Here is a 143,235-nt window from a genome sequence, read left to right on the forward strand (position 1 = left end):
AAAGAGTCGAAGCGTGCTGCGCGAGTGGTACGCTCACAACCCCTACCCCTCACCCCGCGAGAAGCGCGAGCTGGCGGAAGCCACGGGCCTCACCACCACGCAGGTCAGCAACTGGTTCAAGAACCGGCGGCAGCGCGACCGGGCAGCCGAGGCCAAGGAAAGGTACGAGTAAGTAGAGCTTCGGCGCCAGCTACCCCCGGCTCGAGGGAGGGTGTCCCAGGGCGTCCGCTCAGCCCCTGGAGAGGCTTGAACTGGGCCCGCTCGTCCCAGCAAGGGCCCTGCTGCAGCCTGCTCTGACCCGGACGGCGCTTGCGGGCGACCAGGAGATCGGAAATTTGTCTAAAGCGGGCAGAGCAATCGGGAAGTTGTCAACTAACTCCCTGGTCGCTTGTGAGCAAAAGTGGAGAAGCAGCGACCTTCGGGGCAAAGGCAAGACGGTAGGCCTGGATTCCAGGCAAGGGGCGCACTGCAGGCAAGGCCTGTTAGTCCTCCGAAGGTCGGAGGACAGGGGAGTTTTGGCGAGGACTATTCGGGGGGTGGGGGGTGCGGGGTGCAGGGTTTAGACTGCCTGTGAGAATTCACCAGCACTTCCCAGGGCTTCCCGTCTGCCTCACTCAGCTACAGGCCGTGTGATTAGGGGTCAGGACTGGGATTGGAACTTTCTTGGTACGACCTGGATGTGGAGAGGCCTGGAAGAATTTTCCTTGTCTGGATAGGGGGGTTGATAGGGAAAGTCTTATCGCGCGTTGAAAGGACCAAGAGGTGAAAGGCTTGGGGAGGAAGTGTCAGCTCCAGGAGAGAAGAGAAACACATGTCCCTTTTCCTGCCTCGTTGGACCCAGCAGTCCTTCCCTGGCCTGCCAAGCCCTTAGCTCCTCTCTGCTCAGGCTCTACCCTCTTTGGCAGATAGGTCGGTATGTCTGGGGTGAGCTGAGAGCAGCAGAAGGGCTGGGAGTTGCTTGTCCTCAGGGAAACCAGGACTTGCTGAACTAGCCTTGCAGTTGACCATGAGGCCCTTGTGGCTTTGGCCCCTCAGAACCCCAAATCTGAAGGGGGAGAAGCTGACTGTGGGAACAGAATCAGCCTGAGTGTAAGAGCAAAACGAGACACCTGGGGTCTGTGGTACGGGGTGTGTGCAGCCCAGAGTGAATGGCCAGGGTCAGAGTGCGGATGCTGAACAGTGGAATCAGCGGTGGGAGTCGGGCGGGGGGGTGGCTTCAAGCTGACCTTGGTCTCTAAGACCATGAGGTTGGAGCATCCACAGTTGTAAGGATTCAGCTGCCAGCCCTGTAGGAAGTTCACTTCCAGGAAAACAGAAAGAAAAGGCCCTGGGGAGCCAGTAAAGAGAGAATCTACCCAAGAATTCAAATCTCCAAATCTGGGCAGGGGCTGTCGGTCGGTCAGAGACAGGGCAGGAGGTGGGTTCTCCCTGCTGAGGTCCCCCTCCCCCCAGAATGGCATGCATCCAGAGTCCTGAAGAACTAAGTTCTCAGGTCAGGCCCCAGGTGAGAGCTGAAGAGTCCCTCAGTTTCTGGTATGGTGGAAAAGTCTAGGCCAGGATTAGCAATCCCCTTCACTCTTCCTTCTCTCTTCTCCCAGAAGCTGCCCTCCACACCCCAGCTTCAGGCCCCCAGCTGAAGTTTCTGCTGTGCCACCAGGAAAAGGGAGTCCTGCATCCTTAGGGCCTCGTTCCTAGGCCAAGCAAGGAAAACCCTAACAAGGCCTGCCAGTTTGGAACTAGAGGGAAAAGACCCTTAGCTCCAGGAACCTGTCCCTCAGACAGGGTTTTCCCTCAAGCAGAGAAAAGCGAAGGGATATGAGGACCTGTGAGATCCCCAACCTCAAGTGGACCCTCAGCCTACAATCTAGGGTCCCTGACTCTCCTGGACCCACTTCTCCGCAACAAACCCTGGCTTGAGGAGCCAAGAGTGATCCGAAAACCCAGGCACCTTCTCTTCCTCCCTGTCCCTCTCCCTACAACTCCACTGAACCCTGCCCCCCTGCCCCTCTGCTCTGGAAAAGTTAGCCACTCAGTGGGGGTAGGCAAGGAGGGCAGAACACACGGAGAGCAGAAAGATATTCGTGAGATTAAGAGCAGGAGAGGTGGGGAGATAGAAACGATACAGGGAGACGGTATAAGAGAGAGAAATCGGGTCTGGAGGGACTGAAAGAGCCGGAGCCCAGGCTTGGCCCGCGAAACATGTTAGAAACCGAAAACACCCGCAGGCAGCGCGCGGCGGCTCTGGCTCCGGGCGACGCGGCGCCGAGCAGCCTCGGTTTCCCCGCTGACCCAGCTGCTTTGCTCCTGCACTTGCAGGGAGAACAGCGAGAACTCCAACTCCAACAGCCACAATCCGCTGGCTGCGTCGCTGAACGGCAGCGGCAAGTCTGTGCTAGGCAGCTCGGAGGACGAAAAGACGCCGTCGGGGACGCCAGACCACTCGTCGTCCAGCCCCGCGCTGCTGCTCAGCCCGCCGCCGCCACCCGGGCTGCCGTCCCTGCACAGCCTGGGCCACCCTCCGGGCCCCAGCGCCGTGCCCGTGCCCGTGCCGGGGGCAGGCGGCTCGGACCCACTGCAGCATCACCACGGCCTGCAGGACTCCATCCTCAACCCCATGTCGGCCAACCTCGTGGACCTGGGCTCCTAGAGCCCCGCCTGCCTCGACGCGCTTGCCTTCTGGGCTGGTCGCTCGGGACCTGAGAAGGACCGTGTCCGGAGGGCGCCCCGCGCCGGCGACCCCACCAGGTACTGAAAGACCCGCGCGCTGAGCGGGCAGAACTGCCGGCCCGGGCAGGGCGGATGGCTCTCTGGTTTAGTCTTTGTTCGGGATTTATTTTCAACAAGTTGCTTTGGAGATCCTTTGGAGGCCTGGGACCGGGTCTTGAACCAGGGAAGGGAATAAATTATACACCATTCTCCTACTCTCTCTCCCTGCCTTCTCTTTCCCTCTCTTCTCTCTCTTCCCTTGCCTTCCTTGCTCTTTCTTCCTCTTCATTCCCCTTCCTTCTCTCTTCTTTTCTTTTCTTCTTGCTTTCCCCCTTTTCACTGTCTCTGTTTCCCTCTGTACTAACGGCTTGCCATCTCTCGCTAGGTTTCTATTACTCTATCTCTGTTTTCTGTTTCTCCTCTCCACCAGCCTCCTGCACCTCGCGGGCTGTACCCGTCGGTCTTTCTCCTCGTGCCTGGAGGTCTATTTGCCCTCCCCCCATTCCTCATTTTACGGGGGTGGGAGTGGGAGGGGGAAGAGCAAAGAGAAGACAGGGCCTTTGAACCCGGGCTTTCTCCAGAGGCCCTCCCCCCGGGGTCAGCTGGGGGCTGCAGGTGTCAGCGCTGCCTAGTAACTTAAGTGAAAGAGCAAAGGCGGCGTCAGGGAAGCCCCTGAACGCCCCCTTGCCGCTTGCCCCTCTGTCTTGGTGAGGCCCCGCCACTCGCTCTCCTCTTCCTCCTGGGACTGTGGCCACCGTGCTCCCGGCAGAGCGTGCCTCCCAGCCGCAGACTTGCCATCTCCCTGTTACGCCCTCATGTGAATGTCCTTTGGGAAATATTTCTGCTTTTATTTTATAATAAAATTAGAAATCATAAATATATATATATGGATATATACCACGAGGCCCGCGAGCCACGAGTGCAGCTGTGTCTGATTTCCCTACAGGGACTCGACACCCCGGGTGGACCGTTCTGGGCAGCGAAGCCCCATGAGTCCCAGAAACCGGGAGGCGCCTTCCCACACACACAACGTTTATGAGTCGCAAGGTGAAGGGGCTGAGTACTCTGAAACCTCCTGCCCCAAAGCCCTCTGTCCCTTTTCTTGTCCGGGAAGCTCCCTGCAGGAGCGGGGAAGGGGCCTGTCCCTCGTGGGGACTCCTCTCCCCCCAACAGCCGAGCAGTGCCCTCACCTGCCTCTTTCTTTACCTGGGAATGGGGGTAGGAAATGAGAGGCTGTGTGCGTAACGTGGTTACGTGTGTTTGGACATAACAAGGCTGGGAAACAAGTCGGGCCGTGGAGGTTTCCTGAAGGGCAGACTCCTTAGCGGTGGTCGCCATCCCCGGAACCAGGCACGACGCACTGGGCAGATTCGCTGGCCGAAAGGGCAGCCGCTGGTCCAGCCGCGAAGCCCGGGTCGTGCGTGTGGCCGTGGAACGAAGGTCTCCACGCTCAGAAATCCGTTGGTTTGGCGTGAAGATGAAGGGGCTTGGGGAGAAGGGAAGTCCGGGAGACTCGGGGAGCCGGGCGCGCCGGGCGCGTGTTCTAAATGGGAACAAGCGGACGCCGGGGCTTGGATGGTCAGGCAGGGGAGGCACCTCCGTGCGTCGTGCGCCGTAGGTGCCTCTGCGGCTGTAAATTAACCTAGGGCGCCCCCTCCCCTCTCAGGGATCCAGCCCCCCTCCCCATCAAGCGACAAGTCTAAGCCGGTCCAGGCAGGTCCGAAGCCGGCGGGACTCCTCGAGGAGGAAGTTGAGGCTTTTCCGTCTCAGGTCTCGGTGGCTGTTGGTACCATACACGTTACTCCTCCGCGACCGGGACGCTTCCGACCAGACCTGCCGGCCCTGGGTGGGAAGGGATGGAGGGGAGGAGGCGCTCTTCTGACCCCGTGATCCTGGAGCTCCAGGACCTCTCCGGCACTTTGCGCTGGTGAAATCAGCGCTCGCGGAGAGCACTTCTGCGCGGACTTTCTAAATATCAAGGATTCCTTCCCAGTCGAGACCCGCAGGCACGCGGGCAGCTGGGCGGGCTAACTTGGAGAGGGAGGCTTTGCCTCAGCGTAAGCTCTGTGCTGTCGTGGGGGTCAAGGGAATCCCCAGCAGGATAAGACGGCATTAAGCACCCCACGGCCCCTGCACCCCTAAGAGGAAGTGCAGTCCTGGCAGCTCCTGTGGCCTCTCCTGGAGGCTGTGCTCTCAGGGGACAACTCAGGTCTTCCTGGACCCGAGGGGCCCCACCCTCCCTGACTGGCGGGGTGTAGAGCCTGCTACTGTCTGAGGGTCCAGAGAGGCTCAAGGGAGCGAGAAGCTGCATTGAGTCAGCCGAGCTGAGCCGACAGGCCCGTCCTTACTTCTCGAAGGGAGGAAACACAGTAGTCCCTGGAGCCCACATCTCCCCTACCTGCCTCCTATTTTCTACACTCACAGTCACAGGCAAACAGGCTCTATACCAACTTTCACAAGGACGCGTACACATTTATCATTCGATTCACTGTGCCGGGCACTGTGGGTAGCACAAAAACACTCACCCACTCACACTTGTGGCCACACGGGGAAATATCATTCTCCGTCACACATATGTTCACACACACAAACAAACACACATAGACACTCAACCCATTTTTACAGACACACAAACACATGCACTCAGGTGAAACACTCGCCTGCACGGATGTAAGGGAAATACCTACACAAATGAGCCCCTCCCTCATCCTTGTACTCACACAAACACAAACCTCTGCTTCTCCCCAGAAGCCTTCAAACCCACCCTCCCACCGGTGCCCCAGTGAGCAGCCCGTCCCAGCCCATGGACCTGCTGGGGCCAGAACACAGCCTTGAAGCCCGGCTGGCCGGGAAGGCCTTGGCTCCAGGCAGCTGTGGCCCAGAGAAAGAGATGGTCCTAACCCGAGGCTGCAAACGGTCAGGGACCCCACCCTCGCTCCAGAGGTCCAGGTGGAATCAGTGGAGTTTGCTGGGAGTTCTCACTTGCCAGTAGGGGGCGGGGTGCCTGTCCTGGAGCTTTATTCTGGCTTAGTGGCGCTACTTGTTGCAACTTCCCTCTTTCCCTCCCCCTTGGAAAGCTAACTCCGAAAATATTTATTTAAAAAGGGAAACTATGCAGAAGGTCTCAAAATAAACCCGAGCAGCTACTCACCCACTGTATAAATCTATACAAGCCAATCCTCCATTCCACACTCCACTAGACCGACCACGCCAACTGGACGTAACTTTTGCACAGATGTTGCCAGGTGAATGCAGCTATTCCCCGTCGGTGTTCACCAAACAGTGTTCCCAATGACTTGTCATCCCTCCCCTCTGCCAGTAGCCACTGAAGCCGAGAGTTTTGCTCAGGCCACCTGAAGGGACGCAGCAGCTAGAAGCAGGAGTCTCCCTCTCGGCTTCCCTGACCATGTTCACCTTTCATTTATTCCCAGCCAGGTCCCATACACATGTACCCTCCAAGGTAAAACCCTAACGAAGAAGGTAGAACCCAGCCCTTGAGGGCAGCTGGCCGGCTCATCTGCTTCGGGGCTGTAGAAGCCAAGGGCTACTGAAGGCAGACGGGAGCGTGAGGGCTAGCTGTGCTCCCCGCGCAGTCTCCTTCCTCACCCCACACTCAGCACCCCTCTCCAGGCTTCAGGTCAGGCCTGGACCTGGTGTCCCTCCTGCGAAGAGCATCTCCAGGGAGTGGCCTAAGGAGCAGGTGGTGATGGCCTGCCACACAAGAAAGGTTCAACAGAGCCAGGGAGATCTGGGGAGAACACCGGTCTACTTGGTCCTCAATTTAACCCAGTCCCTGTTTAACACCATTTTGGCCCCTGAGAGAAGCAGGGACCAGCCGAGTGGGCGCACCAGAGTCAGGACACAGGGAATTTGGCCTCCTGGATTCCACCAGTGCCCACCTCTTGCTGGGATGCTGCCGGGCCTCCGGACAGGAAACTTGTGAATGTTTTTGTATTGAGGGGCGGGTGGAGAAGGACAGAGGAGGGCTTGGGCTCATGACTGGGCTCCTTCACTCTCTCGTGTTCCCCATTCCAACACTACGGCTTGGGTACCCTGGGCACTAGAAGCTGCCTAGGGACGCTGGAGAGGGAAGCGACCCAGTGCGTGAGGACGTACTGGGAGATGTGAGAAGGCATAAGAGAGTGTGTGCATGCAATAGGGTGAAAAACCGCGCTGGTGTGAATAGGTGGGGCCGACATGTGCATTGAGGCCGTGGCTCTTTTTGAGTACAGAGGTGTGTGGGTGAGCCAGTGAGCTGACCAGGGCACTCGGAGGAGCCCGGAATGCGACTTGTAAAGGAGGCGCCTGGGGCTGGAGGAGAACCAGCCTCTCCTCTCGCGCCACGGGAACCCAACCCTGCACGGATTTTTCCTGATTCCTGATTCCTGGAGCCGCTGCTGGACGCGGGCAGGGTGAGCAGGGAGGAAAGGAGGGTCTCTGGGTCGCTGCTGCTGGGGGACGTGCAGTGGAGCCCAGAAAGATCTCGAGTCCCTGTGTCAGGGTCAAGGCCTCGAGAGTCGCCTCGCAGGAGTCTCTTCTCGAAACTCCGTGGGTTCCTGTACAGCTGTAACTCGGGAAATGTTTCTCCTGGGTTGTGGGGTGGAATCGGAGAGGAGAGGATCAGATTGGGTGCCTTCCAATGCGGTGAGTTTTCCACTCTGTTTCCCCCTCGATCTCAGCAGCAGAGCTGCTCCCCCGCCAGGTGAGAGTCTAAGCAAGACCGTGAGGATGCGCCTGAAGAAAGCGCGCCTTGCGAGGCCCGACAGGCGCCCCTAGTTGCCCCAGAGGCTCCCTTTCTTGGAGGACCCACAAACCCGATAGGGTGGCACGAGGGCGGACACGTAGGAGGACGCCTTCTTTAGGACGGTAGCAGCCCTGGCCGTTGCCAGGGCTAAATCCAGAACTACCAGCGGCCCGGCCCACTCAGAGTACCAAGTGCTTCCTCACTCTCTGAGTAGCGTGCACCCGCTAGGACTCTGGCGGGCTGCAAGGAGAAATAATGCGGCTCCGCCTGCTCCGGGCGGCCGAGGCCTTCGCAGACCCAGCCGCGCACTCGATGCCAGGCCCGGCGCGACCGGCTTTCAGGGACAAGTGACCCGCGCGCTGCTCGAGATGACGCGAAGCTCTGGGGCCTGAGCACAGGGGAGCAAGGGGACCAAGGGACTGGGCAGCCTCATTCCTCTGGCCCTTGAACTAGCGGCTTGGGACGCACCTCGGGAGAAGAAGCCGTCCGCAGCTCGGTAGCCATCCCAGCTCAGGGCACTTTACCTCTGCCGGTCCAGGGCACTCAGGCCTGACTGGCCCATGCCTGGGATTCTTCAGTCTCCGGGCGGAGTGTAGCCTCGGTTGCCCCGGCCTGGCAGTCAGACGAGCCGCCTGAGGTCCTATAAAGGGAATTGATGGGTCAGACAGGAAGGCAAGAGCAGCCGCGGGGGTGGGCCTTGTAGAGCTGCAGGCCCTCGATTCCCTTCCTTCAGGGCTTTTCCAAGGGTTTGTGTTGGCTGCCCAGCCAGGACCTCTCACTAGTTCAAAAGCTCGTTGCTGGCAGAAATATCCGGGTAACTTGCCCTGGGCCGTGGAGACGCAGCTCGATGGTGACTTCGTGGTCCCCAGACTAACAGGTCATACTTGCCATTTCGTGAACGCTTACTCCGCATCAGGCACTTTACACACCTGGTATCTGTTTAATTCTCACAGCGGCCACACAAAGAAGCTATTATTACTGGTACATGAAACTGAGAAGTCACGTTCGGGAACTTGCCCAGAGTCAGACACGTTTACAGTGGCGGGACCTGCATTTGAACCTGGTCCCTGTGAGTCTTCAGCGCACGTTTTCCCAGGGTACCGGCTGCAGACGAGCGCGGTGCCCGGGAGTGGAGCGGCGCCTAGTCCCGGGGCCCCGGGTGGCAGGGGCGGGCGCAGATGACTCCCGCGGGGATCGGAGGCAGGTGCGATGCGAGGGCGATGCGAAACTCGGAACCAGCACTGGCTCCGGAGCGAGCTGCGGCAGCGGAGCTCAAAGCCTCAGTGACCCGCTGAAGTCGGGTGAGAGCGTTTATCTCCGCAACCATCAGCATAATTACCCCGTTCCCTCATTTGCGCTCTACGGTGTAGTCTTGACGCACCGTCGGGTACCACGAAGCGGATTTCGACCAGCGCGGGTTACTCAATAGTAAAGATAGAACCTTGGGACCCTTGGGACCCTGCTGCCGCCTCCGTCTTCGCCCTCCTGAGACTCCGGCCCCGTCTCCTCCATTCTGCTCGGGAAGATGAGACTGATTCGGGGATCCTGAGGGCTGAGACCTGAGTCCTGGGTGGGACGCCCTCCTCTTTGTCCGCCCCACCCCCACCCCCATCAATCCTGTGCTGCGGACAGGGCTCTCTGTCTGGTGGGCAGTAAATAAAGCATCGTTCAATTAACACAGGTTTACTGCTGCGGTGCGCGGAGGTCAGAAAGGAGGGGCAGCCCCAGACACTGTTCTGCAAAGACCAGAAACACACGGGGCCCATCCCCGCCCCACTCCCTCCTCCCACCCCCAACACACACACTTCGGCCCCACTGGAAGCCCCCATTCCCTTCTCCACCCGCGGAGCTGTAGTTGGTACAAGCGCTCAGATTCCACGCGAGCTAGGTGATTCTGTCAGTTTCAAGATAGGGTGTATGAAATACCCTATTGTCCCGAGGCAGAGCCATTGGCGACCGTGGAAAGCCGCCCTGAGACACCTTAACTATTGAGGGAGGTCACCTGGTCCAAGGAGAAGGAAGAGAGGGAGTGGTCGGAGAGTGAAGCTAGGCTTAATTAAGGAGGCCAACCAGGAAGCGTGAATCACTCCTCCCTTCTCCTCGGGAGGGAAGAGCCAGACCCTGATGGGGTGGGGGAAGGGAGATGGAGGGGATTAGAAACAGAAAGGGTGAAGCTGAATAGTTTCTAAAAGCAAAACAGTATAGGTAATCCTAGTGTTTATATGGTACTCTGCAGGGTGTCAGTGGTTTCGAAAACTTCCTGTCATTTAATATTCACCATTGTATAGGGTAGGCAGGAAAGGAATTCTTCTCCCCAGTTGACAGGTGAGGATGGGAGCCTAAGGAAGGTGATCTATGTGACTTTCCTGAGGCCCGAGTTAGCGGAGGCTCTTTCCTCTGAACTCTGTTGTTGAGGTGACTTTTTAAAATTAATTAATTTATGAGTTTATTTATTTAATTCCTTGTTTGTTTATTTATTTATTTATTTATTTATGGCTGTGTTGGGTCCTCGTTGCTGCGCACGCGCTTTTTCTAGTTGCAGAGAGCGGGGGCTACTCTTCGTTGTGGTGCGCGGGCTCCTAATTGCGGTGGCTTCTCTTGTGGAGCACGGGCTCTAGGCGCTTGGGCTTCGGTAGTTGTGGCACGCGGGCTCAGTAGTTGTGGCTCGCGGGCTCTAGAGTGCAGGCTCAGTAGTTGTGGCGCACGGGCTTAGCTGCTCTGCGGCATGTGGGATCTTCCCAGACCAGGGATCAAACCCGTGTCCCCTACACTGGCAGGCGGATTCTTAACCACTGCGCCACCAGGGAAGTCCCTTGAGGTGAATTCTTGAGTTTGGGGAAAATAGCAGATTCCAAACCAGCCCAAAGAGTAGAGGTTGTTCCCCTGGGTTTGGGGGAAGGATGCGGACAGATGGCAGCCATCATGGAGCTCTGGATGCCGCTATAGAGACTTAAAGTAAACGTACCTCAAAATCAGAACAACCCATCCCTGAAATCACTAAAAAGAATGCCTAATCACTAAAAGAAACGGGTCTCTTCTAACAGGCCACTTCCATACCTTCCCCAAGGGAAGTGGGCGGAGAAGAGAACTAGAACTGTGCTCTCTCACTGGGCTCAAGACCTGTCAGTTAAGGCTCCCAGCGAATGAGTTGTGAGCCAGAGATTTCCTTAGCAGGTGAATACTGAATTTTGTGGGTGGTCCCCAAAGGGCTGTAGGTATTTTAGCTGGAGAAAATGGGAAGAGAGTCAAGAGTTCTGTTTACTCTGAAAGACTAGACCCTGGTGTCTGTTCAGAGCTGTAGACGAAGTCGAGTCACTTTATCATTTACTTATTATTCTTTAAAGAACTAAGTGAAGCAATCATCCTAAAGGCAGATAAATATTAAGTAGGAATATTAAATAGACATGACTTCCGAGAAAGGATGAATGTCCAGAATGGCTGGAGCCAAGACACAATCTCAGGGGTTAGGCAGTGCCTCCCTTCCTAGAGACCAGGAACCAAGAGGGGGCAGGGAGGCACAAACAGATAGTGCCACATCACCCCACGGCAGCTGGGCTGTGTTGGGCACCAAACTTGAGACCAAGAAAGAATGAAAATGTCACCATATCTAGTAGCTGTGTCAACAAAAGTCTTCCTCAGGCTCAAAGTCTACCCAACACAGGCCAACTTCCAAGCAGGTGGAGCTGAGGCAAAGAGCAGGAAAAGAGACTGTATTAGATATGGCTGCAAACAAATAAATCCCAAAACAAGAGCTTGTTTCTCATCCATATAACAGCCCAGTGGGGTGTTTCTGGACAACAGGTGGCTTCCCATGGGGTGATTCAGGGACCAAGGCTTCCTTATCAGGTGGCTCCACCCTTAGAGTCCTTTGCATTTGGTTGCCAGATGGGTAAGAAGCATGGAAGACAGGCATGGGCGGTGTGGGGTGGGGGACAGGTTTGGAGGGGTGCACATCACTTCCACTTGTATTCCACTGGAGGTAACTTAGTCATTTGACCAACCCAACTGCAAGGGAAACTGGGAAATGGAGGAAATCCCAAAATAAGCGTTTACTGATTCCGTATGGTTACTCAATCCTCAGTGATTTTAAAACAGAGAAATCTGTATTCTGTAAATTTTCCTTTTTCATGCATCTATATATATATATATATATATATATATATATATATATATATATATTATTTTTTTACTATTATGACTTGAGTACTGTTTTTTGTTTTTTGTCTTGCTTATCTTGGTTTTTCTGTGGTGAGGAATACATGTGGAGATACCACTCCTACATTACAGACCACAAGTCAGTTCACATCTCTGGGCCTCATTTCCTCATCTGTTGCATAGTGTATTAATTAGGGTAAGGTTCAGCTGGAAGTGATGAAAAAAACCCCAAATAACAGTGGCTTAAGCATAATAGAAGATTATTTCTCTCACACATTAACATCTAGGTAGGCAATCTAAGATTGATGCGAGGCCAATCTCCTCCAACTTTGTTGTTGCCCCTAAAGAAACCTAGACATTGACTTACTAAACAAAGACTTTAAATCATCTATTTTAAATATGCTCACAGAGCTAAAGGAAACCATGTCTAAAGAACTAATGGAAAGCATGAGAATAATGTCTCACCAAATAGAGAATATCAATAAAGAAATCAGAACAATAAAAAGGAACTAAATAGAAATTCTGGAGTTTAAAATCACAATAACTGAAATGAAAAATTCACCAGAGGGACTCAACAACAGTTTTGAGCTGACAGAAGAAAGAATTAGGGCTTCCCTGGTGGCACAGTGGTTGAGAATCTGCCTGCCAATGCAGGGGGACACGGGTTCGAGCCCTGGTCTGGGAAGATCCCACATGCTGCGGAGCAACAAAGCCCATGCGCCACAACTACTGAGCCTGCGTGTCTGGAGCCTATGCTCCACAACAAGAGAGGCCACGAGAGTGAGAGGCCCGTGCACCGCAATGAAGAGTGGCCCCCACTTGCCGCAACCTGAGAAAGCCCTCGCACAGAAACGAAGACCCAACACAGCCAAAAATAAATAAATAAATAAATTAATTAATTAATTAATTTTTTAAAAAAAGAATTAGCCAATGAAATTACCCAGTCTGAGGAACAGAACAAAGAATGAATAAAGTCTATGAGACCTGTGGGTCACCATCGAGCATACCAATATATGCATACTGGGAGTTCCAGAAGAAGAGAGAGAGAGAAAAGGGCAGGAAGAATATTTCAAGAAATAATGGCTAAAAACGTCCCAAATTTGATGAGAAACATTAATTTACACATCCAAGAAGCTCAGTAAACTTCATGTAGGATAAAGTCAAAGAGAGCCACAGTGAGATGTGTTATAATCAAACTGTCAAAGTACAAAGAATCTTTTTTTAAATTGAAGTATAGTTGCTGTAGAATATTATATCTTACAGGTGTACAATACAGTGATTCACAATTTTTAAAGGTTATACTCCATTTATAGTTATTATAAAATATTGGCTGTATTCCCTGTGCTGTACAATATATCCTTGTAGCTTATTTTATACCTAATAGTTTGTACTTCTTTTTTTTTTTTTTTAAGATTTTTTGATGTGGACCATTTTTAAAGCCTTTATTGAGTTTGTTACAATATTGCTTCTCTTTTATGTTTTGGTTTTTTGGCCCCGAGGCATGTGGGATCTTAGCTCCCTGACCAGGGATCAAACCCGCACCCCTTGCATTGGAAGGCAAAGTCTTAACCACTGGACCACCAGGGAAGTCCCTAGTTTGTACTTCTTAATCACCTACCCCTATTTTGCCCTTCCCCTCTTCCCTCTCCCCACTGGTAACCACGAGTTTATTCTCTGTATCTGTGAGTCTGCTTCATTTTTGTTATATTCACTAGTTTATTGTATCTTTTAGATTCCACACATAAATGATATCATACAGTATTTGTCTTTCTCTGTCTGACTTATTTCACTTAGCATAATGCCCTCCAAGTCCATCCATGTTGCTGAAAATGGCAAAAATTCATTCTTTTTTATTGCTGAGTAGTATTCCACTGTATATATTCCACATCTTCTTTATCCATTCATCTTTTGATGGACACTTAGGTTGCTTCCATATCTTGGCTATTGTAAATAATGCTGCTGTGAACGCTGTGGTGCATGTGTCTTTTTGAATTTGTGGTTTTTTCAGATATATACCCAGGAGTGGAATTGCTAGGTCATATGGTAGTTCTATTTTTAGTTTTTTGAGAAACCTTCATACTCTTTTCCATATTGGCTGCACCAATTTACATTCCCACCAACAGTGTTCCTACTGGAATAGACACTTACTCAGGATATGGATTTACCTTCCCTGACAAAACCACCATCCATGGGCTTGTAGAATGCCTTAGTCACCATCACGGTATTGCACACAGCATTGCTTCTGATCAAGGATCTCACTCCACAGCAAAAGAAGTGCAGAAACAGATCCATGCTCATAAGATTCACTGGCCTTACCATGTCCCCCACCATCCCGAAGAAGCTGGCAAAGGTGGAATGATCTTTTGAAGCTTAGTTACAGCACCAGCTGGGTGGCAATACTTTGCATGACTGGGGCAAGGTTCCCAAGAAAGCTGTATGTGCTCTGAATCAGCATCCAATATATGCTGCTCTTTCTCCCATAGCCAGGATTCACAGGTCCAGGAATCAAGGGGTAGACGTGGGAATGGCACCACTCACTATTCCCCCTAGTGACCCACTAGGAAAGTTTCTGCTTTCTGTTCCCACATTATGCTCTGCTGGCCTAGAGGTCTTAGTTCCAGAAGGAGAAATGCTTCCACCAGGAGACACAACAGTGATTCCATTGAACTGGAAGTTAAGACGGCCACCTCCCCATGCCTCTGAATCAGCAGGCAAAGACGGGAGTCACTATGCTGGCTGTGGTGATTGGTCCTGACTACCAAGGGGAAACTGGACTGCTATTGCACGATGGAGGTAAGGCAAAGTATGTCTGGGATACAGGTGATCCCTTAGGGCGTCTCTTACTGTTACCATGCCCCGTAATTAAGGTCAACGCAAAACTGCAACCACCCAGACAAGGCAGGACTACCAATGGCCCAGAGCCTTCAGGAATCACACCACCAGTTAAAGAACTATGACCAGCTGAGGTCCTTTTATAAAAGGCAATTATAAATACCAGCTACAACTATGTGACTGGTTACAGAAATGAGGACTGCAATTGTCAAGACTATTTCCTCCTTATTTTGTTATGATTATAAATACCAGCTACAACTATGTGACTGGTTACAGAAATGAGGACTGCAATTGTCAAGACTATTTCCTCCTTATTTTGTTATGATTATATTTGTGTGTATATATGCATATATATTAAGCAAATATCTTTGGGTTTTTTCCTCTGTTATTTCCTTCTCATGTAGCGTAAGATGTATTGACTTTATAGTATTTACATATTATTAATTTTACACCATAGTATTTAAGTTTACGGGATATCAAGGAGAAGAGTAAACATTGCTCAAGGACTTTTCCTCCTCTTCCGGGGAGGGGGTTAGTGTGTTTTCACTGTACTCAGGATAGTTGTATCATGTTTGGAATTATGACCTGGTTATTGTCTTTATTTGCACATTAAGTACGGTTTAAGGAGATGTATATGCCAAGTTAACAAGAGGTGGACTTCTGATGGTTAATTTTATGTGAAGCTTGACTGGGCCACAAGATGGCCAGGTATCTGATTAAACGTTATTTCTGATGCAAATCAAAACCACAATAAATTATCATCTCATGCTTGTTAGAATGACTGTTATCAAAAAGGCAAGAAATAACAAGTGTTGGCAAGGAGGTGGAGAAAAGGGAACCCTCCTGCTCTGTTGGTGGGAATGTAAATTGGTGCAGCCACTATGGAAGACAGCATGGAGGTTCCTCAATGAATAAGAACTATCATATGATATAGCAATCCCACTTCTGAGTATTTATTCAAAGAAACCCCAAAACACTAATTTGAAACGATATATGCACCCCTATGTTTATCGCAGCATTATTTACAATACCGAGATACAGAAGCAACCTAGGTACCCATCAATGGGTGAATGAATGAAGAAGATGTGGTATATGTATACAATAGAATATTATTCAGCCATTAAAAAGATGAAATCTTGCCATTTGCAACAACATGGATGGACTTTGAGGGTATTACGGTAAGTGAAATAAGTCAGATGGAGAAAGACAAATACCATATGATTTCACTCATATGTGGAATATAAAAAAAAGCAAAAAAATAAAATAAATGAACAAGACAAAACAAATAAAAACTAACATGTAGATACAGAGAACAGAGTAGTGATTACCAGAGGGAACTAAATATTTTTATGTATGATAAGGCCTCCCTTGGTTCACTTTCTCTAGAGAACCCTGACAAATACACTTCCTGATGACTGTCTAAGGTGAGCTCAAGAGAGACTGACTAGGTGACCCAAAGGGAAAAAAATAAGGAAAGAATTATTTTTCACACTCTTTAGTACTTTGTGTGTATGCCCGATAGGTTATTAGTTTCATTTTCTTTCTGGTAAGGGACTATACCTTCTCACCTCAGCACAGTCTGCTATTGGCTCCCTTTATTTAGCTTCACACCTTTCTTAATGATAGAACCCACAATTTGTAGCTGGCCACATGCTGCCCAGAATAAAGACTACATTTTCTGGCCTCCCTTACAGCTAGATATACCACATAACTAAGTTTTGGCTAATGAATATTATTGGAAGTGTTGTATGAAAACTTCTGGAAGTGTTTTTCAAGGAAGAGGATCCCTTTCTTCTCCCTTCCTCCTTCTTGCTGACAGGAATGTAAATGTGATGGCTGGAGCTAGCACAGCCACCTTAGACCATGAGGCAGCATGCTAAAGTTGGTGGAGCCGTCAGGCAAAAGGAGCCTGTATCTAATATGACTTTGGAGTAGACATTCTGGCTCTAGACCTCCTACTTCAGACTTCATTAATATAAAAGAGAAATAAATCCCTATTTTATTTAAGCTACTAATCTCTTGGGTTTCTGACACATGTATCGATAATCGTATCTAATTCTAACTAAAAACTACCTTTCCAAATTCAAAGAGTATAATCTTCCTTCCTGGAACCTTATGGCCCTTTTACGTCTGTAATTTGCTTTTATTCTTACAATATTTCTCTGAGGTGTAGTATTGTCTGACCATGCCTATTTCACAAAGGTACGGAAAACTTGCATGACTCCATTCAAAGTATTGCAATGAAGTAAGACAATGAAGTGGCTTAACTGAGAAGTTGTAACTCCTAGTTCTCCAGTGCATGCTGTCCCCACCAGAGGGTATTGCGAAAACATAAGTTCAGCATAGCCCGGCCACCTAAATGAAGAAACTTTTCAGCTACTCCTATACCTAGATGAATTTGTCTGGACTCAGGAGGCTACTGGATATGTTCCCACTTTTATTTCAGGCTTTTCTCAGGCTGGCACTCTCTGTAAGAGTTCAGGAACTGGCAAAGAGATTAAAAAATCCACAAATGTTCCTTAATAGCAATTGTGGGCGGGGGGTGTGTGTGTGATGAGCTATTGCAAAACAGAGAATGTTGACCTTATCCCCTTCCCAGACTGTAGGATCAATACCAAAACTATTTACCTCATTTTTACAAATGATCTGGAGGATCATGGTGAAATCTCTAGGTCTGCATGTGACACTGTGCTCTCCTAGAGAGTGAAGGATTCAGAAGTTGAAAGCAAATTCAGGAACATCTCATAAAGGCACATGAGTGGGCAGACCAGTGACAGGTAAACTGAGGCGAGCGAATAACAGACTAAGGGTGGATAATAATCTAAATTTGTGGGCTAGGGAGCTGAAGGTGAAGGCACAGGGATTATTGTTAACTACTCTCCAAAGACGTTAACCAATGAGCTGGTCTAGTTGAGAAGGTCAATACAATTCAGTTGCACGACATTAATCAAGAGTGTCTGTTGTGGGACTTCCCTGGTGGCACAGTGGTTGGGAATCCGCTTGCCAATGCAGGGGACATGGATTTGAGCCCTGGTCCAGGAAGATCCCACATGCCATGGAGCAGCTAAGCCCGTGCACCACAACTACTGAGCCTGCACTCTAGAACCCACGAGCCACAACTACTGAGCCCGCATGCCACAACTATTGAAGTCCGTGCGCCTAGATTCCATGCTCCGCAACAAGAGAAGCCACCACAATGAGAAGCCCGGACACCACAATGAAGAGTAGCCCCCGCTCGCTGCAACTAGAGAAAGCCCGCATGCAGCAGCAAAGACCCAATGCAGCCAGAAATAAATAAATAAATAAATAAAATTTTTTAAAAAAGAGTCTCTGATGTGCCAGGCATCATACCCAGGGCCAGTTTGCAAACACGTGCCAGATGTAGGACCTACCCTCATGGGGTGCATGCTCTAGCTCCAAGTGTCACCATGAAGGGGATTGGAAATGTTCTCCTTCCCTCTTTGTGGGACATTGTGTGCAAAACTGATCACTGTGCCCAGAAGCCAAAACAGAGCTGGAGAAGGGCCAAGGAAGAGGTGGAGCAAGAGGGCAAGTATCTGCCATCATGCACTGGTTGCAGAGGTGAGGGTTTCACTCTGACCCCAGATCATATTGTCACTTCCTCTGTGAAGACCTACAAGATTGTCTCCCCCAGGTACAACTGACCTACACTTACTAGAGTGCCTCGCAGTATTTTGTAAACAATTCCATCATGTCACTTCACTCCAACTACTTTTTTTTTTTTTTTAATTAATTTTATTTTTATTTATTTATGGCTGTGTTGGGTCTTCGTTTCTGTGCAAGGGCTTTCTTTAGTTGTGGCAAGCGGGGGCCGCTCTTCATCGCGGTGCGCGGGCCTCTCACTATCGCGGCCTCTCTCGTTGCCGAGCACAGGCTCCAGACGCGCAGGCTCAGTAGTTGTGGCTCACGGGCCCAGTTGCTCCACGGCATGTGGGATCTTCCCAGACCAGGGCTCGAACCCGTGTCCCCTGCATTGGCAGGCAGATTCTCAACCACTGCGCCACCAGGGAAGCCCCTCCAACTACTTTTTTTTTTTTTTTTTTTTTACATATCTTATCGTCCCTTCCAAAATGCTTGAAGGCAAAGACCTTACATGTTTTTTGTATCTTTAGTATTTAGTATAGTATGTGCATGTAGTACATGTTTGATAAAAGCTTGCTAGATTAATGCAAAGATGGAAATATATTTCATTGGTCTAAAATTTATTGTTCACATGCTGTATCAGATAAAAACATTTGCGCATGTTCCATATGTGTATTTTAAATATATTGTGTACTATGTTCTGTACATTATAAAACACATAAAAGTAATTTGAACTGAATGAGGTATAAAATTGTTTATAACATTTTAAAAATCTTATTTTTTAACAGGACATCAATAACAATAGTAGATGCAAATTCATATTTCAAATAGCCTTGATAAGTTTGATTGGTTTGTTTTTTTGGTTTTTTTTGGTCTGACCTTTCTAACCTGATTAGGATATCATTGTTTTTACTCCATAACATGGCAGATGAAGTGTCACCAGATGAAGTGTCATCAGATGAAGTGTCACTGAACAAGTTCCTGCTTTGCCATTAGAATATATATTTTTAACAGAGTATTTTCGGAGCAGTTTTAGGTTCACGATAAAATTGAGAAGAAGGTACAGAAATTTCCCATATACTCTCTGCCCCCATACACGCATAGCCTCCCTCACTGACACATCGTTGTCACCCAGAGTCCATAGTTCAGAGTTCACTTTTGATGTTGTACTTTGTATGAGTTTGGACAAATGTATAATGATATGTGTCCACCATTATAGTATTATACAGGGTAGTTTCACTGCCCTGAAAATCTTCTGTGCTCCACTTATACATCCTTTCCTCCTCCTCCAATCCCTGGTAATCACTGATCTTTTCACTCTTGCTATAGTTTTGCCTTTTCCAGAATGTCACATAGCTGGAATCACTCAGTATATAGCCTCTTCAGATTGACTTCTTTCACTTAGTAATATACATTTAAGTTTACCCCATGTCTTTTCATGGCTTCATAGCACATTTCTTTTTAATGCTGTATAATATTGCATTGTCTGAATGTACCACAGTTTATTTACCCATTCACCCATTGAAGGACATCTTAGTTGCTTCCAAGTTTTGGCAATTATGAATTAAGCTGCTATAAACATCTGTGTGGGGCTTCCCTGGTGGCACAGTGGTTGAGAATCTGCCTGCTAATGCACGGGACACGGGTTCATGCCCTGGTCCGGGAAGATCCCACATGCCGCGGAGCAACTGGGCCCGTGAGCCACAACTACTGAGCCTGCACATCTGGAGCCTGTGCTCCGCAACAAGAGAGGCCACGATAGAGAGAGGCCCGCGCACCGCGATGAAGAGTGGCCCCCGCTTGCCGCAACTAGTGAAAGCCCTCGCACAGAAACGAAGACCCAACACAGCCAAAATAAATAAATAAATAAATAAATAAATAAATAAATAAATAAATAAATAAATAATTTTAAAAAACAAAAAAACAAAAAACATCTGTGTGCAGGTTTCCATGTGAACATAAGTTTTCAGCTCCTTTGGGTAAATACCGAAGAGCATGATTGTTGAATCAAATGGTAAGAATACGTTTAGTTTTGTGAGAAAGCACCAAACTGTCTTCCAAAGTGGCTGTACCATTTTGTGTTCCCATCAGTAAGAAATGAGAGTTCCCATTGCTCCACATCCTCATCAGTATTTGGTGTTGTCTATGTTCTGGATTTTGGCCATTCTAACAGGTGTGTAGTGGTATCTCACTGGTGTTTCCTTTTTTTTCATTGTTCTGCTTGCATTAATTGTTTAGTTTTTCAACCTAAAGATTATTTGCAAAATCCTCTTGAGCTTCTTTAACCATCTGGGTATGGGTAGCTTCCTTAAATCTAGATATGATCATCCTGGCAGTCAAGCACTTCTGTAACGCAAGACAAATGATTAAGGGCCCCGCTGACAAGCCTTTTGGGGAACATCAACTCTTCCCTCAGGGTAGCTTGTATACAGCAGGTAGTCTCCACCTGAAACATGACCTAAAGGTGGGTACCAGCCTCAATTTATATATGATGTATTAGTAAAGCCCCATTTTAAACTGTATAGATAAAATTAAAATATGAATGAAAGTTCTGTTATTTTCTTGTCTCACCCCAAAGGATTATTTTGTGAATTGAAGAGAGAATAGTTTGAATAGAGAAGAAGGACTAGTTGTAGTAAGTGTAGAACTAGAGGCAGATTTAGAAAAGCTAATTTTGATTCAATAAGCGTGGCGGTTTCAAAGCACGGTGGCAAAAAAATTTTTTTCTTTTTGGTCACACCGCCTGGCTCGGGGGATCTTAGTTCCCTGACCAGGGATTGCACCCAGGCCTCTGGCAGTAGAAATGCAGAACCCTAACCACTGGACCGCCAGGGAATTCCCAAAACACGGTGGTAAATCTGTTTACACCTCTTCCACCAAGAGGCAGAATTTGTCTCCCTTCCCCTAGAACCTGGGCAGGCCTCTGACTACTTCAACCAATAGGATATGGTATAAGGGGCATCATGTGACTTCCAAGGGGTCGTAAGAGGCCATGAAGCTTCCACATTCATCACTGGAACCCTCACTTGCAGAGCTCTGAGCTTTGGTGTCAGGAGCCCCGCTTCCCTGAGGCCACGTGGGCTCTGACAGGCCCAGCCCAGCCCAGTCTTCCAGCCAGACATACAAGAGAAGCTGCCCTGCACCCTGCAGACCAGCCCATCAGCCAACTAAATGCCACCGCAGGGCCTCTGTCAATGCCACATGGAACAGAAGAATCAGCCAGGAACGTGATCTCTGAATTCCTGACACACAAGGTCGTGAGATATAAGAACATGGTTGTTGGGTTTTTTTAAAGTTTTATTTTATATTGTAGTATAGTTGATTTACAATGTCGCATCAGTTTCAGGTGTACAGCAAAGTGATTCAGTTATATGTTATACATATATCTATGCTTTTTCATATTCTTTTCCCATACAGGTTATTACAGAATATTACGTAGAGTTCCCTGTGCTATACAGTAGGTCCTTGTTGATTACCTATTTTATATATAAGAGTATGTATATGTTAATCCCAAACTCCTAATTTATCCCTCCCCCCACCTTTCCCCTTTGGTAACCATAAGTTTGTTTTCTTTCTTTTTTCTTTGGGTCGCGCTGTGTGTCTTGCGGGACCTTAGTTCCCTGACCAGGGATTGAACCTGGGCCACGGCAGTGAAATCGCCAAGTCTAACCACTGGACCGCCAGGGAATTCCCACCATAAATTTGTTTTCTGTCTGTGAGTCTGTTAATGTTTTGTAAATAAGTTCATCTGTATCATTTTTTTAGAGTCCACATATAAGTGATAGCATATGATATTTGTCTTTCTCTGGCTTACTTCACATAGTATGATAATCTCTGGGTCCATCCATGTTGCTGCAAATGGCATTATTTCATTCTTTTTATGGCTGAGTAGTATTCCACTGTATATATATGTACCACATCTTCTTTATCCATTCATCTGTTGATGGACATTTAGGTTGCTTCCATGTCTCGGCTATTGTAAATAGTGCTGCAATGAACATTGGGATGCATGTATCTTTTTGAATTATGGTTTTCTCTGGATATATGTCCAGGAGTGGGATTGCTGGATCATATGGTAGTTCCATTTTTAGTTTTTTAAGGAACTTCCATACTGTTCTCCATAGTGGCTGTACCAGTTTACATTCCCACCAACAGTGTAGGAGTGTCAACATGATTGTTTTTTTAAGTCACTAAATTTGGGGGTAGTTGTTATGCAGCAGAGGATAACCAGACAATAAGTAAAGTGTTTCCCAAAAATCAGAGCTACCAAATAGTGGAACAGACCACCTTGGGAGGGAGGGACTGTGGGCTGTAGAATCGCAAAACTCTCCTAGCCCAAGCTCTTCACCTCTCTGCCAAGAAAACAGGTAGATTTTGGAAGCTCTACATCTGGATGGCAGATCTCTCTACAAGGAGACTGGGGGTGTTTGGGAGAAAACTCCAGAATTTTAGGTGATGGAGAGCATAGTTAGGACTTGCCCAAATTCTTCCTCAGGGCTCCAGGAGACCTAAGGCAGTAAGTATTTCTGACAAGTTTGTTTATGAAGCTCAGATAAAGAATCAGCAATATTGCAGGTATTGGGAAGAGAGTGGTATGCAGAAGGTTAGTTGGGGTTAGTTAGCCATCCTAAGCACTATCAAAGCCCCAAATACTGAGAAGGGGAGTCCCAGGTGGTGACTTACATTCCTGGTTTGCAAACTCAGAGCTGCCTTCCCTGGCGATGGAGGCACCAAAGGTTAAGTTATGGTGCCACCTGCTGGAGAAATGTAGGCTTGATTCCTTTTGCATGCTGGTTCTGTTCCTCCCTGCACTTGCCCTAAAGCTCAGTCCCCCAGAGACCCAAGCCCTCCAGGGGAGCCACGTGCCAGCCAGGTGGGAAACCGCAGCCCTGCTTATCAATATGCCTTCAGCTTTGCAAAGCCTGTGCTCTTGGGGCTGGAGAATTGAAACGCTGTAAGCCTAGCAGTCCTTCCCAGAGGAGACTGGGATAGGATGAACATACCCATGTCCTTTTAAAAAGTAAGGTCAGAGGAGAGTTGGGTCTCCCGAGGCTGCCCGGGGTTCCAAATTGGCAGCTCTCCCTGCCAGCCCACCATGGTGAGGGTCCTCTTCTCAGAGTTTTCGGGAAGGATGCTGCTGTGGGCTCTGAGGGAAGCGACATGGGCTGGTGAGAGAGGGAGTGCCTTCACCAGCACGGGATCCAAAACCCGTACCGACACTGATCAGTTTGCCATTGCCCCATTCTGTGCGGACCAGGTCTAAAAGGCTCTGTAATTACCCAGTAATGGCCAGCAGATGTGTTGAAAATGGCTCCCTCCTCTAGGGATCATTACAAAGCTATTAAGGGTGTCTCCTCACACCAGTCAGAATGGCCATCATCAAAAATCTACAAACAATAAATGCTGGAGAGGGTGTGGAGAAAAGGGAACCCTCTTGAACTGTTGGTGGGAATGTAAATTGATACAGCCACTATGGAGAACAGTATGGAGGGTCCTTCAAAAACTAAAAATAGAACTACCATATGACCCAGCAATCCCGCTACTGGGCATATACCCTGAGAAAACCATAATTCAAAAAGAGATATGTACCACAAAGTTCATTGCAGCTCTACTTACAATAGCCAGGACACGGAAACAACCTAAGTGTCCGTCGACAGATGAATGGATAAAGAAGATGTGGCACATAAATACAATGGAATATTACTCAGCCATAAAAAGAAACGAAATTGAGTTATTTGTAGTGAGGTGGATGGACCTAGAGACTGCCATACAGAGTGAAGTGGGTCAGAAAGAGAAAAACAAATACCATATGCTAACACATATATATGGAATCTAAAAAAGAAAAATGGTTCTGAAGAACCTAGGGGCAGGACAGGAATAAACACGCAGACATAGAGAATGGACTTGAGGACATGGGGAGGGGGAAGGGTAAGCTGGGACGAAGTGAGAGAGTGGCATGGACACATATACACTACCAAATGTAAAATAGATAGCTAGTGGGAAACAGCCGCATAGCACAGGAAGATCAGCTCGGTGCTTTGTGTCCAGCTAGAAGGGTGGGATAGGGAGGGTGGGAGGGTGGGAGGGAGACGCAAGAGGGAGGAGATATGGGGATATATGTATACGTATAGCTGATTCACTTTGTTACACAGCAGAAACTAACACACCATTGTAAAGCAATTATACTCCAATAAAGATGTTAAAAAATATATAGAATAGAAAGAAAGCTATTAAGAGTGTCTAATGATTTCCTAGTACTAATAAAGGTGCTAATAAGCCAAGCAAGTTTTCTCACTTTTATGGAGATAATTAGAAGGCCAATTATTTTGTATGTACATATAGGAGCAAAACCTTAGCCTCTGTCCTTGTAGCTGTATTTTATTCTGCCCTTGTGACAGAAGCTGCTTTGTAGCACTTTCTTATGCATTAACAAGAATCTTGGGTTTTTAAATTCCACTCCACCAGCCCACCTTAGGTTAAGGGCTAGAGTGGAGGAAGCAGAGAGAGAAAGCAGAGGGCTATTGATCATGGGTAAGGGACCACTTCGGCCATGCTGTCCACTTCAGAAATTGTGTCCCACCTCACTCTATGACAGGTGTTCTCAAGCTTGAAAACACATCAGACCCACCCGAAAGCTTGTTCAAACTCAGACTGATGAGTTTCTGATTCACTAAATTTTCAGGGGGGTGGGGTTGGGGGGGATTTACATTTCTAATAGGTTCCCAGGTGAAAAGCACTGCTGTAAAACAAGGGTTTCAAACTTGGAATGCCCAGATACCCTCCCACCCTCCCTCCCCAGCAAGAGATTAATGGATAAGCTTCCAAGGGGTCCTTGACTTTGGGGAGAGAATGACATCTTTATCTTCACTAACTTCTAACTGAAATTTCGCTTTTTCTTAAGTTATGAAAGCAGGCAAACAACCACAGTAGTATTAGCAGTGATAACAGATACTTTCAAATCCCATCACAGTGTAGCAAGTATCATCGGTGCACATCACTGCTTCAAAACTCCAATGGTTATTAGTCCTGCCAGTAGATCTTATTATTTAATCCATTAATGGAGAAGCACATATATTACTATATCGCTACTTTAAAAAATATTTTGATCACTATATTTCAGAATGATTGGTTTCCTTTTAGGTCCTCTGTATTTTCTTTTATGCATTTGAAAACGTTATTCAGGCTGCCCAGGGAGGAGGGGGGAAGGGAGGCGGGGCCTATAGCACCAAAAAAAAGAGTAAAACCCTGTTATTAGGGTGTGAAGTTCGTTCTCAAAAAGAATTCAGAGCTTTCTTCCACGGGAGAGTTTGAGAGAAGTGATGTCAAGTGCTTGGATGGGCAAGGAGGGGGCTGGGTGAGGAGGTGGCCTAGAGGTGGGGTTGGGACAAGATGCCCAGGTTGTTCCACCACGTTGCTGAGTGCAAAGCTGGAAAAGTCAATTAGTGCCATGCTGTTCACACTCTGGTTAGATCAGGCCTCTTAAAATATCACCAGCTCAGGCTTCCCTGGTGGTGCAGCGGTTGAGAATCCGCCTGCCAATGCAGGGGACACAGGTTCGAGCCCTGGTCTGGGAAGATCCCACATGCCGCGGAGCAACTGGGCCCGTGAGCCACAACTACTGAGCCTGCGCGTCTGGAGCCTGTGCTCCACAACAACAGAGGCCGCGATGGTGAGAGGCCCGCGCACCGCGATGAAGAGTGGCCCCCGCTCACCGCAACTCGAGAAGGCCCTCGCACAGAAACGAAGACCCAACACAGCCAAAAATAAATAAATAAATTAAAAAAAAACAAAAAAACAAACATCACCAGCTCAGTTTGGAATGAGCAGTGGCAATATCAACAGTAAAGTAAATCATCAAAATATGATTAACTTCTATCAGGCACCATATGGTTTATTAAGGACTTAAGTGTGTGATACACTTTCTTTGGGAGACATGATGGCGGTCATCATTTTATGAAGTGCAGAGATGGGGAGGCCATTCACTCTATAATTGGGGGACATGAAGCTGGTTTCTTGACTCCAGATCCTGCACTTTCCAGCCAGCTGAAGGAATGGGCCTAAGTGTGTGTGTTTATGGAGGTGGCTATTGGGAGATTTGCCCTCGTCATGAAATCCTTCTTTATCCCTCCTCTAGGCTAACAGGTCCTGTCACTGTGGTCGCCAGATCCAAACCCAAAGTTCTTCTCTATGTGGCATCGAGGGAAGAGCCTGGAGTCTGGAGTCACTTAGACTTGGGTTCCATGCTGATTCTGCCACTGTGAATTTGGGTGACTTACTTGACCTCCCTGAACCTCAGTCTCTTCATCTGTGAAATGAGTATAATACCTACCTTGCATGGCTGTTGGTACCCACTGGATACTTAGTAAACACTGGCCGTCGTGGCTATTTACACCTACCCTTGTTCCAGCGGCCACACACCATCACTCTCCCTCTGCTCCCCTGTCGGTCCTCGTCATTTCTGCCTCGCCACACCTCCTCCATCTTCTGCCACCTCACCCCAGCCTGCTCACTCCTCCTAAATCTCCTGCCCTGCGATGCCAGTTCCGTGCATTTGTGAACAGCTTTCCGGGTATCTCCAGCTTTGTCAAAGAGGGCCTGATTATGCCTCCTTCGAGGGGCCAGCGTTGCTACCTGAACAGAGGAATCAGTACCTCATCAGAGGAAAGAGACAGTGTCATATGGAAATCTTCCCCAGAACAGTTCTTTCCAGCATATTTCTGAGCCAAAGATTGTCTTCGACTTGCTTTGATTCTGTTTCTTCCCCTCTCCTGTGTGTGTTGAGACAAGTTTCCCAAACCTGTGGCTTTGAGAGCAGCTCCCAAAGCTCTGTGTCATCCCCTTCTCAACCCACCCACTCTTTTTGGCTCCAGAGAAACACACTGAAGCTTTGTTTAAGAACTGGGAGGCCCTGGCAATGTCAATCCCCTCAATGTCCTACATTCCAACATTTTAATCCTTTTATGTGCTCTGTGTCCTTAGGCAAGTGCCCTATCCTTTCTGGGCCTGGGATCAACACAACCTATAGAGGGAAGACATGGTCGTTCCATTTTCCTGAGTGCTCTAGAAGAGGTGATGGAGGATTCCTTTAAAGTTTAGAGAGGATGATGGCCCTGTTGCTAGACCCAAGATTCCCAGTGCTTTTCCATGGCCTCTTTCCCATCTGTCCATCCATCTTTGATACCTGCCTTAAAAAGAAACAAGAGGACGTGACCCTTAGGCCCTCAGTACAGGACAGACAGACTTATAAACAAATGTTGTGCTAAGTGCTTACTTGTCCAGGACTCACGTAAAAACACTCCAGGTGCAGGTAAGCCACTGACTGATCCTTCTGGGAGTGGGGCCGCCGGGCTTGGAGGTGGGCTGCACATTGGGAAGAGGGAAAGAGAGGATACGGGGGTGACTCCACATATCGGGGGATGATGTGCCACTAACCAAACTGGGGCATTTAGGAGGAGAAGCAGGTTTTGCAACAAAGGATGAGAAAAAAATAATCCATGTGGATGTGGATGTGCCAGGTATTAGAAAGAAGTTAGAGCTAGAAGACTGTAACACAAGAGCATCTGAACCCAGGGCCTCCCAAGGCATTCCTGAGGGAAGAATGTGCCAGAGGATAATAATAGACAAGACAAAAATAATAGCTATAAGAATCATAATAATCAGTATTTATTGAGCACATACTAACTGCTGAGAACTTGCTCAGTGTTTTGCTTCATTTAATCCTCATAACAAACCCACAAGATGGGTATCATCGCTCTCATTTTACAAAGAGGAAACTGCAGCTCCAAGGAGACAGGCAATGAGCCCATAGTCACCACCACGCTGTGCCCAAGCCCTGCTGCGCGACCTGGTGGGCACCCCCGTGGGACTCCTCAGAAGATTCCTTTAACTCCAGGGAAGTTGGAGGCTGCAGGGCTACCAACCACCATGGGCTGAATGGCCCCTTTGCTGTCCCCTCCCAAATTGGCTCCAAGCTTCAGCGGCTCCATCTGTGAGAAAAAGAAAAAGCAGAATCACGAGCAACAGCAAGAAAGTCTCAGGCTGGGAAACAAGGTGGTCGGCCCATTGGGTCCAGGCTACAGGCCAACACCCACCCCAGCTGGTCAAGGGGGTGTGAGCCGCCCATAAGCGGGCAAGGAGGAGGCAGCCAGAGAGAGCCAGAGGGCGCCTCTCTCCCCCTGGAGCCGGCCTGGCAACTCTGACCCCAGTTCAGCTTATTCAGACCCTCTTCTTACTCAACTGGGGAATGATATGTCCTTGCCAGGACCCTGACCCGTTACTGAGGTGGGAAGGGAGGAGGTGGAGGGATGGGGAGCAGACAGGAGCCTCAACATCCCCCCTCTTTCTGCTCTTTGTCCTGTTAACGTAATGGGTTCAATAGCCAAGCCCAAGATGCAGACATCCACCCCCACCTCCACACCCAGGAAGGAATCTTCCTCTGTGTGTGTGTGTGTGTGTGTGTGTGTGTGTGTGTGTATGTGTGTGTGTGTACCTTACCTCTGACTTCCCCTGAGCTCCTCTGGCCCCAGGTCAGAGGGACAAGCGCCAGATATGCCAAAAACAGAGCTGAAAGCCAGGCAGCAACCTGGGCAGCTGGCTCCAGAATCCCTGAGGGACCAGGCTGAGAGGGCCTGGGAGACAGGTTAGACCAGGGCTGGGGGGCTACTTCAGTCCACACCAGCCAGGGTCCTGCCCACAGCCAGTAGTTTCTCCCTGGAACACTGCAATTCCCCCTTCCCGCACTCCCATCTCGGAGAGCCCCTTAGGCAATTCTGAGAATACAAGGACCACCTTCTCTCTTCCCTTTCACCTCCCGGTTTAGGGAAATAGGGGAGCTGCTGCTGCTGCTATTGCTGCTTTTATTCAAAAAGTGAGATCACAGTGGCTCGTGCTTACCCCAAACTCTTGTCAGGAGTCCTAGAACTTTAACTTCACACAGCCTCAGTTTTCCCATCTGTGAAGTGGGACTAATAGACCAAATGGGATAATATGTGTACAAAGCCAAGCACAGAGCCTGGTCAACAACAGCTGGCACTCAACAGCAGCTGGTACCTTTCCCTCCCTCCCCCACACCCTGCTCTCAGCACTGCTTTCGCCCCCAAGAATAGGAGTGAAGCAGGACCAACCAGGTCCCTGCGGCTTCTGCTGGGCTGAGGTCCTACAGTCAGGTCTGGGCGTGGAGCTCTAGAACAAACATCAAAACCCAGGATGTTGGGACTTCCCTAGTGGCTCAGTGGGTAGGACTCTGCGCTCCCAATGCAGGGCGCCCGGGTTTGATCCCTGGCCGGGGAACTAGATCCCGCATGCACGCCACAATGAAGATTCCGCATACCACAACTAAGACCCAGCACAGCCAAAATAAATAAATAAATATATTAAAAAAGAAAAAAGAAACAGGATGTTCACCCTCAGGGTGATTGGGTACTAGCCTGTAACATTCAAGGGGGTGCTGCACTTGGAGAAAAGGGAGCTGACTGGTCCCAAGGAGCCTCAAGGGGTAGATAACGGACCCATAAAGGATGCTACAGGGAGAGAGTCATTGACTCGAGAAGGAAGAGCTCTTCCCAGGGGAGTCCAGAGATGCTGTGGGTTGGCTTTGGTGGCGGTGTTGTTTCTCAGGCGCTGGAGGTGTTCAGGCAGAGGCTGGTGAGATCAAGAGGACTGGGGACTGGAAGAGGGGTTGGAGTAAACGACCTTATACCTCCCCTAATCTGGAGCTCCTGAGTCTGTCAAAATAAGAGGCATAATTTGAGAAGGACTCTTCACCCCAAATCTCTCTTCTGTCCACAGCTAATGCCTGAAATTCCTTCATTGCAGATTCATTGCTTTGGGTTAAGGCACTGTCCCTTGCAAAATGCCAGACTCCCAACCAATGTCAGTTGGTGTCACACTGACTCATCAGAGCCCTTATGAAGGTTCTGATGGTGGAAAGTAGGAAGATGAGGATAGGGGGCATTTGCATTACATCAACACATGTCAGGGAGTAAAAAAGCCCAACTGTGTTTTTAAAGAAAGCCAAGTATAAGCCCAGTACTGGAATGATATACACATTGCATGTTTGGGTTTTTTTTTTTCATTGTAATCATTTTTATTGATTTATTCTTATTCAGTTAAAAACAAGTCACATTAAATATAACCTTTTACTGTTCTATAAATGCTTGCAGCTCACTTTGTATATCAAAAGTGATAAATATGCTGATAAAATACCAAGACAGTTATAAAAATGACAACCCAACCTCAAACATAGTATTTACCAGTCCGATCCAGAACAATATCCCAACACAATACATCAAAGTGCCACATATGAAAACAGGTAGCGTGTATATCCACTCCAGTACTGGGCTTACACTTGATAGTCTTTAAAAACACAGTACGGCTTTTTAACTCCCTAAAAAGGGTTGACATAATGCGAGAAACAGTGCAAGTTGTACCATCATTGAAGAATGAGGTTCCCGCCCTGCCCTGGGGGAATTGTCCGTTTGATTGGAACATAGTGTGTGTTACAGGCGCAGAGGGAGAAGCCCCTTGAGCAGCATGTAAAATACACACTCTGGACTCGAACAGATATTTGTCCACCCATGTTCATAGCAGCATTATTCACAATAACCAAAAGGTGAAGACAAACCAAGTGTCCATCAGTGGATGAACGGATCAATAAAATGTGATGATACGTGTATACAATGGATACAATGCACACAATGAATATTGTAATTCAGCCTTAACAAGGAATGAAATTCTGATACATGTTATAACGTGGATGACCTCGAAAACATTATGCTAAGTGAAATAAGCCTGTAACAAAAGGACAAATACTGTATGATTCCACTTATATGAGGTACCTACAGTATCCAAATTCACACAGCTACAAAGTAGAATTGTGGTTGCCAAGGAATGGGCAAAGGGAGGAATGGGGAGTTATTGCTTAATGGATACCAAGATTCAGTTGGGGGAGATGACAGAGCTCTGGAGATGGATGGTGGCGATGGTTGCACAACATTGTGAATGTACTTAATGCCACTGAACTGTACACCTAAAAATGATTAAAATGGTAAAGCTCATGTTAGGTGTATTTTACCACAGTAAAAAAATACACACCCTGGAGTCTGGGGTTCAGACAAGCTCAGTGAAGAAAGCTGTGGGTTCTGTTTCCAAAGACACAGCCTGTTAGCCCTTTGCCATGGACTCCGGTCCATTGCCCCCCAGTGGCTGGGCTGGTGGCTGGCACCCAGGCCCTGTGTTGATGGGGAAAGAGGTAAAAGGGCTTAGGGAAACCCAGTGAGGGGTTCCAGGACAAGCACTTGGTGGATGGGAGGGTCCAGGGTGCCAGGGACTCTAAGGAAACACCCAGCAGCCCCATTCAGTACTGTGCACGGGAGCCCGGGGTGATAGGACCCTGGCCGGAGCGACAGCTGAATGGAACAGGGAGTTGACAGGTGCTTGAGGGCACAGCAGGGGCCACTGGAGGAGGGGTGGGAAGCTCGCTGAGGACAACGATCCTGAAATTATCCCCTCATTAGGAAGGGTAGTATCCTGTGGACAGTGGGTGCTCCAGAATTCCTGTGGAGGAGGGGCTTGGAGCAAGCACTCTTTCTGTCCCTTGATAGTAGGATCATTCAGTGCTCCGCTGCCCCTGGATGGAGCTGCAGGCTTTGAACCATGACCCATGGAAGAGACAGCAGAGAGACCGCTTCAGAGTCAGTACAAGAAAGAACTGTGGGCTTCCCTGGTGATGCAGTGGTTGAGTATCTGCCTGCTAATGCAGGGGACGCGGGTTCGGGCCCTGGTCTGGGAAGATCCCACATGCCGCGGAGCGACTGGGCCCGTGAGCCACAACTACTGAGCCTGCGCGTCTGGAGCCTGTGCTCCGCAACAAGAGAGGCCGCGATAGTGAGAGGCCCGTGCACCGCGATGAAGAGTGGCCCCCACTCGCCACAACTAGAGAAAGCCCTCGCACAGAAATGAAGACCCAACACAACAAAAATAAATAAATAAATAAATTTATAAAAAAAAAAAGAAAGAACTGTCTAGAACAACCAGAGACGGATCGGGCTACCTTGAGAGGTGGTGAGTTCCCTGTCACCAGAGGTGTTCTAAGATAAGCTGTCCTCTGCAGATTCAGAGCCCTTTGTATACTGGGCTGCTTGGTTAGGAAAGGGGGCCGGAGATCCCCAAAATAGGAGGTATTGTCTGAGAGAGTAGCTGCGGCTTTTTCAAGAGGAAGCCGCTAATCCTCGCAGGGAGCCTTTCTGGCCCAGGGCACTAGAAAATCCCAAACTGCCATTCTGGGGTTTCTTTCATCTTGGTGCCTGGCACAAGGGGCAGGGCAGCAGAGCTGTTCCCGACACTTCCTGGCAACAGTGCCGGGTGGGGGCAGGCAGTCTGGCTCCTTGTGCCTTTGCCCTAAATGCTGGGCTGGGAGGAGACCGGAGGGAGGATGGCAAAGAGAGAGAGGAGATGTCACCCTGCCCTCTCAAAGGACTGCTTCAGAACCTAAGAGCTGGTGGCCCTGGGCTGGTCTGTGGGGCAAGGGGGAAGACTCAGCTCCTGGGAGGGGGCAGGTCCAGGGCTGCAGCCCATTTCACAGGCAGGGTGGGTCCTGGGTCACTTGAAATGACAGTTTTTGCTTCCAGCAGCTTCCAACCTGTGGAAAGAGGGACGGACTCTACAGAGAGGGCTGCATTGTTAGGAGTGTTTGGAGAGGACAACACTTAACCAAAGACTTAAGACGATGCTCCATGGTGGGATTTAAGGTGGGATTGGCAGGTTAGGCAAGGGAATCCTTTGGGGCAGAGGGAATTTTCTGGCATTTTTCCACCTCTTCCCTCTGCCTGTCCCACCTGGGAGCCCATCTGGCCTGCAGAACAAACCTGGAACTGTCAATCAGCACGTCTCAAGCAGGAAGGTGTGTGTATACTGGAGGGTCCCATATCGAGCCACACATCAGAATCGCCTCTGAGATGTGTTCAAAATACTGACTCTTACCTGTCAAGATCCCTTGCCTCTGAGGCTCATCTCTAGTAAAAACACAGAATTCCATAGCAAATGGAGAGACCCCTGAACCCGAGCCAGGAAGGGTAATCACCGACCCTGCTGGAGTTTTTGCTCTGCAGGGTTCAGGATCAGGTGGCACCGAGAGGATCTGTGTGTCCCCAGGTTCACAGGTAGCCCACGTTGACATTTACTGTGCACTGTGCTAGCTCCTGAGGACATGAAGATGGGAGAGACAGAGCAGACAGCTTCATGATGATTTATCCAGTTGTCTGCATCCCAGGGGCCCCATAAGCCACCACTCCAGGGCCCAGCATACAGCCACACCTCAGCCGAGCTCCAGAGACTTCACTGGGGAATCAGTGTTTCTCCGGGGACCCTCCTCCATCCTTGCCCAGAACCTTTGCCCTGCATTCTTTCAGCAGCTCCCTCCGTGTCTGCAGTAGTCTGGGCATCTGTGGTTGGGTCACTTTCCAAGCTGATGAGTGTTTAGAAAACCGAGCAGGGGCTGTTTTCTCCTAGTGACAGGCAGACATCAGAGAGTGCACAGGTCTGCCTCGTTCATACCTCCGTGGCAGGTGTGCCAGAGGACCTGATCCCCAGGTCAGAGGTGAAGGTCAAAGGGGGTTCACTTTGAGAGTCCCAGCACGTTTAGGATTGTGTCCCCGCTGCATATATCCCACAGTGGGGAATGGCAGGGAGTTGGAAAGGATTGAAGAGCCCCTGTTCCTAAACCTTGGGCCCTTTTCTCAGGGCTGATTAGATCTGCTGAGATCTGAAACATTGTCACAGGTGCTAAACTGTGTGACCCTGGTGCCTACAGAAAAAATGGTATGATGATGTCAGTGATGGAGCTGAAGAGTCAACCAATGCCACCTGCTAAGGTGGCAGCCATATAACTCTGATTCTTGAGATGCCTGCCATCCTGAACAACCTTCTGATTTCTGAATAACTCACTCTCCAGCCTCCATAAGGTCCCCTCCAGGGAGCTTTCCTTGGGGTCTCAGGGGCCTGGCCTCATGATCAAGACTCTTCTCATGTTCATTCCCACATGCATCTGTACTGTGAATGCTGGTTTCTGATGAGAGATATGACTCTCTAAGTCCAAAAACCCCCACCAACCCTCACTCCAAACTCCAGTTCCTATTTTCTCTGTCATTTCTGCAGCAGAGTTGCTGGATGGACACTGATCTTCCTCCTTAACTTCTGACCTGTGGTCCTTCAGTCATGAGATATACTCACCATATGCAGAGCACACAAAAATGGGTTCTGCTACAGCCGTTACGAGGCTCTGCAAAGTCACAGGTTAAAGAATCTTCATGTTTGCTCTGTCTCCTGACTGTCAATAGCTTGATGCCTAACAGCCTTAGCCTGTCTCATGAGGTAAGGAAATTGCTTCCCCTGGCCCTCGCCATGTGTTCTCATCCCCTGACAGTTCTGCCTACACACACTCATGCTGAACCCCAGGAATGCGGGCCGCCCACCAGTCCCCCATCTGGGCTCTGTATGGTGGTGTTTTGGTTTGGGCTCTGAACTTGCACCTCTAATGCCAGGATAACCTGCACTCACTCTGCAGTTGTCCTCACCCTCTCAGGAATGCTCTGGTTTCTGGCCATTTCTTCTGCACTTCCAGACTCACAAGGCTGTGGACTAGTCACATCCCAATAAACTTGCAGGCACAATTTTCCTACACCACAATGCCCCCTTCCCTCTGGCCTCCAGGAAGCCCCATCTTGCCTTCTGTCTGTTCCTTTTCCTCACCCCTAGCCCTTGACACTGGAGTCACATGCAACATGTGGTATAAAAAGAACATGAGCCTTGCAGGTGTACAAATGTGGATTCCAGTTCTGAATGTGCCACTTACTATCTCAGTGACCTTGAGTGTCTCACCTGGCATGTCACTTAGTCTCTCTGACCTTCAGATTTTTCATTAGTCAAATGGGTTTAATAATATTTCTATCTCTGAGGCTCTGTGAGAAATAATTCACGTAAAGTACCTTGGACAGCACCCAGGGTAGAGTAAGTGCTCACTTAATCACTTTCCCTGGCCTTCCCTTTCTGCACGCAGTCTAATATCTGCAAGTGCTGTTTGTGAGAGGGGTGGGTACTGGCTTCAATCTTAATTCATGCTATTTTCCAGCTCAGGCTCACATATGTTGTCTATAGCCAGTGCACTGACTGATTCCCTCTGCTTTCTTTTACCAGTCCTTCTTAGAGTTCTGCCTAGTTCCTTAGTGGGGCAATGTCTATGAGGATGCTGGGGTGGACCCCTCCTAGACAAGACCCTGTTCTGGGCTTGTTTCACAAGTCTTCCAAAGAGCCCTCTTTTCTGTCCCCCTTACTAGCCCCATCTTCTATGATCAAGGGAGGGAGAGGTAAGAGGCTGTGTCTTTCCAACATTTTAACATTAATCCTGAGTCTTAAGAGATAGTGAGGTTAAAAAGCACTCTCCTTGATAGCAGTAAACACATTACCTTTTTAAATTTACAAATAGGTCCTTATTTTTACACTGCTTGGGCAACCTCCCCAGATTCCTGCAGGGCTGAGTACTTTGTTATCTCTGCACCAGCCTCACCCAGGCACAAATGCCTGCAAAGAACTTTCTTCTCCAGGACTGTCAGTAATAGCCTTGACCATTGAATATTCATTCAACATCAGATCTCAGAGATGACTGTTTGTGATGTCATTTAGCACTTGCATATTTGGTTCAAATGCTACTAGCTATTTCTCCTCCTCTGTCCCCTCTCCCGACCAAAGAAGAGGACCCATTTCTGAAGACTTTGGAATCCACTCTTCCCCCAGCTGGCTGGGGATGTGAGTGGTCTTGTCTGCAAGCAGAGGGATAGATGAAATCAGTGGGTCTCTGGCTCTCGCAGCCCATAATCTCCCGTGACAGACATGGGCCTTCATTCTCTGCTGCTGCTGCCACAATGGAAGCCCCTTTCCTACAAGGCAAGTTACCACCAGCCTGGCCACCAGCATGGGAGCCAGGGGGAATTAAACCCTGAGACAAAAGTATATACCGCAAGCCCTAAGGAGTGAAGCCAACCCACAGTGACCTCCTTAGCAGAGTCCTGGGGGCTGCAGGCTCTGGACCCACCCACATGTCCTTACCCACCCCATCCTTACTTCTCTGTAGATGAATCCAATTAAACAGAACAGCCTCAAAGAGAAGAAGCTGCAAAAAGATAGTCTGAGGGAAGATGCAAGGAAGCAGTCCCTCTTTCTGCTTTAGGGCTGGGGACAAAAAGGGTGAGGGTTCCTTATTCCTTGAATGCTGTGAATCTCTTGGGGGCCCAGCTGGTGGATCTACCCCATGCGCTCTATCTCGAGGGGGGCACTAAATCATATGAGATGTCTGGTCTCAGGGTCCATGACAGTCACTCCTGCTTTCCACACCCCAGGAACTTTTCAAATCCTTTGAGACAATTGAACATCAATATTTCTCAAGGTTCTTTCCTGCCAGTAAATTCTGTTTTATTCCAGGGAAAATGGGAATATAATAAAAAAAGGCTTTATTTGTGTCCAGTATTTATGCAGAGGTTATACACCTGCTTATGGTCTGTGTATTCCTTTTCAGGTCTAACCACCCATCCTTGGGTCTTGCTGCAAGAGGGACATTCTTCAGGCACTGAGCCAGGCCAGGGCAGGGGATGGAGATGATGTCCCCTGACACCAAAGTGGGCAGGTCACATTGGACCCCGCTTTTCCCTGTTAATCAATGGGTGAGGCACATTGTAACAAGAGGCGGATCACTCTTGGATTCTTTACCAGCAAACCCAACATCTAGTCAGTATCAAGCTCCTTAGCCTTTGCCCACAAGCTATGAACACCGGGGACCAAGGGAGAAGGGAGGTGAAGGAGAAATTGAGGCGGGGCAGAGACCAGGCCAGTGGGTATCGCTGCTTCCGAGGCAGCTGGGGAGGAGGTATTCCATTTCCTGAGCTGTGCTTGTCCCATTTCAGCTTGAACAGATGGAAATATAGTTCAATGTTTCAACATCATTTGCCTTTCTCGTGCTAAAATATTGATAAGTGCTGCCCAGGCGGATGCCCCTGTGGTTCCTAGCAGTAACTGGAGCATGATGTGTACTGAAGTGAGACACGGCAAAGCCTTTAACGAGTGTTTAAAATTCCTGGAATAATGCTCAACGCTGGCTTAGCTCATTGGGCTCCTGAAAACCTCCCACCCTGGGCCGCCTCCTAAGCGGCAGGAGGAGTGTCAGCGCGGCCCGGACCCCCCGCTGGTGGCAATTAGTGCAGCAGCTGCTCGTCTTCAGGATGGGAAACAAAGCAGAAGGTGCTGCATCTGCCACCGCACCAGGCAGGGAAGCAGGCGCGCTCAGGGGGGCCGGGGGGCGCGGGGTGCTGTTTCTCCTGCCTGCAGGGGCCTGGCACTGGGGACTCCAGAAAGGGGGCGTCCTGGGCAGGGCTCTCAAGAAAGGCAGGTGAGAGGAGGGCCAGAAGAGGGGGAAGAGGAAGAGGAAGAGGGTGGGGACTTGGGAAAAGAAAGAGGAAGAAGGGGTGGGAAGGAGGATTTTGCCAGGATCAGCAAATCCCCTGGGAAGAGCTTGCCAGGCCCTGAAAGGAGAATCCAACTTTGCCTCTAGGAGGGGACAAAGCCTCATGAGTGGCATCCCAGTCCTAAGACACCCATCTTCAAATTCCATTCATGACAAAGGCCCCCAGAACTAGGGTGTAAAGGAAACTGCTGAGAGCACCTGGGATGTCACCCCGAGACTTGGAACAGTATAGGTTGCTAAGGTAAGGATCTCCCTGGGTCTCTGTATCCCTACCTGGAGATCAGGTGGTCTAATTGTGGAGGTCCCTGCCATGTTAAAGTTCTCACATACTTTAAGCTTTGGGGATTCAGATTCATGATTTTTTAAAACTCCTTATAGATCTTTGTGGGGTTGTTCAGAAGCATGTTCTCCAAGGGGCCTACTTGAATCACATCCAGGGAGAGAATGTCTGCCTCTTTCACGAGTGACCCCATTAAAGCACCACCCACGTGGGAGAAAGCAGGGCTGTGTCCCAGCAAGCTGGGGGCTGCCCCCCAGGAAGGAATTCTGGGCTGGTGTTTGGATACCACTTAAAGCAGTGTAACTCGATGCCATTGACCGAAGACTTCCAGAAATGATTATTGTCAATTGAATAACATTTGCAACTGGGGAGACAGAATAGGAAATCTACAATGAGTTGGAAAACAGGGTCTAAAAATTATGCTCTTCCTCCACCTTCTATAAAATCAAACTCAATGAAGTCGTGTAAATATAACTATTCTATTTTCTGAGACAAAAGTTAAAAGGGGACATGTGATCTGACACACAGGAGGACATTTATGGGAACAAACCGGAGGGAGTAAAAAATTGAAAGGGAAGGGACTGGAAAATCGAAGACACAGCTATCACGAATACAGGGCACAGACCGAGGGACTCCAGGACCCACCTGGGGCAGAGGGGTTGGAAAAATCTTAATAGACGAGGAATTGTCTGGAGCAAAGAAATGCTGTGGGCTCCGGGGAGGTTAGCAGCAGCCTCATTCTTTCTCCATCCTGAAGCCGTCCAGCTGACTGAGGAACACCTTGCTTGGTGACACAGTGGTACTTCCCTCCACACACATCTTCTCTCCAGGCACCTTTCCTCACTCCCGTGTCGTTCCAGCTGCTGGACCCCAGTCCAGCCATCCTCCAGCCCCAATCATCCTCCAAAGGCCTGCCCATCACCCAAACCAATATCTGCGTGGGCTGTTGCTGAGACCAGCATAGTGGCTGTGGGCTGAGGCCGTGGGTCTGTCCCTCTGGCAACGTGGCTCTGTCTGTCATTGTTCTCCCGGTTCTCCTGTTGCAGAGTCTGTCCATTGAGTGATGGGGGCATCTGGCTTCCATGGCCAGAGGTGGGGGTGGACCAGAGGGGGTGTGGGTGTGGCCAAGGTGATGACCCACCTGATGCTGACCGCCTCCTCCAGGAGTTTATCTGCAGGAGCCCAGGAGCCCTGCCTTCAGGCAGTCAGCCTGGGCACTGGGGCAGGGGGGGAAGGTCACCATCTGTGAGAAGACAGACAGGATGGGGAGTCCCGGGGTGGCCAGAGTGAAAGGAACAACAGCAAGGGCAGGGGCCAGACAACAGCGATAGTCATCCTTTCTAAACTTTGTGAACTGTTTCCAACTTGGCATCCAATCTGGTCATCACAACCCCTGGCAAGTATTATTACCACCAGTTTATAAAGGAGAAAGGCAAGGGCTCAGATCAGTAAAATGACATGACTAAGGTCACAGGCCTGATTGTCCCCCTACACAATGTCACCTCCTTGAGGAATTGCAAACCCAGAGAGGGCGCTGTGTATGGAAGTCAGCCGGGGGTCTTGTTAAATGTGTGTCGGGGTGGGAACTAAGACTCTGCAGTCCTAAGAAGTCCCCAGGTGATCCCAATGCTGCTGGGATCTCCCCCCAACACACGTGCGCACACACACGCACGCGCACGTGCAAACTTTGAGTGGCAAGGTCCTACAGCAGTGTTTTCCCATCTCTTGTTCACGAGAATCACCTGGAGCACCTGGAGATTCCAATTCAGTAAGGACTCGGGATGCTGACTGTCTGACAAGAGCCTCGAGCACCCTTAGGTAAGTTTGGGAAATGCTGCCCTTCAAGTGTGGGAAAGACGCGGCCACAGCTGGGAAGCTTCAGCAGGGAACCAGAGGCTGGGTCCCCTTCGCTGGTCGCCTGGGTTTACCAGGCACCCTTCCCTCCGGCAGAATGCCTGCCTTGGCCCTGACATTGCTTTGGCGTTCAGTCTTGGGCAGACTTCTTCCCATCTCTCTGCCTCCACTTTCTCCTCTGTAATATGGAAACTGGTAGCTGAAGCCCAGGGCATGCAGAGGACATGATGGAGGGAGGCACCTAGCGAAGGAGGATGGTGGAGAAGCAGCCAGTGATGAGTCAGGGTCCATCCAGCAAGTGGGAGAGAGACAGATGAAGAGGAAAGGCAGCAGGAAGTGGGAAATGGGAGAAGGCCACGATCGTGCTGGGGTGCAAAAGAGCAAAAGTGGTGCAGTGGGCATGGGGGCGCACCACATCCTGCCCCTACCCCTTGGTATTAGAAAACATGGAGCCAAAGGACCAAAGAGACTTTAAAAAGTGGGAATGAGAGGGGATCCTGGAGACCTGGACCACGTCCACCACGAGTGTGCAAAGCCCGTCACTTTGGTCCTCCATATCACAGAGGAGCAGAGAAGCAGCACCAGGGGGGTTGGGGTGGGCTGGCCGGGTGCTCTGAAATGGAATGGAGGAGAAGAGGGCAGAGCTGGCCCAGAATCAGGGCTGGACACAGACCCTCCCAGCTTCCCACTCGCTGGGTCGACCCCAGTCCCAGCCGCCATCACCCATTTCAGAGTTGCCACCACCCCACCTGGGTCCTCTCTACAGGCAGGTACTGAGCCCTCACTGCATACCAGGTGCTGGAAATGTACATTATCTCATTAATGTTTCATCCACCCTGGCAAGGTATGTGCTCTTGTACTTGTTTTATAGGTGAGGAAAGCAGACCGAATGCTCAAGTTTGCAGAGTTACTACATGGAAGTACTGAGATTCAAAGCCAGGCCTCCCACTCTACCATTTATGACTTCTGTAGTTCAACATCTTTCTGAAAAGGGTGTTTGCACATGGGCTCCAAACCCAAGGGAGCCAGGGATATATTTATCCTTTCCCTGAAATCAAATTAAATGCATATTTGAGTGGTGACTTGGGCTTGCGGCACGTGTGTGGGGACCGTTCACGGAGAGATATTGACCTACAAAAACTACGGGTTCCAGTTCTAGGTTCATTTGCTGGGAATGGGCTTGCTAAGTGTGTGGGTACATAGTGGTTTTGCCCTAATGCACACCAAACACAGTAAGTTCTTCTTTTTCTTGTTTTCCCACCTGAAATCCATGACCTCAGCTGGTATTCCAGGCATACTCATTAACCAGCAATTACCATGCAAAGCCAGCTCACCCCACACATCCACGTGGAAAAAATGGGGTTGTCAATTTGAGCACATATGTTTTTCCTGTTTTTACAGTAAGATAAACAGGCATGAAGATTTGTGTTGAAATGGATGACTTTGAAATTCAATAAAGAAGCTAGACAGGAAAAGACAGGAAGATTCTAAAACTGGTCAAAATAAGATGGGTGGATTTAGAACCAGGTAAGAGCTCTGAGTACCACTGTCCAAATGGACCAGGTGCCCTCAGACAAGGACGTTCTAAGTCTCAATTCCAGGTACTTGAGTGTGACATCACCTCCAAGACACCCCTCCGTCCCCCCCAGCCCTCCACCTACACAGCTTTGTTTAGCAGCCCTTCCAGGAGTGCCCCGCCCCTTTCTCTGGCTCTGTCCTGTTAGCACTTCCTCCTTGCAAGCTCCCTGGTTCCTTCCCTTACATTTGACTGTAGAGAATCCTCCTGTTGGTCCAGGCCATCCCACCTGCCCAGGCTGTCCTCACCTCCACTCCTTTTTAGGGATCTCTCTGACTCAGCATGTCCTACCTGGGTCACCTGTTGATTTCTCTAAGCGTATCCCATGGCAGATTGGTAATGCCTGGCTTCTTTGTCTCTGGCCCTGAGCTGGCATTTTTCACTCACTCACTCAGTGATTCAACAAATACGTGCCAGGCTTTAGGTTAGGTGCTGTGAGAAATACAAAGGGGTGTTCAATACAGCCCTGCCCCACTCTAGTCGGGGACTGAGCCATACACCCAAAGCACTGTCAGGCCAGGTAGAGTGCGGTCTTGGGCTCTCTGGTGGCCGGGGTATCTCAGTGAAGACATCGTGTTTGTCTAGTATTTACTGCACCGTAAACTCCTCCCCACAGCCTGGGTGAGTCCCTCCTCCTGCTCTTTGAAAACCACAGCCCCCCCTCTGGGTCACCTGCAGAGTTCCTGTTGCCTCTGCTTCTGGACAGGCCAGGATGACTCAGGTCTCCCTGAGTCACTCTTCCCAGCTCAGGTGACCATCCCCACCCTGTCTCTAAGCAGTTCTCCCATGACTGCAAGGTGACTTCGGAGTGATGGAGAAAACTAGCAAGCATCCTACAATTCTCTCAGCCTTCAATTTCTTCAACTGTACAATGAGGATAAAAATACTAATCACCCAGCATGCTGGGAGGACTAAAAGAAATATGATGGTGAAAGAACCTAGGACACTGCCTGATGCCCGGGAAGCAGTTAATCAATGTTCCTTTTCTTCCTTCCTTTGGAGTGGTGTCTCTCATGTAAAAGTTGAAAGCTTGAGGCACTTATCCGTAGCTTTATGGTAGAGATGGACTTTTCCCCGAGGCATCCAGGGTTGAAAGTAGTGGGCCCCTGGCTGTCCCCAACCTGACCTGGAGGGTGAAATCCAGCATTTCCCTGGGCCTGGGAAAGGGTAAAGGTTGGCATCAAGGGCAGAGCCCAACTCGGGCTGAGAATGGCCATTAAAAATGAGAGCTGGCCCTGAGCAAGGGGTCAACCTAGCAGTTGAGTCAGAGATCTAATCTCTGCAGAACTGCAGACTTCCTTGAAAGGAACCTTTTTGTTTTTTCAACTTTGAAGTTTCTTGAAACAAGCCCCTTTTTTCCAGTGAAGGTGAAGGAAGGCTGCATCTTCCCCTTGACTTTGCAGTAAGAAGAAGAGGGAGCAGGCACTGGGAACAGGGGCGGGGAAACCCACCGGCATGGAGAAGGACACCCGGCTGCCTGCTCTCTCATCCCAAGCTGCCCCATGAGCCTTCCTGAGCTCCAGGTGGGACTTCACTGTCACCACCACCGCTGGCCCCAAATGCCCTCAGATGCCTTCATCTTCTCTCCTGGGCGGCTTTGAGCACCATTTCCTCTTTTCATTCAGGGTCAGGATAGAATTGTTCTAAATGAATATATTGGGAAATAACAGGGTGTGCAAGGTGTGTGTTGGGGAGGAGGCCCCTGAAAACTACAACAGCCAAGTACACTCAGCCTGGATGACTTTTTCTTCCGTAGCTAAAACACAATCACTGGCAGATCCTCCCCCTTTAACTCAGTCCTCCCCTGGCAAGGGGCTAAACTCCCCTTTCATCAACTGATAAATATCAATAGATAAACAAAATGTGGCGTATCCATATAATGAGGTATCTTTCAGCCATAAAAAGGAATGAAGTAGGATACATGCTAGAAATGCATGAACCTTGAAAAGATTATAAGTGAAAGGAGCCAGACACAAAAGGCCACATATAGTACGATTTCGTTTATATGAAATGTCCAGAATAGGTGCATCCAGAGAGACAGAGAGTAGATTGGTGGTTGCCAGGGGCTGGGGAGAGAGGGGGGCGGGGACCATGGGGAGTGACTGCTTAATGGATATGGGGTTTCCTTTGGGGATGATGAAAATCTTCTGGAACTAGATGGTGGTGATGGCTGCACGACACTGTGAAGGTACTAAATGCCAATGAAATGTACACTTAAAAATGATTAAAGAGGGGGATCTTTTTGTGTATTTTACCACAATTTAAAAAAATAAAACCTTTTCAGGCCTTGATTATTTCCTCCTCCACTTCCATCCTTCTAACCCCACCCCCGTTTGGGAGGAAGAGTTCTAGAGCTCACTCGAATGAAAAAGGCAATTTTACATTTTTGCTGTTGTTGCTCGGGAGGTTGTGTGCACTGGCCAAAGCTCACCAAGGAGGGGGAAGGGGGACGGGATAAATTAGGAGTCTGGGATGAACAGATACACACTACTGCATATAAAATAGATAACCAACAAGGGCCTACTGTACAGCACAGGGAACTCTACTCAATCCCTTGTAATAACCTATAATGGGAAAGAATCTGAAAAAGAATGGATATATATGTATATGTATAAATGAATCACTTTGCTGTACCTCCAAAACTAACACAACCTTGTAAATCAACTATACTCCAATTAAAAAAAAGAAAAAAAGCTCACCAAGGACAACCCCACAGGGCCTCGACTGAGGCAGTAAGTGTCACTCTCAGACCTAGTCCCCGGACTAAGAAGAAGAAAGACCCAGCCTCGTTTCCATTCCAGGCCTTCATCTTAACCCATCTCCCTGCCCAGCCTGCTCTCTCTCTCACCAGCACTGAGCTTCCCAGGTGGTCCCCAGCCAGGGGCAGAGGAGACTGAACATCCATGTCGGTCTTCCTCCAGGTCCTCTGGCTTCTATCACAGAAGGGCAGGCAGGATGGAACCAGAGCTCATGAGGTCCAAAGACTGTTTGGAGCTTCACCTATAAGACCACACACAGTGCCACGCAGCTCACCAGGTCTGAACATAGGGCAGCTCCTCCCCCCATGCTGACCAGTCCTGCTGCTGCAGAAAGGCCCAGATGACCACAGGAAGCCTGGACCTCCCCCCTCCTCGATGATAACCTGGAACTTCATAAGATGCCAGTCAGTTTGCTGTGGACCAAATTTGACCTGGGAGCCAGTCAGCTCAACTAACCATGACGTGACCAGTAGAAACCTACACTGGGCTTGGATGTGTCAAGGAGGAAAAAGATGTTTGGAGACAAGGGCCTGGGCCTGGGCCAGTCCTCCAACTGGATGGCAGGAAGGCATCCAGAAAGATCAGTGTTCCTAGAGGGCCCTGAGGCTCCTTCTTTCGCCCCCTATGCCAGGAACCAGGATTTATCTGCTTTCTCCAGCTTGGGTAGAAATCAAGACCCTAGCCCCTCGGGCCCTCCAGGATGCCGCCAGCTTTGCTGGGTTGGCTCTGTGACCCTGTCCCACAGCCAACCTGACCTACCTTCCTGTGTACTTTAGCCTTTGTGGTTCATCCACGTACATTATTTAAATTCTAACTCCAACTTCCTGTCTCACCATGAACCTCTTATCCTTAGGCAAAACAGGCTCAATCCAACAGACCACAATCCCCTGCCCAAAACCTTTGAGGTAGATGTGTTTGGGAATGCAGAATTTGGGGGATTTCAGGAAGATACATATAATTGTGCCTGTTTTACATATTCTACAGTACCACCCTGGGGGTACAGAGCAGTACCTGTAATCAAACACAATATTTCCACAGTGGAACATCTGATATAGGTGCCAAGTGGGATAAATAAAGACTATAAATAGCTTCACTTCAGTTTAGGGCAGATTTTGCTGCCAAATAGTTTTGGCAGCAAACATACCAAACAAACAAGCAAAAACAGAGCTTTCTGAGTTTGAGATTTGTCGAGAAGAGACTGGAGATCAGTATTTATGCTGCTTAAGAGGGAAGCAGGCAAGCAAAACTATCCTTGTGAAAGGAAAAGAGCCTGCGGCGATAGAGCCTGCCCCCTCCCACCACCGGCCTCCCCCGCTGAGATCCTGGCGCTGGAGCCCAGCCTCCTCCCACACTCTCTGGGACTCTGTAGAGTTATGGGCCACCCTACTGCGTACTTAAGGCCAGAGCTTGAGCCATCGTGAGTCTGTTTCCTGATCGCTTTAAACTGGGAAGGAAGTGATTCCACAGGCTCCTTTGACCTCTGACGTTTTATTATCCTATGAAATACATTAGCCAAAGCTGGCTGCACTGTTCAGAGGAGGCACCACCAGACCAATGAGCACCCCCAAGAAAGCATCTGTCCCTCTCAGCACCCATGAGTGTCTTCGGACAAGCTCCTCCCAGTCCCCGATGGTCCTTTCCTCCTCACCAGCCTGGAAAACTTGTACTTAAGGGTTAAGAACGGCTTCAGATGCCCTCCTCTGGGATCTCTCTTTATTCATGCTTCCACGTGGGCGTTGAAATCAATTTGTCTGGGGCATTTCTCTGCTTCCGGTAAACTATGATTGCACGGCCAGCGTCCACGTTGCCACGCGCTGTCCCAGAGGTGTAACGCAGCGCCGGCACACAGCAGGCACTCAGCAAGCAGTTGTGGAGGGGATGAGTGGGTGCTAGGTGAGTGTGGCTTCCCGCCAGATGGGCTATCATGGTGGAAGCAGGGCCCGCGCGCCATCTGGACGAGACCCGGAGGCATCTGCGGGAGAGGAAGTGAATAGTGCAGGAGAAAGGAAGACTTTGCATGAGACACGCATTACAAGTCCAGGCGGGCAGCTCCGGGACCACATAGTAAAGAGAGAGGAAGGAGCTGGGAAGGTGAACCCAAATCCCACAGGCCAAGGTGGAGGGTCCTATAGACGCAGAACTGTGGACTTTGGTATAAGCCAGGGCACGGCCCATCGCAGACCCCTTTAAGAGCAGAAAAAGGCGATTCTGGGGGAAGCGGTGCTCAGAAAAACCAGGAGGAAAAGCAAAGGCCTCAGGGCCAGCCACCACACACCCCACCCCCACCCCACCCCCACCCCACCCCACCCCACCCCCGCCGCAGCCCGACTGCGTAGCCAAAGCCCGCGGCGCCGGTGGGTGAGACGCTGCGCGCCGCCGCCGCGAGGTGGCACCAAAAACCCGCCAATGGCCCAGAGCGCACGTTGCCTTGCCACCTCGGACCTGGTTCTGCTTTTGGCCTGGGCGCGCACATCCGGAGCAGAAGCATGGGTCGAAGCTGAGCGCCACGGCCAGGATCTCAGGGTCCCGGAGGCGGAGGACGAGTCTTCCTCGGGTGTCCAGCTCAGAAAACTCCTAAACTGGTGTCTGGAAGCTTCTCGAGGGACTCATGGAATTTAGATGCCCTGCCCCGCGCCTCTCCTCTGCACTCACCCCGACCCCACCCCACCCCCAGGGGAACGGATCCCTTCTTCCTCCCGGATCTCTCCGAAGGCGGGCTCACGTCCTGAGCTCTTCTGCGGAACAGAGCCGTGGTCCGCCTTCATCTTTTCGCGTTCCCACTCAGCCCAGGTTAGGACCTGAGAGCGAGTCTGGAAGCTGAGGCTTCCCCGTCCTACACTCTGAGACCTGTCACACCCACGCACACGCAGTAGACACGTGCCGGCGAGCAGTCACACAAAGGCCACGCACCTGACGCCCACTCGCGCAGGCTCGCCCGGGTCACGCGTACGCGCCGGGCTCGAGGGGGGCAGACGGAGCGGCCGCGAGGATCGCAGCACTCGGTGCCAAGAGACTTGAGTTTGACTTGAACTTTTCTCTGGCTCGCTAAAACCCCGTTCCTCCAATAACGATCTGTGACGACATCGCCAAGCTGCCTTGAGGCCGACGCCTTCTCCGCGTCGAAGCGCTTGCTGCAGCCTGGAAAGCTTTCTTTAGTGTCCCAATGGCTCAAACGGCAAATTCCCGCTCTGGGCCGTCTGGATCCCCTGAGCCCGAGACCCGGACAGCACGCGAAACGGTTTGCAGAAGGCTGGGCGCATAGAAGTTGCGCAGAGCCTGTCGCGCTAAGACGAAGAATCTCCAGGCGCATGAGTCCTGGGTCCCCTTCTCCATCCCTGACTCTCTGGGATCCTGCTTGCAGGCCACACTCCCATTCACCTAGTGTGCTGGTCTCCTCGCGTCACACTTGCAACTACTCCCCGTGGGATCGCCAGGCCTCGGCCCTAGGGCTCAAGCTTTCGCCGTCCTCCCTCACCCTAGCACCCCCTAGGAGTGACTGTTGCTGCGAGGTGGGACTGAAGTGGACGGTGGTGGGCATGGGAGGAGACCTGGCCACTAACATCCTCGGTAGGGTGAGGGTTTCCGGAAAAGGTGCACGGGTCTGATTGGCTCGGGATCCACCGATAGACCCCTCTAAGGAGCACGTATGAGACTTTTGAGAGGCTGAAGGTCATGATGCTTCTGGAGGAACTGGGGTTAGAAGGTGAAATCTGGGACCACGTCACAGATCCATGAAAAGAGGACCAACACTGAAATCACATCATCAGGGAGCCCACAGGTCTCCCACTGGCCCTCACTACTCCTTGGGAATGTCTTTAACCAGCCCTGCAGCCTTATCTCGGGTCCCCTTCACTTCCTGCCTGTCTATGGGAATAGCCTCCTAACCTGCCTTCCAGCCTACAGCCTCACTCCCTCAAAGTCTTGAAGCAGAGCTCTGCATAGGATCATCAAAGCTCTCCATAAAGCCCTATTTGGCTCCCCAGCGCCCATGGGATCAAGCCCACACAACTTACTTGATCTTGTAGCTGGACCCGGACTCCCCCTTCTCTCAGACTTCCTTGTGCACCTGAGCACCAGCCACACGACACTGCTCTGTGCTAGAATGCAACCTCCTCCATGCTTTTGCTCCTGCAGTTCCTGCCTGGAATCTCCTCCATGGAATCCAATTCCTCTTTCTGGCCAAAGCCATCTCTTCTGCTCCTTTCCTGTTCCTGCCCCCAAAGTTGTAATTAATCTCCAAGTTGCCTCCCCAAAATACTCCGTATGCAACTCCTGGGGTCTGTTTGTTGGTTTTTCAGTGGTACCTCGAACTGCCCACTGGATTGTAACTTGAGGGCAAGGCTTAACTGTGCTTGGCCCTCCCTCTCCACTCAGGTCTTACTTTTGGACTAAGTTGGATGCAGTGGTACCCACAAGCATACATTGCTCTCAACAATGTCCCTCCCCCTCTGGCACATCTACAGGTAGAAGTGTCACAAGGACATGAGGTAAATATTTCTCTTGCATCTCATGGGAATGTGGACAGTCTCACTGCACACTCATCAAGGTTCACATGTACACATACACTTCACACCCAAACACACACCATGGAGTCCTACGCCACTGGGCAGCGCTGGTGGTTCTAGCAGAGCCCAGTCCGATCTGGGAAAGGAGCCCGCTGAAGTCCCGCTCATCCACTGGGCTTCATAGGAAGCCATCACGTAGCCTTTTGCCCGGCGCTTCTCTCCCAACCGGGGCCTGTAGGAGGAGCTTTTTGGTTGGGGCTACCTCCTTGCAGGGTCCAAGTTCAGGAGCGTGAGAGAAGGTGCCCTCAGACCCGCAGAGCCTGGGGCCGCTGCTCCCCGCCCTCCCCCACTCCTTTCTCTCCCATTTTTCCTAATCTTTCGCGCCCAAATAAGGCTCTTAGGAAAGTATTTCCTCAACTACCGGAGCGCACGGGCGAGGAAGACCAGAGGGGGGCACCGGATGCACAGGGTGGCGGGCTGAAGGTACAGGCTGGCTGTGTGACAGTGGCCAAGTCGCGGCCCTCTCCGAGCTTCCGTTTCTCCTTCCCGTGTAATCAGAGCCGCTTCCACCTCAGAGGAAGGCCGTGGTGGCCGGGGCCTGGCTTCTGAACGCCCGCAGGTGTACCTCGGTCCGTCCTTTCCCCCTAGTCCAGCCTGGCCCTGCCGCGCCAGGGCGTCCGGGACCAGGCGAGGGCAGGCAGGAGGCGGCGGCGCGGGTCCGGGGCTGCGGAGCCAGGGGCGCGCGCGCCCGTAATTAGCAGCGCGTTCGGTCATCAAGGGGCCCTGCTAAGAATTTCTGTTTAACAAAGGTCTCAAATTAGTTATGACGGTAAATAGTCATCTCAAAATCCCACCAACTAAAGCTACTGCCGGCCTGGAAGGGCTCCAGGCCGCGTCCAGGCACACCCGGGCCAGCGCCCGGGGCTGCCCGGCACCGCGGGGACCCCAGGGAGGCGGGGGCGGGGCGGGGAGAGGCGGCGGGACAGGAGGAGCGGGGCGTCTGGCCCCGAGAGGCCGGGGCTTGGGTCACAGCGCCTCCCAGCGTCCTGAAAGAAGAAAGCCGGAGTCCGAGCCAGAGGAGCTGGGACAAAGGCCCAGCGCCAGAGAGCGCCGCGGAGGCCTGGAGGCGGAGCGGGCCCGAGGGCAGCGGAGCGCACGCCCGCCGAGCCGAGGCGGCGTCCTCCCAGACCCCAGTGGGCTGCCTGCCCCCGACACCGCCGGGCTCCGCTCACCGCTGGGCCTTGCCTCGGGCCCTCAGCCCTTCTGTTTAGGTTCCTGGGCCGCACACACTCCCCTTCCTTCACCTCCAGGGGTCCAAGAACTCATCCCCGGCCCCGAGCCCACCTTTTCCAAGGGGAGGAGAACACCTGAGCTTTGGGGGTCTGTAGAGCGACTCCGGCCCCGCGGAGAGGCTCCCTCCCGAGCCCGGCAGTGAGCGCCTGAGGCCATACATACAAGTGTACGTGACTTGCCGTGCGCCTTCCTTTCTTGCCGCCACATTCTATAAAGTCCTCAGTGTCTGAAGGGTTAGACTCCGGCAGGTTAAGGCCCTTCCCTTTTCCGGGGGAAAAAAAAAAAAAGTGTGTGTATAAATCCGTGAGAGTCATGGGCTTCCCTGTAAAAGGTGGAGAGAGATTGCTGGGAGTAGAGACTGCTTCTGTGCTGTGCAAGGGGGTGGGCGGCAGCGCGTGTGCCTGTGTGCGTGCAGGGAGCGGCTGCGTGTGTGGTGGGAGTGAAGTCATGTGGGGGGCTCTGAGAGTGTGCAGCGTGAGGGGGCACGCTGCTGAGGACGCAGAGGAGTCAGGAGGGTGCTGACTGGGTGGCCCTCTCCTGAGCAGAGGAAGCTGCCGGAACTCCCCAGACCACAGGGGAGTGGTCAGTCTGGGGCCCCAGGCCACCTTGCACCCTGGCAGCACTCAGTTCACCTCCCAGGCCCAACCGGCCACAAGTCCGTGGGCTCCCCTAGGTGCTTTGTTGGAGATGGAATTGTTCCTGGGCTTACAGGCCCCGTCTCTGCCACCGGGCTTGGCCCTCCCCCTGCCTGAGCCCGAGAAGTAGCTGCTCCCCGTTTCCCCCTGGTCCTTCTCTTCCTGCCCCTCCCGACTTTTTGTCTCAACTCCCCCCTCCTTTCTCTCTCTTTCTCCTCCTTTTGCTTGTCTCCCCTCTCTATAATTTCTCTCCCACTTCTTTATTCTCCCTTCCTTTCCTGTTCTGGATTATAGGATGGAGACCCCTGTCCACCTGACCACTCCCAAGATTATGCATGTTTCTCTGACGGTGTTTATGTAGCTCTCTGCCTATCTTCTTTGGGGTCCTAGCCTGGTGTGTGTGTGTGTGTTTGCACGTGTGTGTGCTGGGAGTGCGTGAGGTTGGGCAAATTGGTGGCATTTGAGTGCCTGGAGTCAGGCTGTGTGGTTTGGGGGTTGAAGTGTCTCTGGGTGGCATTTCTGTTATGTCTTTGGGTTGGTGCATAGTATGTTGTGTGTCTAAGGGTTTCCTCTGTGTATCCTCCATGTGTTTGTTTTGGTGGATGTGTAGTGGCTGTGTTCTCTGATTGTATTTATTGCTCATCTGCTCCTTTTCTCGTATGTGAACTTTTGGTGAGCCCCAGCCCACTGTGTATCACAGGCTATGCTCTAAACATTCTTGGTGCTAAGGCTGTTTTACGCTGATGTGTTTCTTTTGCGGTGTGAATAGCTCTGGATAGCTCAATAGGACGATGTGATTGTGAGATTGGCCATGTTTGTGTGTGCATCTGTGCAGTTTGGAGTGTGCGTACCCTGGAGAGCGTGCCTGCAGGGGAGAAGGAGAATGAAGGTTCTTGTGTTTGTGTCTGATGAGGACCGATGTGTAATCTGTAAAGAGGAAATCAGAAAGGCAGGCCCTATGTTGTGTTGGGAAGGAGGTCTATGGATGTTGAGAAACTGCTCTGGGGGCAGGCGGATGTATAAGGGAAAGGGCTCTACTGGGTTTGTGATGACATGGCTTGGGGCTGAGATGTGTGCATAACATGGTAATATTTGTGTAGATAATTGTGTGTGTATGCGTGTGTGCGTGTGTGTGTGTGTGTGTGTGTGTGTGTGTGTGGCGTAGCCTCTGTCAGCCTGGCTGTGCCTGCTTGCTCCTGCGGAGCCCCGCCTGACACAGCCGAGCTCAATCAGCCGCTGCATGAATACACTCGAATGGAAAGTTGTGCTCAGCTGACCGGAGAAATCGGACCCTGGCTAGCATTGCTCCCCTCCTCCCTAGCTCTCTCCTGCCCTCCCTCGGGCCAGACACCCGCCCCGGCCAGCCAGCGCACTGGGGCAGGAGGCTCAACTCAGCTGGGGCCGGAAGGGGCCTGGGCCGTGGGAAGTTGAGGGGCCTGAGCCCAAGAACTTGGGGGCGAGCATCCCCGGTGGGCTGGACATCTCAGCCCCAACTCTTAGGGGTGGAGGGCGTAGGGAAGGGCCCAGGAAAGTCCCCAAGGCGGCAGCCGGTGCCTCAGGTGACAGCCACACAAAGACCCAGGCAGGGAAGGAGGCAGAGAAAGACAGGGAGAGGGAGAAGATACAGAGACATGCCCTGCTTGGAGAGGCCAAGCACGCCCAATGTGCCACGGGTCTGGGACTAGGCTGTGAGCTCCAGCAACCTGAGCGAAGAGCTGGGTCCAGAATATTCCAGGCTGGCCCATTCTCCTTTCAGAAGAAGCTGAGGGAGCCACTCTACTACCACAGCCCACACTAGGGTTCGAGTTCCACTCCCATTGGTTCGTCTAGGCCTGGGCCTGGCCCTCCCAGCCATCGCTGGAGCCCTCCGTGCATCCAAAGTCCAGCCATCCCTGGCTGGTCCACGGCCTCCAACACCGAGCCCAGACTGGCCAGGCTGCTGTGCCTCCAACCCCACTACTGATCAGCATCCCCACCCCGCGCCGTAGCAGCTTCCAGGTCATTTCATTTTAATCAGCTGTATGTCTCGCCGGGGATAATCAACTGCACTGGCGCTGGGCAGTCGATTCTGCAGGACTCGAAGAGGGCCAGAAGAGGGGCCTGGTGGGCAGAGCTGGGGGCGGGGCTGAGGAGGGAGAGGTGAGCAGGCCGGAAAAGGGGTAGAATGACCTATATTCCCTCGGGCAGGCGGCTTCTAGGGGTCAATGCCTTTGATACAGATTTTCCCGGGTTTCGCATCCCATTCTGCCGGTCAGGTTTCTGGTGCAAATCCCAGATCACTATTGTTTTTCTTTGAGGGAGGCAGGAACGAAGAAAATATTCCCAGATTGGCTGTTATTCTTCAAGCCCCTTACACCCTAGAGTAGGCAACCCAGATACAGGTACCCAGAGGCCTATGCACACAGGGAAGGTTCCGAGCCAGAGTGCGCTGGCTGGGGCACCAGAAGGAAGTGCGCGGCGCACAAGCAGGGATGCGCCCAGGGCGGCGTGTGCCGTGGCTCTGGCACACCTGGAGAGAAGCTGGCCCACGGGCTGGCCCGGACAGAGGGGGTGGATGAACGTTGAGGCCTGCTTATCCAGCCTGCTGAGGCCCACGCGAGAGCACTCATGGGCACACCCGCTCCCCTTGCCAAGGCAGAATCCGCAACACTCCCAGGCCATGGGGGCTACGTTTAGCGGCTGCGATGGCTTTTCCCCAGCAGGGCTTCAGCCAGGGCTTGCCCTCGAGCTCTACCCTGGCGGCCCCTGGGACATTGACTGCCTTGGCCATGGCTTTGAGGGACCCAGAAAGAGAATGGGCAGGCAGCCGATTAAAGGAGAGATCTAGCCAGAAAGGGGCCTCTTTCCCCTCGCTCTGATGTTTAAAGGGGCAGGGGCCAAATCCAATGTAACATCCGCAGTGTGTCAGGGTAACGGGTGGACTGGGGAAGCCAAAGAGCCCAACTCCCCTCTGCCCTCTGGGTCAAAGAAGACCCACTGTGACTCTCCATTCCTTAAAAGCAGAGGAAGGAGGGTTAGGGGTGGGCAGCCGCCTGGCAGTCATATCTATGGACTGACTAGAACAAGGGAACCCACACATGTCCACACCAGATTCAAGACTCACAAGACACATGTCCACTGCGCGGAAACTCCTGCACACGCAGCATCCTGTAGGTGTACTTAAGCCACTCCTTGCAGAACTAGGGACATATAAACTGCCCAGGCCTCCCACAGATACCCACCCTATAGGCGATAGACATGAAAACACACACTGGGCACACACTGATTCAACGTACACACTTTTATATCAAACATCACAACACATACACCCCCTTTATATGTAGACCTTGATTGCATGGTGGAAGCCAACTTTCAGAATTGCACACATCCACACCACTCACAACCAGCACTCACACCTCTCCTGCAGGGAATCCGTAGGTAAGGTCAGAAAGTGCAGAGTGGGATACTGGTATTTGTACAGACCTAGTAGAAACGTAGGAGATGAGAGTGGCAGACAAGAGATAGCAAGACAGCAGGCTGGTGACACCCAACGGGGCTAGGCCCCCAAGGCTGAAGTGGAAAAGGAGGAATGGGCACTGGTTGCCCCAAACGCTTTCTCTGCTGGGTATGTTGAGAGAAGGAAGCATTTTAATAACACTGGTTTGTCCCCTGTCCCCAGACAAAAAGGCATCTGCTCCCTAGTGTCACCAGTCGAGGCCCTTCCAGGGGTCACCCTCTAGCAGCACCATGCCTTTCTTTCCACCCATCAATTCTGGGCGGTCTGTTGGGTAGGGTCCTTCCAGACACTCCACACTGTCTGAGGCAGCCACGCCTTGGGTTTCCAGGCCCAAGGTCTGGGTCAAGTATGTGACAGGCCATTTGAAAATGAGGGTAGGGGACGAGCCCCTCACCCCAGACATCATTCTGTGCACCAGAACAGAGGCCCAGGCTGAGTAGAACCCAGGCAGCCCTTTCCCCAAATTCCTACTACCTGGGTCACTATTGCCTGAAATGTGGCTCCATGAGGAACGTTTCCCCAGGCAGTGAACACACGCAGAGATTTACACACTGCGTGCCAAGCCAGAGAACTTGGAAGCTCTCGAGGTGGTCTGGACGCCCTGATTCTAAGTAAGTACACACGCGGGAACCTTCTCCACACAAGCACACGCCCTGGGCGCACAAGGCCCCACTTGCGCCCAGGGCACCTCCCGGCCTGGCCGCCTTTCTGCCCAGCCCGGCCTACGTAAACCCAATGGTGCTGCAGGGCTGGGGACAAAAGGAAATCGGAAATCAAAATTAGTTTGGAAACGGGCGCGAAATTCCAGGCACGTTTCTCCTTAATCCTACTCGCTTTGGAAACTGGACTTTCAAGTGAAAGCAAGTTTTCTGAAATTACCTCTTCGGCTCCTCGGGCACAGGCCGGCCTGGCCCAGAGCGGCGGAGGCGCCGCCAGCCACCCCAACACAGGGACCTGTGGGTCCTCACCCCACCCCCCGCGCGGGGCGGGGAGGCCAGGGGCCAGCGGGAACCTGGTTGGCAAAAGGCAGTGATTTGGGAGGGGGGGGTCATTTTAAAGTATAACCCAACTCTGAAATGCTCGAGAGACTCCAGTTGATCCCAAAAGACGAAAAGAAATTTCAAGGAGACAGCGAGCCATAAGGCAAGTCATACAGTCACACAGACGCACATGTGGGTGGTGAGGAGGGAGGTTATCCTGATTCTAGGCCCTAAACTCAAACTACCTCCTCACTCTCTCTATACCCTCCTCATCGGGCCTACAGTTGTCCCCCGACCTCCACGCCACCTCCAGAAGAAGAGAAAACCTATCACCTCCGGTGTAGATTTATGCTTGTGTTTGGCGAACTTGTGTATTTCCCCTTAAAAAAAAAAAAAAAAAAGAAGGCAGTAACAACCAAAAGACGCCAACATGCTCCCAAAGACCCACCAGGGCCTCGGCAAGGCTGCAATTCCTGGGGATCTAGGCCTGGCATCTCGCGCTGAAGAAACCGACCGTAATCCCCTCTCCCTACACCCTCTCTGCCTTTTCGCTCGGGATTTGGCTTTAGTTCTTTTCCGAAGGGCCTGTTCCCGTCTTTCCACCTCCACTCCCCTTCTCCAGAAAAAAGCTCAGACACAGTCTTAAAACTCTGCTCCAGCTCCGGCGGCATAGCTGGAGTGGAAGCGAAGGCCGGGCTGCTGCACGCCGGGGCTGCCGGCACAGGGGCGGATAAAAACACCAGTCTCCGGGAGTGATAAGAAAATGGAGAATACTGTATTTGCTTTAGAAAGTTTTTACATATAGATAAACACGCAGTTAAGATAACAGTAAAAGCGCCCTACGGGGAGTGAGAGATATCTCCAAAGCAGCTAAGAAATACTTGAAATAGCTTTTGCATAAGAATACTACGGTCTCACTCTCCGCTTTCGCTAGCGACGGGGTCCCTCTTCCTAACCCAGCTCGCCACGCCACGCCTTGACTGCCAAGTCGACGCCAGGAACATCGAGTGGGAGGGGAACCCCAAAAAGGAAAGAGACAGGTGAGCGGGAAGGGAGAAGAGGGTGGGAGAGAAAGAAAGAGAAAGGGAGAGGAGAAAAAGCAATATCATATACAGGCAATTTCTACACATATATTACAAACTGGGAAAATGACCGATCATTAAGATATACATAATTCATATAAAATTTTGAAATAAAAATAAAAATCTGTTACAGTCATAACTATTCTTTTTCCACATTTATAACCAGTACCCACACAGGCAGTGACAGAGTGGAGAGAAAAAGGTGCTTAACAAGAAAATGATTGTCTGCTGAACAAAAAACAGAAGATTGCATCTTGTTTGACCAATACTTGGACTTAAAAACAGAGAAAGAAAGAGAGCGAGAGAGGAAAAAAGAGCGCAACAAAAGGCGAGAAACATTTGCTATTTCCCTCTCGAGGAGTTCTCTTTTTTTTAAACAAATTCCGAACAGAGATGGAGGGTTTGTTTTTTTTTTTTTTTCTTTTTGTCTGTTTTGCTTTTGTCGTCTTGTCGTCGTGGTGGCGGTCGGTTTTTGTATAGTCGACTCTTTTTAAATCTTTTTAAACTAGAGAGAGTATTTTCCCAGATACAAATAAATCGTCATGCAGGTGGGGTGCCGGGTCCGTGGGAACCAAAAGGAGAAGCCGTGCTTGTCCTAGAAAGTATACAATTGTCACCTCTTTTATGTTTTCTGCCCGCAGCATCAACGTTTGTGACTGTCTGTTGGCGTCGCGGTCCTTTGGGGTGGCCGTGGTGGTAGATGGTGGTTGGGAATTGTTGATGGTTTGCGTTTAATTTGTTATTTTTCTTGGTTTTTATATATTTTTGGCTGGAGTGGAAGTGTGTGTGTACTTGGGTGTGTGTATGATTGTGTATCCTGATTTCGGTTTGTTCTGGGGATGGAGGAGGAAGAGGAGGAAGAGGAGGAGGTCGAGGAGGAGGAGGGGAAGGAGGAGGGGAGGAGGGGGAGGAGGGCGGCCTTGGGTATCATACATCACATTCCGAGTCGCTGGAGGTTACCGAGAGGATGGAGGTGCCGGTGTCCGCGCGCTCCGTCAGGCTGGACACGCTGGTGGTGGGACTGGCCGCCGTTGACGGCGACTCTGCCGAGCCGTGCGTGGGGCATCCGGGCTCGGCCAGAGAGCGCATGCCGCTCGGTCCGATGGCCTGGTGCTGGAGCCTGCGGGAGACAGAGAGCGGCGCCCGCCCTGATACGGCAGCCCCAGCACCCGGCTCCGCCAAGCCGCCTCCCTGAGCCCGCGCCGCCGGGAAGCAGGGCATGCCGCCGCCGGTGCTCCGCAGCCGCCCGTGCCCCTCCACCTCCCGAGCCCCGCGCCCTTCGCCGTCGCCCCCGACTTCGCTCTCTGCGCGTATACCCCTCCTCCGGGCATCTGTCGGCTCCCTGAGCGCTGCAGCCTCCCCAGCGCGGTCTGGGCTCCCGTCTTCCCCTCCCCGGCGTTCTCTGGAGCCTCCCAAGGCTTCCCAAATCGGGGCGGGCCTCGGGGGGAGAGGTAGAACCCGAGGCCGGCCGCCAGAGGAGGGGAGGCCCGGGCTCACACTGCGAAGGACGCCGAGCCCCGAAGGGGCAGAAGTCGGGGAGAGGCTGGGTGTTTCTTCTTCCCCAGCCCCTGGGACTCTTCCGACTCAGCCGGCTGCCTCTGGAGTGGACGGGTCCCCTCACTGCCTCCTGCCTCAGCTCCCCCAAATCAAGAGCTGCGGGTTGCTCGCCCGCCGCCTCTTCCTGGTAGGACCGGCTGGCTTTGCTCTCTGGATCCTTGAGCAGAGCGCAGGATCAGGGGAAGAGAAAATAAGGAAGCTGGGAGCAAAAAAGTGGGGGAGAGGAGGGAGAGGGAAAGCGGGAGACAGAGAAGGCAGGAGGGGAGTGCAGAGCCGTCTCCAGCTGCCCCTTCCCCGGGCCAGGCAGCTGCTACGTAAACCTAGTGTCTGAGTTCTCCCCACGAGGAGGCCTTCCCCTGGCCCTGGGCGCTGCCCCCATCGGGCGAAAAGTTGGCTGCAAAGGCAAGGGTGAGAGGGCCAAAGGCTTAGGTCTGGGACACCTAAAACGGAACACACTCACTCCCTCCAGGAGCTCACACCCAGTCCCCAGCCCAGGCAGCCGTGGGCAACTGCAGCCCTATTCCTTGCAGTGCATCAGGCCCAGTGCCTATGCTGGCAGGGCTGGGACACAGGCCTTCCATCAGGGCTTTCACCCAACTTCCTCCTTTCCCCTCTTCCTCTCCACTCCTTTTCTCTTTCCCCCTCTTCTTATTTTTCTCCCTACTTCCCCCAGGCCCAGCTCTGCTGACAGGTCAAACCCAGTGCAACTTTGTGAGTTTGTGGCCAACTTGCCGGGCAGCAAGGCAGCTTCTGCTCCTATTTCCCAATTTAGTGGACTGAGGGGATACTCCTTGGCTTCGGCAGGAGGGCTAGCACCGAGACACACACACACACACACACACACACACACACACACACACACACACACACACACAGCCTCTCCACTCCCAGCCTGGCTCTCCTGCTCCTGGTCAGGCAACTTGCAAGGCTTTGGGTACAGGCCTGCTGCACGGTGGCCACCGGCCTTTCCCCTTTATGCCAGGGACCCAGGTTCAGTTTCCTCTCCCAGACGTTCGTGGATTCCTCCCTGGGTTTTTGCAATGCGTGGAAATAAGAACCAGGTGGCAAGGAGCGCTTTCCTTCCTTCCCTGTCTGTAGGCTCCAGAGAAGCCCGGAGCTGGATCCCAGGCTGAGGAGGCTGGCGCGGGTGCAGCGCAGGGCTAAGGCTCCCAGGGACACGACCCAGGGGTTATGGGCACTCAGGACCTCACACACACTCTCTCCACCCTGACGAGAGACCCTTTAGGGCAAAGCAATCAATACACCCACGCCCGCTGCTCTTCCACGCTCCTGGGCAAGCGGAAACTTTCTCCAACTGACCAGGAGGTCTCGGCTTCTCGCTTGCTTGGCAGCCGCTGGCCTCCCGCCTCCTGTCCGCTCACACTCTTTTCAACCGCTCTCCCCCTCCCCGGCCCCGGAGAGTGTAGCCAGGCCGCGGGGCGCCACTGACCTGTTCTTGGCCGCCGCGGCGCGGTCGCGCTGCCTCCGGTTCTTAAACCAGTTTCCTACTTGTGTGGGAGTGAGGCCGGTGGCCTGCGCCAGTTCGCGTTTCTTGCTGGGGTTGGGGTAGGGGTCCTGCAGGTACCACTCCCGCAGCAGGCTCCGAGTCCGCTCCTTGAAGCAATGCGTCTTCTGCTCGCCGTCCCAGATGGTGCGCGGCAGCGGGAACTTCTTGCGCACGCGGTACTTGTCCACCGGGCCGAGCGGGCGGCCGCGCAGCTTCTCGGCCTCCTGGTAGTGCGCCTCGAGCCACATGGCCTGCAGCTTGCCGTGAGACTCCTTGGTGAACTTGTGGTTCTCCAGGATGTGGTAGAGGTCGCGGAAGTTGCCCGTGTGGAAGGCGACCACGGCGCGCGCGCGCAGGATCGACTCGTGCTTGTTGATGGCCTCGCACGCCCCGGGGGCCACGGGCAGCGACCAGAGGAAGCGGCCCAGCCGCTCGATGTCGCCCGTCTCCTCCAGCGTCTCGCAGACGCTGGCCACCTGCTCCGGCGAGAAGTTGAGGGTGGGCAGCTGGAACATGGACAACTCTTCCGGGGGGGCCCTGGAGCCGCCGCCGCTGCCGCCGCCGCCTGCTCCGCCAGCACCGCCGCCTCCCGCACAGTTCCCGCCGCCGCCGCCTCCCGCGCCGCCGCCTCCCGCACCGTTCCCGGCGCCGCTACTCGCCAGAAGTAGGGAGCGGTGGTGAGAATCGGCGAAGTTTGGCAACAAGAAGTGGGAGGAATAGAGGTCTAGGGGGGAGCGGAATACCATGGACTGACCTGAGAGGAGAGGAGAAAATTCAGGGAGAGGAAGAGAGAGGGGAGGAAGAGGAGGAGAGGGGCGATGAGGACCAGGAGGAGGGAGAGGAGAGGGGGGAGGAGGAGAAGGAAAGGAGGGGGGAGCAGGAGGAGGAGGAGGGGGAGGAGGAAGGGCGTAAGGGACACCCACACCCCACACACATCCACACACACACACACCCGCGCAGCCACATAGAGAGGGAGGAAGGAGAGCGGCCCGGTGCGCGCGCGCAGAGAGAGAATCCGAGACAGAGAGGGAGAGGGAGAGAGAGCGAGCGAGAGCCAACCACCGCCGAGTCAAGATTCAGCGATTCCACAGCAATCGCCCTAATGACAACAGCCTCATAATATCTCCCCTAAATCCACAGTGAGTGCAGCATTGAAACATTTTGTTTCGCTTTTCTATTGGTCTGCGGCGTGTCGTTGTGGCGTTGCCACGGCAACCGCTGCCAATCACTGTCAGCCCTGCCAATCAATACCGAGAACGTAAGGACGGTTTTACCACTTAGCCAGAGTGGGGGGGGGGGGGGGAGGGGGAGAGCAGGGAAAGAGGGAGAAGGGGGGAAAGACAATTTTTTTTTTAATCTTTGCAACTCTTAATCTCACCACTTCCCCCCTTCTCTTCCTCTCTCTCTCTCCTTTTCTTACTGTCTCTGAGCTCCCTCTTTTTTCCTCTTCCCCAAAGAAGTTGATCCAGAAAATTTAATAGCCATGGGCATAGAGTTGTTGAATGGGATGAGCAATTAAAGGGGGGATTTTGTTGGGAGGTGAGAGGCTCCCCACGCTGCATGAACGCCGAGGGCCAGCCCCCAAGGAGAGGCCGAGAGCCAGCGGAGCCAGCAGGGTTTGCACATGGTGTGCACGTCGGGCCGCCTCTTTCTGCCTATGTGAGCACTAATAGTGGCGAGAAAGAAAGGAGAGATGAGATCATGGGGTCCACCGCGCGCCGACCCTGGTCCGGCGGGCTGCTGCGCCCCAGGATCTCGGATTTTGGGGGGCATCCGGCGCCTGGGAGCTGGAGCCCAGGACCTAGGGTGCTGGAAGCCGCTCTGGCCTCCCTGGTCCGCAGTCCTCGGCCACGTTTACCCCAACTTCCTCTGCATTGGATCTGGCTTCTCTTTAACTCTGCTCCCAGTCATGGTGCCTTGATTTCCCCTATTGGCTTATATTTTAAAATAGCAGTAGAAATAACAGTACACTTTCCATCTTAAAAAGCAACCCGCCTCTTTGTTTCCCCCCCCCCCCCATTTCAGCTGCCTCCCTAGGAGCTGTGGAGGAAGTTGGGTTGAGACGCCTGGAAGCCCTCTGCTCCCCTCCCAAGATGCCACCTATCCCACAACCCCCAAGGGGCTCTGGGTCTGCCTACCAGCCCCAGAAGGCCACTCAAACTTTGGAGGCTGCCCCAAGAAATGGATAGGCCTGAAAATGGCTTGCTTGCTCACACTGAAAAGGAAAAAAATTATAAAACTGTCTAATTCCTTTAAGGAAAGTAACATTGCAAGCCTAAAAGAAACCCCAAAAGGCCCATAGCATGGGGAGGGCCCTCCCTCCCTCTGGCCACTGCAGCCTCCAGGCCAGGCATGGGTATTTATTCTACGGTATGTTGCTTTTAAGAACATGTAATCAGCATCTTGAGCCGGGCCTCCCTTTGTGAGGCTTCTGTAACTATGGAAGTGTGATTTACGCAGATTTGTCGGGGTCAGAGACGTCTTTCCCCTGAGCACTGTGTATATTTAGACAGGACTCGGTTTGGTGTTAAAAAGTGTATATTTTGAATGAGTTCACACACAGTAGCCAACAATGCCCACATTGTCGGCCCGTGTACAACGTGTATTGAAACGCAGCGTCCAGACTTCAACTAATCTGCCCTCAATAAAGCTGAAATAATTATCCTAAGCTGCCTTTCCAGAAGAAAAATCATTGAGGAATTCAAAACTTTTTTGAAAAAAAAAAAAAAAGATCTTTTCTACATTCCGATGGAGATCTGGGGGTGAGGCGCTGAGTCCACACCACTTTGGAGATCTCAAAGAGGGAGGAGAGAAAGAGAGACTGTGAGAGAATTTAAATAGGAAACCTAACGCGACAGGGGCTGCAAGTGTCCCAGCCCCTAAACCCCTAGTTCTGGCCCTCGTTAGGCCTTGACTCCCCGAGCACCAGGCCTCCGGGGTGAGAAATGCAAGTTGCTTTGGAGGCTCCACTGCGGCTGGGAGGCTGTGGGCTGCGCGACGGGGCCCGACACCGGCCACTCAGCCCCAGTCAGCCAGGGTCGCTGGTCCTAAACCCGCTGACTGCGGCAGAAAAATATTCGCCCAAAGGGAAGACCCGCCAAGCCCCACTTCGTGGGGCTCCGGGTATCTCTCCCCTCCGTGTATCTTCCTCCCAGCCGTGAGTCCTTTTCTGCTAAGCTGCGAAGCTCTAGGCGGTCGTTCACTGTGGGCCCAGAAAGAGCCCTAAGGTTGGGACACAAAAACAGACACTTCATCTTTTCTTCCCGATCCCTTTCTCTTGTAGGGGAAGGATTATAGGCTGAGGGGTGGGAGGGGGAAGGGGCAGGAGGAGGAAGCGGGGGAGGAAGGAATGAAAAAGGGGAGGGGAGTGGGTATTGTGCCGCGTGTGGGGGGAGAATTCCTACGGGTGGGTTTCCGAATATTGTGTTCAAGTTTTTGAAAACAGCTCGTGACCCCGAAACTGCATCCCCTGGAGCCGAGGACCCAAGGCGCCGGGCGGGCGGGTGAACCCAGCCAGTCCCCTCCCCGTGCCCGCAACCCCCGCCTCCGGGTTGGGGCGACCCGGCCTCTCCCGGCCGCCGCCCGACCAGCCCCGGAGGGAGGCTGGGCAGGTGCCGCGGGCTCTGCCGAAAGCGCTGAAATCGAAAACCGTCGCCGCTCAAGAAGAATTGAAGCAAGTGGTTCTGAGGCTCAGCTCGGCGGCACCCCTGCCCCCAGCCTCAGCCGGGGAGCCTGCCGACCCGCCGCACCCCTCCAGCGGCTTGGGGGTGCAAAGTCGGGCGGAGGGAGGCAGCCAGGCGCGCAGCTTTGTGCGCCGGGCCAGGGCCGGGCGCGGCGGGGCGGGCGCGCAGCCCCCGGCTGTCAGAGCCTCCCCTCAGAGCCGAGCTCCGCGCCGCCCACCGAGCCCACCCCGCGGCCCCGCAGCTGCCAGCGCCTCTCCGCTCCGGCCCGAAGCACCACGCCCGCCGGCCGGAGCACGTAAGTTGAGAGTCCAGAGAGCTGGGGAGGGAGGCGGGGCGGCCAGTCCTCGGCGCGGATGGCTGGACTGGCTCCCGGACGAGCTGGGAGCGCAGGCTCCGCAGGATGTCGGTTTAAGGGTGCTGGCGGGGGGTTGCGGGGTGGATGTGGCGCACCAAAGCGTCCCCTCCCAAATTCCCAGACGCTGGGCGTTGGGGAGGGGTGTTAGGAGCCGAAGGACCTAAGGTTCTGGGGCCCAGGCCGCCTGCCCTGGTGCTCTGGGGACCCGAAGCATTGGGCAGAGCCAGGGCCGGGAGGTGGGCCTGGGGGACGCCCGGAGGAGGTGGCGCGCAGGGGGCTCCTGCACCCCGGTCTCTCAGAGAAGGGAGATCCGGATGGACAGGTCAGCCCGCGGAGTCTCTAGGTCTCCTCCGCCCTCTGGCCGCTCAGACTCCGGGGATTTGGCACCCGTACAGGCCGAGGTCACAGAATTGTCACCATCGTCCCTGCTTTAATCCTGGCCCAGGCGATGGAAAGGACAGCAGTACAGGTGATGGGGGGAGAAAGGGCGTTTGAGCTGGAAGATGTCCTTCTCTTACCAGGACCTACCGGGCATTTATTTACAACTAAATCAGCCCCAACCCAGGCAGTCTCAACTCCACCAGAAGAGGTGCCTAAGAGATTCCCACTCTTTCCTAGTTTCGGTTACCGGCAAAGCCAAGGGGTCTGGAAGCCTCTGAGAGAGGAAGACCCGAGGGCTGGGGCAGCTGCACCCACTCGGCCTTGCTCAGCTCCATAGGCCAGTTTGTCCTGGGGGGCAACGCCCTTCCGGCCCCCAAGACATCGGGAGGCGGGAGCTGGCCGGGTGGCCAGCGGTCTGGCCTCCCTGAAAGCTACAAACTGAGGCCCTTGGCGCGGGCGGCAGAGGAGGGCGCAGGGGAGAGCAGCACGCAGGCGGGGAGGCCGCGAAGTCCTTCAAGGACCCCGATTACTTTCCTTTGAATGAAAAACAACAACAACAACAACAACTGCTCCCTTCCCGCGCCCCCACCCCCCTTAGCCTCCGGGGACCCGCGCTCCTAGCAATTGTCGACACGGACAGTAAACACAGCTCAGTTGCCTCAACTTTCTCCGTACATAAAAGTTCCCGGCGTGCGGGGAAATTTGAATATTTGATCAGCCCCTTTGAGTGACCCTCATTAGCCTGGCGCCCTGCTAAGGCCCCGGCATTGCAAGAAAGCTGCTGGGCCCGGCATTTGTATGCCTTGTTAGCGCCGCTTAATGAAGCCGCCCCGACCGCTCAAAGGCGGCCTCCGGGCCGGCGGCGCGCACCTCTCGGCACCCCGCTCTGCCTAATGAGCCCCAACGCCCGCCGAAGGCCCCTCCGCCCCCCACGTCCTCAAACAAGAGAAGTTTGGCTCCAGTCTTGGGCCACCGTCCAGGAGAGTGGGCACAAACCGGGCCTAGCTGGCTGTGGTGACCCAGCCCCAAGAGAAGAGGTGGGAGACTTGGGGAAGATGTGAGCCATACGGGCTAGGGGATGGTTTGTGGCCTCAGATTGTAGCCCAGGGACTGCACTGCCAAAGTTTCCCAAGAGGGCCAATTTCAGATCAATTAGTTACCCCAGTTCCTTAAAGAACTGCATCTGGACTAATGTTGGGGCGGCAGAGGAGAGATGCCCAGGGGAGAGTCAGCTTTCCATCTCCTTCCCGCTCCAACTTCCTCTGGTCTCCACTGCTCAGGAGGCACCTACTTCTTTGCAGAGATCCTCTATGACAGCCAGAACTGGTGTGCTAGGGCTTGGATTTAAGAAGGGGAGGGCACACCATCATTGCTCCCACCATCCGCAGACCTCAAGCACAGTCAAATGTTATGACAGTTGGCACTAGGGAAGGCAAAGTACCACAGCCCACCCTATCCCTGCCCACACTTCCAGCCATGCCCTCTCTGGTTTCTCTTTGATCACACATCTGGCCTTCAGGAGGCCTGAAGAAAGTGCTCTAGGCAAGGGGCCACCTTGTACAAGACCAGCTGGCGGCTAGGGTGAGACAGACTAAAACAGGCCTGAAGGAGAGAAAGAGAGGGAGGGCTCTGTAAGGAAGGGGGACCAAAGCACCATCTTACTTTCCCTTTTTTTTGGTGGGGCAGGTGACATTGTTGACCAGCAGATGTCAGGAACCTTGTTAACAGTTGTGCTTCAGTCCTCTGAAAGAGTCGACGTTTTCCTCTTGCTGCCTCCTCCCCCCATGCCCTTTTCCCTGGACAGTTGTCACTCAAGGTCCTTCCTTGCTCACCCAGCTCTTGGGCTTTTAAAGGTTACTTTTGAGGGTACTAATACACTGAGCTTGGGAAGCAGGTTGCTCTCAGATGGATACTCTGGGCCTTCTAGAGGTGCCCCCCCCAATGCCACGATTCCTCAGACACACATGGGCTGGCCAGGTTGGTAACCTCTGGACCACATTCCAGGGTGGCCCCCTCTAGGAATGAGTGGCACCATCCAGCCCTCATCCTCTGCCAAAAGGCCAGGTAGGCCCTGGGATAGCAGAGCTTTCTGAGTCCATCTGGTCTACTCCTCTTTCTCTCCCCCAGCTCAACTGGCATGCCCCGCCCCTTATCCATCCTACGACCTCCTAATTCAAGCCCAAACTGACTATTTTTAGGAATCGTCTCTGACCTGGGCAAGGTAGTGCCCTGGGCCTTGATCCATGCAAAGGGCAAAGGTAGGAGGGGGGAAGAGAGGAATGGACGCTGTTGGAGAGAAAGTGGTCCTGAGGCAGAGGGTATAACTCAGCTCTGTGGCCCCAAGGCCAGGCCCACCAACTGCTCAGGGGAGGAGGCGAGAGGAGGGGGCTAGGAGTCCGCGGGCTTCGGTCGGGGCAGGAGGGACCTGAGGCGTCGGCGTGGGGGGCTAGATCCAGAGAAGAGGGGCGGGGAGGCGGGGGTCGGGGGAGAGCGCAGGGCGAAGGTGGGGGGGGTGCGCTCTTTAAGAGCCACACGGCTGGCAGGAGAAGCGCGCGGCCCGGTGCTGGTAGCGCATTGACCCCGAAGGGGATTTAGCGGGAAGGGAGCCGCCGGCTCCGGGGGCTTTGTCCGGGGGCGACCAGAGAGGCCGAGGCACAAGAATAAGGAGCGACCGCGTCTTGAAAGGCCAAGCAGAGGCGGCGGCGCTGCTGCTCTTGACTTCTGAGCAGGGCTTAGAAAGCCTGTCCCGGCTTAAGCAGAACTGCCGGTGCTGGGCCCTGAGCGCCGAGTCCGGGCGCTCCGAGCCCCCGGCCTCGGAGCCGAGGAGGCGTGGGATGAGGGAGGCATTGGGGTGGCTGGGGACCTGGCAAAGTTGCTTTTGGCTCTGGATCCGCCCGACCCTAGCTCAGAGCTGAGAGCCTGACGGGCCGCGCCGGGAATGGCCAGAGAAAGAATTTTCTTTTTCCGTTTGGTTTTGTGTGTCCACCACGCGCAGCTCTGGAGCCGGCCGACCCCAAATGGATTCTCAACAGGTGGCCAAGTAAGTCCATTTAAGAATTCTGGTTATATCATCAGCCCCTCCCAGTTTCCCCCCTCCCCTCCCAGTTTCCCCCCTCCCCTCCCAGTTTCCCCCCTGGCTGCCCCGAATTCCCTGTGCTCCTCCCGCCGGCGAAGGAGGGAGGAGAAAGTGGGGGAGGGGATGAGCGGCGCTCTCTCCCTGGGGGTCCTCCGGCTCCCAGCTGCAGCCCAGGACTGCTCCCCCAGTGCCCCCGGGGTCCGATCACCCTTAGGTCCGTTGTGGGCCCTGGTATCCCGAGGTGTGTGTGCTGGTGGGGGAACGCGCCGCAGAGCCTCAAGAGCGTAGCGGGCAGGAAGGGGACCGTGGCCGCGCGGCCTTTGTATGGGGGTTTGTGACAGAAACCCAACTATACACCCTCTTTTATGAGAGGCCGGGATCCGGCCCGGGGGAGCTGGCGCCAGCTGTACAGTAGCCCGGAGAAGAGCGTCTCAGCGGCCGGGGTTGGGGATAGGGTGGGAGAGGTGGCGAGGGCAGAGGAGGGAGGAGGGGGCAGCAGAGAAAGGCGAAGGCAAGAAATCCGGGGCGTCCGAGTGAAAAGTCGGAAAATATCCTCAGAGCGCGCGGGAAACAGGCGCTCGCGCCCCCGGGCTGACATCCTCTCCCTCTCACACTCACACCCTTACACAGCACCCACACCTACTCCATACAGGTAGCCCACGCACGCAGCCTTGGCAGTGCGGAGTCTCCATCCCCCGCGCCCAAGCGCAGCCGGGAGGGAGTCGCCCTCCTACTCCCCCTCTTCGGCTGCCAAGAACCCTTCCGCCCTGACAACGTTGCCCCGAGACTGAGTGGGGGAGCTGGGAGGGCCCCCAGGGCTGGGGCGCAGGGAGGGTCTTACCTGCGGAAAGGTAAGGGAAGCCGGGAGCAGGAAGCAGCGGCGGATAAATATTCATTAGGAAGTGTGTCTCCTTTTAAACCGCGCGGCGCGCGCTCTGGCTCCTCTCGCTCTCTCCCTCCCTCTGTCCTCTTGCGAGGCTCTCTCCCCCTCTCGCTCAGTCTCCCCCCAACCCCCACCCTTTCCTGCGAAATGCCGGGTGGATCCCTGTCTAGCTAACCTGTTGGGAAGCCTGAACCGCGGGCAGCGCCTCCACAGCTGTTTGCCTTCGCTCTCGGGGCGCGCGTTCCCCATCCTTCCTCCCTCCTCTCGCCCAGCCCCTTACCCCCTCCTAAATTACTACATCATTAGCTTTATTTTCCGGTGTGTGTGGGGGGGGGGCGGGGAACGGCGCAGCCCGACGCACGTCCCCAAAGCAGGATGAAAAGCCGGCGCTATCAAAAGCTGCCCCAACTCCATCCCCACCCCACGTCCCCACCCCATGTCCCATCTCCACCCAGTGTAGTTTCTTTTCTCCCCTCTTTTCATCCCCACCTCCAACCTGTACCAGCACAACTCCACGATCCCCCCCACCCCACCCCGCCGCCAATCCGGGTGACCGGCTGGGTCGGCAGTGAGACACCAGGTCTGTAGGTCCAGCGCGCCGAGGTTGGGACTTCACCCTGCACTGGGTGTGGGGATAGCTCTCCGAGTCCCCCTTTCCCACGTAGGTTTTCTAGTTGACCCTGAGTGGGCACCTGGGCAGCGTGGACTTTACGATCAGAACACCGGGAGCGCATATCAAGGGCCTCACCTTTCCAGGCCTCAGGGCCCCCAGGCCTTGGCCCTTTGGCCGGGCCTGGGAAGCTGTATGGAGGGTGCGGAGAGGTGGCCTCACTTTGTGCGAATGCACAGGAGAGACAGACCGACGGGCTGACGACGGCCTTTTACGAACAAACTGACCTGAAGTTAGCCGCGAGTACGCATCTTTCTCACACTCACGAGAAAACACAACTACAGGATTCCAGGAACGCACCGGTCCCCGCACGATCCCTGCGAGAACAGCCTCCAGTCGCAGGCGAGCCACCCCCATTCCCAACCCAGCAAGCCGGAGGCCAGCGCTCCCGCTGGCTTCGGAGACTGGAAGACTCGCGGGCCCGCAAGGCGGCTCCCGGCGGAGGGATACATCGCAAGGCCTTCGCAGCACGACCCCGACCACCCTACTTCGTACCCTTCCTTTCCGCTCCAGGCCCCTAGGCCTCAGTAAGGGCTCCAAGGGATAGCGTGGCCCTAGGGTGTTTGGCGGTGGCCGGGGCGAACGGTCCTGCATCCGGCTAAGCTCGGAGCGCCGAGGTGGGGGCGGGAGGAGGGGCCGAGGGGGCGGGTCCAGGCCAGTTCCCAGTTACAAATACAGCTGCTCCCGGGAGGCCGAGGAGGCGAGTTTCGCCCCCAAACACGTAGATCACTCACCCCGAGGCGCCTAGACTTCCACTGTGGGGTCCTGCAACTTCCGCAGGATCCCGGGGCGCACTGGGCCAATTGGTGCCCTGAGTGGAGAGGTGCAGTCGCGAGCCTCGAGGCAACCTCGTGGACTCCCCCACCCCTCCCATTTGGCCTGGCCCGACCAAAATCCACCAAGAGAGATCCCAAAGGCTGTTTCGACCCTTCCGGAAGGAGCGAGGCGCAGGATCGTTCAGAGGACCGCCCTCCTCCTGGAAAGTTAAGAAGATGGAGAGATGAAGGTGTAAAAGAGGCCTAGAAGGCCCTGGGGCCGGAAAGCCTTATTAACCTCGCACCCCACCTGAAGCCACGAGTTTACACTTGCACACTTTCTCCTCCCCAGGCAGACTCAGGAGGTCGCAGACGTCCGAGCTCAGGCTTAAGCTGAGTCACCTGACTGTACACGGAACGTACATGCAATTGTACCCGAATACATACGGGAGAATTAGAGGAATACTAACAGAAGGATTTGAGGAAAAAAGAAGTGTCCACAGACAGAATTATTTGAATGCACGGGTGCACATCCAGTTGTCCAGATGCAGACAAAAGCCGCAGTGCCTGCGCGGAGTGACCCCAGTCACAGGCAGATGTGCAGGAAACCACCTACAGGGAGAGAGGCCCGAACGAGGATGCCGGACGCGAGGCCAAGGGCTTCCTGCTAGGGGGACGTTGGCTCCCGAGGGAGAAACTTTGTTGAGCCGACTGGGTGAAAGGTTTCAGGTCAAGTCCTGGAGACTAGAAAGAGCACGACATCCACCCCAAAGCCGACCCTTTCGCCTTCTTCTAAGCTGGGCTGGAGACACCCAGAAGAGGGCAATCCAGGAAAGTTTCATTTTGACCCGGATTATTTATTTGTTGTTATTATTGGTTTAGGAGATTGTGTTCCAAAGAAGGATAGGGTGGAGAGCATAGATGCCCTCACTCAAAGCTGGGAGATTCCTAATAGGAGCGTTCAGCTCCAACCAGGGTTCAAGAAGCCGGAGGGCCCTTCTTTTGCCCCTTTCTCTTCTTTTTATGCAAAATTTAGTCGTTACAGAGAAACTTAGCTCAGCTGCACACCCTCCTGCCTTCACTTCCATCCCAATTTCTTTTATATCATGTAAGTCCACAAAAGAACACTCCAAAGCAAACTGAATTATTTGGTTTGTTAGACTAATTTTCTTTGTGAGATATTAGGAAGTTCTCACCCCCTACTGCTCAGTTCCAAACAGAGCCCACTGTCCTGGTCAAGCTGCAAAGGTTTGGAAGAGGGATTCCTAGAGTGGCTCTCCCAAAAGGCCCAAGCAAGTGCACAGGCTCGATTTTGGTTTCAGCTCCTTTTGCCTGCCCAGTCCTGGTCAACCTTCCAGACAGGAGCCACCATCATGGTTTTCCTGCAGAAGAGGCTGGCACCCTGGGTGCGATAGTGCCCTTCTGTCCACTCACGTCCCTCCCCAACTCTCTTTCTAAAAGTGGAGGGTAAGTTTGGGAAGATTCTTTTAGACAAAAATAGGGTGGAGTGGGGAAGAGGATTTTCTGGGCTAGCAAGTAGATGACCACCCTGCAAGGGGCAGAGGAAGGTTCCTCTTGTGAGAAACAGATGAACCACCTGGTAAACAGGGCAGGAGGACAGGTTGAAGCAGATGTAGTTGCCCTAGAAATGTAGGGGGTGCAGTAGGGGTATGAGTAGGGAAGAATTTCTTCCCTTTTGGGGTCAAACACTGTCCCCCCACTCCCCACTCCCACTCCCCTCCCCTCCCCCCTCGCCACTCCCCCCCTCGCTACTCCTCCCCACTCCCCCCACTCCCCACTCCCCCTCACTCCCCACTCCCCCCCACTCCCCACTCACCACTGCCCCCCCACTCCCCACTTAATTCCTGGAAATTTTAGCAAGAGTCGTTCTGGTAGATGTTTGAACAATAAACAGTGAAAATCACTTTAGAGTCCATTGATGTTCCTTGGAAGGGCAGTTTCTTCCAAGACCTTTTTCTTTCCCCAGGTCTGTTTCTCCTTATTCCCTAATAAGAGTCCGAAGAGTCCACCTGCTATTGCATCTCGGAAAGAGACTGCGACAGAAGGCGGGGGCAGTGAATAAGGAGACCATTATTCCCAAACCCGAAGTGTAACTTCCATTCGCTGTAGCTGAGATTCAGGACACATGGAGGCAAACTCCTTTCCCTCAGGGCTTTTCTTTCTCCCCTCTTTGGATAGTTTATTTAGACCCTTTCCAATAATAAATAACAATCAGCATTTTAGAGTTGGAGATGTTGGCTGCTATTACCTACCAAGGAATTCTACAAGATTCTTCAAACTCTGCTTGTCTGATTTATAAAATTTTGGGTACATAGCTAAGCTCATTGCAACATTTATCACTCAAGCAGAAAAGCAGCTCGTTTTCTCATAGCCCCAAATGCCCCGTGTACAGTCACTGGAGCGAATTTATTTTTCTCTGTGTTTCCTAAACGCCCTTGTCACCTCTGCGCAGCCACCCGGCTCAGGGCAAAACTACGGAGGTTTGTGACCTCCGGAATGGGGTGCACTGTGTTGTTAGAGTTTTTTGTTGTGATGAATTCTTCGTGATTGTGAGTCCTCTCCCCACCCCCCTTTCTCCCTCTCTTTGGCCCCAAACGAGCCAACTGCAGTTGCCTGCGTCTTCCTCACCAGAAACCTGCCGCCCAGATAGAAGCTAACCATTTCCGTTGCCCGGGGCAAAGGGTTGAACTTTGGTGTCCGGTCCAGGGCTGGGGCGGGAAAGTGAGGGGGTGCTATGCGGGTAGGGGAGGGGGCAACCATCACCTTCAACAATAAAAATAACCAGACACCCCTTTAATCCCTTCCATTAACAGTGTCAATGCGCTAGAGAGGCCGTCTCACCTCCAAAGGCGTCTTCACCCCCGGAGGGCCCAGGCTTCCAGCCACAGCCCGAAAACACTGGGCCCGCGCGCCCGAGAGGAGGTGCTCCGAAGGCAAAAATCCCATACATTTTTAACTACAGTGATTACTAAATTAATAGCAGGCACTAAGACAGATGTCAAAACGTCTTGAAAATGTTTATCTGGGAATAATTGAGAAGGTGGTGGGACGCATTATCTGATTGTGTAATGAAATATGTATGAGGAACAGCTGTTTTCGACAGTCGCCTCCCGCCGCCTCCTCAGCCGGGGCCCTTCTCTTGGAAGCGGGAGTCTCGGCGAAGTTGGTCCCCCACTTCCGTCTACTTGGGAGCCTGCTCGACCCCTCGGGGGCTGCTGGCAGCGCTGTGGTTCCAGCGCGCCCCGGGGTCACCCCGTTTCTTGGCGGAGGACATCAACGTGGAGTCACCCCTCGGCCTTGCTCTTTTGGCTTTGGTGGCGGGGTGAGGCTGACCCGCCGGCCGAGCTAGCCTTCGCGCCTTTGGGGCGGGCCGCGGGCTCGGCCTGCGCGACCCGAGGAGAGCCCGGGCTCTGGCGGCGGCGGAGGCCCGGGGCCCTGGCGTGCGCCCCCCGAGTGGCGCGGCCTGCTCGGAGGCGAGGGCCCGGGGTCAACGCGAGGTGACGGGGCTCCCGAAGAGGGGGCTTTGTTCGGCGCCGCGGCCACACTGAGAACTTCCTTCCAGCCCCCGGCCGTTCCGCACCCCAAGCCTGCACGCCGGCCCTGTTTGTTTTTCCAGCCCCGCGCCCTCCACCGGGACACGCTAACAGTCCTCGGGGCGGTGTCAGCGGCTCGAGGCCGTGGCCCAAGGCAGGCCCGAGTCCCGCTGGGCCTGGCGCGGCGAGCTCCAGCCCCTCAGGGCGCGGAGTGAGGGGAGAAGGAGCTCGGGGCCTTTCTGGAATTCGGGGGCAGGGGTCGGCCAGGCCGGGAGGTGGTCGAATGGGGCGCATGGCCTCGGAGGGCGGCCGAGGCCCAAGGCCCGGGCTCCGAAGGGCGCGGGCAGCCTGCGCCGCCGCCCACCCCAGTGTCGCCGGGCCCCGGCTCCCTATCCCAGACCCGCAGAGAGTGGCGCCGGCGCGGGAGCTACACGAGGACGGGCCCCCTAGGCTTGGACCTTGAATGCGGTGTAGGCAACACCCGAGACCCGGTGACCCCCTTGTGGGTGTGCTGTCTCCTTCGCCGCGTTCCGGGCGCCGCGTACGGCGCTGGAACTGTGTCCCGGGCGCGGTGCTACCCGCGGCCCCCAGCCGGGCCATAGGCCCGCCCGCCCCCAACGCCGCTGCGGCTTCCCGGCCCTTCGACTTCCCGAGCCTGGGGGCCGCGTCCCTCGTCTCCGGCGTCCAGCCTTTAGCCCCGCCAGCCCTTCGGGCCCCGCCGGCCCCGGCCGCTCCGGGGCCGAGAGCGGAGGAGCCGGGTCCAGCTCACGGAGGAGCCGCGGCGCCCGGGCAGCAGTGTCTACGAGGCTTCCACCCGCTGCCTCTCAGTCGAGGTGCGCTCGGGCGTTATTTCTCGAGCGTCCCCCCCTTTTACCTAATCCCTTGTGCTTTTATTCTAATCCCACACATTACAGTTAATCTGTAATGATACCGCTTCTTCGGAGAAACCTGTTGCATGGGAGGCACGATAATTTGTAACCTTGGAAACAGTTTGAAATAAAGATTATAACAGTGATGGCAACTGTGTTTATTCTCGGCACGGGGCGGAGTTGGGAGCCTGGCAGGCCCGGGGCGGAGAGGCCGGAGCCTGGGGGAGAAGGGAGCCAGGCGCCTGGGGCAGAGCCGGACGGGCAGGGGTCCGGGAGGCCGAAGAGCACCAGACCCGCTCCAACTGCTCCCGTCCGACGCCTGGTGTCTTTTGAGTTTTTCCTTTTGGGAAATCGCGTGGTCTTAAACCGCGAGGCATGGAGCGAGAGGAACGGTTTGCAAAATTGAGGAAAACCTGGTGAACTTGAACCACTGTGTTTCGCGAATTAGCGTTCAGCCGGGCCCTGCGTCCCTGGGAGGGACGCTGAAGCCGCTGAGAGCAGAGAAAGGGCGCTTGCAGGACCCTTCGGCTGCAAGAAGGCAGAGCCGCGTGTGTACCGATCACTCTGCGCTGCGAGCTTTCACCTCTGTTAAACACACCGGCCACTGCAGCAACAAAAACCGAAAATTGTTCGCACACCGAAAGCAAAATTAAACATAATTGCTTTTATTTATCTATTGCTTTTATATCGTTAAAATATTTTTAGTTACATTGTATAAAATAGCATCCTCTCTGATTATTACCTGCCATATCTGTTGATCCGCTCCTTGAGTATTCAGCCCAGAAATATTAACCATTAAGAAAAAGCAGATCTTATATATTGTATCTGTCAAGATACGTTACAATTTCCATTAACAAAAAAAACATTATTCCTGTTGAAGAAGCTATGAAGCATATCTTTCATGAGCACTTTATTAATAATCATAGTTGTCAAAAAGAATTAGATATGCATAGATTGTAGATGCAAAGGAAATATTAGATGCACAGAATAAAATATACAGTGGGATTGAGGCATAACTATTTTTCTTTTTAAAATAAAATTTTACCCAGGTGAAAAAAAAAACTGAGCTATTAAGCTTACTTAAAAGATGGCTTTGTTGGTTTAATTATACTGTAGTTATTTTATAAATATGTTTCAAAGGAAGCTTGCCATATTGCATGTCAATGAGGACTGTAAAGAAAAGCTCACAAAAGCTAATGCATACCAAATACCAAATTTTAGTCATTAGCATTCCTATTTATTACAAACTAAAGAAACCTATTAACAGACAAGAATTTCCATTTAGCTAGCATTACAATGTTTGGCCATTAAAATAAAAAGGGCAAAGTATATACGTTTTTTCCCCTTAGAACTATACGTTCTTTTTGCCTAGAAGCTCTGGAGAGATTGGAAGACGTTTTTCATTGGGGAAACACGGTTCTACAGTAGGAATGGGCCAGAGGGCCCAGAACCACTATTTTTAGTTACTGAGCTTAATGCTATTCATTTGGAAGCAAGAACAGTGCAGGGCTGGGGCTGTGCAGCTTGCGGAGGGCTGCATAGTAACCACAGTCTGTGAGGGGCCCTTTGTCTTTAATTTGTGTCATGAGCATATGCAAATTATTAATTGTTTTTCCTCTGGGGGAGGGAGTGGATAGCACTGGTAATAGTGCTTTTGTTTGGATATTAACATTTCCTTAAATGCTCCCTAGGCAGGGTACTCCTCCCAATGCGGATTCCCCTAGTTGGAAAGCCCACCACCTCAGTGAATACAAGCGTATTAATTCTAGAAACACACACATACAGATTTGTGTCATTTCAAAAACCTTTTCCGTTGAGCAAAAGCGGCAACTCTGTTTTCACACCAGAGGTAAATGAATGTATAAATATATTTTTCTGAATGCTGATTTGAGAGGGGGAAAAAAAACCTTTTCAACCATTCTTACATTCAGAAACTTTAAAGATCTTTTTTCTTCCTAAAATCGGGGCAGATTTTTTTCCCTAATTGGGTAGGGAAAGAAGTAAATATTACAGGCGCTGAAATGAAGTGTTTGAGATGATAAGGAAAGGTTATTATGAATTATGTTAGACGGGATGTTTTTTAAGAGCCCAATAGGAAAATAGTAGTTATATGAACTTGCTAAACCAGGCGACTTGATGCGTAGGTTCTTCTGGCCTGACGTTGGACGCAGACATGATGGGTTCTGCCTGCTTTGGTGGACTTCTGGCACTTAAAAGTTTGAAAAATTGTAAGAAAGGTGTTTCCCTGAAAGGCCCATATGAAAACAATAGGTATCAGAAGGAAGAAAGGGAATTCCTGAATTCCTGGTTTAAAAAAATCTCTCTGCCAAAAGTCATCAACATTTGCAACCCTCACGAAAAGTCTTAGTTTTCCAATAGTAAGATTCTCTTGTGTTGGTGGAGGGAAGTATTCTCTCTCCTGTGATTACTTGGGCAGCGATAAAGGGGGGAAAGCATAATGATTCCTACACTGCAAACTATTCCTGCGGGGCAATAACGGAAGTCAGGGTATTAAGAAGGAAGCTCAGGTGCCTCAATGCTGGCAGTTCCAGAAAAAAAAAAAAAAAAAAAAGTGAACTCTCTCCGTTTCTATCCCATTATATCTGAACGAAGTGTCAGCTCCCAAGTTTCTAAAGCATATTTGATCCAGAGGTGGGGGAAATTGCTTTAAATGCCCAAGTGTATCAAAAAGGGTGACACTTGCCTCAAAGGCCAGATCTATGCAATTATTCGGATGATTTGGCTCCTCTTACCAGAGGATTTTGCCTCCCCTGCAGAGAGGGCCCATATTATCTAGATGGGCTGCCCACTTGCATCTCCCTCATCTGCATCTTTCCCCTGCATTGAATGCTGAATACTACCAATAGCCAAGGAAGAGAAGGCTGTTTCCCATATATTTAAACTAAGGTAGTTTAAATCTCAACGTGGGTGAAAGATAACCGTGCTTTCAGTTCTCTTAAATACCATCCCAAGGAGCATATTAGGGGAGACCATCTCAGTGATAAGATGGAGACCCTTTTCTCAGGGAGCTAATATTCATATGGGGGACAGGAACATAGATAGGTCAGGACAGCACAGAACAGTGCTGTTCTTATGGGTGTCCAGGCTGGGAGCACACAGAAGGGAAGTATGGGGGAAATCTTAGAAGGCTTCCTGAAAGAGGTGGGGTTTGAGCTGAGCCTTGAAGGTTGAGTATGATTTGAGATGGTGAGGAGGATGACTTATAAACAGAATTAGTATCCAGTTAAGATATAGTGACAGCTCTGACATAGGCAGGCATTTAAAAGTGCTTGTTTAAATGAATGAATGAAATTATTTAGAAGCCTGATAACAAATTCCTGTAAACATTTCTCCTTAGGATGGCCTGCCTGCTATGTTAACCTGAAGCTGTCTTATTTTTCTCCCCATTTAATGTTGTATTTTTCCCTCATTCAGGCTGAGGGACCTCGGTTTGGGGTTACTGATGATGTCTAGGGCCAACAGAACGATGCCCATTGGCACCAGGCTCTGAGTGAAGGTTCTTACTCAGAGGAAACTTCTCCATTCTTGCAAAAATGAGGGGATTCCTGCAATTGTAAGGAATTTTGGTTTTTGTTTTTAACAAACCTTCCTCTTAGGGTACCAATTTAACGTTTTGTTTGAAACATCCTGGAATGTAAAATGGTGAAAGGGGGCTTTTTAGGTTTTTATGCACAGAGCAGAGTCCACTGAAAATGGCCTCTGGATTAGAAACAAGGAAACCAGTTAGTGCCACTAATTAGTGGGTGAATAATGTGGTTCACCCAATTCAGCTTCACTTTTTCTCCCTGAGAGACAGAGTTACTGGCTACGTTTGTCTATGTGGCAAGACTTTGTTTTTGTTCTTTAAAGATGAAACAATAGGAAGGTAGGTTTTTACATAGCTCTGGCCTCCAGCAGTTGCAGGATTTGGGTGATATTAATCAATTATGGACAGTTTTTTTTTCCTCCCCTTGAAACAGATGCTTATTAGTTTGATCTTTAATATACAAATTTTAAAATTACAACAACCAGAAAAATAAACCATACTGCCAAGTTGGGACATTTACACCCATCTAGTCTTTTCCTCCGAATGTGTTTTTATGTTTTAGTAGGGTTTTGTGCCTGGGACACACAATCCACGTTAGGACACAGCAGAGATTCACTCTTCAGAAAGTACCTTCACCGAGTATAGCAGTGCTAGGCTGTGTTATGCATCGGGCTGGGGATCTTACATCTCCATTCTTCCTGCCGGGTCTTCTCTACTCTGCCCTCACCTCCCCCTCTGCTCTAGAAATTTGGATTTCTTCTGCTTCTTCTTTTTTTCTTTTTCTTTTTTTTCCCTAAACAAGCCACTGTTTCTTCCTAAACGAAGCATGAAAGTCAACAAGTTGAGGGCAATTCCATTTCAATAATAAACAGATGTCTTTCGAGTTCCCGAGACCCAAGTAAAGGCCCTTCCACGGGAAGCACCTAATTCAAAAGGAGGAAACACCAAGGATTATGAAGGATTCAGCAGTGAGTGTAGCTGAAGAGGAGCCAGCCTCCCACCCCCACTCCATGTACAGTCCCGCCAAGTTCATCCAAGGGAAGCTCACTTTCCAAAGAGCCCATCTTTTCCTGGTTGTAAAATGTGTTCAGTTCTACCATACACAGGCTAAACATATGGCGGAACAGTGTGACATCTGTACATTAGCACATTCAGGGGCAGAGCCGGGGACGTGTGTTCAATAAAGGGCTTCTTGTATGGGAGCCCTACACCACAGCATCTCTCCAATGAAAGCTGAACTGACCTCAATTTGTGTGGGCAACCTGCTTGTGTGTGTGTGTGTGTGTGTGTGTGTGTGTGTGTGTGGTGTATTTACAAGGCCAGACGAATTCAAGCTACCCTGTCAGTCTCTTGGTATCAAGGAGGAAAAAAGTATTGGATGACCGTGTGTGTATGTGTTGAGAAGAAGGAACCCCCAGAGATTAGAAAATGAAGAGGGGCTGGAATGTTAATTAGTCTCACATTTCCCTGGAGAGCTTTTCTGAGCATATGATCTTCTTTCCATTTACTTGTCTGCAGCCAAGTGTAGAGACTCACCAAGCTGAGGAGGAAGAGTGGACCATCTTGACCCAACCTGAATTCTGAAGAAAACATGGCCCTGCCTTCTGGAAATCCAAAGTCACATGGATGCCAAGTCATGGCCTGGTCACCAAGAATAAAACCGAAGCTGCATCCATGACTCACATTTTCACATTAACCAGAGGACACATTGAAAAGCCTTTTCTTGAATGACAGATGGAAAGCCTGCCTCAAGGGTGGTCTGCTAGGTCTACTCTTGATATGGCAAGTGAGAGCTGCATCCTCTGGTCCTGATACCCAGGTCACATCTTCAACCCCTGCCAGATCACACTGCAAGGGAGGCTAGACTGGGGGCAGGGGAGAGGTCTGCAGCCTCAACCGAAGCAGCCAGAGGAGGGGGCAGGGAAGAACCCAGAAAGCATGCCTTGGAGACAGCAAGTCCCTCCACCCACAGAAGGAAGGCACCCACCTGGGACAGAGGGGGTTATTAAATCCTCCCCTGAGTCACAGCACTGATGTCCCCAGAAGGTCTCCAACCCTTTGTAGCAATCTATAGTCTGCGTCAGTATGGGTGAAAAAGCTTCTTCTATCAAGTTTAACAACTTTCTGGTGTAACTTCTGAGAGGGTTGATTGCTTATTCATGCGGAAGCAAGACGCCCAGTTCATTTTGCCTGTTTTTGCTACTCTTTGTTGGGTTTGGGAGGCTGTTATGGTAGCTGCAAATGGCTTCTCAAGTGACATTTGTTGACATTCAGTGAAGTACATTTATCAGTATTCGCCAGCTCACCTCTACACACGCAATCCATTTTGTTTTGTTCTTCATAGCAACCTCCTTGCCGACACCCGTGCCCTGAAAATGATAAATGGCAAGGTGGCATGTTTCTCAAGCCGCACTCAAATGTCACTGTGAAAAATCTTTAATGGACTAAGTGTAGCTCTTCACGTTACAACTTGTCAGGTACTGAGAAATTCTAGAGTTTCTCCTTAATCCGCAAGTCTTTGGAACCACACATCTGCAAGCAGAGACTAATTATAATCTACACCAGTCAGACCTGGGCAAGCAGAAACCATGGAGAAAACATCTGATATCAGCTAATTCGTTTTTATTGTTATTCTCATTCCATTTTTGCTACTTCCCTTCCTACTCAGAGAATATGCCAGGTGTGAGTAACCTGTTACTCTAAGTGGGTGACAGCCCCCATACCCCGCCCCATGCAGGTTTGTAATCTAGTTGTACGCTCAGCCTTCTCCACAATATCTTCACTCTTCTCCGAGACTCAAAATCACAAGGACCTCTCCCCCTTCCCCACCAAATACCTGATTCTGAATCATAAATCCTGGCCCCTAAATGCTGACCATAATGGGGTAGTTCAGACGTATCTAAAATATCTGGCTAGAAGAGTCCTTTGTCCCGTCTCCCTAGCCATCCCTTTTCAGACCATCCTTCCAGACGGCTGAGAGTTTCACATCACTGCCTAAAAGGCCTGCCCTTTTCGTCCCGTCTGCATGTCTGTTCATCACCACCACGCTGCTCTCAGGGGAGCAGCCTACGGGCATTCGCTCACCCCTGAACAAGGCTTGCTCAGTCAGATTCTACCTGTTCAAGGGGTCTCTATTCCTTGGAGTGTGCTCTGATGTGGAATCAGCCCTTGCCCACTGTGGTCAGGGAAGAATTTGCTAATTTGCATATGTTTGAGATGTGTTCCAATGAGAGAACCATTATCAATTAATATTGATTTTACAATCAATGTTTGAAGGTCAGTGAAGTTGGGAAAGGGTGTAACCTAAAGCCAAGGGAAAGAATCAGTGCAACTCAAAACTGTGCCAGCAAGTTCATCTTTGGCCAGACGCTAAAGGCTGGGATGTTTTGGTTTTCCTCCTGGCCCTTTAAGTCTCACCCAGGCTCTAATCTTAGCATTTGCTTCTAGACCCCTTGGTTTAAACACCTCCTGGGATCTGTTTTTTACCTACCATAATCCTCGGCTTTTCTTTTCCCTTAGGCTTGGTTCCCTGTCTCTTAGGTGAGTAGCTGTCCTGTCTGCCTCCTAGACCTCAGGGACCCCTCCAACAAGTACAGGTCTTTTGTCTCATAAAGGCTCAACAATCTAATAGTCTCACAATCTAAGATCTGTAAACGCCTCCATTTCTACATTTTTGTGTTTATCGTGCCTCAGTTTTCAGTTTTCGAAATCTTCTAGTTATGCCAGAACTAGGCTAAGAATTTTGCCATTTCTCACACCGTAGGATAAGGAAGGGAAATCAATTGTGCCCCCAGTGGCCAGGCATGGTAGGGCACAAAGAGTGTAGATACCTGCTGAATGCCTGCCCAGCAAGGGCAGAGGATCTCAGGTAACTGCCGGGGATGGCATGGATATCGGACTGACTCAGGCCCTGGTACACCCAGACCCATGACTCTTAGCAGGCCAGGACATATCCCAGAAGAGAGGGTGTGTCAGTTGTCCCTGTAAGTTGAGCAGGGCAGACATCAAACCACAGAGCTGAGGGGGGAAATATGTTGTAGTTTTGGAAACCACTAAAAAGCAAGCAGAGGGTTGGAGGTGATTTTTGGAGGCAATGGTTAAGTCTTTATTTGCATGGCTATTTTGTGCATTTCTGTAAGCTATTTTGGATACAAAGGGCAAAAGATAGGAGATAGCCACATCCTATTTTCATTGTTGGCTGTTGGCTATTCAGTTGTTCCATTATTTCTAAGAAAACAACAACAACAACAACAACAAGACAGAAAGAAAGAAAGAAATCCTTGAGTAGTTCTTTCTAAAATCAGTGGCAATTCCATTGTCTCTCATTTGATGATCAAAGCAACACCTGGGTTGGGTGTTGGACCTCAGATGACATATGTGACTACTGGGTACCCTGAGGTAAGTGTGTGTGTGTTTGTGTGTGTGTGAATGTGTGTGCGTGTGTGGAGGTGGGCTCTGGAAGGGTGAGAGTAGAGGTGAGGGGGGGGCACTTTTCAGAACCTGAGAAACTGTAAGGATGCCTGGCATCCAGTTTTCTCACCTGACAAATAAAACAACCTTCATTTCAACCCATAATTACAGTCTGCATGTGATAATTCATACAAGGTTGCTTTTTCAGACAATCTCATAAATTCTAGATATTCTTCCTTTTATTTAACCGTTTCAGAGCACAGGTTAGGAAGAGGTGCACTGAAGTCCCTTTGGTTGGGTAGGTTCCCTGCAGGTGAAACCGTGTCCACTGTGAATGCAGCCTGCTTTGCTGCCTCTTGTCACCTCCTGTGGTATGTCCTGGGCTAAGGCTGGGGTCCACATTCTCCATCCAGGACTGCTTTATTATCCTCAATTGCAAAGACAGGCTGTCAAATACCTTCTTTGGACATCTGCACACCTCCCGGGCTTTGGTTGTGCTGTCTTCTGTGCCAGAAACTTTCTACACATTTCCCCCTGACCCCACCGGTCTGACCCCTTATCCTTCAAGCTCCCTCAGGCATTGTCTCCTCCAGGAATTCCTTCCTTATTCTCCACATCCTGCAACACCTCCCTCTATCAATTCCTCATCTTTACTGGATCATTTGCATCCACATACAAACATCCTCTATAGCCTATTAGTCAATGTTCTGCAAACTTGTGCCACCAGATGGTAAGCTCCTTGCAGCCAGGGGCCACATCTCAGCTGTGGTTGTGTAGTAGACTCGCCAGCATTTACTAAGCAAATCTGCCACACTTCCTGAGCAGGACAGGTAAGGGTGCAGAGGAATTGCTTGGAAATGACAGGAACAGAGAGCCCAGGCAGAGCCCAGGTGTGTTCAGTACACAGACATGAGTTTAGTCTGAACCTATTTGTCCTAATTCCAGGCCCTTTCTGGCCAGGTCCTTTTCTCCTGACCTCTCCAGCTAACTTTTCTTTTCTTCGGTTTCCCCTATATCACCCTTTTTCTACCGCTGCCCCAGGGGGCAAATGCTCCCAGTGAGCAACTAGGTCCCACGTCTGATTCGGGTTAAATATTGGGTGGGCCAAAAGGTTCATTGGGTTTTTTTCATACGATGGTTCTAGTAGAACTTAGTTGTCTTTAACTTCATTCAAAACAATTTTGTTAGATTGTATGTGACAGCTGTCATATCAGTGCGCATTTAAAAAAAAGACATCAAAATTGGTGAATTTTTGTGTAGCCATTTTAATATTGAAGATGGAAGAAAAAAGCAATATTTTCAGCATATTATGCTTTATTATTTTAAGAAAGGTAAAAACGCAACTGAAACGCACAAAGAAGTTTTGTGTAGTGTATGGAGAAGGTGCTGTGACCGATTGAACGCGTCAAAAGTGGTTTGTGAAGTTTCGTGCTGGAGATATCTTGCTGGACGAAGCTCCACGGTTGGGTAGACCAGTTGAAGTTGACAGCGATCAAATCGAAACAATAACTGAGAACAGTCAACATTATACCACGCGGGAGATAGTCAACATACTCAAAATATCCAAAAACAAGTGTTGAGAATCATTTGCACCACCTTGGTTATGTGAATCACTTTGATGTTTGGGGTCCACGTAAGTTAAGCGAAAAAAACCTTCTTGACCATATTTCCTCATGCGATTCTCCACTGAAATGTAATGAAAACGTTCCGTTTTTAAAACAAATTGTGACGGGCAATGAAAAGTGGATACTGTACAACAACGTGGAACGGAAGAGATCGTGGGGCAAGCAAAATGAACCACCACCAACCACACCAAAGGCCGGTCTTCATCCAAAGAAGGTGAAGTTGTGTATATGGTAGGATTGGAAGGGAGTCCTTTATTATGAGCTCCTTCCGGAATACCAAACGATTAATTCCAACAAGTACTGCTCCCAGTTAGACCAAAAGCGGCACTTGATGAAAAGCGCCCAGAATTAGTCAACAGAAAACGCATAATCTCCCATCAGGATAACACAACACCACATGTTTCTTTGATGACCAGGCAAAAACTGTTACAGTTTGGCTGGGAAGTTCTGATTCATCCGCCGTATTCACCAGACATTGCACCTTTAGATTTCCATTTATTTTGGTCTTTACAAAATACTCTTAATGGAAAGAATTTTAATTCCCTGGAAGACTGTAAAAGGCACCTGGAACAGTTCTTTGCTCAAAAAGATAAAAAGTTTTGGGAAGATGGAACTATAAAGTTGCTTGGAAAATGGCAGAAGATAGTGGAACCAAAGGGTGAATACGTTCGTTGTTCAGTAAAGTTCTTGGTGAAAATGAAAAATGTGTCTTTTATTTTTACTTTAAAAACCGAAGGCAATTTTTGGCCCACCCAAAAGCATCTCACATATTCTTCAGCTGTATCCCTCTCCTCTGGCCCCACCTTCTAGGCTCTTCTTCACTCTGACTATCGCCTTTGGCTCATATTTTACTTTCTCTTTTCTGCCCCCTGCCTACCAGCATGACTCTCTGTCTTGTATCTGAAGTCCCATCACAATTTTATTGAGAGAACAGACTGTTGCTTACCCCGTAAGAGGTTACATGTTGCTCTTGATCAAACTATGGCAACAGGCCAGATCCATGTACACCTGTCTTTGCCATCACACCCGTTTGTTCACACATTGTCTATGGCTGCTTTCCTGCTGCAACAGCAAAGCTGAGTGGTCATGATGGAGACCATATGGCCCAGAAAGCCTAAAATATTTATTATCTGGCCCTTTACAGAACAAGTGTGCTGATCCCTGTTCTAGATAATAGAGGATGTTTGTATGTGCATGAGAATGACCCAGTAAAGAAGAGGAATTGATGATACTAGAGCTAGGGGGTAGAGGGATCATAAAATCCATGAGAAAGGAACAGGCAACAGGTTCCACAGCCCAAGTGAAGGATTGAGTTTTGATCAGAGTGAAGACACGTCATCCGTTGAAACAGGCAGGAAGACAGAGTGTGAATACAGATGCAGACAGGTGGGTAATGAGGGTGTTCCCACCAATTGCTTCTATTAGCTCTGTCTTAAGTGTGAGGCAAGGTCACAAGGTGGAAGTTTGGGGGGTAATGGAGGTTTAAGGACAAAGGAGAAATCATAGAAAGTGGGGACATGAGCACATGGGGACATTTTACTAGGATGCCTGTGCAGTGTTGTGAGCACAAGTCTAAATGAAGGCAGTGAGCACGGTGGTGTGGTATTCTCCAGCAGTGCCCACTGGCTCCAGTGCCAGCAGGGGTGGTTGGTTTTTTTTTTTTTTAATGTTTATTTATTTATTTATTTATTTCTTATTAGTCATCCATTTTATACACATCAGTGTATACATGTCAATCAGTGGTTGGGTTTAATCAGGGTTGGGGCTTTGCCAGGCAAGTCTGATGGATGTAGAAAGGGGCAATGGACTTCAGTGCAATGGGAATGACTAAGGATAATGGCGGGCCGTGGAAGCTAAATTGGTGAGAGGGGTGGTAAGGAGTGAGAAAGGTGGAGGACAATGGGGAAGTGTGTGTGTGGAGGGATTGATCCATGGATTGGAGATCATAATGAGGTCAAAGCATTTTTGGAGAATACGAGAGCTGGAAGAATCAGAGGTCAAAGAGTGGGGAGCTTGATGCCCAGATTCCAGAGGTGATGGTGGGATCTAGAATACGGCCATGGGAGTGAGAGGCTAAGTCAGGGAGGTCGAGATGCTGAGAGGTCACCTACAGTTAACCAAACTGGGGACAGACAACAACGTTGAGAGGAAGTGAGTGAGTAAGGGACAGAATCTTCAGTGGGGTTGGCAGGGTGACTAAGAGGACGGCAACAAGGGAGGACAAACAGGAGATACAGCATAATGGTCAGATTGTCAAAGCGGCAGGGGCTATTGAAGGAGAGCAGAGAGCGGTCTACAAGTAGCAATGGGGACAAGACGGGCTCCATCTCACCTCCAGCTCAGTGGTTTATGGAGTGTAGGAGATAAGACAGCTTCCACCTAAGAGGGCTGCCAAGTGCGGCCTCAGGGAGAATGAGCTTCAGTTAATGTAAGAAGAGAAAAACAGTCAGGAAAGATATGGAAGAGATAGGAGCTGTGCTGATTTCCAATGCGCCTCAGTGGAAGGGCTTGGGAGGGTGCGGAGGGGTGGGTAGCAGCCTGAGTCAGATCAGGGTGGACAGAGCCACATTGGGTAAGGCCTGGGAGGTGAACTGGGAGACATGAACTTCTGGGAAGGACCCAGTTGGCAAGGATGTGTAGATATAACAGGATTCAGCTGTGAAAGTCTCTCTGAGGAGGGCGCCGTGGAAGGCCGGGGCCCCAGATGATTCCAATACCTACTGCAGCTCAAGATGGTGTGCAGTCTGGGGGGTGGCCAGAGTCTCCCCGAGGGTCTGCCATCTTAGGCAACGTGGAGGGGGAGGGGGCCTGGGGGGGAACCATAGCGATGAGAGCAGTAAACACTACGATCGCGTGACCCTTCCATAGAGGGCAGGGGGTGGGTAGGCAGGGCACTCACTCGGGAGCTTGTGCTGATCGTTCCCATCAACGTGCAACACACTTCGGTAACAATAAATGAACCGTCACCACCATCAGATTCCTCCCTTGAATCTGCTGACCCCTCCGGCTCCCGCCGCATTTACCTGCTTCTCTTCAACATAAAATAACCCCAAAGAGCTGAGGATGTCGTTGTGCGGTCTGCATCCTGCCCCGACCCCGCCACTAAGATTGCTCTTCTCAAGGATGTGCACATGGCAGCCGCACAGGCCTTCCGTCTGTTTCTGAACATGCCAAGTCCCCCACGCCCCATCCCCCATCCTCCCACCTTAGTACCTTTGCATATCCTCTTCTCTCTGCCTGAATGCTTTCCCCTCACATTTCCATTGGTGGCTTCTTCCTGTTGAAATCAGTTCAAATGCACCCTCTGAGAGTGGCTTTCCCCGAGGAACCCTCTAACTTGGCTCCTGAAGTCACTCTATCACATCACCCTGTTTTACTGTCTTCACAGCACGTCTCACCCTCAGAAATGATCTTCTTCATTTATTTGTTAATTTGTTTATTTTCCATTTCCTTGACCTAGAATGTAAGCCCGTGGAAGCCAGGACCTCATGTCTTCTTCACTGCTATATCCTTAGCATCTAAAACATTGACTTGCTTCTTGTAGATGTCCAATAATTATTTGTTAATAAAATTTGCCTTTACAAGAGAACTCCTTAACTCAAGAACACATGAGGTAAGGATTCATCTACAGAGAAAACTAGGTACCCATTCAGCTCTCTGCCAGGAAGGCCTAGGGAGAATCAGAAAAATACAAATCCACAGGGCCCAACCATAGACTAAATCAAAATGTCCAGGGATGGGTCTGGACTTCGTATGCTGAACTAGGACTGTAGGCAATTCATTTGCAGCCAGCAGGTCTGGGTGAGAGGACTGGCATTCAGGAATCAGTGAACTGAGCATCACTCATTTGTTTCCACAAAGAATCGCTGGACACCTCTGTGGTACCCAGCTCTGTGAAGGACTCAGTGAATGTCCTGGTTACAAGCAAGAGAAACCCAGTCAAACTAGCATCATTAAAATAAGGAGGGACTTTCTGTTAAGGATACAAAAGTATCTCAGGGAGCCAAATTGCAGGAGTAGTTGCCTCAGAAAGGTCTGGGACCAGAAGTGAAAGAGGCACCAGGAGAGAGGTGGCCATTCTCACCCTCACTCACTCTTGCCTCTGCTTAGTTCACACCTCTCTGCTGGTTGATGTCTCTGCTTCTTTGTTTGCATAGTGAACCAAGGCCCCCTCAATTCTAGGACTTCAGGTGACCAGCAGACTGTACTCACTTCTCTCTTGGCCAACTCCTAAATGCCTGAAGGGAGAGTTTGGCCTAAGGGGTCAGAAGTTGACCCAGAGGACTGATTCCTTACATGGACGGAGACCTGTTCTCAGAAGGTTGGGGGTTACACAGTCTACAACATATTAGGAACTAATAGCTAGCACTGGGGTATGGAATCTTTGATTACATTTTCTATGGGGTGGAAGTGGCATCTTTTTTTAGTGGCTGCCACCTGTTAGTGAATGAGTTTATCAAGTTCTTTCCTGAGGAAAGGTCACAGAGAAGTTTGGAAATAACTGTGAAGGCATTGAGTGCCCAAGGGAGGGTAGGAAGGATGCCATGAGGGTTGAAAAGATGGTACTATTCTTCCCAGGGTCCTGTGAGGCTTGCAGACAAACAGAGGTAAGGGATTTGGGCAGCCGCATGTCATGAGAGCCATTTGAACTTGAGGTTAGAAGCACATAAGCTCCATCCACATGGCTTGATACTTTTAGTTGCTTAGCTAGTTCATAGAAGAATTTAACAGGGTTGAGGACCCAGGTGTGCTCTCTGGAAGCTTGTTCCTCACGTCCCTGGGAGACTCCCTTGACTGTCTGTTTGAAAACTTATGGGCACTGTTTGCCTTCCCTTCCTTCTCATTTCCTAGAAGGTCAGCAGGCCAGGCCTGGGGGATCAAGGGAGAGGAAATGTACTTCATTCAGATCGAGGTCTCAGGGTTCCACAGATCTACAATCAGAAGCTTTGAGGACCAGGACTTTTTTTCTGGCTTCACAGGACCCAGTAATTTAATCTGAGGGACCCACCTTCCTAGCATCCCCTCCTTAGAAACCCCCTTTTCCACCACTTCGATCTCAGCTTTGTTGTTCCCATTCACGAGCTGAGCTGAGGTTATTGGTCAGGGAATCAACACCCAAACAGGGGGCCTGGTTCTGCCTCACACAATGTTAGGGCCTATGAAAGCAACAGAAACAACCCCTAGTGCGGTTGGGGCCTGCTCAGTCCACTGGGCTAGGGATGGGTGAGCCACATCGTCCCACGGCTTGGGACCAAGACTGTGGGAGTAGGGCTGCCATCCCTCTAAGGGCCAGGCCACAGGATATGTTTCCAGTCCCACTGTTGCCCCCTCACAAAGCAAGAACCAGGAACTAGTCCCGCCCCTAGTTCTCCATCCTTTCTCAGAGCAAGAGAAAACACTGGCGGAGTAAAATAGAACGAAGAGACTTTGTTTCATTCCATCATTCAGCAGATATTCACTGAATGCTTACCACGAGCACTGGGATAAACATGGGGAACGTGCCACGTGTGAAACAAATCCAGCCCCTGCTGTTGACCAGGAGCACAGGCTCTTCCTGGGCCTCAGTTTCCTCATCTGTAAAATGAGACGGTTGGACTAGATCAACGGTTCTCAAAGTTTAGCATGCATTCAAATCACCTGGAGGACTTGTTAAAACCCAGCTTGCTTGGCCTTACCCCCAGAATTCCTGATCCAGGAGGCCTGAGAATTATCTTTCTAACAAGTGCCCAGGTGATGTTGATCCTGCTGGTCCAGGGACCACACTTTGAGAACCACTGGGCTAGGTGAACTCTCAGGCCCCTTCTCGCTGTGACAATCAGTGATGTGGGTGATTTGCTGGTCGCTGGAGTGACCTAAGCAGAAAGGGATTGTGCAAAGTCAGCCTGGAAACTGAAAAGTCCCATAAGTTTCCTGAGCTTATGGGTAAATGGATCAGAGATAAATCTCAACAGAGCCACTGAAGCATTTGCCTCATTATTTTTTTTTTTAAATGATTAAAAAGTAATCTCCTAACATGAAAGTTCAATCAGATGCTGGAGAAATTATTTCAACTTTCCATTGGGGAAAAAAAGGCTCCACTAAAAAGCTACAAGGGTATTGATGTCTATTAAATATTTGCTTTTCTCTCTAGCCCACACTAGACTGAGTAATTTGTATTTGGCAGAAACCAGCTGCAATTACATTAGTCAATCCAAAAGCCCAACTTGCTCATACAAAATGCAAACAAATTAGTTAAAATGGCCTAATTAGTGGACTGTAAAAATACAAACTGAGGCTGGCAGCCTGATGTGTGTTAGTAAGAGCACTGTCTCCCCACAAGGGGAGCCTGGAGCTAAGGAGACATGGGACTTGGCTTTCAGCTGATTGAGGGTCTCCTTCCGGGACCTCTGATAGCTAATGATCCAGACGAATCCCAGTGGTTCTGCCTTAGGAAATGCTATCCTCTCCTGACCTGGGGCACGGCCTCATCCTTGGCCAAGTAGGTGCAATAGTCAGAATGTGGGGTTTGGATCCAGATAAACTCAGGCTTGAATCTCAGCCCCACCAACTCACCAGCTATCACTTTAATCAAGTCACTTCCCTGAGCTTAGTTTCCTTTTTTTTTTCAATTTTTGAATTTTATTTTATTTTATTTTTATACAGCAGGTTCTTATTAGTTATCTATTTTATACATATTAGTGTATACATGTCAATCCCAATCTCCCAATTCATCCCACCACCACCTCCACCCCTCCACCACTTTCCCCCCTTGGTGTCCGTACATTTGTTCTCTACATCTGTGTCTCTACTTCTGCCCTGCAAGCCGGTTCATCTGTACCATTTTTCTAGGTTCCACATATACGCGTTAATATACGATATTTGTTTTTCTTTTTCTGACTTACTTCACTCTGTATGTTTCCTTTTTAAAATGGAAAGCATGCAGCCTGTATTGAAAAGTGGCTAAGAGGATTAGCAATTAGGTATACACGTGTCTGGTGCATTGTAGTTGCTCTGTTATTAGTGTGGGTCTGGGTTTCCTGTGCCTTCACATACCGGAAGGGCCTATAGGCCAGGATTCTGGTTCCGATTTAGGGCACCAGTGGGCAGTTTTGTAGAGATTGGATGAGTATGAGGTAATGACCATCAGAGCACTGGCCAAGGTCAAGGACTGTTGAGTATTGTGGTATGCTTCAGACAGCTCACCTGTGCTATATCCCGAGGGGCTACAAGCTGCAGCCATATAGAAGCATGGGTCACAGAATCAGAGAGCTGGCAAGGACTGCAGACACCTTCCAGTCTGAGGGTTCAAGCCCTCACTGTGCCTCATGGTCCCTCAGTGAGCCTCTTCAAAAGGCTGGAGCCAGGACCCCACTCCCAGAGAGTCTGATTCAAGCAGCCTTGGAGGGGCCCAGGCGTCAGTGTGTTTTGATGCCTCTCCAGGTGATTCTAAATAAAGTCAAGGTTAAGGGTCATTCCTCTAATCAGACCCTTTATTTTGTGGGGAAAAACAAAAACCAAGCAGATATGCACAAATATTTTAAAAACAAATCAACAAAACAGTGACAACAACTCAGAGACTCAGAGAGATGTGAGTTATCTAAGGTCAAGCAGAATTAAATTTTCCTAAATTGTTGGATCAGACTGTTGGCTCTGATAGGAAGAATGCGTGCAGGATAACCAAAGAGTACTGGGGCTCTTTACCAGGCCCCTAAAGGAGGCTAGACTTTGGTGACAATCAACATCTTGTATTTTATTACACCTTCTCGCCCGAGCACATTTCCAACTCAATTATACTCACAACATCAGCCAGCTTGAGACTTGGGAGTCTCAGGGAAGTGCTACAATTTGTTTCAAGATCACACAGCCAATCAGACACAAGACTGAGATACCCAGGGGATCGGTGTTAGAGAAATAGAGTCCCTGTCAATTCTGGGCAGCAGACTTTGTGAATCACATCAGGGTGTGGATTCCACCCAAAAGGCAGATGCAAAGTCACACACTTATATAGAGAGGACTGGAGATTCAAGCTGTCCTGAGTGAGTGGAGAGATGTTTAGTCTCTTAACTGTGCAACGCTCACCTCAGAAATAGAATCTAACCCTTCAGGGACTGTGTCTCAATTACTTTTGTGTCCTTCATTTAATGGGTGAGCTTCTGCATTTTCCTGCCTCTGTTTTCATGGGCCTCTGCTCACTCCAGAGCCAGATGCCTGGACCCAAAGACACCAGGACACAGGCAGAATCTAATGGCTTCTCACCTTGAGGGAAGGGCAAGGAGGGCTGGTCCTGCTCCTGCCCCCATCCTCTAACTCCAAGCTCCCCTTATATCCATCCTTGCCACCCCAATTCCCAGAACCAAAATCCCAGGGACATGAAAATGTAGTGTCATTCATTCATTTATTTATTTATTTATTTATTTATTTATTTGGCTGTGTTGGGTCTTCGTTGCTGCGCGTGGGCTTTCTCTAGTTGCGGCGAGCGGGGGCTACTCTTCATTGCAGTGCGCGGGCTTTTCATTGCAGTGGCTTCTCTCGTTGCAGAGTACGGGCTCTAGGCGCGTGGGCTTCCGTAGTTGTGGCATGCGGGCTCAGTAGTTGTGACTCACGGGCTCTAGAGCACAGGCTCAGTAGTTGTGGCGCATGGGCTTAGTTGCTCCGCAGCATGTGGGATCTTCCCGGATCAGGGCTCGAACCCGTGTCCCCTGCAGTGGCAGGCGGATTCTCAACCACTGCGCCACCAGGGAAGCCCTGTAGTGTCATTTCTGACATGTGTGGCTGTCAATAATTTCATCACTACATATGTTTGGACTTTTCTAAGTGCTCTGAGAGGTAATTCACGCTTTGACATAATTATCTCAGATTGTGGCAAGGTTTCAGGCTGAGGTTGGATCCCTCAGCTTTGCCTACCTTCTTAAGTCAGATATTTAGCTCATTAGTACTTAGCTTCTATTTCCTCATTTCTAATCTCATTTAAGGTTAAGCGTTTCCTTCTAAGAACTGCCATAGCTGCTTCCCACAGCTATGGAAAATGTTGTATTGTATTGAAATGCTATTTTATCTTTCAGTATTTTCTAATTTTCCTTCGTGAGGGTCTGTTGGTAGAAAAAATCAATTTGTCTGAAAATGCTTTGAAATGTATTTCTTCTAAGTATAGACTTTTAGGTTGCTAAGTATTTTCTTTCAACACATTGAAGATATTTTTTTCCACTATGTTCTGGCTTCCATTTTTGCTGTTGGGAAGCCAGCTGCTACTCCATTTACCATTCCTTTGAAAATAGTGTTTTTCCTCTCTGGCTGCTTTTAAGATTTTTCCTCTCTGTCTTTTGCGTTCCGTGATTGCAGTGTGATGTGCATGGGTATGTGCATTGCCACATACATGGTTATGTGTATTGAACTATACTGATAAATATCAGTTGTAGGTTTGGATTGACAGAAAGTTCAAACGTGGACCTGGATAATTCAGATGAGGTTTGACTATCTAAAAAATTCGGATGAAAGTCGACACCGTGAGAATACACAGCAGAGAGAGATAGAGATATAAGCTTCTGGACTCCAGCTTTCATAAAGGAATACATTGTTGTAGATGGCAATTTCTAAGTGAATGAGGATCACATCAGACTTTCTGGAAAAATATCTTCCTCTTCCAAGCTCAAGCTCATGTACAATCTTGGTTTTATATGATGTTGTATGACCACAAAGTTTAGTACAGTATAATCCAGTATGCTGGTGCATGAACACAATCTCCATTAATCACTCCCAGCTTGATCTTGGGAAAGCTGCAATAGGAGATTAGAACAAAGGTCAGGGACCCAAATATCTGTATAAGTTCTAGGTATGGCTTATAGGGCTTTCTCTGCCATGTAATTTTATCATTTATTTATACTTCTTGACTTATTTTTTTGCTCAGAATCCATGGAAAATTCCTAACTTTTCAAATATTGCCTCTGCCCTATTCTTCTTTTCCTCTCCTCTATAATTTTCTTGATGTAAGTAAAACATGTTCACCAGATCTTGCATGTCTCTTAAATATTTCTCTGATGTTATCCTTCTCTTTGTCTTTCTGAGCTACATTCTGGATAATTTTTTTCATGCTCTTTTCAGAATGTCTGATCTTCTGTAGAAGCCATCTATTTTTAAAATTTCAACAATTTAATATTTTTTTATTGCTTAAAGATCTATGTGAATTCTTTTCTAATCTGCTTAGGCATTTCTATAGCCTTATACTGCTAGTCATACTTTTAATCCTTGCCTTTACTTTTTAAAATGTATTAAAGTACTTTATATGTATGTCCGATCATTTCAATATCTGATGTCTTTGTGGGTTTAATTCTGCAATTTGCTGGCTCTTGCTCATGGTATTTTGTTTCCTTGAATGTTTTGTGATTTTTGACTGTGAGTTTATATCTTTGAAACTTTATCTATGGGAATTATTTGAGGTTTGGATTAAAGTTCCTTCAGAGAGGTAACATCTTATTCTCTAGGTCTCTGGGACCACTACTAATTTAGATTCACTTCCTCAGCTTCGTAACTGTAGGCTTCTTGGACCACTGGGGAGTATGCATTTGACATGTAAGCTCATGGAAGAGCTTGCACATGGTTATAAATTCTCAGAAAAATTCTCCCCCTCTGTTTAGAGTCAAAGCTGGATATATATAATTTTCCTTGTAGTCCTTTTGGTAGGAGTAGAGTCTAGGTTATTTCTCAGTCATCTTTACAATGATGGGGCAGTAATTTGGAGTCTCAGTTTTATGCATAGGGGATCTCTACTATATTCCCTCAACTTAGGTAAGCCCTAGGCCTTTTCTTCTTTTCCCTCTTGCCCTATAAGGCTGTGAAAACGAAACCAGTTTACATGATTTGTCACATGCCCTCAAGGCCAAAGCCAACTTCAGTGGTTCATTTATTTCTCTGCAATTTCACTTTTACCTAGTTTTTATCTAGGAATATTCCTCCGTTTCTTTCCAATTCATTAGTACATTGAAAAGTGTTCTTTTAATTTTATCCAGAGTTTACAGTTGCTTTCATTGGGTAGATCGATCAGCGTTTAGTCCACTGTCTTGTAAGAAATGGGCATGGCTACCTACTGTCTTTCTGATCCTGAGCAAACAACTGATCTCTTCAAACCTCAGTCTCCTCACCTATAAAATCATCTCTTTCCTAGAGTTATTTGAGGATCAATTGAGATATTGCACACAAAAAAATAGTTTTTAAACTAAAAAGTAAAGCAGTATAGCAATATTAGAGCATTTTGTGACTCTGTATCTGATAAAAATGATTTCTTTTTCACGAAGATGAGTGAAGAAAGCTAACACAGGCTATTTATAATCCAGGTCAATATTCACCTAGTCATTCAACAAGGATTTGCCAAGCACCTTCTATATGGCACTTTTCTATCCTAGGGTTTACCTGATTCAATTATTTCCTGAGGTGTTGAGCCCAGGACAAAATTGTGGTTTATTTAGAAATTTAAAAAATATCTTCTGCTGTTTGCTTATATGTCCCTTTTCTTTCTTCTAAATGACAGACTGACATGTCTTTTCTAGCACAGCCTTATTTCCTCTGCAGGCCAAAAAAGTATTTGTTTCCTTAAGAGCACTTTTAAAGTCCTGATACCTTCTGGGAATTTCTCTCAAGGACTGTTTTCAACTCAAGTTATTTGTCTCCAGCCTGGGCCAGCCCTGTGAGGGGCTAGGCCGTTGGTCTAGATGGAGAAAAACTGGGTTCCAATTCCTTACTTGTCTGTTTAGCTAGGGAAGATCACAGCCCTCAGTTTTAAAGACCACACATCCCATCCTTATAAAAAAAGGAATACTCATCACATCGTGAGGGTCAAGTGAAGGTAATGCATATGAAAATACGCTGGATGTTTTGAAGCTTTCTACAATTTAAGGGAAAGGAATTATTATTGCCCAGCATTAGACATGATTTATTCTCATACCACCGCCCACACCCACCCCTGCCTCCACTAATATTAGCCCAGGCCAGAAAAAAATTGTAGGGCACATTGTCGTGGAAGCCAGAATCTGGGAGTGCTCACAACTGTGTATCATGGCGGGACACATCCCTGCCTGGCCACAGGCCCCTGGGTCCAGGGAAGAATCACATTCCTGCCGCCTTTGGCTGCACAGCACCTGTGTCCCTGCCTCTCCCCAGCTGCCTGTCTCGCTGGGGCAGCCCTCCCAGGCCCGGCTGAGGGGACCTGCCTCTTCTGGGCTGGGCGCAGAGTGCCCGAACCAGCTGATCTGCCAAGGGCTGCAGTATCAAGGGTCAGTGTCAGGACGTGCTGACTGCGGAGGACACGGTGACAGGCTGAGCTGGGGCAGTAATTAGACAGTGAGAGCTTCCTCCAGCAAGCTGCAATCAATAGGTCCGCTTACTGAGGGAAAAAAAGATTAAAGTAAAGCAGATGGTGGAAGATAATAACATCTCCCACTTAGCTCGCATTTTCACTCGTCAAAGCACTTTTGCCACCATTTTCTCGTTCGGTCCACACCACCTCTCTCCTTAGATCCTCTGGTGGGTGTAGCTTGCCAATTTTACAGGCAAGAAAGCTGAGGCACAGACACAGCAGCTGATCAGCCTTGCTGTAAGAGCTGAGACATGCATTTCCATTCTTTTTGTGCAAGCCATCCCATCATCAGTATTTTGGAGAGAATGCAAACATATTCATTAATGCCACACATTTTTATTGAGCACCTACTATGCACCAGTCACTGTTCTATGCATAATGGATACAGCAGCGAAAGAGACAAAGTCTTATTCTCATGGTGGTTCCAATTTAATAGGAGAAGACAGTACCCAGACAAATGAACATGATGATTTCCAACAGTAGTATGTGGCATGGAGACAATAAAATATAATGATTTGATAGAGAGGAACCAGCAAGGCTAATTGAGCCTGGAAAGAGCTCTCTGAGCAGGTGACCTCTGTGCTGAGACCCGAATATCAAGAAGTTGTGTGAATGTAGGGGACTTCCCTGGCAATCCAGTGGTTAAGACTCGGCACTTCCAATGCAGGGGGCATGGGTTCAATCCCAGTGGAGAAACTAAGATCCCACATGCCACGCGGTGCAGCCAAAAAAAAAAAAAAACAAAACACAAGTTGCGTGAATGTCAAGAAGAGGCCAAATAATGAAGGAAGAGCAAATGCAAATTAATAGCGAATTAACAGTGTTTTGGACCTTGCGGTTTCTCAGGATTGAAAAAGGAGGCTGAGGAAGAGGAAGCTCTCTTGTGAAGCACAGGGACGCTGGCCTGGAAAGTCTGAATTTCCCTCTGGAGCATGTTTCTCAGCTACCAACTCTTCTTTACTCCCGGTCTCAGGTTGCCCATCTGTGAAATGGACGCAGTGGTGTCAGTCACTGTTACAGACCCCACAGTGAAGAGTTGTGAAGTGTTAGACACACAACCACACCAGGAAGGGGTTGTGAATTCTTTAGACACTTAGTGAATATTAAACATTTCCTGTTTTAAATAATGTTACCAAGACAGCTAAAAGGTAAGCCTCTCTATTCTACTCACTTGGACTAAATTCACCTGGTCTACCTGAACATGACAATGTCAGCTTCCAAAGGCTTCCTGTCAATGACACCACAATCTCTTAACTTTACAGAGTACACTCCACTGTACAGAGCCTTTGGCTGCTCTTACTAGATGACTACTAGATGGTAAGCCCCTTGAAGGCAAGGACCATTTACTTACTTACTATAAAGGTGCAATAGATGTTTGTGGAATTACTACGTGAAAGACACAACTTTATCCCCATCACAATGTGTCTCCTGACCACCCCCCCACCTCCATGTGGGCAGGGTCATCATTAGCATCCTAATGTATCAGGTGAGGAAACTGAGGCGCAGAGAGTTCGAGAAACCAGCAATCTCCACCCAACCTCACTGACTTGATTGGAAATTTTCTTGGTACCTGTATCTACAGCAGCAGCAGAAGCATCAATCAAGTTTTCAGAGATAGACAGACGCAAAAATAGAGATTTCTCTCTGCTTAAAGAGTCCGAGTCAGGGATCTCAAATCTTTGGATCTAAGTGGAATTACCTAAAGAGACCTTACAGACTGATGATTCCGAAGTTCTGCACAGGAAGAGACTGATATGATTATTTAGGCTTGGTTTGCAGCTGGATAACCAGGTCAGAGAGTTACATGAGCCTGTCAAGGTCACCTAGGTAGCCAAACACTTATTTTCAGTGCAGTTATCACTTCCTTTTATAAAGGTCCCCTGTGGCATGGGCTTGGGGTTTCATGTCATTTGCATTTGGATTGCCTGAGATGTCAATCAGTTCTAGCCACCTGCCAAGAAAGTTGCAAGCCTAAGACTTTATTTAAGGAGAAAGAAGAAAGGGAGTGAGAAGAGCAGTTTAGCTGTTTTAATGAGGCTAAAAAATTGCAGTCAGTAGATTCAGATAGAAACGTAACACATTTGGACATCATTCATTTTACCCAAACACAGACTCCTTTCGAGGCTTCTAAGAGAGTTCAGGCTGCTGAATAGATGCAGCCAATGGGCGCTTGATCTTCAGAGCTTCTTGAAATCCCTTCTCCTCTGCACTGGCTCTCGATCTTGGTTGCACATTGGAATCATCATCACATTAGAGAACTTTAAAAAGCCCTGCTGCCTAAGCCCTACCTCTAGAGATCCTGGCTCAGTTGTTCTGGGTTGTGGCCTGGACACTGAGATGTTTCAGATCTCTGCAGATGATTGTACAGTGCAGCTAAGGTTGAGAACAATGATCTGTAAGGGGCCGTTCGTTCCCCAATAGCAAGGAAGAAAGACACTAATATAACAAGGAGGAGAAAGTGTCATTTCCTCGATAGCTTGCACCGTCTGGGACTGTGCTGGGACAGTCATTTCCTCTAAGGTGACCAACCTTCCAGTGTGTTGTCCCAGGTTTAGCATTGAAAGTCCTGCTCTCCAGGAAACCCCTCAGTCCCAGCCAAACTGGGAAGGTTAGTCATCCCATCCCAACCCAGTTTGGCTCAGTTCTTTTGCATAATGGAAAGAGGGGAATTTAAGGGAAGGAAGGGAATTTAAGGCAGAGTTGGGAGAAGAGAATGAAGATGCAAGTAGGCAGAGGGCTGTACAATGACCCCCTAATATCATGAGGGTCCACCAGTTCAAAAGTACTTGATATGGATAACTTTTTTTCCTTGTAAAACTGTAAAGGTGGCCAAGTTTCCTTCAAGGGTTGAAATCGTGGGAAGCTGAAGTGGCCCTGAGGTGATAAGGACCCCCAGGAATTTGCACAAATTTCATGAGACGGTTTGGCATTTGGTGGGACTGGTGTGGTTTGATGCCCTTTTCACCTAGACCTTGGAGCAAGTGGCTCCCAGGTGACATCTGAGTCACACTGGCATCTCTCATACACTGAACCTTTTATTGGACACCATTTTTTCCCCAGACACTATAGCTGGGCTCACACCCAGGGTCAATGAAGGGGGTGGGTATGGGCAGAGAGAGAGCATGAAGTTACTGCAGAGAAGGTGCTGTTAAGGGGTTCTTTGGGGTGCGGCTGGGGGCAGCTAGACTGACACAGATGGGGTGTCTGGAGAAGGGAAACCAGCTTAGCTAGCTTCACAGAGGGCAGGCCCCTGTTTTATAATATTATAAAAGACGAATCATGCCAGCTTTTCAAGTGGCCATTGGCCAGGAATCTGACATAATTAAATGTTCAGAAATCATTTGCAAAATGACCTCACAGGCCCCAATCATCCCCAAAGTTGATCGGACAAATGGATGGAAACAGATCGTTTCATTTTCCTGGGTTTTTTTGTTGTTTTTTTTCAGGCCTCTGATCCACATCATCCTTGCCATCCCTGAAGAACCAAATTTGGAAAGTTTTCGACTGGCTTTTGGTGCTCTGATTTTTTAGAGGGAAGGAAAACACCTATTAAAAATGTTTGTTCCGGGTGGATGGTTGCTTCCAGCAGCCTCTGGTGCCAGAGAAATGAATCTAGAATCCCCAGTCCTTTGCCCAAATCTCAATGGCTAGTAATTAAATTTCCACTAGCAGTTTGTTTTATCACCTCAGTTAGCTTGTTGACATATAATAGGTGCTGCTGAGAGGTACAGCTAGTTAATGATTTTCTTTTACATATTGATATTAGTACCTGGAGAGGGAACATCTCCTCTTCAGAATATGATTACTATTTTGAAATCTTAAGCACAGGAGGGAAATCCGTTGCTATAAATTAAACAAGAAGTTCTGAGAACTTCTATCTTCAGTTCCCATCCAGACACTAATGCATCTCATTTACTTTGCGCTGTTCCCCTGAGTTATCTGTGTCACACAGGCGACTCTTGCATGTCGCATTAACTATCTATTGAAAAAAGCTCGGAGTGTGCTTGTAACAGTGCCCTGAGTCAGGAGGAAAGGAAGGGAGCAGAACAGGAAAAATTCATCGCTGCTACGTTTCAAGTTGCTTGGATATTTTAATTCGAAGAGGAAAGAACCCATGTCAGCTAAAGATGGAGCTATAATTAAACCGATTCGCATTCACAGTTGCCTCTGAACCCGCTCTGGGTTGATTCTTTTCCCCATCTTTAAACTACATGAAATCAATTACCTCTGCAAACCAGTGGTAAGGATTGTATGCCAGACACTTACTCCTGAAGTGAAGAAATGATTTGGAATTCATTATTGATGTGAACAACTCTTCCAATGGAAAACTCCTTCCGATTCTCTAGGGGCGGGTTCAGGAAGGCACACCCCCTGGCCTCTGTCTCGGATGCCCAGGGCAAGGGCAAGGTCTTTCTGTGACAAATGCTGGGGCAGGAGAGGAGGGCAGGACAAAGCCGGCTTCACCTCCAGAGTGGCCGGCCCTTAACGTGTCAGGCTTTACACATAGTGACAAACGGGTTCCCGGCATACCCCACGGTGACAGCTACAGGGGGAAGGGGGGACAGACGTCCTGGTCTGAAAATACCTCTTGTGCGTGGAGGATGCCAGCCACCTGGAGTGTTGATAGGCACTGGTGTGTACAGGATCTGAAATGGAGTTGATGTGATGTCATTTTGGCTCTCCTATAACCTGGTTATCTCTTGCCAAGACTTCACGTCTGATTAGTCCGCTTGGAGGGGACAGTGGACTTTATCAGCCTCGCTTCCCGACACTACTGTCAACTTCAGAAACACGGTGAAGGAATTTAAGATGAGGTGTCACATCTTCCTATCGAATCCTTTTGTGAGCCATCCCCGAGTCCGGCGCCTCCTTTGGAAAACATTCATAAAGGGGGGAAATGAAATTTCGGCTGGCTTCAACCTGGTGATGCCTTCTGCGGTTCCATCTTCCTGGGTTAGCATCTCCTGGTTGGCTCTAGGCTGTCTCCGGTGAGTTTTCTTTGTCAGCCACCCTGGTAGGGGGCAGGATGTTGGTCCGACAGTGAACACCGGCTGTTTGCAGCTTGCAGGAAGGGTGAGGCTTGCTGGAGACAGGCAAGGCAGCTCCTGTTGAGATCCTTGTCTGAGCATGGGGAAATCATCCAGTAAACTGCTGACAAACTAAATCCTCCCTAGCTGTCGCCTCTTTACCGAGTTGGGTAATTTTGCCACTCTAGCTCCCGGGGCCCTGGCAAGGCCCGGACCACACCGGGTTTTCTAGGGGTCCGATCCTGCCAAGCTTCCTGGCAAAGGAAAGGAGTCTGTCTCCTCTGCAAGTTTCATACTCTCAAATCCACCCCTCGCCCCTACGGCTGCAATGGCTATCCCAACAGCAGATCTGTGACCTCCTCCCATTCTGAAGAGAAAAGAAGTGTGATGACGGCAGGGTTGGCCGTTAGAAAAGTTATGACGTCCAAGAAAAATAACATTGGCATAGGTTGGTTCTTCTCCTGGCAAGTGTCTTCTCAAACGCACCCCCCACTCCCCACCCTGTAGGCATGGAGTGTTCCTATGATGCCGCATCCCTCTTATTAGAAACAAGATCATGAACTCATTTACAGTGGCACGCCAGGAACTCAGCATATGGCCCTCGATCCTAGACAATTTGATTTTAAAAGAAGAACCCGTAGAGATCAGTGCTTAATCCAAGAGGAATGAGTCTCTAATGGTGGAATTGCAGGCACTGAAAGATCTGACATTTTGGAACACTTGGTGAGATATTTGTCAGGGTCCCTTGGATCATACTCGCTGAAAAATGGTGTCTTAATTTGGAAAGTGGGGATTATAATATTAGGCTTACTTCTTACTCCTGTCAGAGCTCTAGGATGTGATGATTGAATGTGGGCATGCAGGAGGTGCCACTCAAACAGTAAAATGTATAACATAATGCCATTATTTTCTGTAGGAGGATGTAGCTGCACTTAGGGAATAAAGTCCAGACCTTCAACGATTTAGTCCCAGAAGGAGAATCTGCCAGCTGACTTCAGAACACTATTCTGTCCCACTGAATTCCATGTAACTTCCAAGAAAAGCTTCTGCCCTTCCATGCTCTGTCCTCAGTGGGAATAATACATTCAGTTTTATCAGAGTTAAGCTGCAGGAGACAAAGCCCCTTTCTAGATTTTAAGCAGAAAGGTATTTAACACAGGGTCCTTATGAAACCATCAGAAGGGCTGCAGGAACTGGTTCTAGCCTGGCTCCAGGAATGACTCCCAGAATAACACCACAGAGCTGACCCTCCAGGGAGCTGCTGCTTCTGCCACCATCAGGAAAGCAGAAGATCAGGAGGCCAGTTCTGGAATCAGTCCAACAACACATCGTCCATGGGCGAGCCAGGAATCAGGGAGCAGACTCTAATACATCTGCCTCTCAGCTCCACAGCTGGACACTGGGGCTCTGCTACAGAAAAGACTTATAGTTCTATGACTGTGCTTGCCAGCCAAAGGATGACATGGAATAGTATCTGGCATATTAGTGTTTCTTAACCATCTCTTCCTCCTTGATTCCCAAAGGATCAAGATGGGCACCAACCTGGGAGATAGCATTGTCTGGCTGCCTTGAATACACCAGGTATCTCCCTTAGAAATGCAGGACACCTGCTGTTATTTGGGAGAATATGGACATTGACCAACAGGTCAATATTGAAAACGTATTGTGTCTGTACTATTTAAGGTACTGTGGGGGTGGCAGAAGAATGGGAAATCAATGGTCTTTGCTTTTAAGGAACTCAAGCTGATTGGCACAATAAAATGTATGCTAATGAGGATCCAGGGAATCTTGTCTTTGGGCCTCCCTGGCCTCCTATGATCTTCTGGATCAATGTCAATGTGAGAATTGTACTGTCCTGTAATTTTGCCAAGGAGAGTCACATAGTCAGATGACGATGTGTCCTTTGAATGTTTCCTTCACTCTGGACAAAACTGCAAAGTTAACCAGGTGTGACACAGGGCTTCTGAGCGCACCTGTCCTCAGGTCCCTACACCTCCCAGACGCCTCTCTCTCATCTCTTTCCTTCCAGCCTAGTTCCCAGTGAGCCACTATGTACGAACATTATTTAGCAGCCAGTTCCTGGACTAAGGTATTAGAAGTCAAAGGCTTAAGGTTTTCTTTACCTGTGATATTTGGTTGTTAATAAGACGCTTTAAAGACTCAAATCCTTGCTGATAACTCTAACTTCATAGCCTCTGAGTGGAGAGACACTCTTGTGCATATGACCCAGATCTGGCCAAGGAAATGATGATGAAGATGATGAGAAGGTTACTAAAAATAATCGCTAACATGTATTGAAAACTTGCTATGTACTAGTCACTGTTCTAAGACCTCTGTATATATTGACTCTTTTAATCCTCATAACAACCTTATGAGATAGGCACTATTATTGTGATGATTTTATGGCCATTGAAATAGAGACACAGAACTTTCCCAGGTTCACACAGGTAGTAAGTGGAAGAGCCTGTGTATGAGCCCAGAGCCCAAGACCTTCTATCCTCTCCAGTTTCTCTATGAGATCCGGTGGGAAATCTGCTGTGGTTTCTGGGGAAATTTTTCCTCCATGACAAAAGAGCAGCACAAGGAGAAAACTCTTTTGTCCCTTTCCCACCTTTCCTTACATGTTCTTGTGTTAAGGAGCAGTGGCAGCCATTTTGTACCCATGAGGCAATAAGCTTGAAGACACAAGCCAAGAAGCGCAAGACAAGTGGAATAAAGAAGGCAAAGAGCCTGGTTCCCTGTTGATAGTACTGAATTGCTAAACTAACCCTTGGACCAATAAATAAACTTTTATCTTTTATGGTCACGATCAGTAATAAAAATGTAACTTCCTTAATCAGCTTGGCCGCAGATCCTGCAATGGATCACTGTGGAGGTGGTGATGGTGGGGCAGGGGCACAGCAGAATCTAAGAGCCTCACAGGAGCTCTCTTGTTGGGGACCACCATCAGCATTTTCTCTGAGGTTCTGGGTCCTTATCCAAGAGAGCAAGGCCAGAGAGAGTTCTGAAGAGTCCTTGTAAGGTGGTACTTCTTTGAATTTCAGGATTCTTATCTGAAGACTCACTTCTCCCCTCTGGTTGAAATTGGGAATATCTACATGCTTTACACCCACACTGAGGACAATTATGAATTCAGCACAATTCACTCAAATTCAACCAAACGCACACAAATCAACACAGCACAATGTGATACAAAACAATGAACCCAAGAACCAAACTAGAGCAGGTGTGTGTGCACACACTTGTATGCATGCATGTATGTGTGTGAATCCTTTGTCATGTCTGCATGCTCCTTATTTCCTGGGTGACTTTTATTACCAGAAGATTGTCTCATCAGAAGCTCTTTCCTCCAAGATACTAGGAGGAAGTGGCAGCTAACAGGAGGAGGTGGGTCCTCTCCCAGTGGGCCCTGCCCAGGGCTGGAGTCCAGGGTCCTCTCAGCCTGAATGTCACCAGGCCTTCATCTCCCTTTTATAAACTTTTATCAGTTTTATAAACTGATCACTCATCTTTCTACATAGACATTTTAAAAACACTTGACTTTTTACAATACAACTCATCATTCAACTCCTTTGTTCCCATTAAGACGTTATTCTGGGAATGTCTCTTTGCTATTTTTAGGACCATTGATTTCTTTTTGAATCATTCTGCCTGCGTTATTCGTGATGTCCTCACACAATACTTTTGGTCTGACTCTCCTCTATCTCTCTAGCTAGCAGAGGCATCCTGCCGATTAGTTAGCAGACGCTGCAGGAGGGACGGGGCTGGGGAAGGAACCTCCACCCCCTCTGGCCCCTCCCCTTCTTCCCCTGCAGAAATAATCACGATAACAATAACGACACCACCGTCCTGCACTTATACAGAACATTGTACTTTTCAAGGAGCGTACACCTTTCAATGAGCAACACATAATATCTTTTAAAGGATGAGAACAGAACAGTATGGCAGAGGAACTCTTTTTGATTGGGGTAAGGAGGGTGGGTAGCAGTACGCATACCCTGGGCTTTTTTCTTACCGGTCTCACATTTCTCTTGAGGAAGGGAAATCTATTCTGTTGATCACCTCATTTACTCCCAGGCCTGAGCCTTGCGGTTATGCCACGGCTCTGTGCAACTTGGCCCAAATGGGGACCACCGCCTGCCCAACCCCTCAACACAGCTGAGAACCTAGAATTTTCTAAAAGCACTCTATTTTCAAAGCATGAAATTTCTCTCTTCACTTTCTAGATAACTTGAATTGCCATCAGCTGCAAGGTGTTGAAAACAAGACTTGTTCTAGGGACCTGGGGAGAAGGCTTCCATTACAAGGTAGCTGTGGTACAGTGGAATGGGAACTGGGCTTGGTGTCAGACAACCTGGGTTCAAATCTCGGTTCTGCCACTTACCAGCTGTGTGACACTGGCAAGTGGAAATGGCATGCCCAGCTCTGCTTCTCATGAAAATTAAGTGACATAAATGTATGAAGAGGCACTTGGCAAATTGGAAAGTGACATGTAAACACAAGTTTGCAACATGAGGTAGAGGAGAGAGCTTGGGTTTTGTGGCCGGGCGCTCCTGGCTCTGAATGCTGATGTTGCAGATTAACAGTGCAATCCTGGGCAAGTTACTTACACTTTCTGAACCTTAGTTTCCACAGTTGTAAAATAGGGCTAACAGAATGGAGCTAAGCAATGTGAGGGGCTTAGCACAGTGACCAGTACTTAGTAAATGACAGCTGCTTCTACCACTATTACTACTTGTCTCCTAAGCCATGGTCCAAATTCCCTCATATCACTAGTAGGGGAGAAGAGCATGACATATCCAAAATTAACAATTAAATATTTGTCACATCAACTCGTGCTGGGTCCCACAGACTAGGTAATACAGGTTCATTAAGCTACCTGTAAGCCCTCTGCCTTTGGGGAACTGTTCAGGACAGTGGTCATGAGGCCATTAAATTATCATTTAATAATGATAAAACATAAAAGATAAGCACAGAATTGCAAGGTGAAGTAAGAGTCTTGCTTCCGGGGGATAGAAGGTCTCCATAGCTTTTACCTTTGCTCCCTGGCTCTCCATCCCCATCAACTTAGTAAGCGTTTGTTCAGATTTGACCTCCTTTTATCTGCTTAGAACTTTGGGGATCACACTCTAAAGTTAGTTTTTCCAGGCCAGTTGAATCTTGATATGAAAAAAAAAAAAAAGTTTACTCTGATTTTTAAATTGCTCTGAGTCTGTTGTAGCACATAGACTTAGAATTCTGCATATGACTGCATGATGTATTATACATCATGAATTCTTTTTCTCAGTGTATGCTGGGCACCATTCTCTTTAAGAGAGTTTGTTGTGGTTTCAGATATGCTGAATAGAATAGAAAGTCTTTGAGTGGAATGGCTGCTCCACGACTTACTGCAAACTAGTGGAATGCAAAGACATTTTCTTCCAATTAGGAATATTGACATTGCTTGAATCAAGTGGCCACAAAGACCCATTTCAACTTGGTAAACTTAAAATTAAGAGAGTTATGTACCTGACAGAAATGAGTACTTATGATACCAAAAACACATGTAAAAGACTATTCAGAGCAAATATATTTGTAATAGTCCCAAACTGGAAATAACTCAGATGTCCATCAACAGTAGAATGGGTGGTATATTCACACAATGGAATATTACATAGCAAGGAAAAAGAACAAACTACTGATAAACCCAACAACATATTGTTGAATGAAAGAAGCCAGATACACAAGAGTACACACTATATGTATGACTCCATTTACATAAAGGTCAAGAACAGGCAAAATGAATTTGGGGTGATAGAGGTTACCTTTTGGTGGTGGGAGGGATAGTATTGTCTGGGAGGGTACATGAGGAAACTGTTTGTGGTGCTGAATTATAGATATTATTGCCTTTCTGAAAAGGAATTTGGAAATGGAATACATTTAAGGTAGCCCAACAGTCCCCTTAAATTTGTGGTTTCACATTTCAAAAAAGATTTCATTGTGGCCACGTGAGCATAGACTCTGAGAGGACCCCAACAGTCATGTTAATTTCCATTCAGCCTCTAGAATTCTATAGTGTGACATTCATTAATAGATAGTTGTTGAATGAACAAACAAATGAAGTTCTTTTCAGTTATTCATATAACTCTAGGCGGAAAGAAGTCATTTACCAGCCAACCCCTACTTTCTGATTTGACTGACCCCACATCAACCAAAATATCAGTGGTCCAGGTTCAATAGGCGAGATCCAGTCAAAGCTTTCTCAGAGGCTAAGATGCCTGGGGAGATTTGGGGACCTAGGGCCAGACCATGTGAGCATTCGAGACCTTGGTTCTTGACTCCGGCTGAACTTACTCTGCTCTTTGGACTTGAGGCCTTTGAACTAAAACATGCCCTTGCAAGATTTCCCGGCTTCCTTGTTTGGACTGGAGAGGAATGAGAAACACCATTCTTACGGTATTTCAGGACCTTGCCTTCCTGTGCAGTCCTTAAAGGAGGAAGTTCAGAGAGGGGCACGGGTTCACTTCAGTCCCACCATTTACAGGCCATCCGGCCACCCCTTTGCCCTGAGCACGTCTCCCCTGAGAGTTTATTCCCTCCGCTGACCTGAGCCCCCTTCTCATTGTTTTTCTAATACTAGTTGGAGCATTTTTTTATTTCTTTAAAAAAAAAAGAAAAAGCCCTCCAGAAGGATTTTCTATCCTGGCTTGAAACTTTATCATCTTTTTGTGCCCAAATAATCACGATAAAAACCTGGTGACTACAGTTTCTAACACTGTATTGTATAATTGAAATTTGCTAAGAGGGTAGAACTTAACTTTAGAACTTAAAAAAAAAAAAAAGGTAAATATGTGAGGTGATGGATGTGATAATTAACTCAAGGGGGGGGGAGTCCAAATGTATATCAAATCATTTCATTGTACAGTTTAAATATCTTACAATTTTATTCATCAATTATACCTCAATAAAGCTGAAAAAATAAAATAAAAACTTTGGGCATTTGAGTGGATCCTGCTTTCTTGTAATCCTACAAATAGGTTACAGCAGGCATTCTTTCCCCGACTTAAAAATGTGCAAAACAGGGTCTCAGAGAAGTCACCAGACTCAACGTCCCACAGTGGTTGCAGAAGAGCTGGAGCTGGAATCTGGGCACTGGAATTGTGCATTTATTTCCATCTCTCCTGGGCTTCCCTCTATCTGACTCAGTTCACAGCTTCTGGCTGCATCTCCCACCACTCTGGTGATGGAGACTTGCGCTGGGAGCGAGAAAGCCCCACGTTATCAGGAGGTTGTCCTAAGAATGGGCTTCAGTTCCTATCTAGAGCCCAAAGTGACTTCTGGGGCCTTTTCTCTATCCCCAGGGCCCAGCACAGAGCTTGAAACAGAGGAATCCTAAGAAAAAGGGTGCTGAAGCAAGTTAACCTCTGGTGCTGCAAGCTTAGTACTCCTGAGCTTTGAGCACTCGATTAAACCATAGCACAGGGAGGATGCATTAGAGATCCTGAGGTCCACTGGGCATTTTCTAATAATAACAATCCTTATTGTTAGCATTCATTGAGAGCTTACTGTGTGCCAACAACCTAAAACATTTTACATGAGTTATTTTAGTACTACAGGGAATCTGTAGTACCCTCTGTATCCACAGGGAATTGGTCCCAGGATCCGCCATGGATACCAAAATCTGCGGATGCTGAAGTTCCATAGTCAGCCGATCCTCCGTATCTGGGTGCCACATTCACGGATTCAAGCAACCCAGATTGTAACCATAGTACATGGTCTGTGGTTGGTTGGACCCGCGGATACAGAGGGCAGACTGTACAATGATGCTGTGAAACAGGTACTTTCTATCACAGTTTTACAGATGAGGAAATCAGAGCTCAGATAAGTGGCTTGCCTAAGGTTATTCAGGCAGTATGTGTAAGGGGGAAGGGCCAGGATTCACACTCAGGCAGCTGAGCCCAGAGACCACGCTCTTAGCCTTGGAGCAGTTCCCCCAGCCCTGCCCCCCAACAGAGAACCTGTTCCAGGGCCCAGGGGATCCTCAGATAGCCTGAGGCTTCCAGTGGCCTTGTTCCCTGACTGACACCCCCATCCCTCAAAATGTTCACCTCCTTCAGCGTTTGGCCATTTTTTCCATTCCTTTCCCCCTCCTCTTCTCACTTGCTTATTTAACTTCCTCATTTTTCCTATTTCCCACCTTTTAAAAGGTGGTCTCCCTCTATTTCCCACTTTCCCTCCTCTTTGTGCCTAGTTTTTTCTCTCACCTCTCCTTTTTGACTTCTCCTATGCCTTCCCCCACCGTCTCTCTCTTTCTCCTGCAGCAATATGGCACAACCATAAGCTGCAGGAGAAAATCATCTGGAGGAGAGCTCAGGTGTCCCCAGAGCTGTCAGTTCTTTCTCCCATGCAGAATGAGTCACCCAGTCCTGGAAATCATCCATTCCCATTTCTTGGACAGACAGTAGTGGGAGAAGCAGACATTAACCGAATACCACACTGCAAAGGTAAACTACAACTGGATGAGGATGATTAGGCAGTGGCACAGGAGCTAGCCTGGAAATAATAATAATGGCTAGCAAAGTCTTCAGGAGGACTTAATTCTGGATCTGACACTGTCGTAGATGGTATCAATGTCTCAGCTTATTTAATACTCACAATCATCCTCTGAGGTGGGTGCTAATATTGGTCTCATTTTACAGATGAGGAAACGGCAGGATAAAGAAGTTTAAAGATTTGCTCAAGATCACAAAGCTAGTAAGTAGCAGGGTCAGAATTCAGATCCTGATGGTGGGCCTGTGTTCTCAAGCCCTATGCTATGTTGCTGAGAAGTTAGGGCACCTCTTGAGGAGGTGACAATGAGATGAGATCTAAGGACAACTAGAGCTGTGTTTGGGCTGATATAATAAAATACCATAGACTGGGTGGCTTCTAAACAATAGGAATTTATTTCTTACAGTTCTGGAGGCTAGAAAGTCCAAGATCAAGGTGCTAGCAGAAGATGTCTTCTGAGGGCTTCCTGGTTCATAGGTGGCTGTCTTTTCTCTGTGTCCTCACATGGCTGAAGGGGCAAGAGATCATTCTGGGGTCTCTTTTATATGGGCACTAATTCCATTCATGAGGGCTCCACCCTCATGACCTAATCACCTCCCAAAGGCCCCACCTCCAAATACCATAACAATGGGGATTAGGTTTCAGCATATGAAGTTTGGGGAGAAACATTCAATCTAGAGCAAGCCGGATTATCAAATATGCACCAAAACTCTTGCTCCTCCCTCATGCCCATGTCCATGGCAGACATCACTAGGTGATTACAGCACCCCTTTTCTCAAATGGGGACTCTTCAGATTCTTCAGGAAGGTGCTCCAAGAAGCCCCAACTGATTGATCAGAATTGGTCCAAGAGATGAAATCTACTTGCCACCCTAGGCTTTGCTAATCCTAACCAAGCAGGCAACCTAAAACCACATTGATTCAGCTTTGAAGTGCCTTCTCTGTGCCAGTGAGACAGCCACCATTGATTAGGCACTTGCTGTATACAGCAGTTTGGCTTCCCCAATACGGCAGTTACTTGAGCTACCTGGATTGAGTCTTCATTCTCTGGGAACAGAGCGACAGGGAAGGGCAGGGGACCGTGAAGGTCTGTGAGCTTCAAGGGGAGTTGTTTGGGGAATGGAAATCATCCTTGGCCTTTGCATCGAGCAGAGGCCTCACGTGGGATTCATAGCCTGTAGAGAGCTTCATAGTTGGACCAACTCAGCTTCCATCCTGGGGTCTCTGAATCCTCACTGACTCACAGACAAATAGAAATTATGCTGAAAATGGCAGTCATGCTAGTCCTAAACATCAGCTTCCTAGCTGAGAATTCAGAACATCTGCTCAAGTGCTGACCTCCACACGACATCCCTCCTCACATTCCCGCCCTGACCAGCTGTGTGTGTCGGCAGAGCCCAGCTCCCTGTGAAAACCCAGAGCAGAGGGCAAAGAGCGATGGGGAGTGGGGCTCGGCTGCCCAACAGGGCTCCTAGAGTTGCTTACACCTTAGACAGTTCCTCCAGTTTACTTAAGTCCCACCATAGTTTCAAGCACTCACATTACCTTTTGTCTTTTAAAAAATTATACATTTAACATGGTTATACTTGTATGAATAGATCAGTATGATATAAGTGATATTTAGTAACCGATAATTACTGCGTGTTAGCCATCTGCTATTCCTGAGGGTATATGAAACCCTTTTTATGAAACCCTTTCATAAAAGCAAAATGATACTCCGCAGCCAAATTATATAACATTAACAGAATATTTTATATGCGAAATGCTGTATTTTTTTACTTTTCATTCAACTAAAAATGTACACAGTCAGTAACAAGCCATTTCAGCTGCATATTTATCCAAAACATTTCATAGGCAAAAAAAGTCAAGTGAGAAAAATAACAGTTCAGCCACATGAGGGCTAGAAAAAGCACATTAAAAAAGGGATCCTCATTACAATAATAAACGAGGGTCCAATCAAGGCTGCCACATGCAGGGCGGGTCCTACTTGGCAGGGAGGTTCTGCCCTTGACTTTGAAAGCCTCCTACACCCTAACCAGCGTTCCCAATCTGGGCCTGCCACAGCTGCCGCAGAGCAAATACCAACAACTCCAGCCACTTTTCAGCCTCACATTCTGGAAAGGGCTTCTTGGGTGTAAGCAGATCCTGCTTTCCAGATGTCTGGGCCCCTGTCTCACCACCCTATAATCCTCACCATCCTGGAAGCACAGCCAGACAGCGCATGAGGAGGAGCAGGGCAGAGGAATGCAGGGACTCTGCATTCCGCAACACGTCCATGAAAAGACACATCTCAACATTTGTGAACCTGAGCTCCAAGTCCCCTGGATGGGGGAGACGCTGGTTGGTGACATTTGCCAAGTAAGTGTGACGTGTGGAGCCTTGACAGGGAGGGAAGGGAAGAACTTGCACCTGGCACCGGCAGAGACCATGTCCTGTAGAGGGATGAACGTGTAGTGCTCAGACAGTATTTACCTTCTCTGAGCCTCAGTGTTGGCATCTGTAAAATGGGAATAAAATTCTTACCTTCAGGGGTCATTTGAGGATTAAATGAGATTATATATGTCAAGTGCTAAGTGCAGTGTCTGGCCCATAAGAATCACACTTAACTAAATGTTTGCTATTATTATTATTAGACTTATGATATAATTGAGTAAAGAAAATATAATCAAGTGAAACGGCAGGGAATACTCATGGAACAACATGGCAGTGAGTGCAAAACACTCAAGTACAGACTAAATTGGAGGTGTTGAAAGGCTCACAGAGTGGGGAGGTGAGCAGAGGGCAAGGGGGGGTGAGCGATGAAGGGGGATTTCACATAGGAACTTCTCTATTTCAGATCCTAAAGGACGCCGGGACATTTGCAGTCCCTGGCAAGGGTAGGGCGGCCTCTGAAGGCAGATTTATTCCTCAGGCCTCATGCTTACCTCCTGGGCTCCAGCAATAAAGTCAACAGTGGGGTCTATTTATGGTAACCTGGGCCCAATAGAACAGGCTATCTTCCAGGTTGGATAATTGAGAAGGGCAGGGACTTCATGGAGGCAGTTAATGTCCCTGTGTCAGCAGTTTACTTCTATTTAATCTTCTCAAAACTCCTCTATCCTTGTTGCAAGAGCTTCCAGTGTTTACTTCCTGACTTCTTAAAGGGCCAGGGTCCTTTTCATACGAACATTAAAGAACCACCCAGATAACAGAAAATCTATCTTTAACACTGTTACTTGGCTGTTTCCCTTCTCCCATACATATTCACACAGACAGGGAGAGGGAGAGGGGAGAGAAAGAGAGAGGGACTATGTAGGGAAGAGGAGACTGGGATGACCAATGGCAAGGCAAGGAAGGCAGTGGATAGCATTTGGCCTTGACTGTGGTACACTTCCTGAGAAAGCCGGTGATGGAGGAGCACGACCGCACCCCAGCTGAGTGGGGCATGGTGCTGACCTGGCCATCTCCCACCTCCCACTTTTTACCTGGAGACCTGGCTTCCTAGAGCTGCCTGATCTCCATACCCACATCTACCCATTCATCCAGCCAGCCTGGGTTTGCTGATGACTCATTAACCAAGGTTCAGACTCAGGGGATAATCTGTTGGACTATGGCTCCTTCAGAGATTCATTCCGTTTGCAAAGCAAGCAAAGCACAAGAGGGCCTTAGTCTCTGAAGTTGACATGTGGCTGAAAAATTCAGTGTTAAAATCCAACCTGATCATAAATATAGTAGCTATTTAAAGGAACCCCGCCTTTTAGAATGAATAATTCATGTTAGTTTATCTGGTTTGGAAAGTTAGTATATTATATCTTCTTAAAGCGGGATACCTGTACGTTGTGTATATTGTGAACACAGTCAATTAAAACAAGTGCTAGACAGGCTTGTACTGAAGATTTCATAGTAAATGTTGGCACAATGCTGGATCCAAACAGATGGCCTTGCTTTTATTGAGCATTTACTATGTACCCACCCACTTCAGGAAGTCACGGGAAATACAAAAGAAACATATTTTGTCTCTACAGACTTCTGTTTCCTCATCTATAAAATGAGGTGTTGGATGAAAAGATGTCTAACACAACTTCTAGCCCTAGATGTTTATGATTCTGTGGTGTGATCTATGCCCTAAAAGCCCTCAGAATCTTGCTGGAAAAAAGCACTATACACACCTTCCGATGAAATAACAATGCTGCAGTGACTGGAGATCAAGGAGGGAGAGGCCGTGAGGGAAAGGTCTAAAAGTCTTTTCTCCAGTTCTTGGGACCTGGCAGGGCCTTCTAAGATGGAGAAAGCTTCAGGGTACCGGTGGAGGGTTGAGTCAAGTTGGAGGAGACAAACTTGGTGATGGTAGGGGGCCCAGAGGGTACCTGCCTAAAAGCGTTGTTGGAAGATTAAATGAGTTCATACATAAAGAGTCCATACTGTGCATAGTGCCTGGTGCACAGTAAACACTTAATACAAGTCCAAACACAACTGCTAGGGAATGACTGACACACTGGATTATCTTCTGCTTCAACTACATGGGCGTACCTAGGAAGAGGAGGGAATCTCAGAGAAGCAGCTGGAGAGGCTACAGAAGTGGAAGCAACAGGGTGGCTGTATTAAAGGATGACTGCCCCACAAAGATAGAGAAGGGGGCAGGTCTGGCACCAAGATCCACCTCTAGTTGTTTTCGTATAAAAATTCCTCACTAGGCCCGTGTAAACAGCAACCCTGAGATCTTGGAGAGTTTCGTAGACATAGTTTGGATTAAATTGGCCTTCAAAATGATCAGGAAGAATTTCACTTTGAAAAATGAATTTTGCACATTTTTTGAGTCTTTATTATTTATTATTAACCAGGGCACAAAGTTGTTCATTGTACTGTCTGTGCCCTTCATGCTGTTCCCAAGAGGTCGGTGGGTCCAGCAAACACTGAGTTTCTGAAGATGTCTCCAAACCACAATGCTCAGAGGCCTCTTTAAAGAACTTGCCTGGCCTTCTGTGAGCAGCTCTCCTGAACTTCTATGACTCTGGATAGATTCCCAGCCAATGATACCAATGATACCCAGCCAACACTGATACCTCTCTTCTTTGAGTTCCAATTAATATTATTATTAACCATAACTATCATTTCTTGAGTCTTTGTTGAGCATTTATTGATCCAGGTACATATATAGATTTTAAAATCAGATTATAAAACATTCAACACCTTACATTGGTCCTATGAGATAGGTTTGTTATTAAGTCCATTTTACAGATAAGGAAACTGAGGCCCAGAAGGGTTAAGTAATTTGCCCAAAGTCACACAGCAGGCAAGTAGCAGAGCTAGGACTGAAACCCAGTTCTGTCTGATTCTGATTCTTAATAACTATATCCTCCTGCCTCCCAGATGATGAGGCAACTGGGTATCAGGAATAAAAAGGGCATGTGAGGCAGAATGATGAGAATAAAAAACGGAAGGGTTTTCCAATGCTGCCTAGGAAAAGAGAAAGGAAGATAAGGAGAGCAAACAGAGATCAGAACCTTACTCCCTCGGCTTGCAGGCAAGAGGCTGGTGTCACATGCTTCGTCAAGACATGTACCATGGACAGAGCCCACATCCCACAATCCTGGGTATTTAAGACCCACGTGGGGTTGAGAAATGCCTAAACACAGGGCATCCCCAGTCTTTGCTGTCTAAGCATCTGGATTCATCAGGGTCTTGGGGGAGGGAGGAGACCCCCACCCCAGAGAATCAAGGCCCCAGAGATAGGAGGCAGCTGCCCATGATGGGGACATTATAGAATGAGAAAGCATTGGGCATTTGGAAGGAGGACAGACAAAGAAAATAAAACCCCTCTTAGGTGTGCATTATCTACAACAAAGCAAAGCAAATTTACAAGCATATTATGGAAACTGCAGGAGAGGGAAATCATAGAATGTTTCTAGTGAACAAGGAAATTGGAAATGGAAATTGGGATCTCCCAGTACAGTGCCAATTATTCCTAATTTGCACTATGTAAAATGTTATTGATAGTGTCTTTGTCACTATCTTCTTCTTTCTGCTTTATCTTAGTGATTACACAAAGATTGGCAAGGCTTCCAAGGGCTCATTCTCGACCTCCTTCCCCCAATCCTATTTTTCCTATAACATCTTACATTTCTTCAACCCTAATCCTCCTCCCAGCTGGAAGTTTTCCTCAAGCCCAGAGAGAGCCTACTGCATATGCGGTGGGTTCCTGGCAGGCCAAAACTGCTTTCCTATCTCTGAATCCCTACTAGCCTAAGCCTGGAATGCACAAACAGTAAGTGCTCAATAAATACCTGCTGTGTGATGAACACTTCTCGGTTTTGCCTTCCCTGGTTGCATGACATTCTGAGACTCAACGTTGAAAGGTGATAGGAGAAGGCGGTTGGGTCCCAGTTGCTGCCAAGATGGGGCTCTGCGCAAAGGCCTGTCCCAGTGTGTGTGCGTGTGTGTGTGTGTGTGTGTGTGTGTGTGTGTGTGTGTGGTGGTGGTGGTGGGGTTTCTGCAGGCTGGGGAAGAGCCTGCCAGGATTTGTCTGAAATCGCTGCATTTTCCCTGGACAGACCGAGTTGGAGGCGGCGGGGTGGGGGTTGGGGGGGAGCCTACCACCCAGGACAATGAAAATAAAGAACGAGCTTGCACATCCTGGACCAAGCTGACCCCCTGTGAGATACGAAGATGGCTCAGGGCCTGCCTGGGAACGATTCGCTCGGTGTGGACCCCAAAGTTAGAGGAAAACTGAAGAGCAGAACAATTTCCCATTCATGAAGAAAATGAGGAGGCCGAGGATCTTTTCAATGAGTCAGCTGTAGGCAAAGGGATTTATTTATAATATTATTATTTGGTAGAAAAGAACTTACTATGGCCCAATGTAAAAAAGTATTTTTTTGATAAGTTAAAGAGATTAAGAAAAATCGGGCCGATTTTGACAGAGAACGGTGTGTAAACGAGAGGTGTTATCAGTGAGAATCTGGCACCAGCTCCATTTTGTTATGGTGAAAAATATCAGTATTATTTACTAAGAAGATTAGGGTTGAATTGGAAGAGAGGCTGGTTGTTGTGTGCAGATGGAGATAAGATAAGGATTCTACCTTCTCTGCAGAGCCAAATGCAGCACACACAGCGCTGTTATCTCGGGGCTGGCAAGCAGGGGGGATACTAAGATGTGCGTTGTAATTACCAGTGGCAGGAGCAAATTTCATAGCGACTATTTTAAATCCTAATAAAACGCCAGCCTTTAATTATACAGCTTTGAAATATTTTTCTCCGTTAATTGCAACGGGGGGAAATAAAATCAACCTCATATTTGAAACTGATTCTCACAGGGAAAGCCCTCGCCTGGCGCTCCAGCTGCCTCTGAACGCTGTGCTGCGGGGCGAGGGGCTGCCTTGGCTCTGAGCTTCCGGGTTCCATCGACCCCCTCCCTCACTGCCTGCCCCCCTGCCCTTCTGTGTGGGAGACAGAGTAAGAAAGGGGAAAGTCTTTCCGAGTAGAATTAGATTGCCCCCACTCCCCTCCAAGAAGTCTCATGCTTCTTCCTTCTGGGAATGAAGTCTGATTTCTAGAAGCTGGAGGCAGCTGGGACACAGGAGAGAAGAAAGGAGAGTTCAAGCAGCAGGGAGGGGCTTCTACTCGGCCGGCAGGCGCCACCCCCGCCCTGGGCTCCAGCCCGTGTAGCATCCGACCCCAGCGGCCTCCACACAGGGCATGTGGAGGCTGCCCTCCGTCTTGGTCCACAGCCGTCCTACTTTCAGGTTCTTAGACCATAGTCTCCTGTCATTAACTCCTCCTTCCCCTTTGCCCTACACTAATAAAAGTAATAATAGCAATAGCAGTACTAGTTGTTGTTGATGTAATAGCTCCTATATGCCAGGCACTACCCTGAGCGCTTTTTATTTTTATTTTTTAAAATTAATTAATTTATTTTTGGCTGCGTTGGGTCTTCGTTGCTGCGCGCGGGTTTTCTCTAGTTGCGGCGAGCGGGGGATACTCTTCGTTAGGGTGCGCGGGCTTCTCATTGTGGTGGCTTCTCTTGTTGCGGAGCACGGGCCCTAGGCACGTACCTTCAGTAGTTGTGGCTTGCAGGCTCAGTAATTGTGGCTCACGGGCTTAGTTGCTCTGCCGCATGTGGGATCTTCCCACCTCAGGGCTCGAACCTGTGTCCCCTGCATTGGCAGGCAGATTCTTAACCACTGCGCCACCAGCGAAGTCCCCCTGAGCACTTTTTATCCCTTATAAACTTCCCAGCAGGAAGCAGGTACCGCTATTATTTACATCTATGAGTACTGTTTCTGAGGTCCAGGGCGGTAAAGTAATCTGCCCATGATCACACCCTGGGTCGCCATCCAGGTCCATCTGACCCCAGAGCCCCACTCCTCATCTCTCGCAGTAAACTCACTTCTCCATCTCTCCTCTCCTTTCCCTCAGCTCACCAACTCCCCCCTGTGACTGTGGGCAGTTACCTGGACTCCCTGCCCCCATCTCCTTCTGAGCGCTGCACCTACTCCACACCATTGCTGGGAAACTTCAAGAACCCTCACTGCCCACAGGATGACAGTCAACCATCACAGCTGCCCCCGGGCCCTCTACAGCCTGGTCTCCATTACCTTTCCTCACTGCCATCCCCTTCGCCCACACAAGAACCTTCCACTTCTGGAAGATTCACTGGCTGCTGAAAGAAGCCACACGAGCTCGTCTTCTCCCCGCCTGGAACCCCCTCGAAGTTTCTTTCCACTTGGCTGTTATTCAAAGCCTAGTTCAAACTGCTCTGCTTCCTGAAGTTGGACCCCCCCCAGCCCCACGCAGCCCTCTCGGCACTCTGGTCATGCCCAGGTCAGACCCTCTTTCCGCCCTGGCCTTCTTTGCATTATTTAGGACGTAAGCTCTCAAGGGCACAGTCACACACACACCATACATCCAACGTGATTTGCTGAGTAATAATTGTCAGTTATCCTTTCGTGTATGTGTGTTCTGTTTCACCCAGTGGATTGTAAACTTCCTGATGCAGGAACTATATGTGAATTCCCTTTACAATCCCAGCCCTGACTTGCTAGAGGTGCCTTGATGAGACAAGGGCTACTTTTGTATCTGTGGGTCCCATGAGGTGGAAAAACCTGTGGGCAAGAGGCCAAGAGACGGCACAACTCAACTAGTTTGCGTCACCTTCTGTCACATAACCCTAATCTCCTCCCATGTGAAACGGGGCCAGTAACACCCACCCTACAGAGTGTGGGATGTCGCCATCCAATGACTATAGGAGATGAGAAAGACTTGGTCAGGAAGTACACAAACGTGGCATGTTGGTGAGTTAACTACCTCCTTCTCCCAGGGGCTGCCAGACTCTTAAAAGTCATTTTGTTGGCTGGCACCGAAACAAAAAGAAAATCTCTCACCCTCCAGCACTGGCCATTGGGCCTTGGCCCTGCACAGTGCTGTGGTTAGGCAAGGGGGGTCCAACCCCAGAGAACCATGGCGTGAGCTCTGGAGGAACTGTGAGAGTCCTCCCAGAATCTTCCCTGGGGCTGGTGTGAGGCAGGAAGAGTGGGGTGCAGAGGGCCTTTCTCCAGAGGAAAGAGACAGCCCAGTTGGGTACTCAGCTGTTTGGACCATTTCTCATTCAGGGCTGGCAATGGAGGCAGGCCCCTCCATCCAGGAAGGGCACCAACCTCACAACAAAGGGAGGCTTTATCAAAGCCACCTACAGGACCCACTAGTATGCTTTTTTGCTGCCAAACTGTTATTCACAGGAGAGAGTTGCCTTCAGATAGAAAGCACAGACAATCAGATGTATCGTGGTCCTATGGTCTCTCTCTCTGAACTCCCTAACATGCTCCTAGAGCTGGACATAAAAGGAATTTTTATAAAACTCCTACTTCTGCATTAAGTTACACTTTACCTTCTCAGAGTTAATCTATTTAATTTCTTATAGAACCTCTCTGTACCTCACAGCTCCAGCCTTTCCATCAGATACTTAGTGGTCTGAAAATAGATACTTAAATACACCAGGAGCCCCCTCCCCCCAGAAGGTTTTGGGAAGATGTTCCACAAAAGGGAAGAATTCTTTGATCCACAATGGCTCCTACCATCAATACAAACATTTATCCAGTACTGACTATACCTAATTGAGTTGTAAACTTCAATTTTTATTATTGATAACAGCTAACACCAATGGAATCTCTTTCATATGCAAGGCACTGGGCTAGAGCTCTTTACATATGGCTTCATTTAATTCTCATGAAACCCCCTGAGGTGGGTGCTATTATTATCCCCATTTAATTGATGAGAAAACAGAGGTTTAGAGAAATTAAGTAACTGACAGCTGAACGCTGAATCCAGTCTCCTTCTAAAGCTGGGCTCTTAACCATGGTGTTGCACAGCTTCACACGGGGCCAGCCTGCATTATTTAAGTGTATGTCCACCACGAGGAGTATTTGATTATGTGTGTTTAGTGCACACGCGTATGTGTGTGGGTGTGTTTGCAGCAATCCCATGCTGTTCCCGGCCCTCTTGACAGCACTGACCAGGGCTTTGTGATTTCCCAGCTCTGGGAGGTCAGGGCCCACTCAACCACAGTGCCTGGGCAAATAGCAGGAGCCAGGAGGAGGCACGTGCTCTCGGTCACAGAGCTCAGAGATTGAATCCCGAGCGGGTGTCTGTCCTGGGCGGTGGCAGCTGGCCCTGGGGCTGTAGCCTTTGTGGGTGCTGGCTTGTGTTGGGGCTCTCACTGTTCCAGAAATGATTAATACTCTGATACTATCTTGATAGCTTTAGGAGACACCCCTCCGTGGACTGGAATGCTACTGGTTGATATAAAACGATATATTTTTTTCAATCTATTTCACGGTGGCAGTAATTCAGACAAGGAGATGTCTTTGCCTTCTACTGGAGCTTTATGCTGCTTAGAAAGAAAAAAATAATCACAGAAAATGATGAAGAGAATTTTTCAGAGAACTTAATACATTAGTAACTGGGAGCTTAGAAAATGAAACACTCTCTAAATTTCCGATATTGAACGATTGGCCTTCCCTCCCTCCTGAACAATAATGATTATCTCCCACTCTTCCAAAAGCCAGGCAGCCCAAGGGAAGTACAGAGAGAGAGAACACAGCCAGGGCAAGGGCTGAAAATATTACAGTGTTTTTCTCATGTTTCACCCAGAAGCAGCTCTATATATTGGTTTCCTTGAGCAATTGTCCTTTACTTTCCCAGCCTGCCCCGGAGGGATAGAACACATAATTTTAAGCCATAGACAAAAACTAATTTTTAGATTGTGTTGTATCTTTGTTCCTACCACATTTACAAACTTCTTAAATTGCTTTGTCCCTGGCTAGAGCATACCATGACCAAAGCAGCTCTTTAAAAGGCCTGCTACTTCCAGAGCCTTCCTCCCTGCCATTGTGCCTTCCCTACGTTGCAAACAAGCTGAGGCCATCGGTAATACTAATATTTTAAGAGATTCCCAAAGATTTTAAGAGACTCTGATTTTGCAACAAACGTAGAATTCAACAAAGTCTGAGACACCTATTTGCCAGTGCCAGTCTGTGGTCTGATGTAAATTGCCAGCCAGTAGCTCGTAGCTAGTAGCTAGAAGGGTCTGAGACAGGGGATTTGGTGACAGGGGAACTGTAATCAGAGAACTAAGCTTGAGCATTTACTGTAAATCCTTGTAGAACTGTTATTTTTATCAAGGTTGTATGGTTACATAGTTTCAAAGTAAAAAATGTAACTCTATAAGGCTCATTCCCAACTCCCTTTTCACAGTCCCCAGAGGCCACAATTTCAAATCTTTTAGTAGCTTCTTCTATTATTTAGTTCCATTTATCTAAATGGGTTCCATTAGACCCTGTCCACTAACTTCCTACTAAGGACTTCAAGTCTGGGGCTCTCTTACACCTCCCCCACCACCCCATTCACACTCACACCCTCCCACCAACACCTTCTCTGCCCCCAGGCTCAGAACATCGTTATAGCATAATTTTTGAAATGGTCAATGTTTAGTGTTTACATTACTATGATTATGAAAATAATTATTTACTGTGGAGCTATATGTATTCTAGGTTATATTTCCTTTCTTGTACTTTCCTTGTTTTTGGTAGAGTCAATAATTCTCTCTCTTTTCCTTAGTTTACTATATACTTATCATTAATTCTTCCCTAAATGTTGTAAGTCTTCTCTTGATATGTTTAAAGTATTAGGAATTTTATCAATTTTTACTTTTTCCCTAGAGATTTCCATCCCATAGCTCTCTGTCCTCCTGCTTCAATCCGGACTGGGTGTTCCCTAGGCTATTGTGCAGTCATTGCCTTAGGATCTTTCTTATGATTATCTCATTGATTCCCTCAACTTTGCTCTTGTATTAGACTCCCTCTTTCTGGCATCCAATGTCTTCCTCTTGCTTGGTTTACTCCTTCAGATGCTTCATGATAAAAAGATATATAAGACAAGGGGGAGGTGACTTTTTGAGCTCATATATGAATGAAAATGTCATTACCCTGCACTTATGCTTGATTGATAGTTTGCCTGGGTATAGAATTCTAGGATGGAAATACTTTCCCTTCTACTTTTTAAAAAAAATAATTGATTTATTTATTTAAAAAACTTTTTTTTGACCACGCCATGAGGCTTGCGGGATCTTTGTTCCCCCACCAGGGATTGAACCTGGGATGTCAGCAATGAAAGCACTGAGTCCTAACCACTGGACCGCCAGGGAACTCCCCCCTTCTGCTTTTAAAAGCATTTCTCTACTTCCTGGGATTGCACACTGATTCTGAAAACATTAAACCAGCAAAATAATATGCTAATCATAGTGGCAACCTACTCGTAGAGTTTAAGAACTGTAGAAGAGTTGAAGGGTAGGCAATCACCTTTTAGCAGGTGTATATTGATTATGTTAATAGGAGTGGTAGGATTAATTTACCTTCTTCAAACTCCCTTCCTTGACCTTCAATGTCTCTCCCACTCCCCTGTTTATTGGATCAAATTAAGTCTTCTCTAAACGCCTTCCAAACTCCTACCCACCTCATGCCTTCCTAGCTTGCCTACTCTGGCCCAGTCCAGGTAAGCTATTCTTATTATCCCCTGTTCACTTTTCCTCTTCACCACCCAGGAATTCTCTTCCATGAATGTTTCCCTTTTAACACAAATCTTACACATTTTCAAGGCCTATTTCAAAGCCCATCTTCTCCACGAGATCTAGTTACACTGATGTGCCATATACTCTGGATTGGCTCACTCAGCCTTCCCTCCATTCATTCTCTTTGTAGTGGGACAGATTAGAAAGGTGAAAACTACATTTCTGAAATTTTCTTGCAGCTAGGGTTCTGGATTTGAATTAGGTTCTGTCTAACTGGATACACTCACACAAGATTTGGAATTGGATCGAATTGAATTGGAATTTGGTATTAGATTATTCACCATAGCCTCTGAAGAAGAAGAAGTTGAATGAGGCCAAAAGTAGAAGAAAAGAGTTTCCCTCCAAGCTGATGCTCAAGGGATCAGTGGGTCACCCTCAGACTGACTATTTGGGTGAACGAGGATCTTCTTACTTCGTTCATTAGTCATTGAATGCACATTTGCTGAATGAAGAAAGAATTAATAATCACTAGAAAGCTGCTAGAGATTTCAAGGACAGAGGTACTCATTAACCCCACCCCCCAAAAAAAAGAAAAAGAAAAGAAGAGAGTATTTCAGTAAACAGATCTTGTCCTGCAGAGTTCAGAGTCGTCACCTACAGTGGTGGTCAAGCGGTTGATGGCAGACATAGGGGGTGGATGGTTAATTAACCTTGCACACCCCATATACAGAGTCCCCTGGGCAGTTCTGCCTGGTTGGAGGCATTTCTGTTTTGTAACTTAAGGAAGCAAGTTTCTCTGCCCCCAGACTTCCCTCACTTCATCTGGTGTCCAGTTCACTTCCCACTTGCAAGTGTCACGGGAATGTCACTCTGTAACTACACCACATGTGTAGTCTCCCAAATTGAGTTTTGTGAAGCCTCTCATTGTTCTCCAGGGAACTCATGCATAACTGCCATTCTGTCACTTCTGACACAGAGAAGAAAAGGAGAACTCTGCTGAGAGCAAGTGACAAGGCAAGGACAACATGGTCCCAAGTCAGACAAGTCAATCTTACAGCTATTCACAAGGAGTTCTCTGAAAAATGGCATAAATCTAAATACCATCTATCTGTAAGGAGGCAACAAATATACAATCATGTATATAAATAAATGCTTCAAAACTACATGCAGCCATTAATGAAATGACCACTGACTAACAGTGTGCTCATCAAGAATCACAGAGAGGGACTTCCCTGGTGGCGCAGTGGTTTAGAATCCGCCTGCCAATGCAGGGGACATGGGTTCAATCCCTGGTCTGGGAAGATCCCACATGCTGCAGAGCAACTAAGCCCGTGCACCACAACTACTGAAGCCCATGCACCTAGAGCCTGTGCTCCACAACAAGCCACCACAATGAGAAGCCCGCGCAACGCAACGAAGAGTAACCCCCGCTCGCCATAACTAGAGAAAGCCCGTGCGCAGCAACGAAGACCCAACAGAGCCAAAAATAAATAAATAAATAATAAATTAATTAAAAAAAAAAAAGAATCACGGGGAATCCAAAGGGACAGAGGAAAGCAGGAGAACCAGAACCAGAAGCAATAACTAAGTTACATTAAAATGTACAAACATGATTGAGCAACTACTGTGCACTGTTTTCAAGTACATTATCTCATTTAATTCATGCCTTGTCAGTTATATATTATCAACCCCATTTTGCAAAGGAGGAAACTTAGAGTCAAAGGAGTTAAGTAACTTGCCTAAGGCCACACAGCTGGTGTCTGAGCTAGGATTTGGACCCAAGCCACTTGATTCCAAGTCATGGGCTCGATTTCGGTTTTTGTGCAGGTATATGGGTCCCAGAATACAAACAAATGGTGAAAACCAGGGAAGGAGTTAGAGGCAAAATGTCCATTAATGGTTTTAGGATGAGTGCCGAGGGGAAAGGTAAATGGATAAGAATTATTTATCCTGGGAAAGGGAGAATCTTATGACTTGTGGTCAACTCTTTCCTACAGGGACACAGATGAAATTTAGAGAAGCAGAAGGTCCAGGAAAAGTTATATGAATTCCTCAGGAGCTCTTTGACCCTGGAAAGAGATTCTCTTCAGTCTGGTGTGGATTAGGGGAGGCTTCCAGAAACCTGGAGGCAGAAAGGGGCATGAGTTCCTTTACCCCAGCTCACCCTGAGCACCTCCACTCTATTGAAGTAGGTACATTGGTTTTCCCCATACAAAATAGTACAAAATAGTTCGAAAACCAGTATGGCACTGCATAGCTTTGAATCAAGTGTCTCATTAAGATTTCTGTCATGTACTCACATATTCATTCACTCAGTTGGTGAGTATTTACTGAGTTCCAATTAAATACTCAGCTCTGTTCTTAGCCCCACACCTCATAAAAGAAGCTACTTGCTCTCTACCTCAAGAAGCTTACCATCTTAGAGAAAAGACTAGATACACACAAGCCAATTAAGGAACAATTCAGAGTAGGAATAATCAAGTGCCCAAAATAATGATATGTGCTATGTAAATACTATATTGTATTTATTTATTTATGGGGTTTTTTTGGTGGGGTTTTTTTGTGTGTGTGTTTCTTTTTTTGGCCACACCGTGTGGCATGTGGGGTTTTAGTTCCCTGACCAGGGATCAAACCCACGCCCCTTGCAGTGGAAGCACGGAGTCTTAACCACTGGACTGCCAGGGAAGTCCCGATGTTGTATTTATTTTTAAAGTAAATGGAATGGTTAAAATGGCAAGTTTTATGTTATATATATATATGTATTTTAACACACACACATACATATACAACAAATGGAAACTTAAGTCTTCCATGGGAACCAAGACAGAAATTCTTAGTAGAGACCAAAGTGGAGTCATTGTGCATCCAAAAACCATCATGGACAAAGGCTGTCTTAATTTGGAACTCCCACCCCATATCATATCTAACATATTAAAATTTGCTCACACCCATACTAAATACACATGTGTGTTTTTTCCACAGGAAATGTTTTTTGCAAAATGCTTTTTATACTTTTAAAATTTTGCTTTTAAAATTATTTGGCTATGGGCTTCCCTGGTGGCGCAGTGGTTGAGAGTCTGCCTGCCAATGCAGGGGACACGGGTTCGAGCCCTGGTCTGGGAGGATCCCACATGCCGCGGAGCAACTAGGCCCGTGAGCCACAATTACTGAGCCTGCGTGTCTGGAGCCTGTGCTCCGCAACAAGAGAGGCCGCGATAGTGAGAGGCCCGCGCACCGCGATGAAGAGTGGCCCCCGCTTGCCGCAACTGGAGAAAGCCCTCGCACAGAAACGAAGACCCAACACAGCCATAAATAAATAAATAAATAAATCCCATTAAAAAAAAAAAAAAAAAGAACAATAGGCTCCACTAATCCCAATAATGAAAAAAAATTAAAAAAAAATTATTTGGCTAAGAGTGACTCATTTAAGTCATAATTGACAATTGTTTTCTGGAAAGATGATGCCTACTCAGAAATTTGGGGAAGGGGCAAAATCTAATTTACAAATTATTTTCAAATATTTTCAAATTATTTTCAAATAGGATATTTTTATGAATAGTAAGTTTAACAATGACAGATGACAAAAATATGACATATTGAAGATATTTACTCTAGCAAATATTGACTTTGATTTTCAGGTTTTCTTTTAGAATCAAGAGCCAATAAATACATTTCACATATGATCGTTGAAAAGAAAACACGTAGACCCTAGGACTGCGTTCAAGTGCCCATGAATAAAAATGATCTAGATTTTTTTATAGAGAACAAAAATAAGAGAAATGTTCTAATAAATATATATATATAATATGAAATGAAAGCTTCCTCTACTCATTTTTTTTCCCTCTGCTGAGGATCACACAAAATGTAAAAAGCACAAAAAGTATGATTTCTACTCAGATTGGTCTTTCCTCTCATGTTCTTGGAATTATTGAGGTCCAGTGATGCTCAGAGGCCATAGGGGAGCCTATAAGGACTGGGCACCCATAAAAAGGGAGGGGACCAGCGAGGAAGGACATAATACACATTGCTTGGTCATCACAAACAGCCTGTAGTTTCTGGCAAAGTGACTGGGGACCCCTTTCCCCACACTTGTCCCTCAACTCCCCACCATTGTTGGTCCCTGTAATTCAAAGTGATATCTTCTAAACTCTAAATTTTAGATGTACCTTAATAGCACGTTTCCATCTTGGAATTACGTCCAAAACAAATGCCTCCTACTAATCTCTGCACACCTTCAGGATGACACCAGAGCTGCATGGCAGATTGTCTACAGTCCTTTCCATTTACCACAGGCAGGGACACGGAGATGGGGAGAAGGTGGGCGAGGCCTCGAAACTCAAGGCTACTATGTGGGTTTGCGGGCTGGAAGTAGGAGGATGTGAACTGATAGAGAAGAGAAATATGGGGCATGGTTCTAGCCCAAGGGGGCTGCATTTAGGTGGGGAGACACCTGCAATGATTGCACACAACCACCAAGAGGTAAATGCAGTCCTGGGTTGTGTGACAGCCACAGCAATTCAGGGAGGAGAAGGACAGAATCCCCATGGAAATTATGGTCATTGAACCAGGCAGGGTTTGCCCCCTCGTGGGCACGCTTGAGGCTGATTATCTACCCTGTTGAATCACTCAGCTTTTCCAAGTTTCTATCTCGTTGTGGACGCTCTCCTCTCTCCCCTCCCCCGTCCCAGAAATATTGGCAAGCATCTTTAGTCATTTGTGTTTCTTTACTTTATCGAGGCTGAGGTATATCTTCTCTGATAGATAATGGCCCTCAGTTAAGACTAGCAAAAGCTATTTTGCTTGATGTATTAGTGCCCTATTTTAGAATAATCCTATTCCCTTGATTCTTTAGTATTTACAATTTTTGTAAGTACCGATTATATTTTCTAAGTCAAAGTGGGGTAAAATTAGTGCATTGTATCCTGTTGTTGCCGCTTTCTGGAGTACTCAGTCTTACATATTTGAACAATACCACCCCGGTGTAATTTTAAAAGGTAAGAGCTCAATTCTTTAAAAAACACTTAGACAGGCAGTGTGAGCTCTCTCTCTGAGGATCCTCACATTAGGAGTGTTTTACATATATCACACAAAAGGAAAATGCGTTTGGAGGGGATCGGGGCTCATCCGAGCTGAGAGCCGGACCTGCTGAATTATGGCAAATGGGCCCGTTTCTGCCAGCTGCACACTGTCAGCCAGTGACATTCGAGGCCGTCTTCCATTAATGAGCTTGTGGTTTGGGGAGTGACTGGCGGGGGTACGTAAAATGTCAGGCCCACACAGAAGCAGTGACCCTCCTCGGTGTTCCCCAGCTAACCAAGACTATACATTTATCATGCAGTCCCTGTCAATTCTGCAGCAGCCCTCATGGGCTTTGGACCTCACTGCTCTGGATTATCTAAAACTCCTGAAATAAAGAACTAGTGATACACTAGTGAGCAGTGGCTTTAGGTGTTCTGATAGTTAAGTAGAGGGAGAGATGAATGTGAGCTGGAATAGTCAGGGAAGGCTTCCTGGAGGAGTGGGACTTCTGCAGAGCCTGGAAAGGTGACCAGGAGGTAGATGGGCAGAGCAGAGGATAGAGACAGAACTCGACCATGCACCGGATGTGCTCTGACCCCAAGCATGGCCTGCGCTTGGCCGTGAGAGACCATCCCCTTGGGAACTTCTTAGCTGCCAGTTCCTTGTCTGTTGTGCTCCACTGATCACTTTGCTAAGTGTTCACCCACACCCCACCCCCTTTTTGAAATCTTAAATTAAAAGAAAAAAACCCATAAAAGCATAGAGGATAATATAATGAATGCCCATGTCATCTGAAACAGGAAAATACTCTATCATATCTATTCAGATCTTTTTATAACGAGATGACTTTTATGATAATACATTCTCCTATGTCCCTCCCCAGTCTCATCCTCCCCATAGGCAACCACTGTAATGAATTCGATATGTATCCAGTTAATGTTTTTATACTCTTTAAGTGTGTGTGTTTTTGTTGACCTATTCAAAGATTATTTCCCTTTTTAAAAAAAATTTATTTATTTTATTTATTTATTTTTGGCTGTGTTGGGTTTTCATTGCTGTGCGTGGGCTTTCTCTAGTTGTGGCGAGTGGGGGTTACTCTTCATTACGGTGCGCGGGCTTCTCATTGTGGTGGCTTCTCTTGTTGCGGAGCACAGGCTCTAGGCACGTGGGCTTCAGTAGTTGTGTTCGTGGGTTCAGTAGTTGTGGCTCGCGGGCTCTAGAGCGCAGGCTCAGTAGTTGTGGCTCATGGGCTTAGTTGCTCTGTGGCATGTGGGATCTTCCCAGACCAGGGCTCGAACCTGTGTCCCCTGCATTGGCAGGTGGATTCTTAACCACTGCGCCACCAGGGAAGTCCTCCCTTTATTTTTTATCAAGAAGTGGGTGCTCAAGTATCAAACTCTAAACAGGAAATTGGCTGAGTGTGGAGGTGGTAGGATAGAGGAGGCTGGCAAGTTGGGGACCCTTGATTCATAACAAGAGTCCCCCATTGTTCCTTGGGACATAGACCACATGCTTACTGAGGCTGTGGTATTAGGAAGAAATTCAGAATCTTGGTGAGTTAGCTACTTCTTACTGCTTTTGGTAAAGTCCTACCAGAACTAGATGGTTGAAGGCAGTCCTACAGCAGAGAAAAGATGGAGATGGAGCAAGAGGAATGTCTAAGTGTCTTGCTTCTCCCAAGTCTTCTCCTGACAAACTGGGCTTTTTGCACTCAAGACAGATAGAATTGCTTAAGACAGAGGCCAATATATTGAATATCAGGGACTGGACATGGCTAGAAGGCAAAAACTCAAAGATTGTGTTCAGACAAGATTTTGGCTTTGTTAGCCCATGGAACTCACTGGAAGCAAATAGACAGGAAAACTGCTAAGGGAACTGCATTGCCAAAGACACTCAAGACCGCTGACAACAACCTGGGACTGACTGTTGCGCCTCCACAGTAATCCCCCAGCTCCTGACTGGACACCCAAAGTATGTGTTCTTAAAGCTGCAAAGCCACGATAAAGTTATTCCCCCTAATGCCCACCTCAGATGTGGCCATAAGGACAAAGAACAAGGAGATTCTCCAAGAGAGCAGATTTGCCAGATGAGCTGACAGAGCATGTCACAACATTTTCAGCACATGGAATCCAGAAGACTATGATATGTGCTGTGGGCTGTGGATCAGTGATTACTGTGTGTGTGTGCATGTGTGGGAACCTTTTTTCCCTTTCCTGAATGAGGTTTTTTTCATTGTATTATGGGTGTTTTGGAGATGAATGATATATTTTAGCCCTTTGTCACTGCACTGTAGTCGCAACTAGCTGGACACAGGATGGAGTTCAGATGCCACCACCTCCCTTCCCCAGTGGATACTGGGAGATGGCACCTGGTTCCACCATATCAGGACTTGATTGACAAGAATTTACATCACTCAGAGATCCTGGACCTGGGTCTGGATGCTGTAACTGAATGAGATTTTCAGTTGTCTCTTTCCTGTGTTGGGGGGATGAATGCATTTTGTGGGTAGGAGCATTTTTTTATACTGAATGTGTGGGTAGGCAAAGGGATGGACAGCAGTAGATACCGTTTCTTGCTGTGAAGGACTAGTCAATTGGTAGACAGCATTCATTCTCATCTTCTTCCAGAATAACTTCCTGTATTGCTGAGGCTGGAAAGTTAAAAATTAAATTTCTAGAACTCTCTTGCAGTTAGGATTCTGGATGAATATTAGGTTCTACTAATTATATGCACTTAATGCAACATTTAGAAGCTAGTGTGGCACAGCCCATCTTCCAGTTGTTTGGGGCTTTTTTCTGCTGGTGAGCAAAGCTGTGGAGATACCATGGTCCAGTATCCATTGTGCGTGTGTGGGTAGGGAGAGCAGGGGGAAGTATTGAAAGGTACTTGCAAAGCGGGTGACAGCTGAATTATGTCTAATGTCTAGGCAGTCGTGACTATGGCAGTGGTTTCCAGTATAAGCTTCCTGATTCCTGAATCATAGCTATGGCAATGTGCCCTTGAACTCAATATTTCCCTGGTGGCCTCCTTATGTCCTGCTTTCCTTTTTGAGCTAGAGGTAGTAGCAACTGGATTGCGATGTTCTAGGAATCTTCTTAGAGGCTCAGTCCATGCCTTGCTCATCCAACCCTCTAGAGATTTCATAAACATCTAATTCTCTGTGTAAAATATCTAGAAGGGATTTTATTTCCTAAATCCTGACTGATTTAATTGCCTGAACATTTAACTTTCCCCCTTCTTCTACCCAGAGCCCCAATTTTGTCCTGGTGTTCACCTTTCCCCCCAACATTACTTAATGATCTCAGCCAGTCTTGGCAATCCCATTTTCCTTGTTGTAATTGCTTTGGGAAAGAACACTGATGCGATTCTGGACAAGGGAGATGTTCAGTTGGGAAGTCTACTGAGTGGTCAGGTTAAGGGATCTTTGCTTTATAATCGAGATGCATAAGACAGAAGTGGTCCTTCTCTTTCACTGCATATTGTTGTGTCTACATGTGGTCCCTCGGATTGTGGTAGCCATATGGTGCTCCAGAGAGGAGTTAGGCTGAGGAAAACATGTTTAAGATTGATGAATGAAAAGGTAGATAAACCCAAGTCCTTAATGACATATTAAACTGTTGAATTAAATAGCTTGGAAATGTCCTACTTCTAGACTTCTTGTTTTGTTGAGATAATAAATCTCTTCATCATTTAAGGCATTTTGAACTGGGGTTTCTGTTACTTTCATTCAAAAAGTCTTGGGCTTCCCTGGTGGTGCAGTGGTTAAGAATCTGCCTGCCAATGCAGGGGACACGGGTTCGAGCCCTGGTCCGGGAAGATCCCACATGCCACAGAGCAACTAAGCCTGCGAGCCACAACTACTGAGCCCACATGCTGCAACTACTGAAGCCCGTGTGCTGGGAGCCCATGCTCCACAACAAGAGAAGCCACCACAATGAGAAGCCCGTGCACCGCAATGAAGAGTAGCCTCCGTTCGCCGCAACTAGAGAAAGCCTGCGCGCAGCAATGAAGACCCAACGCAGGCAAAAATAAAAATAAATAAATAAATAAATAAATTTAAAAAAAAAATAGTCCTAACTGACATGGTATCCGTAAATAACTATATATTTTATTACATATATTATTCACAAATAAATTAATATGGTTTGTAATGTTACATAATTCTTTTCTCTCTTACATTTTTTCCTTATCTATCCATGTTGATACCTTTAAATATAATCCATCCATTTTAACCCCTTTATTGTAGTTTGTTGAATAAACACAGCACAATTTATTCCTTTTTTTTATACTAATGGACATTTGGATTGTTTCCAATTTTTGGTTATTACAATGCTGGAATGAACATTACTGTAACATCTCCCTGAACACATATGCAAGTGCTTTTCTAGGGTATTTAACTAAAGATGGATCTACCGGGCCATAAGATATGCACATTTCACATTTTGCTAGATGTTGTCAAGTTGAGCTTCAAAATTTTTATGCCAATTTGCATTCCCAACAGCATTGTATGAGAGTTCCTATTTGCCATATCCTTTTCAAAAATCAGAATTTATTTTCTGCTAATCTTACGTGTGTGAAATGATCTCTCATTGTGATTTTAATTAGTGCTCCTTGACTATTCTGAGGCTGAACATTTTAATATGTGCTTTTAGGCTATTCAGGCTTCTTCTTACATGGTTCATGCATTTTTCTGCTTGGTTGTTTGTAGTTCTTTATTCTGAATAGTGCTCTTTTTTAAAAATTAATTTTTATTGGAGTATAGTTGTTTTACAATGTCGTGTTAGTTTCTGCTGTACAGCAAAGTGAATCAGCTATATGTATTCATAAATCCCCTCTTTTTTGGATTTCCTTCACATTTAGGTCACCACAGAGCACTGAGTAGAGTTCCCTGTGTTATACAGTAGGTTCTCATTAGTTATCTTGAATAGTGCTCTTTTGATTTTTATATATGATGTAAATATGTTTTCCCAGTCTACTGCTTGACTATTATCTTTGTTTATGGTGTCTTTTATTCCACAAAGTTTTCTATTTTGATGTCACAGTTTTTAGCCTTTTCCTTTATGATTTCCCTGTGTGTGTGTGTGTGTGTGTGTGTGTGTGTGTGTGTGTGTGTCTTCTAAAAAAGTCATTCCTTACTTTGTCGTCATAAATGTATTTTCCTATATTTTCTTCATATAGTTTTAATTTTATTTTTTTAATTAATAAACTTTATTTTTTTAGAGCAGTTTTAGGTTCACAGCAAAATGAGTTGAAAGTATCCCCTGTCTCCACACATCCACAACCTCCCCTGCTATCAACATCTTGCACCATTTGTTACAATTGAAGAACCTACATTGATACATCATTATCATGGGAAGTACATAGTTTGCTTTCGGCTTCACTCTCGGTGTCATCCACTTTACGGATTTTGACAAATGTATAATGACATGCATCCACTATTATAGTATCATACAGAATAGTTTCACTGCCCCCTGAGCGCTGCTTATTCATCACTCTCTTCCCAGTAACCTCTGGCAACCACTAATCTTTTTATTATCTCCATAGTTTTGCTTTTCCGGAACGTCATATAGTATGTAGCCTCTTCAGATTGCCTTCTGTCACTTAGTAATAAGCATTTACATTTCCTCCATGTCTTTTCATGGCTTGATAGCTCATTCCTTTTTAGCACTGAATAGTATTCCACTTTCTGGTGGGACCACAATTTATTTATCCACTCATGAACTGAAGGACATCTTGGTTGATTCCAAGTTTTAGCAATTATGAATAAATCTGCTACAAGCATCAATGTGTATGGACATAAATTTTTAGTTCATTTTGGGTAAATTTTAAGGAGTGTGACTGCTGGATCACATGGTAAGACTATGTTAGTTTTGTAAGAAACGGCCAGACTGTCTTCCAAAGTGACTGTACATTTTGTATTCTCACCAGCAATGAATGAGAATTCCTGTTACTCCATATTCTTGACAGCATTTGTTTTTGTCAATGTTTTGAATTTTGGCCATTCTAATAGGTGTGTAGTGGTATCTCATTGTTTTAATTTGCAATCCCTAATGACATATGATGTTGAATACCTTTTCATATGTTATCTTGCCATCTGTATGTCTTCTTTGGTAAGGTGTTTAAGTCTTTTGCCCATTTTTAAAATTGCATTGTTCATTCATTTATTGCTGAGTTTTCAGGGTTCTTCATTCTGGATAACAGACCTCTATCAGATACATGTTTTGCAAGTATTTTCTCCCCGTATGTGGCTTGTCTTCTCATTCTCTTGACATTGTCTTTCACAGAGACAATTTTAACTTTGATGAAGTTCAGGTTATCAATTATTTCTTTCATGGATCATGCCTTTGGTGTTGTATCTGAAAAGGAATTGCCAACCCAAGGTCATCTAGGTTTTCTCTTATGTTATCTTCTAGGAGTAATAACATAGTTTTGCATTTTACATTTAGGTCTATTATCCATTTTGATTTAATTCTTGTGAAAGGTCTGTGTCTAGATTCATTTTTTCATGTGGATGCCCAGCTGTTGCAGTACCAGTTGTTGAAAAGACTATCTTTGCTCCATTGTATTGTCTTCGCTCCTTTGTCAAAAATCTGTTGACTATATTTAGGTGGGTCTGTTTCTGGGCTCTCTGTTCCATTGATCTATTTATCTATTCTTGTGCCAATACCACACCGTCTTGATGACTGTAGATTTATAGTAAATCTCGAAGTTGGGTATTGTCAGTCCTGCAACTTTATTCTTCTCCTTCAATATTATGTTGGCTATTCTGGATCTTCTGCCTCTCCATATGAATTTTAGAGTAAGTTTGTCAATATTCACAAAATAACTTGCTGGGATTTTTATTTCCTATATAGGAAAGTGATTGATTTTTGTATATTAACCTTGTATCTTGCAACCTTGCTATAATGCTAATTAGTTTCAGTAGGTTTTTTTTTTTTTTGGTCAATTCTTTCAGATTTTCTACATAGATGATCATATCATCTGCAAAGACAGTTCTATTTCTTCTTCCCTATCTGTATACCTTTAATTTCCTTTTCTTGTCTTCTTGCATTATCTGGGATTTCCAGTATGACATTGAAAAGCAGTGGTGAAAGGGAACATTCTTGATTTATTCCTGATCTTATTGGAAAAGCTTTAAGTTTACCACCACTAAGTAGGTTGTTTGTAGATGTTCTTTATCAAGTTGAGGCAGTTCCCCTCTATTCCTAGTTTGCTGAGAGTGTTTATCATGAATGGGTGTTGGATTTTGTCAAGTGTTTTTTCTGCATCTACTGATATGATCATCTCTTATGCTTATGAGAGGTATTTGTCTGGTTTTGTTATTACAGTAATGTGGGCCTCATAAAATGAGTTAGGAAATAGTCCCTCTGAATCTATCTTCTGAAGAGACTGTAGAGAATTGGTATACTTTCTTCGTTAAATGTTTGGTAGAATTCACCAGTGAACCTTTCCAGGCCTGGTGCTTTTTGCCTTGGGAAGTTATTAATTATTGATTCAATTTCTTTAATAGAGATAGGCCTATTTAGATTATGTATCTTCTCACGTGTCTTTCAACAAATTGGTTCATTTCATCTAGGTCATCAATTTTATGGGCATAAAATTGTTTATAATATTCTTTTATTATCCTTTTAACATCCATGTAATCTGTAGTGATGTCCCCTCCTTTATTTCTGATATTAGTAATTTGTGTCTTCGCTCTTATTTCCATAGTTAACCTGGCTAGAGGCCTGTTCATTTTATTGATCTTTTCAAAGAACCAGGTGTAGGTTTTGTTGATTTTCTCTTTTGATTTCTTGTATACAATTTCACTGATTTTGGCTCTGATTTTAATTTTATTTTTCTTCTTCTTACTTTTGATTTAATTTGCTCTTCTTTAGCTAGCTTCTTAAGGTGGAAGCTAAGATCATTGATTTCAGATCCTTCTGCTTTTCTAATACATGCATTTAACGCCACAACTTTCCCTCTAAGCACAGCTTTAAATGCAGTCACTGCATCCCACAAATTAGGATAAGTTGTATTTTCATTTTCATTAGGTGAAAATATTTTTAAATTTCCCTTGAGATTTCTTCCTTGACCTATGTGTTATTTAGAAGCATTCTGTTTAATCTCCAAGTATTTGGGGGATTTTCCAGCTATCTTTCTGTTATTGATTTTTAGATTAATCCAAGTGTGATCTGAGAGAAGATGTTCTATGATTTTTATTCTTTTAAATTTGTTAAGATGTGTTTTGTAGGAGATCTGTGGCCAAGATGATGGAGTAGGAAGACCCGGAACTCACCTCCTCTTCATGGACACACCAAAATTACAACCACCTACAGAGCAACTATCTATAAGAATGACCTGAAGATGAGCAGAAAAAAAAATTCACAACAAAAGACATAAAGAAGGAACCACAACAAGACAGAAAGGAGGATTGAAGACAGTATAGTCAGGACCCACAGCCCTAGGTCGGTGACCCACAAAAAGGAGGAATATCACAATTGTAGAGGTCCTCACCAAGGAGTGAGGGGTCTGAGCCCCAGATAAGTCTTCCCAGCCTGGGGCTCCTGCACTGAGAAGACAAGTCCCCAGAATGTCTGGCTTTGAAAACCAGGAGGGCTTATGTTCAGGAGAGCCAGGGGCATTTAGGAAACAGATACTCCACTCTTAAAGGGCATGTGCAAAATCCCACATGTTCCGAATCTCAGTGCAGAGGCAGTAGTTTAAAAGGAGCCTGGGTCAGACCCACTGGCTAATCTTGGAGAGCCTCCTTGGGAGGCAGGAGGCAGCTGGGACTCCTCCTTGGGATGGAGATGCTGATGCAACCATTTTGGGAAGCTCATTCTACCACAATAACACCAGCACTGTCAAGCACCATTTGGAATCCTCCCTCTAGCTTATTAGCCCCAGGGACGCAGCCCCATGCACCAGCAGGCCAACACCAGCCCTATGTCCCTTCCTCCCAGCAGTGTGGACAGCTGTGCGGGAAGCCTATCCCAACCTCTAGCATATACACAGCCACAGCACAAGGCATGGACTCACAGCCAACCAAGCTGGGGGCCAGCCCCACCTACAAGCTTGCCCATAGTAGTGAGCCCCACCACAACAGAAGGGTGTACACAGCCCACATAGGGGGCACCTCTAGAGTATATAGCTCTGGTGACCAGAGAGGAGCATGTTACAGGGACCCATAGGAGTTCTCATACATAAGGCCACTTCTTCAAAATCAGGAAATGTAACTGACTTATCTAACACATAGAAATAAACACAGAGAATTGGGCAAAATAAGGAGACAAAAGAATGTGTTCCAAACAAAAGAACAAGACATAACCTCAGAAAAAGAACTAAATGAAGTGGAGATAAGCAATCTACCCAGTAAAGAGTTCAAGATGATCATAAAGATCCTCAGTGAACTTGGGAGAAGAATAGAAGAACACAGTGAGAATTTCAACAAGAGTTAGAAAATATAAAGAAGAACCAAACAGCTGGAGAATACAATACCTGAAATAAAGAATACACTAGAAGGAATCAACAGATTAGATCATAAAGAGGAACAGATTAGTAATCTGGAAGACAGTGGTGAATTCTACCAAACATTTAAAGAAGACTTAACACCTATTCTTCTCACACTATTCTAAAAAATTGAAGAGGAAGGAATACTTCTGAACTCATTCTACGAGACCAACATCATTCTGATACCAAAACAAAAGACACCACAAAAAAAGAAAATTACAGGCCAATATCCATGATGAACATAGATGCAAAAACTTCTAACAAAATATAGCAAACTAAATTCAACAATACATTAAAAGGATCATGTGGGATTTATCCATGATCAAGTGGGATTTATCCCAGGGATGCCAGGATGATTCAATATCCACAAATCAATTAACATGATGTACAACATTAAAAAAATTGAAGAATATAAACCATATGATCATCTCAAGAAATGCAGAAAAACCTTTTGACAGAACTCAACATCCATTTATGATAAAAACTCTCAATGCAATGGGTATAGAGGGAACATACTTTAACATAATAAAGGCCATATATTACAAACTCACAGCCAGCATTGTACTCAACAGTGAAAAGCTGAAAGCATTTCCTCTAAAATCAGGAACAAGACAAGGATGCCCACCCCCACCCCCAACTTTTGTTTAACATACTATTGGAAGTCCTAGCCACAGCAATAAGATGAGAAAAAATAAAGAAAAGAAATCCAAACTGGAAAGGAAGAAGCAAAGCTATCACTGTTTGCAGATTAAATGATACTATATAAGAAAATCCTAAAGACACTACCAAAAAACCCTATTACGACTAATAAATGAATTCAGTAAAGTTGCAAGATATGAAATTAATAAACAGAAATCTGTTGCATTTCTATACACTAATAATGAACTATCAGAAAGAGAAATTAAGAAAACAATCCCATTTATAATTGCATCAAAAAGAATAAAATACCTCAAAATAAATCTAACCAAAGAGGTAAAAGACATGTACTCTGAAAACTATGAGACATTGATAAAAGAAATTGAAGATGACACAAACAAATGGAAAGATTGTTATGCTCATGGATTGGAAGAATTAATATTGTTGAAATGACCATACTCCTCAAAGCAATCTACAGATTCAATGCAATCCCTATCAAAATACCAAAGGCATTTTTCATAGGACTAAAACAAAGAATTCTAAAATTGTATGGAAACACAAAAGACCCTGAATAGTGAAAGCAATCTTAAGAAAGAAGAACAAAGCTAGAGGTATCACGCCCCCTGATTTCAAACTATATTACAAAGCTACAGTAATCAAAACAATATGGTACTGCACAGAAACAGACACATAGATCAATGCAACAGAATAGAGAGCCCAGAAATAAGCCCACACTTATATGGTCAATTAATCTATAATAAAGGAGACAAGAATATACAATGGGGAAAAGATAACCTCTTCAATAAATGAAGTTGAGAAAACTGGACAGCTACATGCAAAAGAATAAAACTGGGCTACTTTCTCACACCACGTACAAAAATAAACTCAAAATGGATTAAAGACTTATGTAAGACTTGAAACTATAAAACTCCTAGCAGAAAACATAGGCACTACACTCTTGGACATCAGTCTTAGCAATATTTCTTGATCTGTCTCCTCAGGCAAGGGAAACAAAAGCAAAAAATAAACAAATGGGACTACATCAAACTAAAAAGCTTTTGCACAGTGAAGGAAACTATCAACAAAATGAAAAGACAACCTACTGAATGGAAGAAGATATTTACAAACAATATATCTAATAAGGGGTTAATATCCAAAATACACAAAGAACTCATACATGTCAACATAAAAAAAACCTGATTTTTAAAATGGGTAGAGGACCTGAACAGACATTTTTCCAAAGAAGTCATACAGATGGCCAACAGACACATGAAAGGATGCTCAACATCATTAATCACGAGGGAAATCCAAGTTAAACCACAGTGAGGTACCACCTCATACCTGTCAGAATGGCTATTAACAAAAGACAGCAAACAACAAGCACTGGAGAGAATGTGATGAAAAGGGAACCCTTAATCATGGTGGAATTGTAAATTGGTGCAGCCGCTTGGAAAATAATATGGAGATTCCTCAAAAAATTAAACTGCCATATGATCCAGCAATTTCACTTCTGGGGTTTTAACCAAAGAAAACAAAAACACTAATCCAAAAAGATATATGCACCCCTATGTTCATTGCAGCATTATTACAATCACCAGGATATGGAAGCAACCTAAGTGTCCATCAATAGATAAAAAGATAAAGAAGATGTGATATATATATAATATATATATTATATATATATATATATTATACACACACACACATAATGGACTATTATTCAGTCTTAAGAAAAATGAACTCTTGCTATTTGTGACAACATGGATGGCTCTAAAGGGTATCATGCTACGTGAAATAAGTCAGACAGAGAAAGACAAATACCATATTATCTCACTTATATGTGGAATCCTAAAAACAAACACAACAAAATGAAAACAGACTCATAGATACAGGGGACAAATTGGTGGTTGCCAAAGAAGAAGGTGGGGGGGGTGCAAAATAGGTGGAGGAGATGAAGAGCTACAAACCCCCAGTTATCAAATATATAAGCCACAGGGATGTAATACACAGCATAAGGAATATGGTAAATACTACTGTAATAACTCTGTATAGGGACAGATGGTTACTAGACTCACCATGGTGATCATTCCATAATGTATACAAATGCCAAATCGCTATGTAGTACACCTGAAACTAACAACATTTTATGTCAACTATATTTCAGTTAAAAAAAAAGATGTGTTTTATAATGCAGAATGTGGTCTATCTTGGTGAATGCTCCATGTGAGCTTGAGGAAAATGTGTATCTGCTGTTCTTGGATGAAGTAGTCTAGAGATGTCAATTATATCCAATTGATTAATGGTGCTGTTGAGTTCAATTATGTCTCTACTGATTTTCTGCCTCCTGGATCTATCCATTTCTGATACAGGGGTGTTAAAGTCTCCAGCTATAACAGTGGATTCATCTCTTTCTCCTTGCAGTTCCATCCGTTTTTTCTTCACATGTTTTAATGCTCTGTTGTTAGGTGCATACATAGTAAGGATTATTATCTCTTCTTGGAGTATTGACTCTTCATTATGTAATGTCCTTCTTCATTCCTGATAATTTTCCTTGCTCTAAAGTCAGCTCTGTCTGAAATTAATATAGCTACTCCCACTTTCTTTTGATTAGGTTTAGTTTGGGATATCTTTCTGCATCTTTTTACTTTTAATCTATATGTGTCTTTATATTTGAAGTGGATTTCTTAAGGGAACTCTCCTATACTACTGGTGGAAATGTAAGTTGGTACAGCCACTATGGAAAACAGTATGGAGGTTCCTTAAAAAACTTAAAATAGAGTTGCAATATGATCCACTCCTGGGCATTATATATGGACAAAACTATAATATGGAAAGATACATGCACCCGTATGTTCATAGCAGCACTATTCACAATAGCCAAGACATGGAAACAACCTAAATGTCCATGAACAGATGAATGGATAAAGACGACGTGGTGTACTAGAGGGTTGGGATAGGGAGGTGGGAGGGAGGAAGACGCAAGAGGGAAGAGATATGGAGATATGTATAGCTGATTCACTTTGTTATAAAGCAGAAACTAACACACCATTGTAAAGCAATTATACTCCAATAAAGATGTAAAAAAAAAAAAAAGATGTGGTGTGTATATATATACAATAGAATACTACTCAGCCATAAAAAAGAATGAAATAATGCTATTTGCAGCAACATGGATGGAACTAGAGATTATCATACTAAGTGAAGTAAGTTAGAAAGAGAAAGACAAATACCATATGATATCACCTATATGTGGAATCTAAAATATGATGCAAATGAACTTATCTACAAAACAGAAACATACTCACAGACATAGAGAACAGACTTGTGGTTGTCAAGGGGAAGGAGATGTGGGGGAGGAATGGAGTGGGAGTTTGGGGTTAGCAGAGGCAAACTATTACATATAGAATGGATAAACAACAAGGTTCTACTTATAGTACAGGGAACCATGTTCAATATTCTGTGATAAACCATAATGGAAAAGAATATAAAAGAAGAATGTATGATCACTGATGAACATAGACACAAATATCCTCAACAAAATACTAGCAAACAGAATCCAACAACACATTAAAAGGATCATATACCATGATCAAGTGGGATTCATCCCAGGGATGCAAGGATTCTTCAATATAAGCAAATCAATCAATGTGATATACCATAGTAACAAATTGAAGAATAAAAACCATATGATCATCTCGATAGATGCAGAAAAAGCTTTTGACAAAATTCAACACCCACTTATGATAAAAACTCTCTAGAAAGTAGGCATAGAGAGAACCTACCTCAACATAATAAAGGCCATATACAACAAACCCACAGCAAACATCATTCTCAATGGTGAAAAGCTGAAAGCATTTCCTCTAAGATCAGGAACAAGACAAGAATATCTACTCTCACTACTATTACTCAACATAGTTTTGGAAGTCCTAGCCACGGCAATCAGAGAAGAAAAAGAAATAAAAGGAATACAAATGGAAAAGAAGAAGTAAAACTGTCACTGTTTGCAGATGACATGATACTGTACATAGAAAATCCTAAAGATGTCACCAGAAAATTACTAGAGCTAATCAGTGAATTTGGTAAAGTTGCAGGATACAAAATTAATGCACAGAAATCACTTGTATTCCTATACACTAACAACGAAAGATCAGAAAGAGAAATTAAGGAAACAATCCCATTCACCATTGCAACAAAAAGAATAAAATACCTAGGAATAAACCTACCTAAGGAGGCAAAAGACCTGTCCTCAGAAAACTATAAGATACTGATGAAAGAAATCAAAGATGACACAAACAGATGGAGAGATATACCATGTTCTTGGATTGGAAGAATCAATATTGTGAAAATGACTATACTACCCAAAGCAATCTACAGATTCAATGCAATCCCTATCAAATTACCAATGGCATTTTTCACAGAATTAGAACAAAAAATTCTACAATTTGTATGGAAACACAAAAGATCCCGAATAGCCAAAGCAATCTTGAGAAAGAAAAACGGAGCTGGAGGAATCAGGCTCTGTGATTTCAGACTATACTACAAAGCTGTAGTAATCGAGACAGTATGGTACTGGCACAAAAACAGAAATATAGATCAATGGAACAGGATAGAAAGCCCAGAGATAAACCCACATACCTATGGTCACCTAATCTATGACAAAGGAGGCAAGAATATACAATGGAGAAAAGACAGTCTCTTCAATAAGTGGTGCTAGGAAAACTGGACAGCTACATGTAAAAGAATGAAATTAGAACACTCCCTAACACCATACACAAAAATAAACTCAAAATGAATTAAAGCCTTAAATGTAAGACCAGACACTATAAAAGTCTTAGAGGAAAACATAGGAAGAACACTCTTTGCCATAAATCACAGCAAGATCTTTTTTGTCCCACCTCCTAGAGTAATGAAAATAAAAACAAAAATAAACAAATGGCACCTAATTAAACTTAAAAGCTTTTGCACAGCAAAGGAAACCATAAACAGACGAAAAGACAACCCTCAGAATGGGAGAAAATATTTGCAAATGAAGCTACTGACAAGGGATTAATCTCCAAAATATACAAACAGCTCATGCAGCTCAATATCAAAAAAACAAACAATCCAATTAAAAAATGGGTGGAAGACCTAAATAGACATTTCTCCCAAGAAGACATACAGATGGCCAAGAGGCACATGAAAAGATGCTCAACATCACTAATTATTAGAGAAGTGCAAATCAAAATGAGGTATCACCTCACACCTGTCAGAATGGCCATCATCAAAAAATCTACAAACAATAAATGCTGGAGAGGGTGTGGGGAAAAGGGAACCCTCTTGCACTGTTGGTGGGAATGTAAATTGATGCAGCCACTATGGAGAACAGTATGGAGGTTCCTTAAAAAACTAAAAGTAGAACTACCATATAACCCAGCAATCCCACTGCTGTGTGCAGCAGGGAAGACCCAATGCAGCCAAAAATTAAATAAATGAATAAATTAATTAATTTTAAAAAATAAAATAAAATAGATAACTAATGAGAACCTGCTGTATAGCACAGGGAACTCTACTCAGTGCTCTGTGGTGACCTTAATGGGAAGGAGATCCAAAAAAGAGGGAATATATGTATACATATAGCTGATTTACTTCGCTGTACAGCACAAACTAACAACATTGTAAAGCAACTATACCCCAATAAAAAAAAAATTTGTTTTAAATAGAATGTATATATATGTATAACTTAGTCACTTTGCTGTACAGCAGAAATAACACACCATTGTAAATCAACTATACTTCAATTTAAAAAAATGGATTTCTTGTAGACAACATATAACTGGGTCTTGTTTTTTAATCTATTCCAACAGCCTCTGTCTTTTAATTGGTGTATTTAGAGCATTGACATTTTAAGTGATTATTGATATAGCTGATTAATATCTACCATGTTTGTTACTGTTTTCTATTTTTTGCCCTGTTCTTTGCTTCTTTTTTTTTTTGATTCCAAACGTTTTCTGCTTTTTGTGGTTTGTTTTTGGGTTTTTTTGGCTGCATTGGGTCTTCATTGCTGCACGTGGGCTTTCTCTAGTTGCAGTGAGCAGGGGCTACTCTTTGTTGCAGTGCGCGGGCTTCTCATTGAGGTGGCTTCTCTTGTTGTGGAGCACGGGCTCTAGGCACGTAGGCTTCAGTAGTTGTGGCACACGGGCTCAGAAGTTGTGGCTTGTGGGCTCTAGAGCACAGGCTCAGTAGTTGTGGCGCACAGGCTTAGTTGCTCCACGGCATGTGGGATCTTCCCGAACCAGGGATCGAACCCGTGT

The 143,235-nt window shown here is 48.0% G+C and overlaps 3 protein-coding genes across 14 annotated transcripts in view; 2 read left to right on the forward strand and 1 right to left on the reverse strand.

Annotated features, from left to right (window-relative positions):
* The window catches only part of SIX2 (SIX homeobox 2), a 4,634-nt gene extending 1,047 nt beyond the window's left edge, over positions 1-3,587 (forward strand). Inside the window, exons 1-2 of one of the 3 annotated variants that reach the window (XM_082357299.1) lie at positions 1-162; positions 1,599-2,309. The exon at positions 1-162 is cut by the window's left edge and continues 1,047 nt beyond it. In XM_082357299.1, coding sequence (XP_082213425.1) covers positions 1-162; positions 1,599-1,695 — 259 coding nt within the window. In that variant the 3' untranslated portion in view covers positions 1,696-2,309. The other 2 variants (XM_082357297.1, XM_082357298.1) reach the window with 2 other exon arrangements.
* A 22,245-nt stretch (positions 3,588-25,832) lies between these two features.
* SIX3 (SIX homeobox 3) lies at positions 25,833-60,129 on the reverse strand. Of its 10 annotated transcripts, none has more exons than XM_082358271.1 (4): positions 59,015-59,949; positions 56,968-57,127; positions 44,106-44,257; positions 28,011-28,026 (listed from the first exon to the last, which is right to left on the reverse strand). In XM_082358271.1, coding segments are annotated over exons 1-4 (1,116 nt in total). In that variant the 5' UTR covers positions 59,818-59,949; the 3' UTR covers positions 28,011-28,025. The 10 variants fall into 10 exon arrangements, 9 of the variants coding, with proteins under 9 accessions (XP_082214400.1, XP_082214398.1, XP_082214397.1 ...); XR_014235123.1 differs by lacking the exons at positions 28,011-28,026; positions 44,106-44,257 and adding exons at positions 45,854-45,988; positions 48,943-49,317; XM_082358274.1 differs by lacking the exon at positions 44,106-44,257 and having other exon boundaries at positions 25,833-28,026.
* Positions 60,130-62,522: 2,393 nt separating this feature from the next.
* On the forward strand, positions 62,523-73,443 carry LOC309612431 (uncharacterized protein). Its single transcript, XM_082358335.1, has 5 exons — positions 62,523-63,049; positions 66,486-66,530; positions 68,404-68,646; positions 69,231-70,341; positions 70,862-73,443. The coding sequence occupies exons 2-4, from the start codon at positions 66,508-66,510 to the stop codon at positions 69,754-69,756; spliced, it is 792 nt and encodes a 263-aa protein (XP_082214461.1). The 5' UTR covers positions 62,523-63,049; positions 66,486-66,507; the 3' UTR covers positions 69,757-70,341; positions 70,862-73,443.
* The last annotated feature ends 69,792 nt before the right edge of the window (positions 73,444-143,235 follow it).

Source organism: Balaenoptera borealis (genome assembly GCF_965194805.1).
Source record: "Balaenoptera borealis genome assembly, chromosome: 15".
In the NCBI taxonomy this organism is placed as follows: domain Eukaryota; kingdom Metazoa; phylum Chordata; class Mammalia; order Artiodactyla; family Balaenopteridae; genus Balaenoptera; species Balaenoptera borealis.

Excerpts from the sequence above, each read along its gene's own strand:
- LOC309612431 (XM_082358335.1), top strand. The coding sequence starts at position 66,508 with ATGGATTCTCAACAGGTGGCCAA. Across the intron at positions 66,531-68,403 it reads GATTCTCAACAGGTGGCCAA|GATTCCAGGAACGCACCGGT; the intron begins GTAAGTCCATTT and ends ACACAACTACAG. Across the intron at positions 68,647-69,230 it reads CTCCAGGCCCCTAGGCCTCA|ACTCAGGAGGTCGCAGACGT; the intron begins GTAAGGGCTCCA and ends CTCCCCAGGCAG.
- SIX3 (XM_082358276.1), bottom strand. The coding sequence starts at position 59,817 with ATGGTATTCCGCTCCCCCCTAGACCTCTATTCCTCCCACTTCTTGTTG. Across the intron at positions 57,128-59,014 it reads GCCGCGGCGGCCAAGAACAG|GCTCCAGCACCAGGCCATCG; the intron begins GTCAGTGGCGCC and ends TGTCTCCCGCAG. Across the intron at positions 45,989-56,940 it reads CCAGCGACTCGGAATGTGAT|ATGCCTCCGGGTCTCGTCCA; the intron begins GTATGATACCCA and ends CCTCTCCCGCAG.